The 144,179-nt window shown below is 47.5% G+C and overlaps 1 protein-coding gene across 1 annotated transcript; it reads right to left on the bottom strand.

Moving 5' to 3' along the window:
* Positions 1 to 39,870: 39,870 nt before the first annotated feature.
* Positions 39,871 to 120,558, bottom strand: LOC119965679 (BPTI/Kunitz domain-containing protein-like). The gene is made up of 6 exons (XM_038796443.1): positions 120,422 to 120,558; positions 112,172 to 112,345; positions 60,338 to 60,379; positions 51,986 to 52,159; positions 46,069 to 46,101; positions 39,871 to 40,491 (listed from the first exon to the last, which is right to left on the bottom strand). Coding segments are annotated over exons 1-5 (465 nt in total). The 5' UTR covers positions 120,495 to 120,558; the 3' UTR covers positions 39,871 to 40,491; positions 46,069 to 46,099.
* Positions 120,559 to 144,179: the final 23,621 nt, after the last annotated feature.

Below are 144,179 nucleotides of genomic sequence, written 5' to 3'. Positions count from 1 at the left end.
TGGTCTATGGGACAGAAAGTCGAAGATCCAGTTGCAGAGTGAAAAGCCAAGTCCTAGGTTTTGGAGCTTTGATATGAACTTGCCTGGGATTTTGGTGTTGAAGGCAGAGCTGTAATCAATAAATAGGAATTTGATGTCAGAGTCCTTGGGCAGGATTCTCCGACCCCCCGCCGGGTGGGAGACCGGCCGGTGGTCGGCGTGAATTCTGCCCCCGCGCATGTGCCGACTCGCGCCGGCCGACGGAGGCCCTTTGACGCCGGTTGACATGGCGCCAGGCCCCTATCCTGCCGGCCAGAGGGGCACAAACCAACCGGGGTGGGCCTAGCCCTTTCAGGTGCGGAATTCTGCTTACCTTTGGGGCTGCCCAACGCCGGAGTGGTTCATGCCACTCCGTCCCACCGGGACCACCTGCCCCGCCGAGTACGGGAGAATCCCGCCCCTGGTTGTCAAGATGCTCCAGGGATGTGTGTAGAGCCAGGGACATGGCATCTGCTGTGGACCAGTTGCGCCGGTATGCGAATAGCAGTGGACCTCGACATCCTGGGAGTATGGAGGTGATATGCTTCATGACCAACCTCCAGAAGCACTTCATTAAGATTGATGTCAGAGCCACCAGATGATCATCAATGAGGCACATTGTCTGGTTCTTCTTTGGCACCGGTATGATGGTAGTCTACTTGAAGCAGGTGGAGACTTCAGAGCGAAGTAGGGACAGGTTGAAGATGTCAGGGAACACATCTGCCAGCTGTGTGGCCTTGTCAAGGGGTTCCTGACTGAGACCAAAAAAAGAGGCTTTTTTGTTTGCTAGGTCATTCCTGGCATTGCAGGCACTGTGAAACACCCCACTATACATGCCCAAAACAGGACTCTGTTTTTTGTGATTAAATCATACCTTTGATGCTTGAGAGCTAAATCTTACTGTCTGATTTGCTGGTACAGTAACAGAAAGGAAAAATGGACACAAATGAGGAGCATTCTTTTTTTGTTTAAATCATTCCTAGATAGGGTATTGCTGACAAGCCACAGGATTATTGGCAAGTTGCCGCAGCGCACCTTGTAGATGGAACTCTGTGCTGCCACTGTGCGCTAGTGATAGAGAGAGTGAATGCTTCAGATTGTGGATAGGCTACAAATCATATGTGCTACCTTATCCTGGATGGTGGTGGGTGTCTTGAGTGCTATTGGAGCTGCACTCATCCAGGCATATCCAGAGTTTTCTATTATAATCTTGACTTGTACCATGTCCATTCTGGACAAGTGTAATCAACTTTGGAAATGTGTTACTGGAGGATCTCAAGCCTCCAACCGGCTCTGGTAGTCATTGTGTGTGTATGGCTCGTCGATTTAAGTCTCTGGTTAATGGTAAGCCCCAGGATGTTGATGGTGAGATATTCATGGACTTTGTCTCAACCATCTTTTCAGGAAGAGAATTACAAAGTCTCGTAACCCTGAGGAAGAAAATAAAACCCTGTTCGCTGTCGTAAATGGATGTAACCTTGGGCGCAATTCTCCGCTCCCCAGGCCGGGTGGGAGAATCGCGGGAGGGCCGCTCTGGCACCCCCCGCGATTCTCCCACCCCCCCCAAAATGGCGTGTCGCCTTTTGCGGCACGCCGCTCGGAGAATCGCGGTCGCTGTTTTTCACGGCGACCCACGATTCTCTGGCCTGGATGGGCCGAGCGGCCTGACGTTCCCGAACTGTTCACGCCGGCAGCAACCACACCTGGTTAAGTTTGGGGCCTGTGGGGGGCGGAGAGGGGATCAAGCACCATGGCCGTGTTCGGGAGGGGACTGGCCCGCGATCGGTGCCCACTGTTCGTCGGGCCAGCGTCTCTATGAGACGCACTCTTTCCCCTCCGCCGCCCCGCAAGATCAAGCCGCCACACGTTGCGGGGCAGCGGAGGGGAAGACGGCAACCGTGCATGCGCGGGTTGGAGCCGGCCAACCTGCGCATGCAAGGCTGACGTCACTTAGGCGCCACCGGCCCGTCATTATCGGTGCGCTGCCTTGACGGTAGCGTCAAGGCCCGGCGGCCGAGTGCCTCGCAACGCCGCTCCTGGGGGGGGCGGGGGGGAGAATAGGGGCCAAGGAGCGGCCTCCGACACCGTCGTGAAACGGCGTCGGCCGTTGCGGAGAATCGCGCCCCTCATCTTTAAACAAGTTCTAGATTTTCCCACAAGAGAAAACTTTCTCTCCCTGTTCACCGCTGTCAAGTTTCAATCAAGTTGATTCTTAATCTTCTAAACTGCAGGGTATAAGAGCCAAGTCTTTCCAAGGTTTCCTCATAGGACAAATCACCCATTCCCAGCATTGATCTAGTCAACATACTCTGAAATGGTTCTAACCATTTCCATCTGTCCTTCAATATGAAGACCAATACTGTACACAGCACTCCAGATGTGGCCTCACCAATTTCCTGCATAACTGAAGCATAACCTCCCTACTTGTGTATTCAATTCTCCTCACAATAAATGACAACAGTCGATTGGCTTTGCTCATAACCTGCTGCACCTGCAGCCAGACATCATACACTAGGTCGCACACATCCCTCTCATCTCAGAACTCTGCAATCTCTCATCATTGAGAGAATGTGCCTCTTTTTTATAGTCCTGTTAAAATAGACAACTTCACATTTTTGCCCGTCACGCTCCATTTGTCACATGTTTTCCCATTCACCTAATCTATCTGTATCCTTTTGGTTATTCTTGAAGGTCCCATCTTCTCAACCTCGCCCTTTGCCAAAGTTGCAGTGATCCTCAAGTTAAATCACCACCAGTCAGCTCTCCCTGCTTAAAGGGTCACCTGAGACGACGGTGACTTTACCTTTACTTATATCCTTTTGTAGCCTACTTTTGTCATCTTCACAATCTACTTGCCCATCTATGTGTCATCAGCTATTTTAACAACAATACCATCCAAACAATTTAGATAAATTATAAAGAGTTGAAGCCCAGCAATGATTCCCTTGGCACATCACTCATTACATCTTTCCAACCAGAAACTGACAGATTTATGTCTACTCTTTGTTTTCTTTCAGCTAGCTAATCTCCTATCCATGCCAAGATGTTACCCACTACCCATGAGCTTTTATTTTTCACAATAACCTTTGATGAACCACCTTATTAAATGCCTTCTGAAAGTACAGTACATCTACTTGTTCCCCTTTATCTACAGCAACCTTTACTTCTTTAAAGTAACGTCTGTGCAAAGTCTGCTCCTTCTCCCCGTGTCTGCATGGGTTTCCTCCGAGTACTCCAGTTTCTTCCCACAGTCCAAAAATGTGCAGGTTAGGTTGATTGGCCATGTTAAATTGCTCTTAGTTCCAAAAAGGATAGGTGGGGGTAACTGTGTTACAGAGATAGCGGAGACGTGTGGGTTTAGTAGGGTTCTTTTTCCAAGGGACAGTGCAGATTTGATGGGCCTAATAGCCTCCTTCTGCACTATAGATTCTAAGATTCCATGATTCTATGATTCTATAAAGAACTTCAATAAATCGGTTGAACTTGTGTCATGTGACAGTGCCTTTAAGAATTGGATGTTTAAGAAATCTACCTTTAAGAAATGAAGCTGATCATATTACTGAAGTGATGTCATGGGGGGGGGGGGGGAGCTGAGCTTACTTCTGCTTTTGGGAGTTTAAGTTTCAGTTTGAAGAAAGCTTGTGTGCGGCTGTGAGCTGCATTGCTGGTGATCTCTGCCATGATGGACTATCTCTTAATCCTTTGGTGAATTGGAATTGTAAAAAGGTCTCAGTATTGAATATAAATATAATGTGCTTCTGTTTGAAAGATTTGTTAAGTCTTTTGGATGTGTAAAGGAACAGTTTGCAGGATTGTGCAGTGTTGTATTATTTTCGGGGTTATCTTTGAAGTAAGGGGTGTTAAGAGATCCAATGTTGATTTAAAAGGTTAATTTGAGTTCATGGAATAATCATTGTTTTGTTTTAAAAACCACATGTCCATAATAATACACCTGGGGAACAAGCCGTGTACTTCAAAAGCAACAATCCATTAAAGGTGGGGGTTGGTTAAATACCATGATACATTTTGGGGTTCTGAAAACACCTCTCCCATAACACTTGATTTCAGTTATACAAAACCATGTTGAGTCTGCCTGATTAGCTTGAATGTATTGAAGTGCACTGTCTTAATATATTCAATAATAGCTTCTAACATTTTCCCAATGCCAGAGCTAACTGGCCTATAGTTTCCTACTTTCTGATATTTTTTATCCTCTGACTGTTCATCTAACCTGCCACAAATCTTCGCACAATCATATGCTTTTTCTTTCAGTTTGAAATTATTTTTGAAACTTAAATTGTAGGTTCACATTTTCTGGATATTCTTTAATGCCATTGTAATTGCCTTTATTTATGTTTGAAGTATTAGCCTTAGACCCACACTTCTCTCCCTCAAACTGGATGTAAAATGCAAACACATCATGACCACTGCTAGCTAGGGCTACCTAAACAGAAGAACAAAGTATCTGAGGAGTTGTGAGTTGTACTGAACCTGTGGAATAATAATAGAAAAGCAGGTGCTAAAAAAAGTCTCTGCACACATATAAAAAAGAAAACAGTAGCTGAAGTAAGAATTGATCCCTTAGAGGTTGAGAGTGGGGTATTAATAATGGGAAAAAGGGAAATGGCAGGGACTGAGAACATGTATTTTGTATTCACCTTCACAGCAGAAGACACAGAAATCCTCTGGAGAATGGTCGAAAATCTATAGGCAAAAGGGATTGGGGAACTTAAAATAAATAAGATCACTGGAGCAACATGGTGGAATTTACAGTGCAGAAGGAGGCCATTCAACCCATTGAGTCTGCACCAGTCCTTGGAGAATTCACTCCATTTAAGCCCACACATCCACCGTATCCACATAACCAACCCCACAAAATCTTTTTTGGGCACTAAGGGAAATTTATCATGGCCAATCCACTTAACCTGCACATCTTTGGTCTCTGGGCGGAAACCTGAGCACCCGGAGGAAACCCCCGCAGACACGGAGAGAACTTGCAGACTCCGCACAGACAGTGACATAAGCAGGGAATCGAACTGTGTGATGTGTTGGCTTGTGTAGGCTTGAGAGATGAACAGACACTTCCAACACAGATGAAGGTTCAACTCAATTTTATGAACTACTTCTAACTAACTAACACACGATGACTGTGGGTTTAAATAATGCTAACATGAACTAGAGACCAAAGCCTTGTCTGAACCAGTTGATTCTCTCAGCATGTGTTGTAAGTCTGTGCTGGGCTGAATAAGTTCCTGTTACACTCAGAGGCAGCACCCAGAATGAGCGGGAACCATGGTGCCCTCTGCCTTCATAGTGTGTGTATTCTAACTGGTGATTGGCTGTGGTGTTTGCACATGTTGATTGGTCCCTGTGTGTGTCCATCAGTGTGTGTCTGCACCATGATATATTTGTACATATTATGATATCCCCCTTTTCTAAAGAAATGTTGATCTAGGCATGTGCTAATAAATAGTGTGGGTGTGTGGAGAATGTAACTAGCTACGTGCAGTGGCAGACTGACCAGGGTGTCAGCTTGCCCGATGGCAAGTGGGCCCCTGATGAAGTGGGCCCCCTATATCAAATAAAATTGCAATAAAGAAACAAACACAGACAACTGTTTTAGTAATGAAAAGGAATGAGAAAAAAAAGAGAATAGGACACAAATAAGCAGTGCATGAAAAGGAACGAAGCGGGGAGGTAGTGGAAGGATGTGGAATAGGGGGGCCCGGGTCGGGCATAATTAAGGAAATTCCATGTTTTCAGCAAGAGTGTGTGAATTTAAAGATAAAATTACAATTCGTGATTTGAGATGGTTGGCAACTTCAAAGGATATCAAGCAGTAGTCTTGGTTCAGCCGATACATCGGTCCGGGGCCCAGAGAGCCAAGAAGGGGCCTGTGAATCTCTGAAGGGCCCTTAAAAATTATAATTAATTAGATAAATAAATCTCCAACTTCTTTCCTGAGATTTGTATTCTAACTTAATAAAATATAATTGTTTTTAAAAAGAGCAATACCAAATAAAAATGCAATAAAGAAACAAACAAATAATCACTCAGTGTATGAAGGAACGAAGCAGTGTTAAACGGATGTGAAAAGGAGTGGATGGGGTAGGGGGGGTGGGGTGCTGGTTCACCCGGGTCGGACATAGTTGGAAATCCACGTTTTCAGCAAGAGTGTGTGAATTTAAAGATAAAGTTACAGTTCGTGATTTGAGATGGTCGGCAACTTGAAGGATATCAAGCAGTACATAGGGTCGTGAGGTCACCGAAAAGGAGAAGCGGTACCTTTGACCGTGAATCATGAGGTCAAATATATTGAAGTGATAAGCCATGATCTGTAAACTCAAAGGGTTGCGACTTGTAACACTACACTGGTATCAAACTGGACATGTTAACTTTGGTCGTGGGACCATTCTTAATGTCTCACTATAGTTGGACCAAACTTCTAAGTTTCAACAGTTGTCTCAGTTGCTTGCTGGTGTGAACACTGGACAGTGGATTGTCTCCTCTTCTGAAGCTGCATAGGCCACAGTAGTATTGACTAATGAACATAGCCTATTGAAGTGTAATTAAGTTATTTTATATTTTTTATCAAGTAAGGGTTTATCTGGCGTTCCTTCAAGTTATTCTTGCAATCATCAATATTCATTTTTCCCAATGTGGGCTATTTTTAATTAAGTTTTTATTTCAGGAATATTACCACTACCAGCATGGAAAAGAAAAAGCGTAAATCTGGGTCACTAAAGCACAAAGAGCAAAAAGAAGCAGAAAGGAAGGAATCAGCCAAGCTATGCAGGCCTATTACAGAGTTTATAATACCACAAGCATAATCCACATCAATATCCAGTTCTGCAACAAATAATCAAGAAGCAAGAAACAATGCTCATGGTGATGATGCAATGACATGTGAGTTACAAGAACAGAGAAGAGCTACTTTGAATGTAGAGACAAATACAAGTGCATCCATTACTAATCAACCCAGGCCCAATATTTCTTCTGGCTTCCTTGTTCCGGTATCTGTAATGCCTGTAGTTGCAACATCTGAACACATAGCTTCAATTAGTGACAGGGAATCAGATATTCCTTCAAGCATAAATGACGTGGTTTCTGAAGCACATCCTGTAAATGAACCTACGCAAGAAAATGAAAGATCAATTACTGGAATCTTCCAATATCCATCACAAGCAAAGCTAAAACAGTTTTTTGCTGAACATCCACTTCAGCAACTTGATGATCTGCCATTTGATGCTCGTTTGTATGAGAGGAAAGTTATGAATGACTCAGTCCCAAGAAAATGGCTAATATATAACAAAGAAAATAGATGCTTATATTGTTCATACTGCTTAGCCTTTGAGTTTCCCAACACTTGTAATCCATCACCCTTTGTACATGGCTTTAGTGACTACAGGCGTATTAGCCAGAGCTTGACTTTACATGAATCGACAACAACACATGACAGAAAAGTGTGGTTAATGATGGCACCTTAGATAAATTTTTTGCAGCATCACTAATTAAAAAGAAAGAAGAAGTATTGAAGCAGAGAAGTATTGTCATGAGGATTATAGACATCATAAAGATGTTAGGCAAGCAAGCACTTCCTTTTCAAGGTCACAGAAATGAATCAGTCTACACTCTAGATAATGAGGTTCTGACTCATGGCAATTTTTTTAGCTACAGTGCAGTTGATGGCAAAATATGACCCCATTATGGCAGCTCACATTTCTGCAGTGCAAAACAAGTCTAAACAAAGAATCAAAAGATTAGAGCAACAAGGAAAGGCTCAAAGTAAAGGCCGTGGTGGACTTGTTACATACCTGAGTAAAACAATTATAAACATGTTAATCAAAATTATGAAGAATATGATACAAGAAAGAATTAGTCATGAAGTTTTTCAAGCAAAATATTATTCTATTCAGGTTGATTCAACACAAGATAATTCATCCATCGATCAGTTTAGCATTATTATTCGGTATGTGCTCAAAGGTATTATCTGTGAGCGACTACTTTCAGTTGTGCCAAGTAATGATGGTACAGGACAGGGACTTTTTGATCTATTGATTGAAACATTACAGCATCTTAAAATTGACCCCCAAAAATGTTTATCTGATAGCACAGATGGCGCTGCAAGCTACAATGGCCAGTATAATGGTTTACAAAGTAAAATTGCTGATGTGGCTGATCAACATGTTCATATATGGTGCTATGACCATGTCTTGAATTTGGCAATAACTGAAACAACAAAATGTTGTGTGCCTGCAGTTTCTTTTATCAATTTGCTCCAGAATATAGCAACTTTTGTGAAAGCATCATACAAGTGAATGGCTGTATGGATAGAAGTTGTTGGAAAACATCTAGGACAAGAAAAAATGAAATGATTAAAGCTAATTGGTGAGACCAGATGGTCAGGAAAATCCAATGCAGCAACAACTATATTTGGATGTTTTGATGATGCCGCTGCCAGTACCTTCGTAAATCTATTGACATGCTTATCAATGATACAAGATTCAGAAAAGTTTGATGCAAAAACAAAACATGAAGCAAATGTTTTACTTCAAAGTCTTCTAAAGTTTGAAACCATATTGACAGCATTTACTTACTTGTATATATTTGAAACTACAACCCCGTTATCAAGTTATCTACAAACAAGTGGTTTAGATATGTTTACTGCATGGAGTTTGGTAGATTCAGCTACAACAAAGTTGAAGGAACAGACAAGAACATTTGATAATGTTCACAGCAAGGCTTTGGAATTTGTAAATAAATTTAATGACAGGATTTCACAGATGAATATGGATTAAAATCAAACATTGGAAATTGATGTGTTGGAAACAGCATTGCCAGTTAAGAGGCAGAGGAAGAAGAAAAGAATGGGAGATGAGCTTATTGATGATAAGACCATAAGACCATAATACATAGGAGTGGAAGTAAGGCCATTCGGCCCATCGAGTCCACTCCGCCATTCAATCATGGCTGATGGGCATTTCAACTCCACCTACCAGCATTCTCCCCGTAGCCCTTAATTCCTCGCGACATCAAGAATTTATCTATCTCTGCCTTGAAGCCATTTAGCGTCCCGGCCTCCACTGCACTCCGCGGCAATGAATTCCACAGGCCCACCACTCTCTGGCTGAAGAAATGTCTCCGCATTTCTGTTCTGAATTTACCCCCTCTAATTCTAAGGCTGTGCCCACGGGTCCTCGTCTCCTCGCCTAACGGAAACAGTTTCTTTGCGTCCACTCTTTCTAAGCCATGTATTATCTTGTAAGTTTCTATTAGATCTCCCCTTAACCTTCTAAACTCCAATGAATACAATCCCAGGATCCTCAGCCGTTCATCATATGTTAGACCCGCCATTCCAGGGATCATCCGTGTGAATCTCCGCTGGACACGCTCCAGTGCCAGTATGTCCTTCCTGAGATGTGGGGCCCAAAACTGGACACAGTACTCCAAATGGGGCCTAACCAGAGCCTTATAAAGGCTCAGTAGCACATCGCTGCTTTTATATTCCAACCCTCTTGAGATAAATGACAACATTGCATTCGCTTTCTTAATCACAGATTCAACCTGCATGTTTACCTTTAGGGAATCCTCGACTAGCACTCCCAGATCCCTTTGTACTTTGGCATTATGAATTTTCTCACCGTTTAGAAAGTAGTCTATGCTTGGATTCTTTTTTCCAAAGTGCAAGACCTCACATTTTCTCACGTTGAATTGCATCAGCCATTTCCTGCACCACTCTCCCAAACTGTCTAGATCCTTCTGCAGCCTCCCCACTTCCTCAGCACTACCTGCCTGACCACCTAATTTTGTATCATCGGCAAACTTCGCTAGAATGCCCCCAGTCCCTTCATCCAGATCATTAATATATATGGTGAACAGCTGTGGCCCCAACACTGAACCCTGTGGGACACCGCTGGTCACCGGCTGCCATTCTGAAAAAGAACCTTTTATCCCAACTCTCTGCCTTCTGTCAGACAGCCAATCCTCAACCCATGCCAGTAGCTCACCTCGAACACCATGGGCACTCACCTTACTCAGCAGCCTCCTGTGTGGCACCTTATCAAAGGCCTTTTGGAAATCCAGATAGACCACATCCACTGGGTTTCCCTGGTCTAACCTACTTGTCACCTCCTCAAAGAATTCTAACAGGTTCGTCAGGCACGACCTCCCCTTACTAAATCCATGTTGACTTGTTCTAATCCGACCCTGCTCTTCCAAGAATTTAGAAATCTCATCCTTAACGATCGATTCTAGAATTTTACCAACAACCGAGGTTAGGCTAATTGGCCTGTAATTTTCCATCTTTTGTCTTGATCCTTTCTTGAACAAGGGGGTTACAACAGCGATCTTCCAATCGTCCGGGACTTTCCCTGACTCCAGTGATTTTTGAAAGATCTCAACCAACGCTTCCGCTATTTCTTCAGCCACCTCTCTCAGAACTCTAGGGTGTAGCCCATCGGGGCCAGGAGATTTGTCAATTTTAAGACCTTTTAGCTTTTTTAGCACCATCTCTTTTGTAATGGCAACCATACTCAACTCAGCCCCCTGACCCTCTATAATTTTTGGGATATTACTCATGTCTTCCACTGTGAAGACAGACGCAAAGTACTTATTAAGTTCTCCAGCCATTTCCTCGTCTCCCATCACTAGCCTTCCGGAATCAGTTTGAATTGGCCCAATGTCTACATTGGCCTGTCATTTGTTTCTTATGTATTGAAAGAAACTTTTACTATCATTTCTTATATTACTGGCTAGCCTGCCTTCATATTTGATCCTCTCCTTCCTTATTTGTCTCTTTGTTAACCTCTGTTTGTTTTTGTAGCCTTCCCAATCTTCTGAATTCCCAGTGCTTTTGGCCACTTTATAGGATCTCTCTTTTTCTTTGATACATTTCCTGACCTCCTTTGTCAGCCATGGCTGTCTAATCCCTCCCCGGATAATCTTTCTTTTCTTGGGGATGAACCTCTGTACAGTGTCCTCAATTATGCATACAAACTCCTGCCATTTTTGCTCTGCTGTCTTCCCCACTAGGGTCTGCTTCCAGTCGATTTTCGCCAGTTCCTCTCTCATGCCCTCGTAATTACCTTTATTTAACTGTAACACCATTACATCCGATTTTGCCTTCTCTCTTTCAAACTGCAGACTGAACTCAACCATATTATGATCGCTGCTTCCTAAGTGTTCCCTTACTTTAAGATCTTTTATAAAGTCTGGTTCATTACAGAGCACTAGGTCCAGAATAGCCTGCTCCCTTGTGGGCTCCATGACAAGCTGTTCCAAAAAGCCATCTTGTAAGCATTCCATGAATTCCTTTTCTTTGGATCCACTGGCTACGTTATTTACCCAATCCACCTGCATATTGAAGTCCCCCATGATCACCGTGACCTTGCCTTTCTGACATGCCTTTTCTATTTCCCGGTACATGTTGCGCCCCTGGTCCTGACCACTGTTAGGAGGTCTGTACATAACTCCCATTATGGTTTTTTTGCCTTTGTGGTTCCTCAATTCTACCCACACAGACTCCACATCATCCGACCCTATGTCGTTTAGTGCCATAGATTTAATTTTGTTCTTAACTAACAAGGCAACCCCACCCCCTCGGCCCACCTCCCTGTCTTTTCGATAGGTTGTAAATCCTTGGATGTTTAACTGATGATGAAAGAAATTCCTCAGATTCTCTAGCTGATTTTCGAGTAAATGTGTTTAACCTAATGATGGATCGCATTGTCCAGTCACTAGAATCACGCTTTGTACAACACAAACAGCTGTATAAAGATTTGTCCTGCTTGGACCCAGCAAAGTTTAGAACTATTGCTGCAGAGAAGGGCCTTGAAGATGAAGCATTGGAAGGTATTATTAAGCTGTTTCCACAAATAAGCAAAGATCAAGTAATACTGGAATTATTTTCTTTTGCTTCAAACTTTGATGTATTAAAGCTATTGCTTAATGATGGTGAGAATATGGATTCCAGTTGCAACAATTGTAAAATTTGCAGCATTTGCCCATCGTGTGTACTAAAAATTCTGGCATCCAACAGACTTCATGACAAGGCATATGATAACCTTTATGAACTTTATAAAGTAATCTGCACACTATCAGTTACTCAAGTCCAATGTGAGAGGACATTTTCAAAGCTAAAGATCAAAAAGACAAGGTTAATAAATTCGCTGTCTGAGGAGAATTTAGAATCATACATGTTGCTATCCATTGAAAATGAATTGTTAGATGAATTGGATACAGAAGCAATTATTGGCAGATTCACACAATCATCTAGCGAAAACAAATGATTGCTCTTAATATAGTGGACTGCATGCAATGCTCTATTGTGCTTTTGAACTATCTGTTAATGTGTAAATTGTGCAGTAAACTATTTAAAAATATCAACCAATTACTTAAAATTTAAAAAAAAATTAAAAATTCAATTATAACATTCTGTATTTACATTTGGTATCTACTGCCAGTAATATGTACAGTACATGTACACTGTAATTACTAAGAAATACACATTTTTCCCACTTAAATATCTGTTAATGTTTAAATTGTGCAATAAATCATGTCAAAATATCAACCAATTACTGTATTTAAAATTTTAAAACATTCTGTATTTACATTTGGTATCTACTGCCAGTAATATGCACAGTACATGTACACTGTAATTACTAAGAAATACACATTTTTTCCACAAAAATTTTAATTGTACCCTTTTTTCCATCTGTATTTTTTGAAAATGTTATTTATTCGTTATGAAAATTAAATGATAGCATTGTAGTTGTGGGTGGGCCCCCTTTGTCTCCTGGCAACCAATATTTTTAGATCCAGTCCACCACTGTCTGTCAGTGCGGTTCCTTCACTCGGCCTGATCCAGGGGATCTCTATCAGTGTGTTTCCTTCACTCGGCCTGCTCCAGGAGATCTCTGTCAGTGTGGTTCCTTCACCCAGCCTGCTCCAGGAGATCTCTGTCAGTGTGCTTACGTCACTAGGCCTGCTCCAGGGGACCTCTGTCAGTGTGCTTACATCACGAGGCCTGCTCCAGGGAATCTCTGTTGTAGTGATATGCATCACAGTAAATACACAAGGGCTTAATGTAAGTACACGTAGACTAGCTAGACACTAGAGGGAGCTCCAGAGACATGCCACATAGACATTCAACCAATAGGTCAATAAGATAGGACACGACCAATGGGCATTCACGATATACACAGAGGTGACACTACCACAGGGGGGCATTACACCAACCCATATAAAAGGACACAGCACACATGATCTTCCTCTTTCCAGTGGAGATTCTCAGTGAGTACATAGGGTTGATTTGAAACACATCACACCCACCACGTGGATTGTAGCAGACTGGTTCATCAGTCTCAGTAGCTATAGCAGGATTAACAGGAGAGTCGAATCCAAGTAGGAGAATTGAAATCAGTTTAATAAACATGTTAAAGCTATTTCATAGTCTGAACCTTCCTATGTCAGAGTGCACATCAAGGAAGCAGCTTATGCTACGTCAAGAGCATAACAAAACATGGTACCCAGGAGTGACTGTTAAATCCATATAGTTACAACTCAGCAAACAGTGACAACCAGCAACAGCAGCCAGGCAAGATTATGTTCAAGATTCCGGTTCCACAGCAGCTCAGGTACCAAGGCAATCTCAGTGAAAACTGGCGTTGGTTCAGGCAGAGATTCGAGATCTACCTGGTAGTGTCCGACCTAGATGGTGTGGTGGATGCAGAGAAAATGAAGCTTCTACTCACCATCGCGGGTCCAGAAGCAGCTGCAATTTTCCAGAACGGGAAGGTCCGGTTGCTGATGCGCGAGAAGCCGCGAATGCGCAATTGCGAAAAGGCCCCCCAGTAAAGGAACAGCGATATGCGCATGCGCAATCATTTCCTACAACCTACGTCACACGCTTAGTGACGTCAGAGGCCCCGGACCGCGCCCACTTAAAGGGGAAATGTCCCAAAACACACAAAAAAATTTAAAGCCGCAAAACCAGATTCTTTCACCTGGAACTACAGCACAATGCCTGAAATTCGACCAGTAGCTGAAAATAACCTCCACAGAACCCTGCAACAAGTAGTTGGCACCAGCCAAAGAAATGACATGGTCCTAGAAGACTACGACTCAGATGAAGATTTCACCTTGGGAGGTGGCTACCCCAGTACCAAATCCGAACCGCAACTAGACGTGTTGTAAATTGAAGATTCCGACGACGAGTTCTTCGGCTTGGGGAATCTTCAGCCCAGCATATATGACATCCCGACTCGTGAGTGCAGGATTATGCTGCGGCCTGACTCCAATAGACAGAGAGCGGTACGAGCTCACAGAGAGCGGCCTGCTGCCACACAGACAGTGGTCCACGCACCGCGAAGGGTTCCTGACCCCACACCGAGAGTGGTCCACGTACCACAAAGGGACCCAGCCTCCACACAGAAAGCGATGAAAGACTCCACAGCGAGACAACTGCATGTCTCCACACAGAAAGTGACTCCAGTGTCATAAGACTCCACGATAGAAGCAACGTAAAAATCCAAAGCGCAGTCCTTGCATGAACAAGACCATGAGGGTCCAGCAACCTCCTCTGAGCAAGCAGCAGACAATGCAAGTCTGCTACGCTCAAGTGAACAACAGAAAGACTATGACAGTCTGCCATGCTCAAGTGCACAGCAAGAAGACTATGACAGTCTACCACGCTCCAGTGAACAGCACGAAGACTATGACAGTCTGCCATGTTCCAGTGAACGACAAGAAGACACTGAGGCTCTACCCACTGTATATGCAACAAGTGACGACGTCATCCCACTTCCCATACCAGATGTGTAACATGACAGACCTCTGCTAGTGTGTACAGAGGCACACGACAATCACAGTGAGGCTACTGGTGACTCCGGTGACACCACGTTAATTCAAACCTCATCCGCTCGAGCCTCTCCACAAGCAAATGCATTTCTGAATATTTTGACTCCAGACGTGGAGCATCAAGAAACCTCAGAGGATGCGGGCAGCAGGGTAGCATGGTGGTTAGCATAAATGCTTCACAGCTCCAGGGTCCCAGGTTCGATTCCCGGCTGGGTCACTGTCTGTGTGGAGTCTGCACGTCCTCCCCTGTGTGCGTGGGTTTCCTCCGGGTGCTCCGGTTTCCTCCCACAGTCCAAAGATGTGCGGGTTAGGTGGATTGGCCATGCTAAATTACCCGTAGTGTCCTAATAAAAGTAAGATTAAGGGGAGGGTTGTTGGGTTACAGGTATAGGGTGGATACGTGGGTTTGAATAGGGTGATCATGGCTCGGCACAACATTGAGGGCCGAAGGGCCTGTTCTGTGCTGTACTGTTCTATGTTCTATGATGCAAGTGAACCTGCAATGACTCCGGACGGGGAGCGGCAAGAAGCCAAAACCGACTCAGATGAAACAGACCAGACTCCAGACGGGGAGAAATGACAAGCCAACGCTGATTCAAGTAAGCCGGACATGACTCCAGACGGGGAGCGCCGCGAACTCAGTGACGGCACGCTCAAGGAAACAGAAGATGCCACAAAGGACGCTGACACGAGTAACTGCGTGAAGGACTCGTATTGTCCACAGTGTGTGGTCCTTGAGTGCAGCAAACATGACAACAAAACCAACCAACACAACAACAACATCAAAGACAATAAGAAGAAGCGTACCAAAGGCAACATCTTTGACAACAAGCACAACAAACACAACGCCACTGGAAATACGACTGGTACAACATGGTATGATCCTGCAAATGCGGGGCACTGTTACTGCTCAGCTCAGTACAATGATATACCATGGCAGGACGATGCATCTTACCAATTCATGTTTGCTGCACTAACAACAGGCAACGTGGCTTTCAGGACAGATTGCATACATCGCTACCACAAGCATCGGAAGAAAAATCGACTCCAAATCAGACAATGAAGTGATTTGACCACTTCTTGGTTCCTTAAGCACAGGGACACTGACGGCGTTTACAAAGCAATGCCACCATCAACATCACCACCTCACCAACCAAACAAGAAAGACACTCGACCATAATAACTAATGGATTTTGGACTCATGCATATAATTTGGACTTATTGTTTAATGATCACTGTCATGATAACTTGTACATTGCCTTACTTATCTATCTGTTTTTGTTCACTTTTCTTTAACACTGTACAGAAAATATGTAACATGAGAAAAAGGGGGATGTGGTGAGATGCATCACTGTAAATACACAAGGGCTTAATGTAAATACAGGTAGACTAGCTAGACACTAGAGGGAGCACCAGAGACATGACACACAGACATTCAACTAATAGGTCAGTAAGATAGGACACGACCAATGGGCATTCACGATACACACAGAGGTGACACTACCACAGGGGGGCATTACACCAACCCATATAAAAGGACACAGCACACATGATCTCCTCTTTCCAGTGGAGACTCTCGGTGAGTACATAGGGTTGATTTTAAACACATCACACCCACCAAGTTGATTGTAGCAGACTGGTTCGTCAGTCTGAATAGATATAGCAGGATTAGCAGGAGAGTCGAAACCAAGTAGGAGAATTGTTAACAGTTTAATAAACATGTTAAAGCTATCTTTAAGTCCGAACCTTCCTTTGTCAGAGTGCACACCAAGGAAGTAGATAATGCTACATTATGAGCATTAAAAAAATCTGTCAGTGTGATTCCTCCACTCGACCTTCTCCAGGGGAACTCTGTCAGTGTGATTCCTCCACTCGGCCTGCTCCAGGGGAACTCTGTCAGTGTGGTTCCTTCACTCGGCCTGCTCCAGGGGAACTCTGTCAGTGTGGTTCCTCCCCTCGACCTCCTCCAGGGGATCTCTGTCAGTGTGATTCCTCCACTCGGCCTGCTCCACGGGATCTCGGTCAGTGCGGTTCCGTCACTCGGCCTGCTCCAGGGGATCTCTGTCAGTGTGGTTCCTTCACTCCGCCTGCTCCAGGGGATCTCTGTCAGTGTGGTTCCTTCACTCGGCCTGCTCCAGGGGATCTCTGTCAGTGCGGTTCCTTCACTCCGCCTGCTCCAGGGGATCTCTGTCAGTGTGGTTCCTTCACTCGGCCTGCTCCAGGGGATCTCTGTCAGTGCGGTTCCTTCACTCGGCCTTCTCCAGGGGATCTCTGTCAGTGTGGTTCCTTCACTCGGCCTGCTCCAGGGGATCTCGGTCAGTGCGGTTCCATCACTCGGCCTGCTCCAGGGGATCTCTGTCAGTGTGGTTCCTTCACTCCGCCTGCTCCAGGGGATCTCTGTCAGTGTGGTTCCTTCACTCGGCCTGCTCCAGGGGATCTCTGTCAGTGCGGTTCCTTCACTCCGCCTGCTCCAGGGGATCTCTGTCAGTGTGGTTCCTTCACTCGGCCTGCTCCAGGGGATCTCTGTCAGTGCGGTTCCTTCACTCGGCCTTCTCCAGGGGATCTCTGTCAGTGTGGTTCCTTCACTCGGCCTGCTCCAGGGGAACTCTGTCAGTGTGGTTCCGTCACTCGGCCTGCTCCAGGGGAACTCTGTCAGTGTGGTTCCTCCCCTCGACCTTCTCCAGGGGATCTCTGTCAGTGTGATTCCTCCACTCGGCCTGCTCCAGGGGAACTCTGTCAGTGTGGTTCCTTCACTCGGCCAGCTCCAGGGGATCCCTGTCAGTGTGGTTCCTTCACTCCGCCTGTTCCAGGGGATCTCTGTCAGTGTGGTTCCTTCACTCAGGCTGCTCTACGGGATCTCTGTCAGTGTGGTTCCGTCACTCGGCCAGCTCCAGGGGATCTCTGTCAGTGTGGTTCCTTCACTCGGCCTGCTCCAGGAGATCTCTGTCAGTGTGGTTCCGTCACTCGGGCTGCTCCAGGGGATCTCAGTCAGTGTGGTTCTGTCACTCGGCCTGCTCCAGGGGATCTCTGTCAGTGCGGTTCCTTCACTCCGCCTGCTCCAGAGGATCTCTGTCAGTGTGGTTCCTTCACTCGGCCTGCTCCAGGGGATCTCTGTCAGTGTGGTTCCTTCACTCAGGCTGCTCTACGGGATCTCTGTCAGTGTGCTTCCTCCATTCGGCCTGCTCCAGGGGATCTCTCTCAGTGTGGTTCCGTTGTGGTTCCTTCACTCGACCAGCTCCAGGGGATCTCTGTCAGTGTGATTCCTTCACTCAGGCTGCTCCACGGGATCTCTGTCAGTGTGGTTCCGTCACTCCGCCTGCTCCAGGGGATCTCTGTCCGTGTGGCTCCTTTACTCAGCCTGCTCGAGGGGATCTCTGTCAGTGTGGTTCCTTCACTCGGCCTGCTCCAGGGGATCTCTGTCAGTGCGGTTCCTTCACTCGGCCTGCTCCAGGGGATCTCTGTCAGTGCGGTTCCTTCACTCGGCCTGCTCCAGGGGACCTCTGTCAGTGCAGTTCCTTCATTCCGCCTGCTCCACGGGATCTCTGTCAGTGTGGTTCCGTCACTCCGCCTGCTCCAGGGGATCTCTGTCCGTGTGGCTCCTTCACTCAGCCTGCTCGAGGGGATCTCTGTCAGTGTGGTTCCTTCACTCGGCCTGCTCCAGGGGATCTCTGTCAGTGCGGTTCCTTCACTCGGCCTGCTCCAGGGGACCTCTGTCAGTGCGGTTCCTTCACTCCGCCTGCTCCACGGGATCTCTGTCAGTGCAGTTCCTTCACTCCGCCTGCTCCACGGGATCTCTGTCAGTGTGGTTCCTTCACTCGGCCTGCTCCAGGGGATCTCTGTCAGTGTGGTTCCTTCACTCGGCCTGATCCAGGGGATCTCTGTCAGTGCGGTTCCTCCACTCGACCCCAATTAATGGAGGAGATAATGTGTTAATAGTTGCAAATCGCATGGTTATACCTGAATATAATCCTACACCATATCAAACGTCATTGATCTACTTTATACAGAAAGTGCTGTAGAGTGGAACAGGTTGCCAAGGGCACAGTGGAGATGAATAGCATTGGAAAATTCAGGAGCGAGTATATTGGTGAAAGGAGTAAATCATTGGTAGAAAAAATGCAGAAGTGTAATATTCAAATATGACACTTCTGTTCAAGCAGGGAAGGAGACAGAAAGCCAAATATCTGTTGTTGGGCAGATGCTAGAAACCATTTTTAAAGAGGTAGTAGTGAGGCAGACAAAACAATCACAGCACAGTTAAGCAGAGACAACATGGTTTTTTGAAAGGTAACCTTAAGGTCGTAACAAACATATTGGATAAAGTTTAACCAGTAGATGTATTGCATTCACATTTCCAAAGGACATTTGGTAAGGTGCCACATAAAGAGTTACTATGCAAGATGAATCAATACAGTGTTGGGGTGTTTGAATGTGTGTAGGACGAGGTAACTACAGGAAGCAGAGAGTTGAGACAAATGGTCATTTTCAGGTTGGCAATCATGCTCAGTCCTTTTGCTTCAAATTTTTATGACCTATAATACAGACTTTGATAAAGGGACCATGCTCCTCACAGCCAGAGTTGATGATGAGGGGAAAATCGGTAGGAACATTTACACAGTGGCACAGAAGGGCTAAGTGTGTTAGCAAGAATATTGCCAGATGGAGTACATGTTCTAGACTCCACTGTTGTATTATATACTGCATACGAGGGTATTACGGTAAGGCCCCTGTACTACAGGTACGGGGGTAGATCCCTGACTGCTGGCTCCGCCCAGTAGGCGGAGTATTAATGTGTGTGCTCTCCGAGCTGCAGCCATTTCGGGAGGCTCCACATCTCTGCGTAATAAAGCCTTGATTACTCTCTACTCTTGTCTCGTCGTAATTGATAGTGCAATGGCGATCAAGAAACTAGCGTTCTCGCTCACGGTCGCCTCACGCAATATTCAAGCGTCTGCCCCCGACCCCGCAGCCCACCCCTCCTGGACATCGTGGACCCCGCCAGCAAACGCCCTACCGTGCACTCCGTCAGCGACCACCCCCAGCCAACCCCAGGCCTGTGCCGCGCGGCAACCACACAAGCCCGGGGGACCGAAGTGCTACTTCTGCAGACAATCAAAGCACCCCCGACAACCTTGCCCAGTACGGAGCGCGCTCGGCAAGGCCTGCGGAAAGAAAGGACATTTTGCTGCTGTGTGCCAGGCCCGCACGGTCGCCGCTGTTGCTCCAGCACCCACAATGTGCGGTCCGTGGGCGCCGCCACCTTGCTCGCCTCACACGTGCAGCCCGTGGGCGCCACCATCTTGCCTGCCTCAAGACACATGCAGCCTGTGTGCTTCTCCATCTTCCCCGCCGCAGGATCCCGGCTCATCGGACACCTCATTGGGCCGCTCATCACCTGCAATCGCCGCTGACCAGCCACGTCTGGCCTCCGTCACGATCGACCAGACATGACCGCACAACCTCGCGACCGCGGCGAGGACCGGTGAAGATCGACGAGCACAAGGTTTCCTGCCTTCTGCACGCTGGGTGCACTGAGAGCTTCATCCACCCCGATACGGTAAGGCGCTGCTCCCTCACGGTCCACCCCACCAACCACTGGCCACCGGATCCCACTCCGCGGCAGAGTGGTTACTGCACTGTCACACTCACCATCCAGGGCGTAGAGTTCAGCGGCTTACGGCTCTACATCCTCCCCAACCTCTGCGCTGCTTTGCTACTTGGCCTGGACTTCCAGTGAAACCTCCTGAGCCTAACCCTGAAATTTGGCGAGCTTCTACTACCGCTTACTGTATGCGGCCTGACGACCCTTAAGGTCGATCCACCTTCCCTGTTTGCGAACCTCACCCCGGATTGCAAACCCGTCGCCACCAGGAGCAGACAGTACAGTGCCCAGGACTGGACCTTCATCAGATCTGAGGTCCAGCGGCTGCTACGGGAAGGTATTATCGAGGCCAGCAACAGGCCCTGGAGAGCACAAGTGGCAGTGGTAAAAACTGGGGAGAAAAACAGGATGGTCGTTGACCACAGTCAGACCATCAATCGGTACACGCAGTTCGACGCGTACCCCCTCCATTGCATATCTGATATGGGCAATCAGATTGCACAGTACCGGGTCTTCTCGACAGTAGACCTGAAATCTGGCTATCACTAGCTCCCCATTCGCATGGCAGACCGCCAGTACATCCCATTTAAAGCGGACGGCCGCCTTTACCATTTCCTTAGGGTTCCCTTCGGCGTCGCTAACGGGGTCTCGGTCTTCCAACGGGAGATGGAACGAATGGTTGACTGGGACAGACTGTGGGCCACTTTCCCGTATCTGGACAATGTTACCAGAGACTGCCAGGTCTGCGTGGAGTGCAAACCGCATTTCTACTGGCCAGACCGTGCGCGCCTGGTGAAGGCCGCCCGCCCCTTTGAACGCCTCAGCGTGGACTTCAATGGGCCCCTCCCCTCCTCTGACCTCAACACATGTTTTCTCAATGTGGTCGACGTGTACTCGAGATTCCCCTTCGCCATCCCATGCCCCGACATGATGTCTGCCACCGTCATCAAAACTCTTAACACCATCTTCGCTCTGTTCGGTTTCCCCGCCTATGTCCACAGCAACCGGGGATCCTCATTTATTAGCGATGTGCTGCGCCAGTACCTGCTCAACAGGGGCATTGCCTTGAGCAGGACGACCAGCTACAACCCCAGGGGAAACGGGCATGTGGAGCGGGAGAATGGGACGGTCTGGAAGGCTGTCCAGTTGGCCGTATGGTCCAGAAATCTCCTGGCCTCACGCTGGTCGGATGTCCTCCCCGACGCCCTTCACTCCATTTGGTCGCTCCTGTGTACTGTGACTAACGAAACTCCCCATGAACGTCTCTTTGCCTTCCCTAGAAAGTCCACCTCCGGGGTTCGGCTCCCAACATGGCTGGCAGCTCCAGGACCCGTTCTCCTCTGTAAAGACGTGCGGCTACACAAGGCGGACCCGTTGGTTTTGAGGGTACAGCTACTCCACCCAAACCCGCAGTACGCCTGCGTAGTGTACCCCGATGGCCGCCAAGACACAGTCTCCCTTCGGGACCTGGCACCAGCTGGGTCCCCGCACACCCCACCCCCCGGCACCACCCTCCCTTCCCCCGGTGCATCCCGCCACAGTCCCCGCTCCAGGACGATCCGTCCTCCCCTTGGTCCCACCCAGGGATGAAGATGAGGTCAACATGCTCCCGGAGTTACCGACGACCGAACCAACGCCAGCATCAACACCACACCTGCGGCACTCGCAACGGCGGATCAAGGCGTCCGACCGTCTAAATTTGTGGACCCTTTCTAAATTTTTTTAACCAACCTGTATGTAAATAGTTTCCAACAACCTGTATGTAAATAGTTTCCACCACCCCGCTGGACTCTTTTTTAACAGGGGGTGAATGTGGTAGTTACCACTGATGTATTATATACTGCATACGATGGTATTAAGGTAAGGCCCCTGTACTCCAGGTACGGGGGTAGATCCCTGCCTGCTGGCTCCACCCAGCAGGTGGAGTATAAATGTGTGGGCTCTGCGAGCAGCAGCCATTTCAGCAGCAGCTGCTGGAGGCTCCACATCTCCACGTAATAAAGCCTCAATTACTCTCTACTCTCGTCTCGTCGTAATTGATAGTGCATCCGTACAATATGGGAAAAGGTGAGGTTGTCCACGTTGGCTGGAAGAATGTAACAGCAGAGTATTAATTAACTGGAGAGAGACTGCAGAATACTTCAGAGGCACCTGGGTGTCCTTGTGCATGAATCACAATATGTGAATGTACTGGTACAGCAAGTAATAAGGACGGCAAATGGAATTTTGTCCTTCATTGCAAGAGGGATGGAGTAGGAATGCTGATAATATCTGTTACATCTGTACAGGGATGTGGTGACACCACTCTTGGAGCAGAAATGTGAGGCTGCTGGGAGTAGGAAATGAGGTGGGCCCAGGTAATTCACTGTGCAGGGGGGGCAAAGGTCAGCTTCCCAGCAACGGAATAAAACTACAGAATCGATTGTTGGCAGATTGATTGTGAGTTCAGCTTCCTGGTTGCCAATGTTAGGAACTCCTTTTCAAAACATTTATCTGAAATGCAGATGCATTAAAAGGCAAACTCAACATAATTAGTGTAATAGAGAGCAGGTCAAAGATGGCCGACACAGTGTTGCACATGATGAATGGCAGATTGTACCAGGGGAAACCGGGTATCAGTGTCACTGGTAAAGAGTAAAGAGAGTTGGATCAAAAGTTCCCAGATGCAAGGGTAATGGAGTGAGGGTGGAGTATAATGAAGAAAGGGGATCCAATAGACAAAAGGTTGGGATTAATATTCTGCCATGCCCATTTCAATATTGTTTCCCTTCTGAGTAAATAACGGCTGGGGAAAATTGCAGGGTGATGGTATCCTTTTCCAGGATCATTCCACATTCATGGATGAATGAACCACAAGGTGGAGTTGAGGAAAATGGAAGGCACTTCATCTGTGCCAGGGGAAACCCAAGTGTCCGTTTCAACTGGTCAAGGGTAAAGAGGGAAGGATCAAAATTTCCCAAAGTCAAAGGAAGGGTAATGGAGTGAGGTCGGAGGGTGATGAAGAAAGGGGATTCAACATAAACAAAGTTTGGAACAATATTCTTTCATGCCGTTTTTATTGTTGTTTTCCTCCTGAGTAAATAATGAATGAGGGAAATTGCAGGGTGATGGTATCCATTTCCAGGGTCAGTGTGAAAACTTCCATATTCATGGATGAGTGAACCTCAGGGGTGGAGTTGACCACAGTGAGAACAAGGTATTGCTGATGCAAAGCTTATCGCTTCCCTTTACCCAACAATGCTGAGTTCACAAGTAGGGGCTGCAAAGACTGTGTTGCACAGATCATTGCCTGATTTATGTCACACTTGCTCTTGCACAGCTGCAGAGGAACAAGACAGGGGTGTCCCAGAGCCAGACACAGCAATGGCCAGAATAGCAACAAATGGCACTAGCAGAGCATTAGGCAGCCCAGGATACTGGCAGCCAGAGGCAATGTTGAGCATTTGTGCATTATCAACTACTAGGCTGGTGGTTTAATGACCTTCAAATAAGAACATAACATAAGAACTAGGAGCAGGAGTAGGCCATCTGGCCCCTCGAGCCTGCTGTGCCATTCAATGAGATCATGGCTGATCTTTTGTGGACTCAGCTCCACTTTCCGGCCCGAACACCATAACCCTTAATCCCTTTATTCTTCAAAAAACCATCTATCTTTACCTTAAAAACATGTAATGAAGGAGCCTCAACTGCTTCACTGGGCAAGGAATTCCATAGATTCACAACCCTTTGGGTGAAGAAGTTCCTCCTAAACTCAGTCCTAAATCTACTTCCCCTTATTTTGAGGCTATGTCCCCTAGTTCTGCTTTCACCCGCCAGTGGAAACAACCTGCCCGCATCTATCCTATCTATTCCCTTCATAATTTTAAATGTTTCTATAAGATCCCCCATCATCCTTCTAAATTCCAATGAGTACAGTCCCAGTCTACTCAACCTCTCCTCATAATCCAACCCCTTTAGCTCTGCGATTAACCTAGTGGATCTCCTCTGCATACCCTCCATTGCCAGTACGTCCTTTCTCAAGTAAGGAGACCAAAACTGAACACAATACTCCAGGTGTGGCCTCACTAACACCTTATACAATTGCAACATAACCTCCCTAGTTTTAAACTCCATCCTTCTAGCAATGAAGGACAAAATTCCATTCGCCTTCTTTATCACCTGTTGCACCTGTAAACCAACCTTCTGTGACTCATGCACTAGCACACCCAAGTCTCTCTGCACAGCGGCATGCTTTAATATTTTATTGTTTAAATAATAATCCCGTTTGCTGTTATTCCTACCAAAATGGATAACCTCACATTTGTCAACATTGTATTCCATCTGCCAGACCCTAGCCCATTCACTTAACCTATCCAAATCCCTCTGCAGACTTCCAGTATCCTCTGCACTTTTCGCTTTACCACTCATCTTAGTGTCATCTGCAAACTTGGACAGATTGCCCTTGGTCCCCAACTCCAATATCAGAGATGTCACAGTCTGGTGAGAATGTCATGATCTTAGATTTAATTTTGTTTATTGTCACGTGTACCAAGGTACAGTGAAAAGTAATTTTCTGAGGACAGCTCAACAGATCATTAATTACATGAAAATAAAAGAAAATTAAAACAAATAAATAATAGGGCACCACAAGGTATACAATGTAACTACATAAACACCAGCATCGGGTGAAGCATACAGGGGTGTAATGTTAATGAGGTCAGTCCATAAGAGAGTCGTTTAGGAGTCTGGTAAAAGCGGGGAAGAAGCTGTTTTTGAGTCAGTTTGTGCGTGTTCTCAGACTTTTGTATCTCCTGCCCGATGGAAGAAGTTGGAAGAGTGAGTAAGTCGGGTGGGAGGGGTCTTTGATTATGCCGCCCGCTTTCCCCAGGCAGCAGCAGGTGTAGATGGAGTGAATGGATGGGAGGCAGGTTCTTGTGATGGACTGGGCTGTGTTCACGACTCTCTGAAGTTTCTTGCGGTCCTGGGCCGAGCAGTTGCCATACCAGGCTGTGATGCAGCCAGATTGGATGCTTTTTATGGTGCATCTGTAAAAGTTGGTAAGAGTTAATCTGGACATGCCAAATTTCCTTAGTTTCCTGAGGAAGTATAGGCTTTCTTGGTGGCAGCGTCGACGTGGGTGGACCAGGACCGATTTTTGGACATGTGTACCCGTAGGAATTTGAAACTGCTAACCATCACCACCTCGGCCCCTTGATGCTGACAGGGATGTGTACAGATACAGTTACTTCCTGAAGTCAACGACCAACTCATTCATTTTGCTGGCATTAAGGGATAGAATATTGTTGCTGAATCACTCCACTAGGTTCACGATCTCCCTCATGTATTCTGACTCGTCTTTATTCGAAATCCGGCCCACTATGGTCGTATCATCTGCAAACTTGCGGATCGAGTTGGAAACAAATTTTGCCACGCAGTCGTGTGTGTACAGGGAGTATAGTAGGGGGCTAAGTACGCAGCCTTGCGGGCCCCCGGTACTGAGGACTATTGTGGAGGAAGTGTTGTTGTTTATTTTTATGGATTGTGATCTGTGGGTCAGAAAGTCTAGGATCCAGTTGCAGAGTGAGGAGCCAAGTCCTAGATTTTGGAGCTTTGATAGGAGCTTGGCTGGGAATACAGTGTTGGAGGCAGAGCTGTAATCAATAAATAAGAGTCTGATACAGAAGTCCTTGTTGTCCAGATGCTCGAAGGATGACTGTAGGGCCAGGGAGATGGTGTCTGCTGTGCACCGGTTGCAATGGTATGCTAATTGCAGTGGATAAGGTGTTCTGGGATTATGGAGGTGATGCGCTTCATGACCAACCTCTCGAAGCACTTCATTACGACTGAAGTCAGGGCCACCCGACGGTAGTATTTGAGGTATGTTACCTGTTTCTTCTTTGGCACCGGTAAGATGGTGGTCTTCTTGAAGCAGATGGGGACCTCGGAGTGGGGGAGGGACAGGTTAAAGATGTCCGCTAACACATCTGCCAGCTGGTCCGCACAGGCTCTGAGTGCACGACCAGGGATCCCATCCGGACCTGTTGCCTTCCGAGGGTTCACTTTCAGGAAAGCCAATCTGACTTCAGATGCTGTGACTGTGGGTATGGGTGTGTTATGGGCTGCTGGGGCACTTGAGAGCGGATTGTTGGTTTCCTGATTGAACCAAGCATAGAATGCATTGAGTTAATCGGGGTGGGGTGCGCTGCTGCTGGAGGTACTGCCTGGCTTCGCTTTGTAGCCCATTATGTTGTTTAGGCCTTGCCATGACCGCCGAGTCTGTAACGCTAGTCTGTGACTCTAGCTTGATCTGATATTCTTGGCATCTGAGATGGCTTTGTGGAGGTCATACCTTGATTTTTTGTATAGGTTAGGGTTACTTGACTTGAACCTACCTCAGACCTGTCCTTCAGCAGGGAGTCAATATCGCGATTGAGCCATCTTCCATTATATACCAATGTAACTCCTTCAGGAAGACAGATTTCCTTGTGCATTGGGAGACAGCCCAATTCCAATAAGTTTAAAAGTCACTGTGACATTAAATTTCTATACCTGTTGGATATTCCAGGGCTCTCCACTGGGGATTTCTGGTATCTCAAAGGCAGACACTCACAAGTGTATCATGGAATTCAGCAATGTTCTGTTGACAAGAGCCAATTCATTTGTGCGATTCTCCACCGACACTGAGAGCCAGGAACCAGGGGTGCGATTCTCCGGACTCACGACGGTTCGGAGAACAGCGGGCGTCGCAAATTTTTACGGCGACGCTGTTCCGACGCCCTCCCGCTATTCTCCGAACCACGCAAAATCTCGGAGTCACCATTCCCGACAAACGCCTCCTTCCCGCCCCCGACACGACCAGATTCGCCACTAATAGCCCCCCCCCCGCTATTCACCGGCCCGGATGGGCCGAAGTCCCGACATCATCGCGCCCTGTTTGCACGGCGTGAAAAACACCTGCTATTTAAGTTCATCAACCAGTCGGGCTGGCTGACGACAGCTTGGAGGAGGTGAGCGCACCACTCTGCGCACCGCTCAGCGCACCGCTAGAGTCTGGCCACAACGGAGAAGGCATCCCTGAGAACGGGAGAGGGGGTCCAGAGCGGGGTCAGTGGGGGAGACGGGGGGGGGGGGCAGTGGGGGAGACGGAGGGGGGCAGTGGGGGGGCCGGGGGGGCAGTGGGGGGCCGGGGGGGGCAGTGGGGGGGCCGGGGGAGGCAGTGGGGGGGCCTGGGGGGTGCAGTGGGGGGGACGGGGGGGGCAGTGAGGGGGACGGGGGGCAGTGGGGGAGACGGGGGAGGCAGTGGGGGGGGACGGGGGAAGTGGGGGGGGACGGGGGGGAGTGGGGGAGACGGGGGGGGAGCGGGGGAGATGGGGGGGGAGTGGGAGTGGGGGGGGGTTAGGTAGAGAGTGAGCGAGTGAGCCGCCAACCCCGTAACAAAATGTCTGCCAGCGTGCCATGGCGTGCCGGTCACGAGGACACAGCCGCTGGTTGCCCTGTGGCTTACGGCCACAGGCCACTGACGCACCCGTGAAGAGGACGTAGTTAACTGCCCGTTGGATGCAGAAAGTGACCAGGGGTTAGGCTGCCCGCGTGTCAGCAGCGCGACCAGGCCACCGGGACACACAGGTATCCCGTGGCAGGCGGCTGCCGAGGTGTCGACTAACCTCCGTCTAACATGTCCCGTTTCTCTGCCCCCACCACCCTTCTGTAGGTTAGCACAATGTCTGCGAACAGAATGGCTATGTTCTGCGCAGTGGTTGGGGCCGCTGCACTGCATTTGGCGATGCAGCAGCATCCACACCCACAACCCGCAGTGGATGCAGGGCCAGCTGCAGCAGCAGAGGGAAGGGCCGAGGAGTTGCCAGTCGTCGAGCAGCATGGGGAGGAGGAGGAGGAGGAGGAGGAGGAGGAGGAGGAAGAGGAATAGGAGAGAGTGAGGGTGCAGCCACGGCGCCAGAGGCGACGACCAAAGCCGAGGGTGTACCGTGTCCGGGTCTCTTTCCTAACAATGACGGACATCATCTGCAGGAGGAGACTCCGGCTGAGTAGGCAGACGGTGATACATATCTGCCAACTCCTGTCGCACCTCGCCCCACGTGGAACGGGGGGAGGACACGCGATCCCGGTTGCCATCAAGGTGATGGTCGCTCTTAACTTCTATGCGACCGGCTCCTTCCAGTCTCCGAGCGGGGACCTCTCCGAGATCTCCCAGTCATCGGTCCACAGGTGTATCCGGGATGTGACCGACGCCCTCTATGCCATCGCGGACCGCTACATCACCTTTCCCGAGGACCAAGCAACTCAAGACTCACGAGCTCGTGGATTTGCCAGCATGGCCGGGATACCGAGGGTGCAGGGGGCAATCGAATGTGTTCACGTCCCCATGCGCCCGCCTGCAGGGGACAGGGATGTGTTCACAAACAGAAGGGGGACATACTCCATGAATATCCAGGTGGTATGCGACCCCCACATGAGGATCATGAACGTCTCTGCAAGGTTCCCAGGGAGTGTGCATGACTCCTACATACTGGCGCAGTCGTTCATCCCTGCGATGTTTGAGGGACGTCCCCCCCCCGGCTGAGGGGCTGGTTGCTAGGCGACAGGGGTTATCCGCTGAGGTCTTGGCTGATGACGCCTTTACGGAGGCCTCAGACCAATGCGGAATCCCAATACAACGAGGCCCATGCAGCAACCAGGGGTGTGGTGGAGCGCTGCCTTGGCCTCCTGAAGATGAGATTCAGGTGCCTGGACCGCTCCGGAGGGGCCCTGCAGTGCCAGGCCGAAAGGGTCGCTCGCATTGTTGTGGTCTGCTGTGCGCTGCACAACATCGTGATGCAAAGGGGAGATGACCTGCTGCAGGAGGCGGCGGGAGAAGCCAGTGGCAGTGGTTCCAGCACAGAGGGGGAGGAGGAGGAGGAGGAGGAGAGGGAGGAGGAGGAGGCTGGTGGAGTGGCGGGCGCAGCACGCAGACACAACCCAGGTGCTGGTGATGTCCAGGAGGCGGCACGACAGACCCGGCGAGGACGGCGGGCACGCGACGCCTTGGTGGCAGCACGGTTCACGCATCCTATGTGACGTCCCCGCTGAACACCAAACCACCACCTGCATCGCTAGTCGTGCAGAGGGTCAACACACAACTTCCACCACCACAACCCCCCCCACCCCCTCTCAGTGTACCCTGCTCCACTTCGACATCACCCTTACCACTGGGTCCAGACGGTATGGCACAACATTGATGGCTGTGTCAGCGGGTGTGATCAGTGCCATGTGGAATGATGACAGCCCGCTCTGCGAAGAGCTGTGAGCTCAGAATCGTGAGAGAGAGTCTGACCCATGGCAATAGCTGAACCATCCACCTTGGTGGCCGCTGAGTTCGTCACTGACACTCCATCACGTGCCCGCTTGGGCTAGCTGTGGGAGGGGGTAGGGGCAGGGACTGCACAACCGGCACCGAAGTTTCACCGCTCGTCAACCCCAGCGACACTCGGTCACCATCACGATTCCTGTGGCTGTGGAACAATCACACGGTATTACAAGTAAGGTGGAACAGTGCGTTTAATGTTAACAATTATTTACAGGTGCCCTAGCCCCTACAACTAAACTGTGCCCTTCACCCGTGCCAACTTACTCAGTGTCTATCTTAGTTGCCTTACGGGCCCTACCACTACGTCTAAGTGACTCCCCCGATGATACAGCAGGAGTGGAGGAGGATTGCTGCGAATCGCCCCCCTCGACTCGTTTCTCCTTGGGCAAGCGTTTCCTGGGGCGACCCGGCCTTGATGGGCCAGGCTGCTCTGCGGGCATCTCGGGTGACGTTGTGCCACCCTGCTCTGCCTGCTGCCCACCCGATGCACCAGGGATGGGACGGGGGGAGGCCGAGAATTCCGGGACGTCCCGTGATGGACTTAATGGGACGGGCCCCGAAACCTCCTCCTCCCTCGGGGAGCCCGGTGGCCCCCGGGCCTCACTTTGGGACAGAGGTGCGGGCGGGGAGGTGCCCCGTCGCACCACCGACACCTGCGCTGCCAGTCCTGGAGGCCTGCAACGGTATCCACCAGGATCCAAGGTTTGCAGAGTCCAGGGAGTTAGACATTCCCGCCAGGGACTGTGCGATCTCAACCTGTGAGTGCACGACGCCATCCAGCACATGTGTCAGGCGGTTGATGCTCTCGGCGACTGACTGCTGCGACTGGCCAATGACCTGGTGAGACTGGGCCAAGGGCCGCAGGGCGCCGGCAATGTCGTTTTGCCTCTGGCTTTTTTTTTGTTGCTGCCTGTGAGAGGGCAACCTTGTCCAGGGCCGAGGATGACGCGTGCATATGAACCCCAATGCCTTGCATCACCTGACCCATTGCCTCCACCGCGGATGCCACCCGTGCGGTGTCGGACTGGGTCTCTGCCATGAGCGGCACCACTCCCTGCTCGTGGACGCGGTTCGACTTCTCTAACAGCGTCTGCAGAGTCTGGAAGGAAGCCCTCATCCCGTCGTTGTCTCCCTGTGTTTCTTGAAGCATCGGCTGTGCGGGTGGGTTGAGAAACTCCAGGAACTCCGAAGATGTCTGGGAGCCAGCTGCATCCTGGGCCTGGTCTGGCCTCCGCGAGTCCGGGCCCTCGGTTGCTCCGACCTCCACCTGCTGTACCTGCTCAGCTATGATGTGCAAACCAGACTGTGACCCAGGAGACTCATCACTAAATAGGCCCGCCGGGGTGAGTGCCTCTGGGATGATGGATGTTGTGGGAGATAGCAGTGCCGCAAGCCAGATGTTTTCGCAATTTAGCCCCTCCTCAATGGTGTGAGGCCGCTCAGAGTCCGGAGGATTATCCCTGGCCATTTCCGTGGCTTGTGGTCTCGCCACCCTCTGGGCGTCCTGATCCGCAGATTGGGTTGGGGAGGATGGGGCTCCCCGCTGATCGGGCACCCTCTGTCGTGCGGCCCTGGGTGAGGTGGCGGCAGAAGTCTGTGTCCTTCTGCAGCCAGACGGCCCTGGTCGTTCGGCATCACGTCCTAGGGAAGAGAATGAGACGGGTTATTTAGATTTGCTCGGCAGGCCGCTGGACGGTCCCAGTGGGCAGCGTGTGAAGGGCCAGAGGATTGGGGAGGTATCCCAGTGGGCAGGGTGTGTGAAGGGACAGAGGATGGGGGAGGTATCCCAGTGGGTAGGGTGTGTGAATGGACAGAGGATGGGGGAGGTGTCCAAGTGGGCAGGGTGTGTGAATGGACAGAGGATGGGAGAGGTATCCCAGTGGGCAGGGTGTGTGAAGGGACAGAGGATGGGGGAGGGGTGGGTGTTTGTCAAGGAGGGCTGTCTCACTTGTTGCAGCTCCGCCAACCTCACATAGCGCAACATCCCGGGTGGCAGACCCCCCAACAAGGTCCAGTGCCCTCTGCTCAAAGGTGGTGAGGGGGTGCAGGTTGGGCGAACCCCCTCCAGTCTTGTGACGCTCACGGTTGTTGTGAGCGGACTTGGCCTGTTGGGGGAGTGTACATAGGTAGATCATTACAATACGGCAGGTATCAGCAGTCCGTTCAGATACTGGCACAGTTTGGGGGTCAAGTTGTCATAAGATGATTGCATCTCTCCACGGGGCCAGAGCGCTGGGTCTGTGACAACTTTGTGACCCATCCTCAAATAACTCTGGCCCAATCCCCCTCCACCCCCCCGTGCCAGGTGGAGGAGGTGGGTGATTAGGTCAAGGGGGGGGGAGGGATGGTTGTGACCAGGGGGCAGCTTCTTGGCACTTACCCTGGCAGCCCTGGTGAGGTTGTGTAGCTTTTTCCGGCACTGCTCTGCAGAGCGAGGGTTCTGCCCCACAGCACTGACGGCAGCGGCCACCTCACGCCAGGCCTGGCGTACCGCGCTGGCAGGTTGGCGATGCCCTCTCCGTGGGCGGAGGATGCCTCTCCTCTGCTCGACAGCATCGAGCAGAGTCTCGACATCGGCCTCCACAAAACGAGGTGCAGCTCTCCTGGACTCCGACATCATGGCCGACAGATTCTGTGCTCGCCCGCACCTTTTTACGACGTCGGGCGGCGTGACGTGGGCGTGTTCGTGTCGTCGCCGCGTTCCGTCGTCATCGCGCACGTGATTGACGCGGCCGCGTTGCTAGCCCATTTCCCGGAAGTGAATACGTCGGGAAATGGACCCTTCACGACCGTCGTAAAACGCGCCCGTTTTTTACAACAGTTTTGCGATTTTCCGCGGGTGCGGAGAATCGCGCCCCAGGTCTGTGAGATTTGCTGCCATTGTGAGAATTCTTCTGATAGAAGAGGCAATTGACTGCACACATGTGGGGCTACAAACCACCTGGGATTATTCAGCTTTCATTTTCCAAAAGCACATTTCCTGTTTCAATGAGCTGCTGCTCTTTGATCACCACAAATGAATCCTTCAGCTGTGTGCTCACATCCCAGGATATTGTCATAACTCATAACCTCAGTCACTCTCAGAGACCAGGGGTGGGATTCTCCGTCGGCCGATGCCGAATTCAGGAAAGGCGATTGGATGGAGAATTAGTCTTGATGGTGAAATTGTGGCCGCATTCACTCCGAATCGCAATGTTCTGGTGCCTCGACAGTGGTGCCAATGCGTTCTACTCTGTACGTATAGTAAACACTGCAGATCATTAACTGGTCTGATCTGGTATTCTCCGGGGCCTCCGTGATCCTCCGCCGGGCGAATTCGTGACGGCGAAGTTCATTTGTGCTTTTAAAAATCGAGAAACAGGCACCGTGGCTGATGGGGTGGAGAGAGGAGGTAGGAGATGCAGATGTGTGACCGTGGGCTGCCGGTCCTGACCCTGGCCGAGCTGGCTTGGGGTGGCTCCTGTGAGGGCCAGCGGGGAGAGGGGGGCAGCTGGGGGGGTTGACAGGGTGTGACTAGGAGATGGACCATGGGGCCGGGGTGACCCCACGGGACCAGGATGTCTACTCACAGACAGCCATTGCCACGGCGTGCAAGCCACCATCTTGCTGCACACCCCACTGACCACCCACCTCGACCCATGGTTCTGCAGTGTGCCACTAGCCATATGGTGCCAGTACCACACGACCCCCCACACCCACTGAACTATGTTTTCAAGATATTCCCCGGTATAACCCATACCTTCACAGAAGATTTCATCTACTTACCACTTAGTAGCATCGATCCTGGGTCCCGCGTTGCTAAGTAAGTGAAGTAAACTTTGTAATAACCACTGTTTCAGGTTAAAACTTTTCAGTTATTTTGTTATTATATTTTTTCTTTTAAAAGATGCAATCACAATCTTAACAGAAAAGTAAAAAGATCTTGCTTCTGACCCTTCTGGTTGGTTGAAGTCAGGCCCACCTTGACAATTACTCTTCTTTAGCTTTTGGTCTTCCTCAGATGGATCCACTGTTCTGCTCGGTTGCTATGCTCTATCTTTCCCATGTACCGAGCTATGAGAGTTGGCTCTGAGCTGACTCTGAGCTGACTCTGCCTCCTCATTAAATTCTGGTCTCCCTTAGATGTATTAGCTGTTTTAGCTTGGCTGCTTTGCTCTGTCTCATTCCCGTGACCGAGGTGACTGTAAGCTGACTCTGAGCTGACTCTGAGCTGACTCTGCTAGTTGTCCCCTTTCTTAGGGTTTATATATCTTTCTAACAGTTATTAAGTTTTTATGACTTTATTGTAAAGTAACTTTTATTTCTCTTGGATTGTAAAAGGTACCTTTAATCTGAATTTTTCTAACATGACTAAGTATTCATTTTGAGCAGGACCTCATCTCATAGATCTTTGATTACATTGTATCCTTTGTGATGTTCAAAAATGCTTTGATTTCAAAGTGGTGTGACTTTTGATTCCTGTCATTTCTATAGTTTTATTATTATCAAATTGTGTCCCCAGCTCATAATTTTGACTTTGATTTATGTCTAACGTGTGTTCCGGTAGACACGTTATCTCCAGCTTTCTATAATTTACCTGATGTCAGCAGAACTGCACACCTATACATTTGTCACCTAATTCAACGGAAAACCTCATCCATTCTTTTCCAGATGCATACTTAGATAGCTCACTTCAAGACGGTGCGAAACATTGGTTTTAGCTGTTTACTAAAATTCACTCGATTATGACTTGAAAGACCTGCTTGTTTTGTTTGCTCAACCTGTTTGACAAAGGCTATCTGCATTTCACAGCCCTGTCCTGCAGCTGCTGTTAACCCTTCGTTGGATTTTTCCCCACATTCTCTCATGTTTCTTAGATCAAGTATTGCCAGACTTCCATGTTTCAAATGACATATCTTTCCATATTTTCAATTACACTACCCAGCCCCACCCTCGACTGTCCCCGCACCCCATCCTTCCATAACAACCCTCTCCTTCAAATGGTTGCTATCCTCCAGCGGGGCATCATGCACCACACCCAAGGGCAACACCCACAGTAGCCCCTCCAGGGTGGCGCCGTCCGGGGGTCATGGAGTTTACCACTGCCAAGGGCAGCACCAGCTAATGGCACCCCTGGTAGCAGGGATGGACGTTAGGGCCAGAGGCCCCCTTGGTGTCGGGCACCGAAGGGGCCAGGGATGTGGAAATGGGGGTGTTATGCAGGCTCAGGAGGATATGCTGAGCAAACCAGGGATATCATGTAGCCCGTTGGACCAGGTTGGGCATGGGGCTACACTCCATGCTAACATGTTGGCCTTTCACCTCTTGCAGACAATGGATATTGGAATATAACCAGAAATGGCAGCCTTCGTCCTAGTCGCCGCAGACCTGGGGGATGCACTGTGGCTGTACGAGCTGGAGCTGCTCGAGGAGGAGGATCATTCAGCATCTGAGATTGCCCCAGTGGAACAGGAGGCAGCTAGTGAGGATGGAAAGCCAGCTTCCCAACAGGTCGAGGAGGAGGTTGGAAGGAGGTACAGCAACAGGCTCATGGTGCACCGGGCCTGCCATTGAAGGCTCTGGCTGATCTGAGTGACAGTGAGATATATCTGCCAGATCACGGCATACATGTCAACGGGGAGAATTAGTGAGGTCATCCGCTCCCATTGGTCATCAAGGAGACGGTCATCCTGAACTTCTACGCCATAGAGTCCTTCCAGTGGGGGCCTGTCCGCAATCCCACAGCGCTGGATGCACAGGTGCATCATTGCCGTCACAAAGGCCCAATATTACTGGTTGCTGCAATGCATCAATTTCAATGTGGACCGAGCCCACCTGACTGCATGGGCAGTCGGGTTAGTAGCCATCGCCGAGGTGCCCTGCGTCCAGGGGCTGATCGACGGGTACAAGCACCTGCAGATGACAGGCAGCTCTTCACAAACCCGCGATGACCTCTTCCGCACCACACATTTGCCAAAGTCTGAGCACTGGCCACAGTGGCACTTTCCACCGTCCACCTGGGTGATCCCTGCATGCGAACTGACCATTCCGTCATGCGGTCCCACCAAACCCCTGGGGTGGCAAAGGGGGAGGTGAGGCTGGTATGGATGTGGTGCACAGGAACAGTGACCGCTGGCTGTACTGGAGTCCATGGTCCAAGCCCCCTCCCACACTCTGCCCACTACCCCACACGCACTCAGCCCAGCTCTGCAGCCAGCCCAGTCCATCCTACACACCCTTCTGACAGAGCACCGAGGCAGGGTGTAACATAGCGAACATGTTTTTATTCTGAACATATATGAACAGGTGTGTGCCCCAGCCACTATCAATATCTTATGTGCTGCATGCATGCCAACCTAACTGGTGTCTACCTTTCAGGCCTAACGGTACCTAACCCTTGGTCTAGGTGGATCCCCAGGTGGTACACCAGGAATGGAGGCAGCCTGCTGCGATTACCACCCTGTGATCTGGATCCCATTCGGCGGCTGTCTTCTGGGTGATCGGGATGCTGCTCAGATGTCCCAGGTAGCATTGTGCTGACCTCTTCTGCCCGCTGCCTGTGTGATGTGCCAGGGACAGGAAGGGGGTGGGTGGGGGGAGGGGGGGTGTCCAAGGCGCTACGGTGATCTGTCACCTCGCCTGCTGTCGTCATCAGCATGGATCTCATCACTTCCTCCTCTCTGAGTTCCCAATGTCCCCTGGGCTACTCCATGGGACAGCAGTGTGAGCGGAGGGAAACCGCCATCTGGCACTGCCAGTCCTGGAGACCCGCTCTTGGCCCGACCAGTGTCTTCATGCTTGTGGCTAATGACTGGACCACCTCCCTCTGGGCTGTGTCGCATCATGCTGTGACTGCCACCAGCTTGTAGGTCTGTGCCACATCAGCCAGTGACTGAGCCATCTCCCTCTGGGACTGGGCTGCCTCCCTCTGTCTGTGCCACGTCGGCCAATGCCCGGGCAATGCTGCCGACCCTCTCAGTCATGACCCGCTGTGAGTGGGTCAGGCTCTGGGGTTCCGCTGCAATGTCCAGGTGGCTCTGGTATATGGCTGCCTGTGGTGGTGCAGCTCTGACCTGGGCCTTGCCCACTGCCTGCACAGATTGCCCAAAGCCTTGGCTATCTTGACCCATGGCTGAAACCTTCGCCCCCAGTGCCTCACCACAGACATCACCTGTGCGGTGTTGGCCTGGATGTCATGCATGGTCAGCACCATCACCTGCTCCAACTGATGGTTGGATTCATCCATCTACTCCAGCAGGTACTGAATGGTTCTGACACCCCATTTTGCAGCCCCTGGCACTGTGACTGCATCTCCGCTATCGATGGGACCGTCCGTTACAGAAGCCCAAAACCCATCTGGACGGCAGCTACTCCCTGGGGTCAGCCCAACCTCTGATCGTCTGTCCGCTCAGGAGTTCATACCTCCACCTGCTGTACTTGAGCATGTGAGGGTGGTGCACACCAGATAGTGCCCCAAGAGCATTTTCACTAAAGTGTCCAACCAAGGTGAATGTCTCTGAGATGGGGGAGGGTGTTGGAGAAAGCTGCAATGGAAACTGGTGTCTTCCCCGGAATTGAGCTCCGGGGTGTCATAGGATGCGAGTCGAGGGCTTCCATCGATGTCTTGTTGTTCTGGTAGTGGTCGGGGGCGGTGCACACCAGGAGGGCCTGTACCATCGCCAGGACCTCCTCCAACAACGGGGGGTGATCCGACTAAGGTGTGATCCAGGGGGAGTGTGAGTGGTGTGGGTGTGTGCGAGGGAGGTGGGTAGAGGAGGGGTGTGGAGAAATGGTGGTGGGGAGTGGGTGTGTGGGGTGAGGTGCGTGTGCAGTGGTGGGGGCGGTGACACACAAACCATGGGGAACCGCACCGTAGAGGGGCCTCAGTTCCTCGCCCAATGCCGACCTTTGCCTTTGAGGCTGATATCTGTCCGAGATTACTGACCATATCCAGTGCCCTCTGTTCCGCTGCAGAGAGGGGCCACAGGTTCAGCGGTCCCACTCCAGCCTTCGTTCTCTCATGTCGGTTATGAAAAGTAGATTATTAAAAGTATTGAGGTGTTGTTGCAAGTGTATAGGGTGGAGTGTATCTGGAGTACTGCATAAAGTTTTGGTCTTCTTATTCGATGAAGGATGTTGTGGCATTGGACGCAGTTCAGAGAATGTTCACCAGATTGATTCCGGGATGAAAGGTTTGATGTATGAGGAGAGATTGAACACTTTGGGCTTATACTTGCTGGAGTTTAGAAGAATGAGAGGGGATCTGATCGAGGTATATAAAATACTGAGAGGGATTGATGAAGTAAACATAGACCAAATGTTCCCCCTTGTGGGGAAAACTAGAATGAGAGGTCACAGATATAGGTTGAGAAGCAGTAGATATAAAACTGAGATAAGGAGGACCTACTTCTCGCAGAGGGTGGTGAATCTGTGGAACTCGCCCCATGGATCAGTGGATTCTGAATTATTAAATGGTTTCAAGAAGGAGATAGATATATTTTTCAAAAATCAGGGTAAAGGGTTATGGGGAACAGGGAGGTGGATTTCAGACCAGGATGAGATCAGCCATGATCTGATTGAATGGCGGAGCAGGCTCGAGGGGTTGAATTGCCTTCTTCTGCTCTTAATTCCTGTGTTCCTTTGTCGTCTCATTTTTTAAAAATCCTGGTTTGAAAGGTTGGGAGCCAGGGGTGCAATTGCGACATTGTAAAAAGCTTGGGCTGCTGGAGTTGTGTTTGGATGAAGGTTATTCCGTATGGAGTTAATTAGATTTCAGCTTGGTGAGATGATGTAATTATTGTGAGGAGCTAAGGTGTCAGCCATTTGGAGTACGTTGAGGTTTAGATGGAGTTGTGGGCAAATGTCCAGCATTTTGCTCTCACTGCAGTTCAGTCTGTCGACAGATTAACAGTTTAACATAGATAGTAAATAGAACAGTCATTTCCAAGCAGTTCAGAAATGTCTGATGAGAAGCTGAGCTGAAACAAACTGAGAACCAACTTTTGAAGGAATACAGCTAGAGTTACTGCATGGTTCTGATAGGGTTCAGGTATTTTCTTTAATACAGTCTCAGAAAACATCTCTGTCTAACAAGTATTCCTGAGCTGTAACTGTATTTAACAGTGGATTGAGAACTAAAATAACTTTTTTTATGTTTTGGTGGGAATAAAGATAGCAGTTAAGGGTTATTGTGCTGCTGCATTGATTAGAATTGCTTAAGGGTTATTGTGAGCTATTTTCTCATGTAATGTTAAATATATTTTAATACTGTGTTCCTTATGGAATTTGTTCAAATATATCATATCACTCCACGAGCCTGCTGACTGCACTGCCCTCTTGTGACTGAATTGACCATGGTGGTCATCCTGTGATATTCGAGGCCTCGGAGGCTCCAGCCTGCTGAGGATCTCCTGTACAAGTGCATGTGCACACTCCCTCAGCTGACCAAAAAGCGGTTGAGGAGAGGCAGGACACCCTTGGAATCCCAAGACACTGGATTGACTTGCCAGTATTCCTTCGGCATGTCAGTGTGTTATATCAGCCTCCCTCAATCCAGGATGAGAAGGGGAACCTGGAGAGAGAGCTAATTGCCTTGCTCCCGTCTCACCAAGCCACTGCAGTCTGGAATGCATGTACAAGATGTGGAATACAAGTCCAAGCACATATCCAGTAACCACTGAGTGTTTGTTGGAACTGATTCTTCCCAGTTCATTTCTATATGATTATCTGGATCTCGCCCAGCGAGGGTGAGATACACATTGCAGGGGGGAATAGCAAGTCGTGTAACCCGCACAAGGTATTGCATCCGGTGCAAAGGCCGATTTGGGCTTTGCCCGCTATTCATCGTCAGAGCCGGGCCGGACGTGACGCGGCGTTTGAATCGCGCCAAAGGTCTACATTGGAGCCCCTAAAATCATTGAAAACACTTCACCAAATGATAAAATCCTGTAGAGTTACAAACATTTCTGTGGAAAAGGTTCAGAAATGTCATCATATAATCTACAGATATAAATCCATTCACTCACGCATCATTTGCAATTCAAACAATTTTTATTTTTTTTTGTTTTGGAACATAAATGATTATATGCTTTTTGTCGTAGTTCATAACAGTTGCAAAACAAAATATCTTCCACCAGGGCAACATCTTTGAAATTTATGCTTCACTTGTCAGATTTCCCTTATTCTCAAATGTATTAAAATAAATCAGTAGCCCTTAAAGCATGATAGGATTTAAAGGGAGTCGAACCATTCAAAGCAACGTTGTAATTTTACCAATCAGAAACATCAATCTATTTAACTCAGAGCTCAGGCTCCCCCTGATGTAACTCTGTTCACAAATGGTGCTGAAGTTTTATGTCCTCGTTCTGGCACTGACAGTCATAAATAGCCCAAAGTAGAGGGTAGCACCATTCAAATACAGGGCAGGAGGTAAATCACTGGGTTTTCGAATTTAAGAGGTTATTAAGAGGGATAAATATTTCAAGAGTTTTACACTGAAATGGACTGAACTAAATCACTGCAGGGGAGATTTTGATCAAGATTAAAAATGTAGGAACTCAAGAATTTCTTACTCAGAATAATCTAATTTTCATCACTGGATTTTTTAAAAAAACTTTTTTCTTTGATTGTATTTCAATAATCATTTTCTCTGGTGCAGCAGGAACTTCCTTGATGTTCATTGCCTTCCTGTCACCTGCCAAAATGGAAACAACATGTCAAGGAAAAGAAATATGAGGCATGCACATTCCTGAGATTCAACAATCCTGAGTTCGGGATTTTTTAATGTGGAATTGACTTTCAAATATTCTCTCATAATGTGCAAGGATGGTTTTAAAGAAAAATTCACTCATAATAAAGCATATTCTATTTTAGTAATTTGATTCCAATGTTATTCAAGAAGGATCCAAGTACAAACAAGTTTCAGCACAAACATCTTCTGGGATGTATTTAAATAGGTGTCTCTGTAGCACATTAATAATCAGGTAAAAAGGTTTCAGCGGACAGTAATAAGGAGGAAACTCACCGTGCAAGACTGCTTAGTTTATTACAACTGTCACAACTAAAAATGTTATCGGGCACTTGGAAAAATTCAAGCCAATCCGATAGAGCTAACCTGTTGGACTTTAACCTGGTGTTGTAAGACTTCTTACGGGGATAGGATGGAAATGAGGGCTTAAGTCAGTTGGTGCAGACTCAAATAGCCTCCTTCTGCACTGTATGTTCTGTGCATGTATGATTGTTATATTTGCTGATCACACGAGGATAAATAGGAAAACAAATTATGAAGAGGTCGTAAGAAGGCTACAAAGGGACATAAATAGGTGAAGTGATTAGGCAAAAATCTGGCACATGGCAGTAGATGTGTGAAAATGAGAAATTGTCCATTTTTGCAACAAGAATAAAGAAGAAGCTTATAGTCTAAACAGTGAGAGATTGCGGGAAGATCTCTGTGCCCTGTGCAGAGTTTTACATACTTTTTTTCCTGGGACCCACTTTTACCAACCAGTCGACCTTCGGGACCCAGGATGACCTTCGGGACCCAGGATGACCTTCGGAACCCATGCTGACCTTCGGGACCCACGCCGCCTGACCTTAGCCATTGATGCTGCTGACCTTCATGGGCTTTACATCCTGATTTCTTTTAGCCCACAGATGGGCTTTACATCCTGATTTGCAATGGCAAAATTAACAAGGCAATACCTCCAGAAATCATCTTTATACTGCATTGTTCCTGATTTCAGTTCCTTCTTAAATGATCACCAGATGCCCCGGAGCTCTGGATACAGCTCACACCAGCACTGCTTTGTCCTGCTGTGGACGCGACTGAGAGGTTCTCTGCAGCCAATTTAATTGTGAGATCCTGGCCTGTTTGTGTCCGTGACCCTCTCTTTCTTCATCACAGAATTATCCACCTTCAGTTTTTAACACAGCCCCGTTGCTTGCTTACTGGCAGCTACAAAATGGAGGAATCTATCATCCGTGACTTTGCACCCAGAGCAAGTGATGTCAGTGTACGGGTGCATGACCTGCTCTTTGCCACTGCTTCTGGCAGGAAACCTCCAGCGATTTGTAACAAAAATCTGACCCTGGGACAATGCGCTGAAGTCTGGAGTAGGCGATCTGGCCTGCTGGGCTGCAGCCCTGCTCACTGCTGGACCCGGCTGAGGGGGCATGCATGTGTGGAATGGCCGGCATTCTTGAAAGACAATCTGGGCCATTGGGCACTTTTTCCAATGGTTGGAACGTGGCAACAAATTGGTCTGCAATCCTCCCAACACCTGCCCGTAACCCAACCACAGGTCATGACCCTTAGTTTCAAAATGGCTGCACTCATGCCTTAATCACAAAAGGATGGTAGACAGGTACAGCAAGTAATTAGGAAAGCGAATAGAATCTTTATTGTGAAGGGAATTGATTACAAAAGTAGGGAGGTGATGCTGTACTTCAATTCACATCATATTTCAATTGTACAGGGCATTGGTGAGACCAAAGAGAATTCTGTAAAGAATGGTCTCCATATTTATGGAAAGATGTAAATGCTTCAGAAGCAGTTCCAAGGCGACTTCTCAGAGTAATATAAGGAATAGGCGGGTTTCTTCTGAGGAAAACATGGAGTGATATGATTTGTATCAATGAGAGTTTACAAGGATAAGAGGCAACTTGTTTGATTCTGAGGCATATTGGCAGAGTGGACGTAGAGATCCTACTTACCCTTGTGGAAGGATCTAGAACTGTAGATCATTGTTTAAAAATAATTGGTCACTCATTTAAGATCGTGACGAGGAGAAATATTTAGTGGACGATTCAGCGGCCTCGTTGCGCCCGACTTGGGTGTCAAGACAAGGCTGTTAAATTTCGCAAGAGGCATCTTGCAGGATTCACGACACTCGAAACATCTCACGGCATTCAGCGGAATCCCTCGACCTTCCCAGTGAAACCTGAACCAGGCACTGTTTAATACTGGTTCACAAAGTCGTGAACCAGTTGTGATGGTACCTGGGGGGGTGTCACTCGGGAATTGAGGCCCCCGGCTGTTTGGGCACTGGGCAGTGTAGTACCTTGGCATTACGGTTGGCAGCTGGGCACACTGGCACTGCCAGTCTGGCATCTTGGCACTGCCAACCTGCTACCCTGGCACTGCCAGTGTTCCCAGGTGGCATGGCCAGGTTGGCAGGGGTACTGCCAAGCTGGCAGGCTGGCAATTCCAAGATGGCAGCTTGCCCTTATCAGGATTGGGCCCTTGGGGCCCATGCCCATACGAGGTAGGGTGAGGGGTTGCTCATGAAACCTGGAAAAGGGATGTTGGATAAGGTGGTGGGGCTCCGGAGTCTGCAGTGGGGGAGCTGAGTGGATCAAAAGATCGGGACTGCCTTTAATAATGATGCCCCAATCCACGAGTAGTAATCAGCGAGGAGCAATGACTTAAAGAGTGTCCTTGATAGTGAGTTCCTTGCCAGGCCAAGAAAAATTGGTAAGATGTCTTTTTCAGCCCTGCAGGCACAGAGGGCCACCCCGATAAACGTGCCTTTCAAAATCCACTGAATCGCATCCTTACGGTTATGAGTCTCTGGAACTCACTTCTCAAAAAACAGTGGAAGCAGAATCTTTGAATATTTTTAAAGCAAACAGATTCTTAACTTACACAGGGGTGAAAGGTTATCGTGGAGGCAGCAATATGAGGTTAAGATTAGAGTCAGACAGTCATGTTCAGGTTATGCTGCATTTGTAGATACCGATCAACATGAAATAAAAAAGGAGTTTCCTGGGTATGTGCAATTACTTTAAGCGTTTCACAGAGAAGTGTGCAGAAACCATTGAAATTTGCAATAAACCACAAAAACAAAAATTGTGGGGACAAGTTCAGGTAGCATCTATAAAGAGAATACAAATTATCTGATGATTGGGTTCTGATGAAGGGTCACATGTCAGAATCATTGACTGGCTTATGCTCTCTCGACAGATGCTGCCTGACCTGCTCAGTACCTCCAACTATTTCGATTTTTGTTTCAGATTTCCAGCACCTGCAGTATTTTGGGTTTTTGTTTATCGGGAAAGCTGCATCTGGGATTGGGGGAAGTGAACAGATTGATGCCTGAAAATATTTTTAAAAAAATCCTTGTTTAGCGAGTCATGACCGGATTAAGAAACCGATGTTGTGACAGGATGTACATGAATAGAATCGGCAGAATTCTATCCCGAAAAAGCAACAAAAACTATCAGGTTATTAATTAAACAATAGATACCTTCAGTGATTTAATTTTGAAACCAAAGAATCAAGCCCATAATGTCCTGAATGAGGTTCAAGTGGAATCTTCAGAACTCAGTGCATCTTCCCACCCACCAAGCATGATGTCTCTCAGGCACGAATTACTACTGCTTTTTAAAAACAGGAACCAGTCATGACCTTTGAGAGGGAGGAAGGAGGTGAGCACCTCTCTCCACCTATTTCAAGGGAGTCCAAGGAGACAGAGCCGTTGCCAGCTTGAGAGTGTAATGTTCTAGTGCATGGAGGTGAGGAGAAGTGAAAATATCAAAGGACTTCTGGACCAATAAACATTTTTGGAATATTGTCCATGACGATGAATCAAGGGGAAGTGTTTTCCAGAGCAAATATATTCTGCTGTCACAACTCAAAATGTGGTACATTTAAATTCTAATGCTACATCTAATAGTTTGTTGGAACTTATACTATTGGCGGCTGATGCCGATGGGACCATCAAAAGAGAACATCATTAACAGGACAGAGATTGTTTTAAAATAAATTTAGCGCAGCCAATTCATTTTGTTTTGAGATGTTTGATGGTGTGATCAGGATCACTTGGGAAGGTTGCATCCCCATGTTATGTCTTAACATACGCAGAAGATCTATGGTCAATTAGGAATTACACATAATGTCAAAAGTAAAAGACAGTTTCAGATTCAAAATATTTTAGAAAATGAATAAGTTTCCATGTGCCATGACAATGCAATATTACAGTGCTTCCACTATACACAGACCGCATGGACAGTCCCATGACATTTACTGAGTTTCTAAGTGAACTGTGTGTAGGCCCCGCATGTTCCAAGACATGGAGACCCACATTCAAATTACCCTTTACAGCACAGTAAGTCGACTTTTGGTCGGATTATACAGTTGGACTGGTTTAGACATGTGATCAAATCTGCAAAAGTGAATAAGTATATTCTTGTGGTTAAAGCCTCTTCACTGAATGGATAGAAAGAATTTCCACATCTAAATATCCTTCAGAGATCACCGTCATCCCGCTAATTAATCGCATGTTCAGGAGATGGGAGCAAATCAAGCGCATAGAATCTGACCAAGTTCAGAGTTGATGTAAATTAAAGCAAATTATTGCAGATGCTGGACTCTGAAACACAAACAGGAAATGATAGAAAATCTCAGCAGGTCTGACATCATTTTTGGTGAGAAAATGGAGCTGCTGTTTTAAGTCTGGGTGATGCATCATCAAAGCTGTATCCATTCATGTATCAGGTTTGGGACGACCTGAAGCTCTAAATCTAAAACAAAAGCTTCATATTGCATTCTCTAGACAGGTTGTGTACATTAATCACACAGTAACTAATCATCTTCAAAAATCACATGAACACTGCTGTGAAAAGAATGAAGATATTAATTACCTCTGGATTTAATGAGGCCAACTGGGGTTTGTATCCGGGCAGATTTAATCTCCTCTCACCGATAATTACCTGGATTGGCTCCTGGCTCTCTTGAAATCCCTTCACAACCTCATCCCTCTCCATCTCTGTAATCTCTTCCAACCCTAACCAGCAACCAGCCAATACCAACTGTGAGTCCTCCTATCCTGACACTTGACTTTTGTGCATTTCTAGCACCTTTACCCCATCATTGGCAGCCATGCCTCAACCACTGAGGTTTCTTGTTCTGAACATTTCCATGTAAATCTGTTAAAATCCACCACAAATTACTCCTGAAAATTTCTCCTGGCTTTGCCATTCAATTATTTTGACACACTCCTGTGAAAGATCTTGGGGCATTTTTCTGCTTTGTTGATGAACAGAATTTTTCCTTCCTGCAAGCGGTGTTATCTTTAGGTCTACCTGAGCTTGCCGGTGAAGTTAAGATACCTGTTAGCTTAGTCCATAAAATTGAACATTATTAGTGCTTGAGATTTCACAGGGACTTACGGAATTGCAAACAAACTGACTTCAACCTGATAACAAAAATCCCTTCCAAGGCGACAGTTCGTATAATAACACAGCTAAGAGGTAATTCATAAGATGTTCTTACCATGTTAGTTGTCACCACTGTTCAATCACTTTCCTAGGAAAGGAAAGAAGATGCAATACAGATTAATTCACATCGATCATCTAAAACATTTATGAATTAACAGTTTGTCAGGTGTTAGAATGACCAAAGTTAACAGGCATATTAATCATGCTGCTGTCTCTGTTCAAACACCAATCTCCATTCTGCTCAATGCAACACACCTCCATCAATCACTCAGCAACACTTCACAGCATAGGGGACTTACACTGAACAGCCATCTCCACCTTACACACCCACCAATTCTATCAGCCTCACATTCATCTGATTAAATGGATCCAAGCCAGATAAAGTAGGAAACAAGACACAAATCGTTTCCATTATTGTGCTATTGGCCCTGATTTGAAAGCTTCAAAGTCTATTATGGAGTTCACCTGACCTCAACATTTTGTTGAATTTGGTAAAGATGAGCACAAGAGCCCACCTTTCAGGTGTTATTCAATGGACATCTTCGGCGCTTTTAATTATAAAAAAAATCTCTATTCCACAAACTTAGTTAACATTTGTGCGAAACACACACAACAAGTTTTTTAAATCAATTACAAACACAAAGACCCCATGCAGCTTCAGTGATCTATGTATAACACTTAATGAATTCCCCTTTAACTGTTCCAATTCAATAACAAAATCCAAATAAAACCAGAAACCCCTTTTCAGAGGTGTGGTCCAGCACACGGCACTCTCACTGGTAAAGCACGGATACTCTGTTCCCCTTTTCAAACAGTAGATTTGAATTCCTTCCAGAAAGCAATTATCTCTGTTAAATTACCAAGCAGTCTAGAAACAGATTTTAAAATGAAGATAGAGAGAAATACTTCTTTCAACCTGTGCAGTTAAAACCAGTCCAAAACTCAAAGCGGAAGAAAAAACTCCCAGAGCCAGGGCCCAGCTCAACCCACACACTGACATCACTGATGTCATGTGATAAGACAAAAACATTTCTTCAAGGGACACTCCCACGATACAGCATTACAGACTTCAACCTCCAAACAATGAATCCAATATCCAGCTAACCAACCTTATACTCTTTTCGAGCACTAATGAAAGAAAATAAACTAATGATCAAATATTTAAACTGTCATCTCAAAATCAGTAAGGGAGTAAGTGCTCGCAGTAAGTGTTCACAGCTGTACATAATTTATCACAATAAAGCTATGAGACTTCCACCTCTATAACTCTCCTGTTGCCAGTGAGGTACAGTCCCGATTCTCAGGAATACTTAATTTTCAAACCGAAGAATTGCGCTCATAATGTACTTAGTGAATTTAAAGTTAAATCTTCTGATCTTAGTGCATCGTCCCACTAACCAAGCATGATGTCTCTCAGGCATGAATCACTACTGCTTTTTAAAAGCAGGAACCAGACATCATGACCTTTGAGAGGGAGGAAGGAGGTGCTTCCTCCCTCTCCAGTAGGTCTGGATAGCGCATAGGCTCCAACAATGTGCTTGCCCGTGTATAGATCAATTTAAAGTCCTACTCTGAAGTTTCATCATCATCCTTTGGATGCAAGGTGACACTTCATTCAAGTTTTTCTTGTCTATAATTACCAACGGTCTGTGACCTGTATCTATAAGCAAAGTAGGTAGGTCATACACGTAACCTACTTAAACTCCGGTTCTTGACTCTGGTGCATCGCCCTCAAATTCCAGCTAGGGAAAGGTAGAAAGTTGCTCATATCACCACACACTCCTTCATGGAGAAGACCGTAGGACATCTGAGGATGTGATTCTGGACACTCAGGTGGCTCTCTGTAATATGGACCGTAGAGGGTTTGCCACATGATCGCAGTTTGCTCTGCCCTTCTCAATCTGGCTGTACAGAAAGGAGAGCCCCTACAAAAGGATTAACTGGAGGAGGGGCACTCCTCGGAAGATGAAGATGAGGAGGTGCAGGAACCCTCGGGGGATGCTGAGGGACAATATCAGCCTGCTGATGCAGTGGAGGAGGGAAGATGTGGGAGGTGAGCCCCATATATCCTAATAGCGGAAAGGTTCTGAGACGAGTAAAATGAAGTCAAATCGTCAGGAGACATCTGGTCTAGCTCTTCAAGTCATTTTGTGCATTCTGAGGGAACAGCCGAGCTGTTGCTGAGAAGATGGGTCCTGCATTCACACTTGGATCATGACTCACTAAGATTAAATCGCAGCTGTGGTCATTGGTGTCCTGGCAATGCACTCATTTTGTAAACTTAAAGTCCCCCAAGGAAGTACAGGGGTGTGAGGTGAGGCTCGATGCTTCCTACGCTATGTAAGGATGCCGTGAAGGGATTCAGACCAGTTCAGGTGCATGTCTTGTTTTAGGACACCCAGATGAGCAGAGAGTCACATTGCTGATGAGCCCTCCTCAGTCACTGCTATCCCATGAGAACTAAAGGGTAAGAACTCACCCATCATGCCCTCTAAATAAAGAATTACACACATCTCCATGACAACACACAAGGGTCCAGTAACAAATTGCACTGAGGTTGACATTACATGAAGGGTGAAGCTCCCTACTTTTGAGGCTGTAAACCTTTTTCCTCTGGGTTGCTGACAATCCTGCATTGTCTGGTGAAGGCAGGTGGGCTGGAGAGAGTGATATGTGTGCACTGGATTAGTGTTTAAATATGGCGCCAGAACCTTCGAATCTGCCAGCTGGTGAATCTGCTGCCAGTTCACCTGGAGAGTAGGAGGGGGGGATTGGGGAGGGGCAAGGAAGGGGGGTGCACCACAGCTGTACAGAATGAATTAAGTTCCAAATGCAGCAGCTGGTGTGGAATCCCACAATTCTGACCAGTGGGGAAGACACCCCTGGTGCCACCTCCTTTTGCTTGAATGCCGGAATTCGCCGGCCATTGGCATTTTCCTTTCCCGGTGGCAGCGCACCCAACCCATGAGTTTCTTGGTGGTGCGAGGAAGATGCAATGGGAAATCCCATTGGAAAGCGGAGGGAAGAGAGAATCCCGCTGCCAGTGAACGGTGAGTAGGCAAGAAACATGTGGGGACCTGAAAATTCAGCCTGCAGTCACAAAAGCAGTGAATTCTGCCTATAATCTTCAACTATATACAGTTCCTAAGTTAGCATAAAACATGCTGCTGCTCCTGTCATGCACATTGGATACTTACTCACCTCTACCTGTTCCCTCATAGACTCTTACAATGTGACTCTGTACATCATGCAGCAGGCAGTGCTATTCTCCAGTGCCACATGAATCCTTGCTCTGTCAAACACCTTTACATTACAATTGCATCAGGCACATAACACAGCAAAGGACTTACTGAAGAGATTATACACAATGGGAAATGAGTGATGAGCAGGTATCTGTTACACTTGGATGACCTGGCTGCACTGCATCAGATGGAAGAACCATTCACCAGATGAGGCTTTCAGAAAAGCAAAATGTATTTATAGATGTGCCAATTATATACAGTGAGTGTTCACCCAAACCACCACTGTGCTCTCTGCATTTCTTAATATTCCTAATCCTACTGGAACGTCAAGGTGCATTCCCAATATCCGGAACTGAGGTGGATGCAGCCAGTTGACTGCTATGCCCTGTTGCCTGAGGTTTCTTTGGAGGGCACCGTCTGGAGGCTCGAGGTGAGAAATCCCTGGCCGTTTGAGTCTCCTGCTGTTGGGAAAGTGCACCCACCTTCGCCGGAGCAGCTGGAGTTGCTGTGGTCCCGGGCAGAGGGGGCGGAGCAGTTGGAGAGTCCTGTCTGGATTAGCCCAGGATTTCCAGCTGATGCCCCTTCTCCCTGTGGGAGCCTGAGGGACCCTCCGTGATTCCAACAGGAGAAAGGCTCCTGGAGAGTGGTTAAGGTGCCCCATCCCCCTCTTGTCTAGCCAGTGATGGATTTTACTCATGGATAGAGCAATGTTGTTCAGGACCGAGAGCACATCTGGCACAACCACTGGGTAAAAGTCTGCACAGCTGATGCCTCCCTTTCAATGGTCACTCAATGAGCTCACATGCTGGGGTCATGAGATCAGACTCCTCCATCCTCTGTTCTAATCTGCTGATGGCTTTTGATAACACTGTCTACGACACCCCTCACAGCATTTGGTGCGCTAACAACTCTGAGGGCCGATTTCAAGATCTGCAAATTGGACTCGCATTGAGCAGGAGATTTCCCTCCAGCAGTCCTCAGACTGTCAGAGACAATGACTGTCACTTCCTCCACCTGCTATAGACCCATTTCTGTGCTGAGGGTTTGCCTCTTTGGTGGGTTATCACCAGCCACAACGAGTTCTGGGCTGCTGAGAGTGAATGTTTATATGGGTGTGGAACCTCAGCCCGCTACGATAATGGCAGGGCGGACAAATCCCAGGCCACCCTGCCACTTATACTGAGTTAAAACTCTGGTGATTTGGCGTGACAATTCATGATGGACCCAAAACCTTTTCATCTCTCGACCTGGCTGTCATCATCAGTGTAGAGTTTATCAAGTTATACACACACCTGAACAATGCATCTGTGACTATCTCAGTCCAATATTGGGTTAACAATCATGATGTGCTACACAGATCTCCTGTTGATCCTTAGAAGGATACTGAGGGATAGAAGTATAAGAATACCATGATGTTCAGTGCCACAGGCGACAACGCTGGCTCTCTGCCATGTGAAGGTAATTTGAGCTCGGCTTGTCCAACCTTCCTTCAGGGTAACATTGTCCCCCTGGGCAGCTCTGCTTACACTCCTCTCTGAGGCCTCTTGATCCTTCAGCATCGCCGGCTGTGTATGCAGTTGGCAAGCTGGTTGCTGCGACCTCTGATCAGCTGTTCTCCACTCCCTCATTCTCCTTCCCTCATCCTCACTTGAGGAACCTCCTCCAGAGTGCACTATTCCCACAATCTCTGTACCACTTTTTGTTTCAGCCGTCCCTATGCTGGAACCTCCTTGTGTGAAGCCTCACTTCGAAATGCCTCCCTTCAGCTGAACCCTTCAGTGGCTCAATGTCAGAGATTTGCTCAGTGCTGAGGAAACAATTTCTTCATTCCTCATGCAGTCTCAGCTTCAGCCTCCAACCCCTCATTGTGCTGCTCAGATACTGTCACTTAAACCACCATTGTGCTCCTTCAATAATCCAGTCATGATCATCTCATATCTGTCAAGACTGTGTGACCACAACTCATACAGGCAGCGAGAAATCACGGGGAATTGGCAATTGAATTGCCACAATTATTTTATAATGTTGTAAAGTCCCTTCAAGAGATAACTGCATGATTGCCGAGCCTCAAGAAATGAATCCACAACATGTTTACCACATCCCTTATGAGCGATTGGTGCCTTTGTCTTGTACAGTAAATATGCACAAGGTATTATATCATTATAACAACACAGCACATAATAGGCCTATACTGAAAGGCAGACAGACCTGCGACTTTCAACCCAACTCCTCTTTTGTAATATTTGAGTAGAGTGTGATGAAATTGGAGATTGTCTCAATGTTGCCAGGCCTGATTGTATGGCAGCAATAGAACATCATTCACCCATTGTGCAAATGTAATATTCTCTCTTTAAAATATGGACATCATCAATACAGGTGGAGTTGGAAGCAGGTTCCCATTTAGAATCAATCCCAATGAAAGGATGGAATTTTACAAATTTAAAATACCTTGGATTTGTGAATTCAGAAATGAAAGTGTGAAGTTAGCTTTGACAAAATATTAAAGCAGTATACTTGGATATAAACTTGTTGACAGAATGATGTGGCAAAATATTTTGAAGATTTTTTTTAAAAGCTGGAAAGATCATATTGACAGAAATCCATTTAGCACGAGAATAAAGGCAATTTTATATTTTGTTCTCTTAGCAGAAACTCTCACTCTTCCTGTCACAAGTTATTTTTCTCAAATTAACATGCCCTGTTGAAAAAGCTGTTGGGACAGAAACTTACATGCAGTTGGGCAATTGCTTACGCATTCCGCTATCGTCATAAAGCTGTTTGCATTTCCCTTACAGCCTCCGTATATAAATTGCTCACAGGCGTTTGTGATTTGATTGTAAAAATAACGGAGATTATATGCCCGACATGGTCCCACTTCACGTGGCAGAGAGCAGACTGGATTGACTGGAAAAATAAAAATCGTTACATGTAACATCTGTAGAATGACATAATAATTAATTTAATACACAGAGATCTTGGTTAAAACTAAATTAATAACATGAGGGGCAAGATCTATTGGAGTGTTACGCCTGAAAGGTGGCAAGGCATGGATTGTAGAAGCCAGGGGATCCCTCTTCTGGGATCTACCCAGTTTGCCACGACTTGGGAGCTATAACAGGATCGCATGAGACATCACAATCTGAATCCTGCCCATTGCGGGCAGGATCACTATCTGGCAAATCTGCACCTTATATTGAGAAAACTAGTCTCACTCTATTATGCACTTGCTGGATCTACTGAGGGCCTGGAATCTAACCCCTTTTCCTCAGAGACCTCGGGCGAGCGCCGTTCAGTGCTGGTCCCCACAAATACAGAGCAAATGGAATGGCACTTGTTGAGGTTTCCCAAAGGAACAGAGGCTCCCAGATGGGCAGAGTGGCACTCTGGAACAGCAGGTGCCACCTTCGCATCTTCGCACTGCCAGCCTGGCATCCTGCTAATGCCACCTGGGTGGCAAGCACTGATATGGTACCCAGGTGGCACTGGTCAGTGGCACTGCCACGCTGGTAGTGCCTGGCTGACATTTTTCCAATGATGGGGATTGGGCCCAGGATGCCCTACTTGTGTGGGTGTGGGGTGGGGTGTGGGGTGTGGGGGTGGTGGGGGGTGGGGGGGGGGGGGGGTTTGGGTGGGGGGGGGGGGGGGGTTGGTGGGGGGGGGGGGGCAGCTGTGGACCCCTCAGAGGTGAATTGGGTCTTTGGAGGGTTTTGGGTTGATTGTTAGGGATGCCATCTTATAATAGCATCCCAATCTTTACCTGTACTGAGGAGCTCCGATGAGCGAAGCTCCTCAGTGCAGGAAATGGGAATAAGTGCGGCCTCGAAGGGGAGTTCCCTGCTGAGCCTGCAAATTGCAACACAGTCCTGATAGAGAGTGGGGTGTTCCTTGACACCGGATAAACGTGCTTGTCACAGGATTCCAATTTGGTTCGATCGCACCACATTGAAATCAAAACCATGACTGGTGAGTAAACTCCCTCCAGCACTTAGTGCCAAAAATGAGCACCATTATTAGAAAATGAATCTTGTTATTCCTGGCTCCCTCGCTGTCTTATTCACCCAACTTGCATCTTAGCTGCTCGTCGCGAACAGAGGGGAGATATTTATAAACACTCCCTCACCACTCACTCCCAGTCTACACACAAACATGACAGCGTGTAAACCTGCTTCCCTCTTTGGCGATGCCAACCTGATCAGACTTCTAGACGCTGTTGATGAGAGATGGGGAACCCTGTTCCCCTGACGTGGCTGTAAATCTAGCCACAGGGTCAGCAATGCCCCCTGGGAGGCAGTGGCAGCTGCAATGAGTGTGGGCAGTGTGACCAGGGGGACCACCGTCCAATGTAGGAAGAAGACAATTAACCTCCAACAAGCTGCAATGGTAAGTTGCCACCTCTGTCCTGGCATCAGTTCCGCCTGCCACCCCTCAATTCCCCAAACCCTCCCCCCAATCCACTGGCTGACACCTCCTAACCCCAACATCCGATCTTCAAGCTTGTTTCCGTCTGGCACCCACCAGCACAGCCCTTTCATGTCCAGATGCAGTGCCCTCACATGCCACCTACTATAGACCTCCCTGACCCATCAAACTTGCAGCTCACAATGTCCTCTCTTTGTCCCCGTAGGACAACGTGGTCCATTTTAAGAGGGAAAGGGCAAAGACGGGGTGCTGGGGCGGAGGTGGTGGTGTAGACCAGAGAACTTAGTCCTCACCTCCTATGAGGAATGTGTCCTGGAGATCACGGGGCTGTCCAAGGGGAGAGCAGTGACCAACAGCAAGATTGGCCTGCACCAGAGAGGTGAGGATCCATTGCACCTTCACCCAGATGACCTGTCTCAAGTGAGCTGTTGATGTCCCACCAAACTAACCTTCCATTTCACTGAGCACATGTCCATTGTCTTGCAGCTTCACCATCTAATAAGGCCAGGCCCTCTCTTAAAAGTTTGCATTCTCAGGTTGCAGAGGTGCAGAAGGAAGCGAACACTGAAGGGTGACACCAGTACCAGCTGGGAGATTTCGTACTCGTGATGGTCTTCCGGAGGAAACACTGCCTGGTACCTCATTGGGAAGGCCCGCATCAGGTGCTGCTGACCAGCCAAGCTGCCGTGAAAGTCGAGGGGCGACCTTTGTGGATCCATGCCACTCATGTCAAGCGGGCACCAACCACGGACAAAAGTGCCAGAAGCTGAACCTTGACTGGACCATCGAGATGGTGACTCTAATACTGATGTTCTTCTGCTCGACCCTTATCGGGGCATGGATTGATAATTCTGCGGTCCAAAAGATGCAGGCCATTGCCTCACAGGGGAACCGGACCAATTGTTGGATTTATACTCATTTTCCTACAAACCCTTCCTCCTCAGAGTTGAAATTTCTGGCCTCCCCTTGGATTTTGCGTTGTCCCAAGGTAGTACAGGGGCACTTATCCGTCATGCACCCACTTGGGGGCGGCAGCTCACTTCTGTGGTTGTCAAGGGGTCAGCCTGGCTATGCGTTAGAAGGAATTCTACACAGGGCAGTACAAGGGTGGGTGATTTATCATTAAGTTCCTGTGTCTATCTTGCTGATTATGATTACGGGAAGCTCAATTCCACTTCAACAACTATTCAGGCCCAATGACATCCTTTTCGGAATGCGAAAGGAATGAGTTGACATGCCTAACCCAGGCACCTTCCCGTGAGGCCAATCTCTCATATACTAAACAGAATGGATGTGACTGTCAGCGGGCGTACAATCTGACCCTGGGGAACTCCACAATCATCTGAGCCTCTAATATCAAGGGAAGGATTGGGTCCTGTAATTATCAAAACACTGCCAGAACCATACCCTTTGGTACCCGACCCTTGTTCGCAATAATTCCGACTGGCTTTGTGGGAATAGTGCCTCCAAGACACTTCCCATTGATTGGACCGGGACCTGCACTATTGGCAAAATTATCCCCGAGGCATTTGGGGTCAAACACCTTGCTATTCACTCCCTCCATAACCACCTGGGACCTCCGGCGTGACCGAAAAGATCAATCTCGAATCTACTAGTTACTCTTAATTCCGGGTTTCACCAGTTGTACGGGCCCTAATCCCAGGTCTGGGAGTCTCGGAATTAGAAAGGGCTATCATTAACATCTTTTCCACTATGGAAATCATTGAGAACAGAACCATGGATGCCACCCAGGGTTTGCAATCAGAAATTCAGTCCCTTACTATAGTGGTACTCCAAAATCGAATGACACTTAATTTCCTATTGGCAGCGCAAGGGGGAGTCTGTGCAGCCATCAGCGAATCTTGTTACTTTTATGCCAATGAGGACCAAAGAATCGAGACGGACGTGCGCGACAGACAGGAACAAGTTTGTCTTCTCGATTGTGTGGCTCAAGAAAAGCCTTTTGATTGGTGGGGATGGCTCCCTGATATTGGAGGGTGGTTTGGGGGATTTCTAAAGACGCTCCTCAAGTATCTCGGGATAGGCCTTGCCCTTCGTAACCTCCTCTGCATAATCATACGGATCCTCCTTTGTTGCGTTTGCTCTGGCTACTGATTAAGGACACTGAAAGCCCCAGCTAATGATCCAGCAGCCCAGCTCCTTCTCCTCCTCAATGATCAGAAACTTATAGACATGGGAGCCCGACAGCGAGGGACGACAGAGCTTGAGTAAAATCCAACATTGTCCTTGAAGGACAAAAGGGGGAAAGTGTGGAATCCATTAATATAACTGATCCTGTGCAATGGTCATGATTATATGGTTTCTGGGAAAGGGCCATCAGCAAAAATGAAATCCAAGGAAATAACTGATTCTTGATAATGACGCAAGGTCTGTGGAGATAGGAAGATGAGAGTAATCATAACATGGATGCCTTTTTCTGTAAACTATCATTGTTTGCAGGTCAAAGGGAAGATAAGGAAGCAGAGGGGGAGGGAAAGAGCTAGTGTTTCTATTGGTCCAACTGCCCTGTTTTCTATTGCTTTCTATTGGCTGGAATTACTATCCTTTCATTAGTCTAAAATGAAAGTTTAACTGTGATATTATTAGTATATGTGACGATCAATTGAAGGCTTAAAATGTATCTGTCAATTCTATTGGTTAAATCAAGCTATAAATGTTTCTGCTTACGTGAATAATTTAAAGAAAGGCAGTGCATCGCACTGCTTTAGCTCTCCGTGTGCACATGACAATAAAGTTTGATGAAAGAGCTCCTGTGTCAGCCTTGTAATACTTCAACAACATCATAAGTAATAAATGCAGGAGTTGGCCATGTGACTGCTTGAGTATGCTCCGCAATTCAATAAGATCAGGGCTGATCGGACTGTGGCTTTAACTCCACTTTTCTGACTGCCTCCACTGAACCCTCCATGCCCCCACCCCTCCCTTAACATCACCCTCAACTCCTTTTTGATCAAAGCCAATCCAAAGTATCGTTGAATAGATTCAATGGGCAGGGTGCTCCATCCCAATCAGGTGTAGCCACTGATGCATCCCACTGAAAGCGGCAGAGAGCACGTGCCGGATCCAATTCCTGGACCAAGGTAAAAGCAGTCAACATCCTTCCCATCTTTATTTTGGTGTGTTGGCCTGTGGCACAATGACAATGAACTCACTGTGGGCTGCTTCTTCCATTCACCCTTCTAATCTGCTGATGGATTCTGATATGCCCATGCCTGTCTGGGAGGATCCAACATATCAGGAAGGGATGAGTCCACATGCTCATCATCTGTCTTGGATTCAGCAGAAGCCTGCCCTCCAGACTTCTTCCGAGTGACGGTGACTTTGGATGTCCCCACCTCTACCATGCTATGGACCCTATTTGGTGCTGGGTTCACTAGGTGGTGAACCCTGAGGCTGCTCCAGAACTAGGTCCCACCAAAGTGTGTGTCTCTGCACTGGTGGGGCTGCGATGTGAACACACTGACAATTATCATGGGTCCTCGGCATCCACATCCAAGGTAATGTGGGGGATGGGAATGATGGACTGGGACTCTTCCTTTTCCTGCTAGTGTCTATTCAGGAGAGAAGTGATAATGAGTGATTGGCTGCATCATCACCAACATTATAAAGCATTCACAGTTTCTTTGGGTGATCGTGGAGACATTGAGGGGTCCTCACTGGCACAATCTTGGTACTCTCTGGCCAGCGCTGCCTGCATGTAGGCAGCACGGTAGCATTGTGGATAATTGCTTAATTGCTTATAGCATAATTGCTTCACAGCTCCAGGGTTCCAGGTTCGATTCCGGCTTGGGTCACTGTCTGTGCGGAGTCGGCACATCCTCCCCGTGTGTGCGTGGGTTTCCTCCCACAGTCCAAAGATGTGCAGGTTAGGTGGATTGGCCATGATAAATTGCCATTAGTGACCAAAATTTCCCTTAGTGTTGGGTGGGGTTACTGGGTTATGGGGATAGGGTGGAGGTGTTGACCTTGGGTAGGGTGCTCTTTCCAAGAGCCGGTGCAGACTCAATGGGCCGACTGGCCTCCTTCTGCACTGTAAATTCTATGTAATCTATGTATTGCGAGTAGCCTCATCTCAGACTGGGATCTCTCTTTGCAATTATAAGTGATCTTATCTTGCATAAAGACATATGGACAGACTGTGAGCAGGATAGATGCCAAAGAAGATTATAAGGATGCCTGCTGAGTGGACCTCTGTAAAGGGGCGAGGACTTGGCTTGTGCAGTACGTGAGAATTGATGAAGATATGAAAGTGTCTGTGAGAGAATAATGGGTGCTATCCTTTATCGTGGTAGTGAGTGAAATCCATGTGGACTGTAAACCTGCAAATGACTGATGGGCTTGTGAGAGTGTGAGGAGAACGTTGAATTACCCTGGTGGACAGATCTGATCGTTCATCGGCTTCCTGTACTGGCTGGTGGATCTCCTCTGCAATGGGTTATCACTGGCTTTCCTGGTGCCCAACTTGCAGATGCAGGTGGTCGACTTTTTAGACCTCCAGTTCCCATCATGGGGAAAGATATGCTGGAGGATTGCCACCAGTGCATTTTTAAAAATTGATTCATGAGATGTGGGCATCACTGGCTGGGACAGCATTTATTGGCCATTCTTAATTCTCCTTGAACAGAGTGGTTTGCTGGGTCTTTCATTGTCACTGAGCTTCAGAGCAGCGGGATCTTTCTTCAGAGAGTCTTGTGCTGGTTATCACGAGGTATTCACATACCTCTGCAACTGGCCCACAGCAGACACCATCTCCCTGGCCCTACCTCATCCCTGGAGCATCTTGACAACAAGGACTCCAACATCAGATTCCTATTTATTGACTACAGCTCCGCCTTCAACACCATAACCCCAGCCAAGCTCATATCAAAGCTCCAAAACCTAGGACTTGGCTCCTCACTCTGAAACTGGATCTTCGACTTTCTGTCCTATAGACTACAATCAACAAGAATAAACAACATCTCCTCCACAATAGTTCTTAATACCGGCGACCCGAATGGCTGCATACTTACCCCCCTACTCTACTCCCTGTACACACCCAACTGCGTGGCAAAATTTGGTTCCAACTCCATCTCCAGCTTTGCTGACGATACAACCCTGATGGGTCAGATGTCGAACAACGATGCTTCAGAATACAGGAGGGAGATAGAGAACCTGGTGTAGTGGTGGAACGGCAACAATATCTCCCTCAATGTGAGCAAAACTAAAGAGCTGGTCATTGACTTCAGGAAGCAAAGTATTGTATACACCCCTGTCAGTCTCAATGGGGCTGAGTGGCAATGGTTGATAGCTTCAAATTCCGAGGTGTATAATCACCAAAAATCTGTCCTGGCCGACCTACGTCGACGTTAGCACCAAGAAAGCACAAGAGGCGCCTATACTTCCTCAGGAAACTAAGGAACTTGAGTGTGTCCACACTGACTCTACCAACTTTTACAGGTGCATCATAGAAAGCATCCTATTTAGCTGCACACAGCCTGGTATGGGAACTGCTCAGTTCAAGACCGTAATAAACTTCAGAGAGTCGTGAATACCCCTAGTCCATCACACAAACCCGCCTCCAATCCAATGACTCTATCTACATCTCCCGCTGCCTTGGGAAAGCGTCAGCATTATCAAAGTCTCCTCCCACCCGGCTTACACACTCTTCCAACCTCCATCGGATAGGAGATATAAAAGTCTGTGAACACGCGTCGTGAACAGATTGAGAAACAGCTTCTTCTCCGCTGTTACCAGTCTCCTAATGACCCTCATATGGACAGACCTGATTAATAGTACACTCCTGTATGCCTCACCCGAGTGTCGGTGTCTAGGTATTTACATTATGTACCTTGTGTGCTCCTGTTATGTATTTTCTTTTCATGTACGAAATGATCTGTTTGAATTGCTCGCAGAAATATACTTTTCATTGTACCACGGTTACATGTGACCAATAACCAAATCCAAATCCAATCACTTACCTCACTTTCTGCACTGACAAGGGTAGCAGGACCAGGGAGTCCAAGTGGCAATGCCAGAGTGCTCAAGTGGCACTGCCAAGGTGTCAGCCTGGCAATACCAATGAGCCTGGGTGCCAGCAAAAGTGCCAGGGTATCACTCTGCCCACAGTCTGACCACCGAGACCTCTGATGCTGGCAGGATGCCCCAGCTGCCGTTACGCCTGGTTCACGTTTGTATGGACCATGTTAAACAGCACAATGGAGAGGTCACCTGAGCACGGGCCTTCGTTCCCAGACGTCGGGAGAACCGGGCACCGACTCATGTAAAGAGCCGAAGGCTCACATAATTATGTAATCTGTATCTCGCCCAAGGTGAGTGCGAGATCCAGACTGTGACTTCTCCGAAGGTCGCAAATCTCGTGAGAGGCCTCTCATGAGAATTAACGGCCTCGCCGCAATCACCGAGCCGGGCATGACGAGGCCATTCGATTGTATCTCTGATCTCTGTGTTAAAACAGGAGGTTGTGGTAAAGTTGAATCCAGCTAAGATTCAATTCCAAGACTTGTTACTTTGAGTCCTGGCTTTGTCCCTCAAAGTTCGTTCAGAAGGATTTTTCTGTGGATGACAAATGTTTTAATCATTGCTATTTAAAACAACTGAAAATAATCTTAAATTCCACTTGTTAGAATATTCTGAACTAATTACCTGTCTGCACAATGTCAATCTGCGGAGCCAGCAGTATAGATGCTGCAGATCACAGTGAGAAGCTGAAACTCCATGATTGGACAGAGTGGGTTGAGTTGTTCCACTGTTGATTTTCTCGCTGTGACCTTGTGACTTCAGTCTCCTCCGGATCAGCGGAATGAAGTGGACTCTTCACTCTCTGATTGAACCTGGTACATTTATAGCGGGTGTTCCAGCCACTGCACTCTGTCTGACTCAGAGATGCGCCAATGTGACTCCAACTGGAAAACCAAAGGCGTCAACCTTAACGATGTTATCAGTTCATCAAACCAAAAAAGGGCAAGTCAGTGATGCATATAACTCCCACAATGTTTAATATTCCTGGTGCATGTTTTATATCACTGCAAAATAACAAAATAATTCACCCAAATAGATATTTTTGCTCTGTACTATTATGCACCCACAGTAAGTATGGCTATTCATTTCAGTTTGAAGTTTAAGTCATTTTTGAATATCCCTGTCACTTAATCTGACAGCTGGAAAAACCCAACAACAGTGTGGACATGTGAAAACAAGCAGTTTGAAAGGTTATGTGAATTAGGCTGCAGAAATAACACACAGTTTCTGTGTTTGTATTGGTCTTATGTACAGAAAGGGCATCTAACACTAAAAGTGTACCCACTGGTGGAGCTAGCCTCAAAATGGGTTCTTGAATTTATAAGGGGCCAGGGTTTAGAGAACACCAAGTATATCATAGAGTTCACCTGACCGACAACCTTTAATAGATTTGGTTATGAGGAGCACAAGGGTCTACTCACCAGATGTGATGCAAGAGAGATCTTAAGTATTTTTAAACAAAACAATGTTTATTCTAAGAATCCAGTTAACATTTTATAAACACACATTCAACATCTTATCAACTACCAACACTGATATCCCCCCCGCTCCCAGCCAAAGATACAGTACTTTATAGGTAACCCTTAGTAAATTTCCGAACAACATCCATAAGCCAAACACCCTTTTTCCCGACAAAAAACAGTAGGTTTTGCATCCTTAAAAAAAACAGGTATGACTTTCAAATCATCAAGTGATCTGGAGACATTATTTAGCATACAGAGAGAGCGAGGAGAGACCCAAATATATCTTCTTGGTTTGGATACAGCTCCCCCAACTGAAAACCGCGAAAGTAAAACTCAGAGCAAAAAAACAGCTTCCAGCTTCAAATGAAAGCAAAAAAAGCAGAGCCAGAGACCAGCTCCACCCTCCCAATGACACCACTGCAGCCACTTAAGAAGACGAACATTTCTTAAAGTGAAATTCCCATGACAATATTTTTCTAATGTAAGAAACAATATTCCATAGCTTTAAACACAAGGGGGTAGAAATTGGTCTCAGATGGGGCTGAGCAGCCAAATGAGTGATGTTGGAGTGGTGGTTAGCACTGCTGTCACTCACTGCCAGGGACCTGGGCTCAATTCTGGCCCTTGGGTGACTGTCTTTGTGGAGTTTGCCACTTTGTCCCCATGTCTGCATGGGTTTCATCTGGGTGCTCCTGTTCCTCCCACAGGGCAAAGATATGCAGGTTCGGTGATTGGCTATGCCAAATTGCCCCCTAGTGTCCAGGAATGTACAGGTTCGGTACGGCGGAAGGGCGGAGGTGTGGACTAGGTTGGGTGCTCTTTCGGAGGGTCAGTTCAGATCTTTTGGGCTAAATGGCCTTCTTCTGCCCTGTAGGATTCTGTGGTTTTATTGAAGCAGTATTGTTATATCTATTTTCCCATATTCATTTTCATTGCAGTCTTTTGGTTGAAGATCAGGCAAGTGTATATGACTGATCTGGAGTCACTACTCTGCAACATAGTCAGTGTCAAATGTCGACACCAATTACGTGGAGGTGATGATGTGTCAATAGTTACAATAGTTACAGATATTATACCATTTCAAAGATTAACTGGGCATTTATACCAGAGTAGGGCATTGGTGTCATGATGAGAATAATAAGAAAGCACTGTTCACTGAAAAGCTGTGGAAACCAGGAGACCTGACTCTAATTCTACACAGTATCAAAATTCATTTAGCTACTTTATACAGAAAGTGGTGAAAGATTGGATCAGGTTTCCAAGAACACAGTGGAGACGAATAGTATTGGAAAATTCAGGGTATAGTATATTGGTGAAAGGAGCAAATCATTGGTAGAAAAATGCAGAAGAGTAACATTCAAATATAACATTTCTGTTCAAGCAGGTAAGGAGACAGGAAGTCAAATATCTGTCATTGGGCAGGTGCTAGAAACCATTTTTAAAGAGGTAGTAGTGAGGCAGACAAAACAATCACAACACAGATAAGCAGAGACAACATGGTTTTGGGAAGGTAAATTGTGTTTGACAAATGTGACAAATGAGGTTGTAACAAAGGGTAAGCTAGTAGATGTATTGTATTCACATTTCCAAAAGACATTTGATAAGATTCCACATGAAAGTATATAGGATATAGGACTAGTTAAGTTCTGGAAGAAGAAAGTTGAGATAAATGGTCATTTTCAGGTTGGCAAATGTCACTAACAGAGTTGCACCATGCTCAGTCCTGTGGATTCAAATAATTTGACCTATAACACTGACTTTGATAAAGGGGCCACATTTCTCATCGCCAAATTTGATGATGAGGGGAAAATGAATAGGAACTAAGTGACATTGATACAAAGTGACATGAATAGGATAAATGGAGAGGTTCAGTAGACTGGGACTGTACTCTTTGGAATTTAGAAGGATGCGGGGGAGGGTCTAACAGAAACATATAAAATTATGAAGGGAATAGATAGGATAAATGCGGGCAGGTTGTTTCCACTAGCGGGTGAAAGCAGAACCAGGGGCAAAGCCTCAAATAAGGGGAAGCAGATTTAGAACTGAGCTTAGGAGGATCTTCTTCACCCAAAGGGTTATGAACCTATGGAATTCCCTGCCCACTGATGCAGTTGAGGCTCCTTCACTAAATATTTTCACGGTCAAGATAGACAGTTTTTTGAAGCATAAAGGAATAAAGGGTTATGGTGTTCAGGCAGGAAACTGGAGCTGAGTCCACAAAAGATCAGCCATGATCTCATTGAATGGCAGAGCAGGCTCGAAAGGCCAGATGGCCCATTCCTGCTCCTAGTTCTTATATTCTTTTGTTAGTAACAAAATTGGCAGATGGAGCACAATATGGGAAAATGGGAGGTTGTCCACTTTGGCTGGAAGAATGTAACAGCAGAGTATTAATTAACTGGAGAGAGACTGCAGAATGGTGCAGAGGCGCCTGGGTGTCCTTGTGCATGAATCACAAAATGTGAATGTACTGGTACAACAAGTAATAAGGACGGCGAAATGGAATTTTGTCCTACACTGCAAGCCAATGGAGTAGGAATGTCGATAATATTTGTTGCAACTGTACAGGGATTTGGTGAGGACCACCACTCGAGGGCAGAATGTGAGGCTGCTGGGAGTAGGAAGTGAGGGGGGCACAGCTAATTCACGTGTGAGGAGGGGGGGGGGGGGAGGGGAAAGGTCAGCTTCTCAACAACAGATTAAAACTACAGAATAAATTGTTGGTGGATTGATTGTGAGTTCAGCTTCCTGGTTACAAATGTTAGGAACTTTTTTTCAATATATTGTCTGTCATGTAGATGCATTAAAAGGCAAACTCAACATAATTAGTGTAACAGAGAGAAAGTCCATGATGGTAGACAGATTTGCAGTGATGAATGGCCCTTTGAGGTTAATAGAGGACAGTTCCACTGTAACAGGGGAAAGCCAGTGTTCATTTCAACTGGTCAAGGTTAATGAAGGGTGGATCAAAAGTTCCCAAAGGCAAGGCAAGGTTAATGGAGAGAGGGCAGAGGGTAATGAAGAAAGGGGATCTAATAGACAAACATTTGGACCAGTAATTCTTTCATGTCCATTTTTTTTTTGTTTTCCTTCTGAGTAAATAATGATTGAGGGAAATTTGCAGGATAATGGTATCCATAACCAGGGTCATTGTGCAACATTCCCACATCCATGGATGAATGAACCTCAAGGTGGAGTTGACCACAGTGAGACCAAGATATTGCTGATGCAAAGCTTATCGCTTCCCTTTACCCCAAACTGCTGAGTTCACAAGTAAGGGCCGCAAAGACTATGTTAAGATCGTTGCCTGATTTATATTGACACTTGCTCTTGCACAGCTGCAGAGGAACCTGACAAGGGGTCCAAGGGCAATGTCCCTGAATAGAACATAGAACATAGAACATTACAGCGCAGTACGGGCCCTTCGGCCCTCGATTGTTGCGCCAACCTGTGAAACCATCTGAAGCCTATCTGACCTACACTATTCCATTTTCATCCATGTGTCTATCCAGTGACCACCTTAAATGCCCTTAAATTTGGCGATTCTACTACTGTGCAGGCAGGGCGTTCCACACCCCTACTCCTCTCTGAGTAAGAAACTGCCTCTGACATCTGTCCTATAACTACTACCCTCAATTTAAGCTATATCCCCTCGTGTTGGTCATCACCATCCGAGGAAAGAGACTCTCACTGTCCACCTATCTAACCTTCTGACATCTTATATGTCTAATATGGTGTCACGTTGAACAACTTTTTCATGTTGTGCTTGACACGTAGTAATGCTTGTCTATTTCTCCTGAACAGCAATCCTGTTCTGTCTGTACTAGGTAAGACCTAGGTGCTACCTCTTTTAGAACTTTGACAAGATTTGGCCAACCAGCCTTCTGGATTTTGAATCTTCACAAAGTCCCCTTCGTAAAGCTTAGCTAGAGGCTTGGTATTTCTATTATAGACCTTTTGTTGATTCTTGTTTGTCTTTGTGATTCTTTCACGTATCTTTGATTTCTGATGATTTGTGGTCACATGGTTTTAGTCTTTCCCCATTATGTGCTGGAAAGTATAATAGGAAACAATGAAATGGCAGACAAACTGAATAGGTACATTGCATCAGTCTTCACGATGGAAGACACCGGTGGGATGCCTGGGCTCCAGAAGAACCAGGGGGCAGTGGTGAGTGCAGTGATCATTACTAAGGAGAAGGTTCTGGGAAAACCGGAAAGGTCTGAAGGTGGATAAACTCACCTGGACCAGATGGACTACACCCCAGGGTTCTAAAAGAGATAGCTTCAGGAGATAGTGCAGGCATTGGTGGTGATCTTTCAAGAAACACTGGAGGGAGGATGATCCCAGAGGACTGGAAAAATGGCTATGTAACACTCCTGTTTAAGAAGTGTGGGAGGCGGAAGATGGGATATTATAGGCTGGTTAGCCTGAATCATTATTAAAGAGGAAGAGAGCAGAGTACTGGAAGTGCATGATAAAATAGGACTGAGTCACCACGGCTTCGTCAAGGGAAGTGCAAAAGTCATGTCTGACAAATCTAGAGTTCTTTGAGGAATTACCAAGGAAGTTGTACAAAGGAGGACAGTGGAGAGATACTATTTAGATTTCCAGAAGACCTTTGACAAGGTGCTGCATCAGGGACTGTTACATAAGTTAAGAGCCCATGCATGAATAGAGGATTGGCTGACTGGCAGAAGGCAGGGAATGGTGATGAAGGGGGTCTTTTTCAGGATGGCAGCTGGTGACTAGTGGTGTGCCTCAGGGGTCGGTGCTGGGACCACAACGTTTCACAATATATATTAATGATCTGGAGGAAGGAACTGGAAGGCACTATTGCTACGTTTGCAGGTGATAATAATAATACTAATCACATATTGTCACATGTAGGATTCAATGAAGTTAGTGGGAAAAGCCCCTAGTCGCCATATTCCGGCACCTGTTCGGTAAGGCTGGTACGGGAATTGAACCCGCACTGCTGGCCGTGTTCTGCATTACAAGCTAGCTGGTTAGCCCACTGTGATACAAAGATCTGTAGAGGGGTAGATAGTATTGAGGAAGCAGGGGGGGGCTACAGAAGGACCTGGACAGACTAGGAGAGTGGGCAAAGAAGTGGCAGATGGAATACAATGTGGAAAAGTGTGAGCTTCTGCACGTTGGAAGGAGAAATGGAGACATAGACTATGTTCTAAATGGGAAGATGCTTAGGAAATCAGAAGCACAAAGATCTTGGGAGTCCTCACTCACGATTCTCATTAGGTTAACGTGCTGGTTCAGTCGGCAGTTAAGAAAGCAATGCAACGTTAGCATTCATGTTTGAGAAGGTACCCACATCCGGGGGGGGACCTCCACTGATGGACAGACCCGCGTTCGTGTGGTCACCGATTCAGCGGGCTGCACGTGATCTGGGTGGGGCCTACCTTCTTCCGCGCCGGCCCACTGTGTGGGTCGTCCATGTTGCTCGGGCGCCGGCTGTATGCGGCCAGCGCACGCATGTGCGGACCTGAGGCTGAAGTGCAGGGCACCGTATCGGCAGCAGGAGCTGTGCGCCGCATACTGGGGCCCGTGCAAGCCCCCTGAAAAACGGAGAATCACCCCGGACATTTTAGAAAGAGTCTGGAGTGATTCGCGCCCGGTTTCTTGCGGGCGTTGGGACATAGCCCATATTGGTGAATCCGGCCTAGTGTCAGTCTTTATGTTCTCTGCAAGCTTCCTTTCGTACTGGACTTTCCCCTTCTTAATAAATTCCCTTCGTCCTTCTTTGCTTGAATTCTAAACTGGTCCAATCCTAGGACCTAATATTTTTCATGGCCAATCTGTATGCTTCTTCCTTGTGTCGGATATTATTTCTAATTTCCTTTGAAAGCCATGCATTGGACCCTCTTACCCCCTTTACTATGTGCCAGACAGGAATGAACAGTTGCTGTAGTTCCCCCATGCGTTCCTTGAATGTTTGCAGTTGCCTAACCACTGTCATCCCTTTAAGTAACTCTCCCCAGCTATCAATGCCAACTCACACCTTGTATCTTCACAGTTCCCTTTGATAAGATTCAGCACCCTCGTCTCTGAATCAACTACTTCATTCTCCATCTTGATAAAAAATTGCAGCATGTTATGGTCGCTCATCCCCAAGGGGTCTCGTACAGCCAGCTTGGCAATGATTCCCTTATCATTACACAATACCCAGTCTAAGATGGCCTGCTCTCTAGTTGGTTCCTCCACATATTGGTCAAGAAAACCATCCCGTATACATTCCAGGAATTCCTCCTCTACGGCATTGTGGCGAATTTGATTTGTCCAATCTATGTGAATTTATTTATCATAGAATTTATCATAGAATTTACAGTGCAGAAGGAGGCCATTCAGCCCACCGAGTCTGCACCGGCTCTTGGAAAGAGCACCCTACCCAAGGTCAACACCTCCACCCTATCCCCATAACCCAGTAACCCCACCCAACACTAAGTACACATTTGGACAGTAAGGGCAATTTATCATGGCCAATCCACCTAACCTGCACATCTTTGGACTGTGGGAGGAAACAGGAGCACCCGGAGGAAACCCACGCATACACGGGGAGGATGTGCAGACTCTGCACAAACAGTGACCCATACCGGAATCGAACCTGGGACCCTGGAGCTGTGAAGCAATTGTGCTATCCACAATGCTACCGTGGTGCCCACTAAGATTAAAATCACCCATGATCTCCGATATTCCCTTATTACATTCATCTCTAATTTTGTGTGTCATGCCATTCCCAACCTCACCAGTTTGGGGGTCCATATATGACACCCACTAATGTTTTTTGTCCCAAGGTATTTCTCAACTCTACCCATACAGATTCTACATTTTCAGAGCTAATATCCTTTCTCACTACTGTGTTAATTTCACTTTAACCAGCTGTGCTGCCACACCACCACCTTTTCTTTATGCCTGTCTTTCCTTAATACTTAAAACCCTGGGACATTCAGTTCCCATCCCTGTTCACCCTGCAGCCATGTCTCCGTAATCCCAATTATATCATACCCATTTATATCTATCTGCCCGATTACTTCATCCACTTTATCACAAGTGCGCTGTGCATTAAGGCACAGAGCCTTTAAGCTTGTCTTTTTCAAAATGTTTGTCTTGTTCCCAATATTTTTCTCTAATGTCCTGTTTGAATGTTGCCCTTGGTTTCTCCACCTATCACTTTTCTTATTCACTTTTCTCCCTTTTGCTTTTGCCCTTGCTCCCTCTTTCTCTGACTCCTTGCAGAGGTTCCCACCCCCATGGCATATTAGTTTAACCCCTCCCCAACTGCTCTGGCAAATAGCCCCCCTCGGACATCAGTCCCAGTCCTGCCCAGGTGTAACCTGTCCAGTTTGTACAGGTCCCACCTCCACCAGAACCGGTCCCAATGCCCCAGGAATCTGAAACCCTCCCACTGACACCATCCCTTCAGCCACGTATTGATCCTATCTATCCTGTCATTTCTACTCTGTCCAGCGCGTGGCACCGGTAGTATCGCTGAGATCACTACCTTTGAGGTCCGATTTCTTAACGTCCTTCCTAGCTCCCTGTGTTCTGCTTTTAGGACCTCATCCCTTTTTTATAAACCTATGTCGTTTGTACAGATGTGTACCACGACCACTGGCTCTTAACCTCCCACTCCAGAATGCACTGTACTCGCTCCGAGACACCTTTAACCCTCGCGCAAGGGAGGCAACATACCATCCTAGAGTCTTGCTTGCAGCCACAGAAATGCCTGTCTATTCCCCTTACAATTGAGTCCCCTATAACTATTGCACTGCCACACTTATTGCCTGTCCCCTCTGCAGCAGAAGCACACATGGTGTCACGAGTTTGGCTGTTGCTGTTTTCCCCGGGAGGCCATTCCCCTCAACAGTATCCAAAATGGTATATCTGTTCTGCAGGGGAATGGCCACAGGAGATTCCTTCACTACCTGCCTATCTCTTTTGTTCTGACAGTTGGTCACCCATTCCCTTCCTGCCTGTGGAGTCTGAGCCTGCGGTGTGACCACCTCTCTGTACATGCTATCCACAATGCTCTCCAACTCATGGATGCTCCACAATGTCACCACCCGCTGCTCCAGCTCTGAAACTCGAATTTCCACCTTCTGATCATTTTTGCTGTAGATTTTTTCTGAGTTGGAACTTCAGGATTGCTTTCTTAAATCTCCAGTGCTATTCTACACTAATCGAATTACCATTTATTTTAAGGAATAGACTCTTGGTACCATATGGTCTTCTTTGTGTTGCTTCTTTTGGATGGTAGTGCACAATGTTCCACAAAGACCACAGTACAGCTTTTACTTAAACAAAGCTATGATTTATTTACACTACTAAACTTGGTTTTGGCACAGTCCTCTTTGAATACAGAATTGATCAATAACATCTAACTACACTTATCTACTGCTAATCTAACTACTGGTATGAACTATTATCTAACCTCGCACTAACTGCTCTTATGACCTTCACTGGCTATCTCCTGCATACTATCCTCCCCTGAGGTCCAGCATCACTGCTTTCTGTAGTAGCATCTGCAGTGCCCTCCCGTGGCTATTCATAGTACTACATTAACTCTTGTAATGCTATTAGTTATGACACACTTCAGTGAAGGCAAAACTGGTAGCAGGACACAGACACACAGGCAGACAGCATTTGAGGTAGCCGTAAGTTAAGCTCTGAAGTGAGAACAAATTCACAATAAAGCATCTTCTCCACCTTTGAGACTACGAGCTTTATTAAGACACGAGGAACAACATATAGTACCAGGAGTTTCTTCAGACGCTTACTACAAGGCAGCTCAGCTGCAGACACAGAAAGACCAAAATGGCAAGGAAATCTCCTGCTGGACATTCGACTTGGGAAGACATCGCTTATTCGCGGATGTGGCATGGAACCCCCACCTCAGCTGGACATGACCGGCAATGTAAGAAATATCTGGAAAATGTTTTAAATAAATGTTTGATTTATATATTATAGCTAATGGATTGTAGCAGCAGCCTCAGACGAAATTAAATAGCAATGCTCATCGCAGGACATGAAGTAGGAAATTGTTAATGGATTTAAATACTCAAAAGCTGAAGACAGCAACAACTTACCAAATCATACTAAAAAAATTGAAGAGTACTGTATGGAATTTGCAACAGCACGGTATGCCTGCACAGAGACTGTGTGATGCACCATACTCAAAAAAATCTAAACTCTACAAACAGAAAGGGTTTCAGTCAAGAAATCGCGAGTGAAAAGTACAGATCAAAAAGAAGAAATAACTTGAATTTTTCACAAAGCCAAATGCTGAAATCCAGGTCCAGATCGAAAGGAAAAGGTAACTTACAACTTTCAGAAAGAAAAAAACGCTGAAATCCGCGATAAAATGGCGTCGGAGCACATTTTACAGTCTCGGGGAGCAAAGAACTAAAAACTGTGTCTGGAAACGGAAACCGCGCATACGCAGTTACAATCACCCGTTTTGCGTTCTGTGCATGCGCAAGCCGCGCATGCGCAGTGGACACAAAACGCACAGTAAAGGAAGGCCGATTTGCGCATGTGCAATTGGTTCCTACGCATGACGTCTCAGCATCCGGACCGCGCCTACTTAAAAGGAAATGCCCGATAATTGAAAACAAGATACTTTAAAGTGGTTTAAAACCAACTTTCTTGCCTCAGAACACAGAAAACGCCTGAACTTAAACCAAGCAGTTGAAAATAACTCTCACAACACACTGGAAAAAGCAGTCTGCACCACCCAAAGTGAAGAGAACAAAATAATCCGAAACAAAAAAAGATGATTTGGTTTTCGAAGATTACGACTCAGACATGGCTGAGTTATTCGGATATGCTGATCACAGCATCAGCGACACGGTCGCAAAGCTCAACACGAATCCTACTCGTGGTAGATGAATCAACCAAGATGATTTGGTTTCAAAAGAATACTACTCAGACATGGCCTGAGTATTCGGAATGTTGATCACAGCATCAGCGACACGGTCACAAAGCTCAACACGAATCTACTCGTGGTAGATGAATCCAACACCATGGTGCCATGGCAGATCGTCGATACATTGGATGACAGCAATACCCAAGACGAAGACGACGCCACACAGAGAGCACAGAAAGACTCCACAGAGAGAGTACTGACAGGCTCCACAGTGAGAGTGACTTTGAAAGACTCCAAAAGGGAAGCAAGCAAACACTCCCTGGCAAACACCATGAGTAAACAAGACCATGACGTTCAACCCGCCGCATCTGAGCAACCACAAGCAGACTATGAAAGTCTAACAAGCTCACGTAAACAAGAAGAAGACAATGTACATCTACCCACTGCATGCAAAAACAGTGACAAGGTGATCACACTCAACATACAGGAGGTATAGGATCACAGCGAGACTGACAGTTCTCGGCTTGTCTGTACAGAAGCACAGAGTAGGGCCACCCAAGAGTCCAGAGAGACCACGCCAATAGAAACCATTGACTCCAGAAGAGGAGCACCAAGAGTCCAGTGAGACTACGCCAATAGAAACCATGCAGATTTTGACTCCAGAAGAGGAGCACCAAGAGTCCAGTGAGACCACATCAACAGAAACCATGCAGATTTTGATCCCAGAAGAGGAGCACCAAGAGTCCAGAGATACCGCGTCAAATGAAATCGTGAAGAATTTGACTCCAGAAGAGGAGCACCAAGAAAGCAAAGACGAGGAATCAAATCCACCACAAATGACTGATGTCACCAGCATCAATGCAACATCAGATCAGTCTCACCATTCTCGAGACGAAACGTTCAATGCAACAGATTCTACAAAGGACACTCGCACCAATAACTGTGACAATGACTCAAATTATCCACACGGGACACTCATTGAGCATAACGAGAAAAACAAAAGCCAAAAGAAGCACAGCAGAAACGAGAACAACAGCAAGAACAAAAGCAACATGAAGCGCGACAAGAACAACAAAAATCGCAAGAAGCACTGCAGAAACAAGAACAACAACAGCACCAACAAAAACTACAAGCACAACGACAAAAACTACAAGAACAACAACAAAACCAACAAGAAGCATAACAAAAATAGTGACAACAACAAAGACAGAAACGACAAAAAGAGCAACAAGAACGGCAACGAAAACATCAAAGACAAGAACGACAGAAACAACAGCAATGGAACAACGACTTGTACAAAATGGTACAACTCTGCACATGAAGGGCAATGCCACAGCACACTGCAAAGCAATGACAAGACTACAAACATGCCATGGGATGACAACGAATCGCACAACTCACATCTGCTCCAGAACAAGCAAGCACACCAGCTTCCAAGGCAGATGACATAATAAATCGATAACACAAGCACAGAAAAATGACCATGTCAGTCAACATCAGTGGTTCGACCATGCAAACACCTTGGGATGACGCATTGGTTACTTAAAATAACAAGAACACCGACAACATTCACCACGTCAACAACAACAAAAGAAAAAAGTCAGTGAACAAATTCATCAAGTTTGGACTCATAAATGTTTTTATTAAGATTGGACTCGTAAATATAAATTGGCTTTGTAAAATATGCAATAGCACCATCACTTGTATAGATACACATATCATAAGTAACTGTTTTGTACAATTTTCTTTAACGATGTACAGAAAATATGTAAAGAAAAAAGGGGGGATGTGGAGATTGTAGATCTGAGTAGATGCAATACAACTGAGCAAGCACGAGAGGGAGCACGGGAGAGCTATAAATACACAGGGACAGGAAGTGAGGACACACTTCACGGAAGGCAGAACTGGTAGCAGGACACAGACACACAGGCAGACAGCATTTGAGGTAGCCGTAAGTTAATCTCTGAAGAGAGAACAAATTTCACAATAAAGCATCTTCTCCACCTTTGAGACTACGAGCTTTATTAAGAGACGAGGAACAACACAGTAGGGGTGGGGAGGACGGGGTTGGATCTGAGGGGGAAGTGAGCACTGACAGTACTGGGGTCCATGGCCCAACCCCCATCCCCCCCCGATCCTCCATCGAGTGCTTCACACTTCCTGCCCCAGCAGCCCCTCTGCAGACGGCCCAACCCTCCCCTCACACCTTCTGACAGAGCACCTAGGCAAGTAGTAATGTAGTGAATATGTGTTTATTGTAAACATATATATAAAGGTCAATGCTCTCGACTCCTATCGCGTTTCTTGAGTGGCAAGGTAGCACAGTGATTAGCACTGTTGCTTCACAACTCCAGGGTCCCCAGGTTCGATTCCAGGCTTGGGATACTATCTGTGTGGAATCTGCACATCTCTCTGTGTCTGCGTGGGTTTCCTCGGGTGCTCTGGTTTCCTCCCACAGTCCAAAGATGTGAAGGTTAGGTGGATTGATCAGGCTAAATTCCCTTTGTGTCCAAAAGCTTTGGTGGGGTTACGGGGTACGGTCTATAGGGGAGGTGTAGGGAGCTCTATCCAAGGGCCAGCGTAGACTCGATAGGCTGAATGGCCTTCTTCTGCACTGTAAATTCCACGTGCTGCACCCATGCCAACCTAACAGGTGTCTCCCTTTTGGCCTCATGGGCCTAATGCTAGGCCTCAGTGGATCCATAGGCTGTACATCAGGAATGGAGGCATTCTGCTATGATTTCCAACCAGCGACCCGGGTCCCTGCAGGCACTGGATGGTTCCCGACACCCAATATGCTCAGTGACTGCATCTCATTCCAGAAGCCCAAAACCCATTGGCAGGCAGCCAGTCCCTGGGGTTGGCCGTCCCTCGTACATCCACCCCCTTGGGAGTTGCCTCACCTGCTGTTCGGAGCATGTGTGTGGTTGCACCAGAAACTGCCCCAGGAGCATCTTCACTGAAGTGCCCAAATGAGGTGAGACTGTCTGGGATGGGGGAGGGTGGAAACATCTGTGATGGGAAATTGGCGTCTTCCCTGGAAGTGAGCCCCAGGTGTCATGGGATGGCAATCGAGGGCTCTCATTGCTGTCCGTGATCTCGTTCTCACTGCTATCTACTTGTGGTTCTGGTAAGGGTCAGGGCAGGGCACACCAGAAGGGCCTGAACCAAGGGGCACAGAGCTGCTACTCACTCCGGCTGTTCTGAGTAAGTTGTACAGTTTGTACGGGACTGATGGCCGATCCTGATCCTGTTGTCACAGCACTCATGGCTTCTGCCACCTGGGTGTAGGCACGGTGACTGGCAGCAGCTAGCAGCTCCTTCCACACCCATGTACAGGACCCCTGTCCTCTCCTCCACGCGTCTATCAGGGACACCAATTTGTTCACGCGTAAATAGGAATGCCACTTCCTTGCTGCCATCTTGTTGGCTGGGATGGTGCATGTGGGAGTGAAGAGTGTATATGCAGCTGCCAGCATTTCAGCCCTACACATAGTGAATCCCGAGCCCGGCGAATCTGGTACAGTTTCTCATTAGAATCTGTTGTGTTTCATGTGGTGCGATGCTAGTCCCCTAATGGTCATTGAAAAGGTCCAGGTGCGACGCCTGTCTTGCTGTGGTAGAAGTACACAAATCCTACACCCCCGGCTCATGACACCTGTATGGACACCAGCAAGCGCACAGAGGAGAGATGTCAGGCATGGCCTCAACATGGCATCAATAGAACAGATCATCACACTGCTGAGAGTACCGAGTTATCCTGCTCATATTGCTCCACGGGATCTCTGTCAGTGTGGTTCCTTCACTCGGCTGCTCCACAGGATTCCTGTCAGTTTGGTTTGCTTCACTCGGCATGCTCCAGGGGATCTCTGTCAGTGTGGTTCCATTCACTCAGGCCTGCTCAGGGGATCTCTGTCAGTGTGGTTCTTCACTCCCACTGCTCCAGGGGATCTCTGTCAGTGTGGTTCCGTCACTCGGCTGCTCCAGGGGATCTCTGTCAGTGTGGTTCCGTCACTCGGCCAGCTCCAGGGGATCACTGTCAGTGTAGTTCCTTCACTCGGCCTGCTCCAGGGGATCTCTGTCAGTGTGGTTCCTTCACTCGGCCTGATCCAGGGGATCCTGTCAGTGTGGTTCCATCACTCGGCCTGCTCCAGGGGATCTCTGTCAGTGTGGTTCCTTCACTCGGCTGCTCCAGGGGATCTCTGTCAGTGTGGTTCCGTCACTCGGCCTGCTCCAGGGGATCTGTCAGTGCGGTTCCTCACTCGGCCTGATCCAGGGGATCTCTGTCAGTGTGGTTCCTTCAATCGGCCTGCTCCAGGGGATCTCTGTAAGTGCGGTTCTTTCACTCCCTGCTCCAGGGGATCTCTGTCAGTGTGGTTCCGTCACTCGGCCTGCTCCAGGGGATCTCTGTCAGTGTGGTTCCTTCACTCGGCCTGATCCAGGGGATCCTGTCAGTGTGGTTCCTTCACGCGGCCTGATCCAGGGATTCCTGTCAGTGTGGTTCTGTCACTTGTCCTGCTACAGGGGATCTCGTCAGTGTGGTTCCGTCACTCGGCCTGCTCCAGGGGATCTCTGTCAGTGTGGTTCCTTCACTCGCCTGCTCCAGGGGATCTCTGAGAGGTGCGGTTCCGGTCACTCCGCCCTGCTCCGGGGATCTCTGTCAGTGTGGTTCCTTCTCTCGGCCTGCTCCAGGCTATCATAGAATCATAGAATTTACAGTGCAGACGGAGGCCATTCGGTCCATCGAATCTGCACAGGCTCTTGGAAAGAACACCCGACCCCAAGCCCCCACAAACCATCCTATCCCATAATCCAGTAACCCCACCCAACACTAAGGGCAATTTTGGATACTAAGGGCTATTTAGCATGGCAATCCACCTAACATCTGCACATACCTTCGACTGTGGGAGGAAACGGAGCACCCGGAGGAAACCCAAGCACACACGGGGAGAATGTGCAGACTCCGCACAGACAGTGACCCAGCAGGGAATTGAACCTGAGACCCTGGCGCTATAAGCAATTGTGCTAACTCTGTGCTACCGTGTTGCCCCTACTTTTATAAATTTAGAGAACCCAATTTATTTTGTCCAATTACTGGAGCAATTTAAATGGCCAGTCCCTCACATATTTGCGTCTGTGGAGGTGAAATCGCACGCAAACACGGGCGAGAATGTGCAAACTCCCCACGGACAGTGACCCAGAGCTGGGATCGAACCTAGGACCACGGCGTTATGAGGCAGCAATGCTAACCACTGTGCCATCCTCCTGCCCTAAACCCACGCAAACACGAGGAGAATGTGCAAACTCCATATGGACAGTGACAGGGGCCGGGATCGAACCTGGGACCTCGGCACGGTGAGGCAACAGGGCTTACCCACTGCGCCATCATGCTGTCAGTGTGGTTCCGTCACTCAGCCTGCTCCAGGGGATCTCTGTCAGTGCGGTACCTTCACTCGGCCTGCTCCAGGGGATCTCTGTCAGTGCGGTTCATCCATTCGGCCGGCTCCAGGAGATCTGTCAGTGTGGTTACTTCACCGGCCTGCTCCAGGGGATCTCTGTCAGTGTGGTTCCCCTTCACTCGGCCTGTCCAGGTAATCTCTGTTGTAGTCCTGTGCATCACAGTAAATACACAATGGCTTAATGTAAGTACACGTAGACTAGCTAGACACTAGAGGGAGCTCCAGAGACATGCCCCAGAGACATGCAACTATAGGTAAGTAAGATAGGACACGACACAATTGGCATTCATGATACACACAGAGGTGACACTACCACAGGGGGGCATTACACCCCAACCCATACAAAAGGACACAGCACACATGACTTCCTCTTTCCAGTGGAGATCTCAGTGAGTACATAGGGTTGATTTGCAACACATCACACCCACCCCGTGGATTGTAGCAGACTGGTCATCAGTCTGAGTAGCTATGCTGGATTAACAGGAGAGTCGAATCCAAGTAGGAGAATTAAAATCAGTTTAATAAACTGGTAAAGCTATTTCAAGTCTGAACCTTCCTTTTTCAGAGTGCACATCAAGGAAGCAGCTTATGCTACGTTAAGAGCATATCAAAACATGGTACCCAGGAGTGACTGTTAAATCCATATAGTTACAACTCAGCAAACAGTGACAACCAGCAACAGCAGCCAGGCAAGATTATGTTCAAGATTCCGGTTCCACAGCAGCTCAGGTGCCAAGGCAATCTCAGTGAAAACTGGCGTTGGTTCAGGCAGAGATTCGAGATCTACCTGGTAGTGTCCGACCTAGATGGCGTGGTGCATGCAGAGAAAATGAAGCTTCTACTCACCATCGCGGGTCCAGAAGCAGCTGAAATTTTCCAGAACGGGAAGGTCCGTTTGCTGATGCGCAAGAAGCCGCACATGCGCATTTGCGAAAAAGCCCCCCAGTAAAGGAACAGCGATATGCGCATGCGCAAGCGTTTCCTACAACCTACGTCACACGCTTCGTGGCGTCAGAGGCCCCGGACCGCGCCCACTTAAATGGGGAAATGTCCCAAAACACACAAAAAAAATTTAAAGCTGCAAAACCAGATTCTTTCACCTGGAATGACAGCACAATGCCTGAAATTCAACCAGTAGCTGAAAATAAACTCCACACTACCCTGCAACAAGTAGTTAGCACCAGCCAAAGAAATGATATGGTCCTAGAAGACTACGACTCAGACGAAGATTTCACCTTGGGAGGTGGCTACCCCAGTACCAAATCCGAACCGCAACTAGACGTGTTGTAAATTGAAGATTCCGACGACGAGTTCTTCGGCTTGGGGAATCTTCAGCCCAGCATATATGACATCCCGACTCGTGAGTGCAGGATTATGCTGCGGCCTGACTCCAATAGACAGAGAGCGGTACGAGCCCACAGAGAGCGGCCTGCTGCCACACAGAGAGTGGTCCACGCACCGCGAAGGGTTCCTGACCCCACACCGAGAGTGGTCCACGTACCACAAAGGTTCCCAGCCTCCACACAGAAAGCGATGAATGAAAGACTCCACAGCGAGACAACTGGCATGCTCCACACAAGAAAGTGACTCCAGTGTCACAAGATCCACGATAGAAGCAATTGAAGAATCCAAAGCGCAGTCCTTGTCAGGAACAAGACATGAGGGCCAGCAACCTCCTCTGAGCAAGCAGCAGACAATGCAAGTTCTGCCACGCTCAAGTGAACAACAGAAAAACTATGACAGTCTGCATGCTAAGTGCACAGCAAGGAGACTATGACAGTCTACCACGCTCCAGTGAACAGCACAAAGACTATGCAGTCTGCATGCTCAGTGAATGACATGAAGACACTGAGGTCTACCCACTGTATATGCAACAAATGACGGACGGCATCCCACTTCCCATACAAGATGTGTAACATGACCAGACCCTCTGCTAGTGTGTACAGAGGCACTCGACAATCACAGTAGGACTACTGGTGACTCGGTGACACCACGTTAATTCCACACCTCATCGCTCGAGCCTCTCCACAAGCAAATGCATTTCTGAAATATTTGACTCTAGACGTGGGCATCAAGAAAACCTCAGAAGATGCAGTGAACCTGCAAATGACTCCGGACGGGGAGCGGCAAGAAGCCGAAACCGACTCAGGTGAAACAGAGCAGTATCCAGGCTGGGAGAAATGACAAGCCAACGCTTGCTTCAACGTAAAGCCGGACATGACTCCGATGGGGAGCGCTGCGAACTCAGTGACGGCACGCTCAAGGAAACAGAAGATGCCACAAAGGACGCTGAAACGGGTAACAGCGTGGAAGGACTCGTATTATCCAAAGAGTGTGGTCCTTGAGCGCAACAAACACAGTACAAAATCAAACCAACACAACAACATCCAAAGACAATAACAAGAAGCGTACCAAAGGGCAACATCTTTGACAACAAGCACGACAAACACAACGCCACTGGAACTACGACTGGTACAACATGGTATGACCCTGCAAATGCGGGACACTGTTACTGCTCTGCCTCAGTACCATGATATACCATGGCAGGACGATGCATCTTACCAATTCATGTTTGCTGCACTACCAACAGGCAACGTGGCCTTCAGGACAGATTGCATACATCGCTACCACAAGCATCGGAAGAAAAAATGACTCCAAATCAGACAATGAAGTGATTTGACCACTTCTTGGTTCCTAAGCACAGGGACACTGACGGCGTTTACAAAGCAATGCCACCATCAACATCACCACCTCACCAACCAGAACGAGAAAGACACTCGACCATAATAACTAATGGATTTTGGACTCAGCATATAATTTGGACTTATTGTTTAATGATCACTGTCATGATAACTTGTACATTGCCTCACTTATCTACCTGTTTTTGTTCAATTTTCTTTAACACTGTACAGAAAATATGTAGCACGACAAAAAAGGGGATGTGGTGAGATACATCACTGTAAATACACAAGAGGTTAATGTAAATACAGGTAGACTAGCTAGACACTAGAGGGAGCACCAGAGACATGACACACAGACACTCAACTAATAGGTCAGTAAGATAGGACCCGACCGATGGACATTCACGATACACACAGAGGTGTCATTACCACAGGAGGGCATTACACCAACCATATAAAAGGACACAGCACACATGATCTCCTCTTTCCAGTGAGGACTCTCAGTGAGTACATAGGGTTGATTTGAAACACATCACACCCACCAAGTGGATTGTAGCAGACTGGTTCGTCAGTCTGAGTAGCTATGGCAGGATTAGCAGGAGAGTCGAATCCAAGTAGGAGAATTGTTAACAGTTTTAACTAACATGTTAAAGCTATCTCCAAGTCTGAACCTTCCTTTGTCAGAGTGCACATCAAGGAAGCAGCATATGCTACGTCATGAGCATTAACCACAATCTGTCAGGCACTCCGCCTGCTCCAGGGATCTCTGTCAGTGCGGTTCCTTCACTCCGCCTGCTCCAGGGGATCTCTGTCAGTGTGGTTCCTCCATTCGGCCTGCTCCAGAGGATCTCTGTCAGTGTGGTTCCGTCACTCGGCCTGCTCCAGGAGATCTCTGTCAGTGCAGTTCCATCACTCAGCCTGCTCCAGGAGATCTCTGTCAGTGTGGTTCCGTCACTCGGCCTGCTCCAGGGATCTCTGTCAGTGCGGTTCCTTCACTCCGCCTGCTCCAGGGGATCTCTGTCAGTGCGGTTCCGTCACTCGGCCTGCTCCAGGGGATCTCTGTCAGTGCGGTTCCTTCACTCCGCCTGCTCCAGGGGATCTCTGTCAGTGCGGTTCCTTCACTCCGCCTGCTCCAGGGGATCTCTGTCAGTGTGGTTCCTCCATTCGGCCTGCTCCAGAGGATCTCTGTCAGTGTGGTTCCGTCACTCGGCCTGCTCCAGGCAGATCTCTGTCATGTGCAGTTCGGTTCCGTCACTTGCCCTGCCTCCAGGGGATCTCTATCAGTGTGGTTCCTTCACTCGACCCCAATTAATGGAGGAGATAATGCGTTAATAGGTGCAACTCGCTCATGGTTATACTGATCTATAATCCTACACAATATCAAACTCATGAACTACTTTATACAGAAAGGGAGCTGTAGGTGGAAACAGGTTGCCAAGGGCACAGTGGAGATGAATAGCATTGGAAAATTCAGGAGAGAGTATATTCGTGAAAGGAGTAATCATTGGTAGAAAAACATGGAGAAGAGTAATATTCAAAATGACACTTCTGTTAAAGCAGGGAAGGAGACAGAAAGCCAAATATCTGTTGTGGGCAGATGCTAGAAACCATTTTTAAAGAGGAAGTAGTGACGCAGACAAAACAATCACAATACAGTTAAGCGAAGAGACAACATGGTTTTGGGAAAGGTAAATTGTGTTTGACAAAATTATCAGATTGCCTTAAGGTTGTAACCAAACAAATTGGAATAAAGGGTAACAAGTAGATGTATTGCATTCACATTTCCAAAGGACATTTGATAAGGTGCTACATGAAGAGTTTACTATGCAAGATGAATCAATACAGTGTTGGGGTGTTTGCATGGGTGTAGGCGAGGTAAACTACAGGAAGCAGAGAGTTGAGATAATATGGTCATTTTCAGGTTGGCAATCACTGCTCAGTCCTTGGGCTTCAACTTTTTATGACCTATAATACAGACTTTGATAACATGGACCATGTTTCTCACAGCAGATTTGATGATGAGGGGGAAAATGGGTAGGAACCATTTACAAAGCAGGCACAGAAAGGCTAAGCGTGTTAGCAAGAAAATTGCCAGATTGAGTACATGTTGTAGACACAACTGTTGTATTATATACTGCATACGAGGGTATTACGGTAAGGCCCCTGTATACAGGTACGGGGGTAGATCCCTGACTGCTGGCTCCGCCCAGTAGGCGGAGCTATATTAATGTGTGTGCTCTCCGAGCTGCAGCCATTTCGGGAGGCTCCACATCTCTGCTAATAAAGCCTTGATTACTCTCTACTCTTGTCTCGTCGTAATTGATAGTGCATCAATTTACTCGCAGCAATTTAAATCGATGGATCTCCACATCAAAACCTGATTGCCTGCTAGCTGCACTCTCAAGCAGACACCGCCAAGTCGGCCTTCGCACCATTGGCGAGCTTGCTTCGAGGCACACATCGGATCTGCGGATGTGAACCCACCCTCAGAGGCACAGAAGCTCCAGATTCTCTACACGCAGCTGAGCTCGGTATAGCTTCCCCTCATCCGGGACGTGCCAACATAAGCTGAGGCCATGGCGCTACTAAAGGAGAACTACACGCCAACAGACCAACAAGATCTACGCCAGGCTGCTCCTCTCCACATGGCATCATTTCCCCGGTGAGTTTGTGGAGGATTTCTGGCGTGCCCTGAAATCCTAGTGAGAGGACTGCGATTGCCAGGCCATCTTGGCCTCTGAACATTCGGACTTGCTACGTAGAGACGCGTTTGTTACAGGCATAGAGTCGGCCCTACATCCGCCAGCGACTATTAGAAGGGGCTACCCTCGATCTGTGGCGATCAAGAAACTATCACTCTCGCTCCACGGTAGCCTCACGCAATATTCAAGCGTCTGCCCCCGACCCCGCAGTCCACCCCTCCTGGACATCGTGGACCCCGCCAGCAAACGCTCCCTACCGTGCACCCCGTCAGCGAACCACCCCCAGCCAACCCCAGGCCTGTGCCCGCGCGGCAACCACACAAGCCCTGGGGGACCCAAGTGCTACTTCTGCAGACAGTCTAAGCACCCCCCGACAACCTTGCCCCAGCACGGAGCGCGCTCTGCAAGGCCTGCGGCAAGAATGGACATTTTGCTGCTGTGTGCCAGGCCAGCATGGTCGCCGCTGTTGCCCCAGCACCCCCCAATGTGCGGTTCCGTGGGTGCCCCCATCTTGCTCGCCTCACACGTGCAGCCCGTGGGCACCTTGCCTGCCTCAAGTCACATGTGGCCCGTGTGCGCCCCCATGTTCCCTGCTGCAGGATCCCGGCTCATCAGACACCTCATGGGGCCGCTCATGACCTGCAATCATCGCCGACCAGCCACGTCTGGCCTCCGTCACGATCGACCAGACACGACCGCACAACTTCGCGACTGTGTCGACGACGGTGAAATTCGCGAGCACAAGGTTTCCTGCCTTCTGCACTCTGGGTGCACTGAGAGCTTCATCCACCCCGGTACGGTAAGGCGCTGCTCCCCACGGTCCACCCCCCAACCACTGGCCACTGGATCACACTCCGTGGCAGAGTGGTTACTGCACTGTCACACTCACCATCCAGGGCATAGAGTTCAGCGGCTTCCGGCTCTACATCCTCCCCAACCTCTCGCTGCCTTGTTACTCGGCCTGGACTTCCAGTGAAACCTCCAGAGCCTAACCCTGAAATTTGGCGAGCTTCTACTACCGCTTACTGTATGCGGCCTCACGACCCTTAAGGTCGATCCACCTTCCCTGTTTGCGAACCTCACCCCGGATTGCAAACCCATCGCCACCAGGAGCAGACGGTACAGTGTCCAGGACAGGACCTTCATTAGATCTGAGGTCCAGAGCCTGAAACGGGAAGGTATTATCGAGGCCAGCAACAGCCCCTGGAGAGCACAAGTGGCAGTGGTAAAAACTGGGCAGAAAACAGGATGGTCGTTGACTACAGTCAGACCATCAATTGGTACACTCAGCTTGATGCGTACCCCCTCCATTGCATATCTGATATGGGCAATCATATTGCACAATACCCGGTCTTCTCGACAGTAGACCTGAAATCTGCCTACCACTAGCTCCCCATTCGCAAGGCAGACCGCCAGTACATCCCATTTAAAGCGGACGGCCGCCTTTACCATTTCCTTAGGGTTCCCTTCGTGTCACTAACGGGGTCTCGGTCTTCCAACGGGAGATGGAGCGAATGGTTGACTGGTACAGACTGTGGACAACTTTCAAAAAATCTGGACAATGTTACCATCTGCGGCCATGACCAGCAGGACCACGATGCTAACCTTTCCAAATTCCTCCACACCACCAAACTCCTTAACCTAACCTTCAACAAGGAGAAGTGTGTGTTCAGCATGGACCGATTAGCCATCCTCGGTTACTTGGTCCAGAATGGAGTTCCAGGGCCCAACCCCGATTTGCATACGACCTCTCACGGAACTCCCCTCCCCACTGCCCCTAGGCCCTCAAACGATGCTTGGGGTTCTTCTCGTACTACGCCCAGTGGGTCCCAAACTATGAGGACAAGGCCCGCCCGCTCATTCTCCACCTCTTTTCCACTGACGGCCGAGGCTCACCAGGCCTTCAACCGTATAAAGGCCGACATCGCAACGGCTGCGATGCAGGCGGTTGACGAGACATTACCATTCCAAGTCGAGAGCGATGCATCAACGTCGCTCTGGCCGCCACCTTCGACCAGGCAGGCAGGCCCGTGGCATGCTTTTCACGCACCCTCCATGCCTCCGAAATTCAGGACTTCTCTGTCGAAAAGGAGGCCCAAGCCACCATAGAAGCTGTGCGACATTGGAGGCATTACCTGGCAGGCAGGAGATTCACTCTCCACACTGACCAATGGTCCGCTGCCTTCATGTTTAACAACACACAGCGGGGTAAGATGAACAATGATAAAAACTTGAGGTGGAGGATTGAGCTCTCCACCTACAATTACGAGATTTAATATCGCCCCAGTAAGCTCAACGAGCCCCCTGATGCCCTATCCCGAGGCACATGAGCCAGCACACAAGTGGACCGACTCCGCACCCTGCACGACAATCTCTGTCCCCAGGGGTCATCCGATTTTATCACATCATAAAGGGCCGCAATCTGTCCTACTCCATCGAGGAAGTCAGGGCTATCACCAGAGACAGCCAGATCTGCGCGGAGTGTAAACCGAGATTCCCCTTCGCCATCCCATGCCCCGACATGATGTGCCACCGTCATCAAAACTCTTAACACCATCTTCGCTCTGTTCAGTTTCCCTGCCTATGTCCACAGCGACCGGGGATTCTCATTTATTAGCGATGTGCGCCAGTACCTGCTCAACAGGGGCATTGCCTTGAGCAGGACGACCAGCTACATCCCCAGGGGAAACGGGCAGGTGCGGGAGAATGGGATGGTCTGGAAGGCCGTTCAGCTGGCCCTACGGTCCAGAAATCTCCCGGTCTACCGCTGGTCGGATGCTCCTCCCCGATGCCCTTCACTCCATTTGGTCGCTCTATTGACCTGCGACTAACGAAACTCCCCCATGAACGTTCTTTTGCCTTCCCTAGAAAGTCCCACCTCCGGAGTTTGGCTACCACAATGGCTGGCAGCTCCAGGACCCATCTACTCTGTAAAGACGTGCGGCTACACAAGGCGGACCTGTGGTGAGAGGGTACAGCTACTCCACCCAAATCCTCAGTTACGCCTGCTGGACTCTTTTTTAACAGGGGGTGAATGTGGTAGTTACCACTGATGTATATATACTGCCTACGAGGGTATTACGGTAAGGCCCCTTTACTCCAGGTACGGGGGTAGATCCTGGCTGCTGGCTCCAACCAGCCAGGGGAGTATAAATGTGTGGGCTCTGCGAGCAGCAGCCATTTCAGCAGCAGCTGCGGGAGGCTCCACACCCCCACGTAATAAAGCCTCAATTACTCTCTACTGTCGTCTCGTCGTAATTGATAGTGCATCCGTATAATATGGGAAAGGTGAGGTTGTCCACGTTGGCTGGAAGAATGTAACGGCAGAGATAATTTAACTGGAGAGAGACTGCAGAATACTTCAGAGGCGCCCTGGATGTCCTTGTGCATGAATCACAATATGTGAATGTACTGGTTACAGCAAGTAATAAGCACGGCAAATGGAATTTTGCCTTAATTGGCAGAGGGATGGAGTAGGAATGCTGATATATCTGTAACCTGTACAGGGATGTGGTGACACTACTCTTGGAGCAGAAATGTGAGGCTGCTGGGAGTAGGAAGTGAGGTGGGCCACAGGTAATTCACGTGCAGGGGGCGGCAAAGCTCAGCTTCCCAACAACGGAATAAAACCTACAGAATCGATTGTTGGCAGATTGATTGTGAGTTCAGCTTCCTGGTTGCAATGTAGGAACTCCTTTTTCAAAACATTTATCTGACAATGCAGATGCATTAAAAGGCAAACCTCACCATAATTAGTGTAATAGAAGCAGGTCAAAGATGGCACGTCCACAGTGTTTCACAGGAGAATGGCAGATTGCACCAGGGAAACTGGGTATCAGTGTCACCGGTAAAGAGTAAAGAGAGTTGGATCAAAAGTTCCCAGATGCAAGGGTAATGGAGTGAGGGTGAGGGTATTATGAAGAAAGGGGATCCAATAGACAAAATGGTTGGGATTTATATTCTGCCATGCCCGTTTCAATATTGTTTCCCTTCTAAGTAAATAACGGCTGGGGAAAATGCAGGTGATGGTATCCTTTTCCAGGATCATTCCACATCATGGATGAATGAACCACATGGTGGAGTTGAGGGAAATGGAAGGCACTTTATCGGTGCCAGGGGAAACCCAAGTGTCCGTTCAACTGGTCAAGGGTAAAGAGGGCAGGATCAAAATTTCCAAAGTCAAGGGAAGGGTAATGGAGTGAGGTCGGAGGGTGATGAAGAAAGGCGATTCAACAGAAACAAAGTTTTGGAACAATATTCTTTCATGCTGTTTTTATTGTTGTTTTTCCCTTCTGAATAAATAATGAATGAGGGAAATTGCAGTGTGATGGTACTCATTTCCCAGGGTCAGTGTGAAAACTTCAACATTCATGGATGAATGAACCTCAAAGGTGGAGTTGACACAGTGAGAACAAGGTATTGCTGATGCAAAGCTTATCGCTTCCCCTTTTACCCAACACTGCTGAGTCACAAGTAGGGGCCCGCAAAGACTGTGTTGCACAGATCATTGCCTGATTTATGTTCACACTTGCTCTTGTGCAGCTGCAGAGGAACAAGACCAGGGGTGTCCAGAGCCAGACACAGCAATGGCCAGAATAGCAACAAGTGGCATAGCAGAGCATTAGGCAGCCCAGGATACTTGCAGCCAGAGGCAATGTTGAGATTTGTGCATTACAACTACTAGGCTGGTGGTTTAATCACCTGCAAATAAGAAACATAAAGAACATAAGAACTAGGAGCAGAGTAGGCCATCGGGCCCCCGAGCCTGCTCCGCCATTCAATGATATCATGGCTGATCTTTGTGGGACTCAGCTCCACTTCCTGGCTCTGAACCTCTAACCCTTAATCCCCTTTATTCTTCAAAACACTATCTATCTTGACACTTAAAAACATGTAATGAAGGAGCCTCAACGCTTCACTGGGAAGGAATTCCATAGATTCACAACCCCTTTGGGTGAAGAAGATTCCTCCTAAACTCAGTCCTAAATCTACTTCCCCTTATTTTGAGGCTATGTCCCTACTTCTGCTTTCACCCGACAATGGAAACAACCTGCCCGCATCTATCCTATCTATTCCTTCATAATTTTAATGTTTCTATAAGAACCCCCTATCCTTCTAAATTCCAACAAGTACAGTCCCAGTCTACTCAACCGCTCCTCATAATCCAACCCCTTCAGCTCGGGGATTAACCTAGTGAATCTTACCTCTGCACCACCCTCCACTCCAGTACGTCCTTTCTCAAGTAAGGAGACAAAACCTGAACACAAACTCCAGGTGTGGTCTCACTAACACCTTATACAATTGCAACATAACATCCCTAGTCCTTAAACTCCATCCCTCTAGCAATGAAGGACAGAATTCCATTTTGCCTTCTTAATCACCTGTTGCACCTGTAAACCAACCTTCTGGACTCATGCACTAGCACACCCAAGTCTCTCTGCACAGCGGATGCTTTATATTTTATTGTTTAAATATAATCCCGTTTGCTGTTATTCCTACCAAAATGGATAACCTCATATTTGTCAACATTGTATTCCATCTGCCCAGACCCTAGCCCATTCACGTAACCTGTCCAAATCCCTCACAGACTTCCAGTATCCTCTGCACTTTTCGCTTTACCACTCATCTTAGTGTCATCTGGACACATTGCCCTTGGTCCCCAACTCCAATATCAGAGATGTCACAGTCTGGTGAGAATGTCATGATCTTAGATTGAATTTTGTTTATTGTCACGTGTACCAAGGTACAGTGAAAAGTAATTTTCTGAGGGCAGCTCAACAGATCATTAATTACATGAAAATAAAGAAAATTAAAACAAACAAATAATAGGGCAACACAAGGTATACAATGTAACTACATAAACACCAGCATCGGGTGAAGTGGACCAGGACCGATTTTTGGACATGTGTACCCGTAGGAATTTGAAACTGCTAACCATCTCCACCTCGGCCCCGTTAATGCTGACAGGGATGTGTACAGATACAGTTACTTCCTGAAGTCAACGACCAACTCATTCATTTTGATTCATTCATTCATTTTGCTGGCATTAAGGGATAGAATATTGTCACTGAATCACTCCACTCCTGGTCCACCCACGTCGATGCTACCACCAAGAAAGCCTATACTTCCTCAGGAAACTAAGGAAATTTGGCATGTCTAGATTAACTCTTACCAACTTTTACAGATGCACCATAAAAGTATCCAATCTGGCTGCATCACAGCCTGGTATGGCAACTGCTCGGCCCAGGACCGCAAGAAACGTCAGAGAGTCGTGAACACAGCCCAGTCCATCACACGAACCTGCCTCCCATCCATTCACTCCATCTACACCTGCTGCTGCCTGGGGAAAGCGGGCGGCATAATCAAAGACCCCTCCCACCCGGCTTACTCACTCTTCCAACTTCTTCCATCGGGCAGGATATACAAAAGTCTGAGAACACGCACAAACAGACTCATAAACAGCTTCTTCCCCGCTTTTACCAGACTCCTAAACGACTCTCTTATGGACTGACCTCATTAACATTACACCCCTGTATGCTTCACCCGATGCTGGTGTTCACGATCTCCCTCATGTATTCTGATCGTCTTTATTCGAAATTCGGCCTCACTATGGTCGTTATCATCTGCAAACTTGCAGATCGAGTTGGAAACAACTTTTGCCACGCAGTCGTGTGTGTACAGGGAGTATAGTAGGGGGCTAAGTACGCAGAGGTGCGGGCCCCCGGTACGAGGACTATTGTGGAGGAAGTGTGTGTTTATTTTATGGATTGTGGGTATGTGGGTCAGAAAGTCTAGGATCCAGTTGCAACGTGCGGAGCCAAGTCCTAGATGTTGGAGCTTTGATAGGAGCTTGGCGGGAATACAGTGTTGGAGGCAGAGCGAATCAATAAGTAAGAGTCTGATACAGAAGTCCTTGTTTTCCAGATGCTCGAAGGAGAGTGTAGGGCCAGGGATGGTGTCAGCTGTGCACCGGTTGCAATGGTATGCTAATTGCAGTGGATAAGGTGTTCTGGGAGTATGGAGGTGATGCGCTTTATGACCAACCTCTCGACGCACTTCATTACGACTGAAGTCAGGGCCACCGGACGGTAGTCATTGAGGTATGTTACCTGTTTCTTCTTTGGCACCGGTAAGATGGTGGTCTTCTTGAAGCAGGTGGGGACCTCGGAGTGGGGGAGGGAAAGGTTAAAGATATCTGCTAACACATCTGCCAGCTGGTCCGCACAGGCTCTGAGTGCATGACCAGGAATCCCATCCGGACCTGTTGCCTTCCGAGGGTTCACTTTCAGGAAAGCCAATCTGACTTCAGAAGCTATGACTGTGGGTATGGGGGTGTTATGGGCTGCTGGGGCACTTGAGAGCGGATTGTTGGTTTCCTGATTGAACCAAGCATAGAATGCATTGAGTTAATCGGGGTGGGTGCGCTATTGCTGGAGGTACTGCCTGGCTTCGCTTTGTAGCCCATTATGTTGTTTAGGCCTTGCCATGACCGCCGAGTCTGTAACGCTAGTCTGTGACCTAGCTTGATCTGATATTCTTGGCATCTGAGATGGCTTTGTGGAGGTCATACCTTGATTTTTTGTATAGGTTAGGGTTACTTGACTTGAACCTACCTAAGACCTGTCCTTCAGCAGGGAGTCAATACGCGATTGAGCCATCTTCCATTATATACCAATGTAACTCCTTCAGGAAGACAGATTTCCTTGTGCATTGGGAGACAGCCCAATTCCAATAAGTTTAAAAGTCACTGTGACATTAAATTTCAATACTTGTTGGGTATTCCAGGGCTCTCCACTGGGGATATTTCTGGTATCTCAAAGGCAGACACTCACAAGTGTATCATGGAATTCAGCAATGTTCTGTTGACAAGAGACAATTCATTTGTGCGACTCTCCACCGACACTGAGAGCCAGGAACCAGTCTGTGAGATTTGCTGCCATTGTGAGAATTCTTCTGATAGAAGGCAATTGACTGCACACATGTGGGGCTACAGACTACCTGGGATTATTCAGCTTTCATTTTCCAAAAACACATTTCCTGTTTCAATGAGCTGCTGCTCTTTGATCACCACAAATGAATCCTTCAGCTGTGTGCTCACATCCCAGGACATTGTCATAACTCATATCCTCAGTCACTCTCAGAGACCAGGGGTGGGATTCTCCATCGGTCAACGCCGAATTCAGGAAAGGCGATTGGATGGAGAATCAGTCTTGATGCTGAAATTGTGGCCGCATTCACTCCGAATTGCCATGTTCTGGTGCCTTGACAGTGGTGCCAATGCGTTCTACTCTGTACGTATAGTAAACACTGCAGATCATTAACTGGTCTGATCTGGTATTCTCCGGGGCCTCCGTGATCCTCAGCTGATCAAATTCGTGACGGCGAAGTTCATTTGCGCCTTTTAAAATTGGGAAACAGGCACCCATGGCTGATGGGGTGGAGAGAGGAGGAAGGTGACGCATATGTGCGACCGTGGGCTGCCGGTCCTGACCCCGGCCGAGCTGGCTTGGGGTGGCTCCTGTGAGGGCCAGCGGGGAGAGGGGTGCAGCTGGGGGGGTTGACAGTGTGTGACTAGGGGATGGACCATGGGCCGAGGTGACACCCATGGGACCAGGATGTCTACTCAAAGGCAGCCATTGCCACGGCGTGCAAGCCACAATCTTGCTGCACACCCCACTGACCACCCACCTCGACCCATGGTTCTGCAGTGTGCCACTAGCCATATGGTGCCAATACCACACGACCCCACACACCCACTGAACCATGTTTTCAACTTATCCCCCGGTATAACCCATACCTGCACAGAAGATTTCATCTACTTACCACTTCGTAGCATCGATCCTGGGTCCCACGTTGCTAAGTAAGTAAAGTAACTTAGTAATAACCACTGTTTCAGTTTAAAACTTTTAAGTTATTTTTTGTTATTATATTTTTTTTTTAAAAGATGCAATCACAATCTTAACAGAAAAGTAAAAAGATCTTGCTTCTGATCCTTCTGGTTGGTTGAATGACCTTCAGGATCACCTTGACAATCACTCTTCTTAGCTTTTGGTCTTCCTCAGATGGATCCACTGTTCTGCTTGGTTACTATGCTCTATCTTTCCCATGTACCGAGCTATGAGAGTTGGCTCCTGAGCTGATTCTGAGCTGACTCTGCTCCTCATTAAATTCTGGTCTCCCTTAGATGTATTAGCTGTTTTAGCTTGGCTGCGTTGCTCTGTCTCTTTCCCGTGACCGAGGTGACTGTAAGCTGACTCTGAGCTGACTCTGCTGGTTGTCCCCTTTCTTAGGGTTTATATATCTTTCTAACAGTTATTAAGTTTTTATGACTTTATTGTAAAGTAACTTTTATTTCTCTTGGATTGTAAAGGTACCTTTAATCTGAATTTTTTTAACATGATAAGTATTCATTTTGAGCATGACCTCATCTCATAGATCTTTGATTACATTGAAATCCATTGTGATGCTCAAAAATGCATTTGATTTCAAAGTGGTGTGACTTTTGATTCCTGTCATTTCTATAGTTTTATTGTTATCAAATTGTGTCCCCAGCTCATAATTGTGACTTTGATTTTTGGGTCTAACGTGGTGTTCCCGTAGACACGTTATCGCCAGCTTTCTATAATTACCTGATGTCAGCAGAACTGCACACCTATACATTTGTCACCTAATTCAACTGAAAACCTCATCCATTCTTTTCCAGATGCATACTTAGATCGCTCACTTCAAGAAGGTGCGAACCATTGGTTTTAGCTGTTTTACCTAAAATTCACTCGATTTGACTTGAAAGACCTGCTTGTTTTGTTTGCTCAAACTGTCTTGACAAAGGCTATCTGCATTTCACAGCCCTCTCCTGCAGCTGCTGTTAACCCTTCGTGGGATTTTTCCCCACATTCTCTCATGTTTCTTAGATCAAGTATTGCCCGACTTCCATTTTTCAAATGAATATCTTTCCATATTTTCAATTACACTACCCAGCCCCACCCTTGACTGTCCCCGCACCCCATCCTTCCATAACAACCCTCTCCTTCAAATGGTTGCTATCCTCCAGCGGGGCATCATGCACCACACCCAAGGGCAACACCCACAGTAGCCCCTACAGGGTGGTGCCGTACGGGGGTCATGGTGTTTACCACTGACAAGGGCAGCACCAGCCAATGGCACCCCTGGTAGCAGGGATGGACGTTAGGGCCAGAGGCCCCCTTGGTGTCGGGCACCGAAGGGGCCAGGGATGTGGAAATGGGGGTGTTATGCAGGCTTAGGAGGATATGCTGTGCAAACCAGGGATATCATGTAGCCCGTTGGACCAGGTTGGGGCATGGGGCTACACTCCATGCTAACGTGTTGGCCTTTCACCCCTTGCAGACAATGGATATTGGAATTCAACAAGAAATGGCAGCCTTCGTCCTCGTTGCCGCAGACCTGGGGGATGCACTGTGGCTGTACGAGCTGGAGCTGCTCGAGGAGGAGGATCATTCAGCATCTGAGATTGCCCCAGAGGAACAGGAGGCAGCTAGTGAGGATGTAAAGCCAGCTTCCTAACAGGTCTAGGAGGAGGTTGGAAGGAGGTTACAGCAACAGGCTCCTTGTGCACCGGGCCTGCCATGAAGGCTCTGGCTGATCTGAGAGACAGTGAGATATATCTGCCAGATCACGGCATACATGTCACTGGGGGGAATTAGTGAGGTCATCCGCTCCCATTGGTCATCAAGGAGACGTTCATCCTGAACTTCTACGCCATAGAGTCCTTCCAGTGGGGGCCTGACCGCATTCCCACAGCGCTGGATGCACAGGTGCAGCATTGCCGTCACAAAGACCCAATATTACTGGTTGCTGCAATGCATCAATTTCAATGTGGACCGAGCCCACCTGACTGCATGGGCAGTCGGGTTAGTAGCCATCGCCGAGGTGCCCTGCGTCCAGGGGCTGATCGACGGTACAAGCACCTGCAGATGACAGGCAGCTCTTCACAAACCCGCGATGAACTCTTCTGCACCACACATTTGCCAAAGTCTGAGCACTGGCCACAGTGGCACTTTCCACCATCCACCTGGGTGATCCCTGCATGCGAACTGACCATTCCTTCATGCGGTCCCACCAAACCCCTGGGGTGGCAAAGGGGGAGGTGAGGCTGGTATGGATGTGGTGCACAGGATCAGTGACCGCTGGCTGTACTGGAGTCCATGGTCCAAGTCCCCTCCCACACTCTGCCCACTACCCCACACGCACTCAGCCCAGCTCTGCAGCCAGCCCAGTCCATCGTACACACCCTTCTGACAGAGCACTGATGGCAGGGTGTAACATAGCGAACATGTTTTTATTCTGAACATATATGAACAGGTGTGTGCCCCAGCCACTATCAATATCTTATGTGCTGCATGCATGCCAACCTAACTGGTGTCTACCTTTCAGGCCTAACGGTACCTAACCTTGGTCTAGGTGGATGCCCAGGCGGTACACCAGGAATGGAGGCAGCCTGCTGCGATTACCACCCTGTGATCTGGATCCCATTCGGCGGCTGTCTTCTGGGTGATCGGGATGCTGCTCAGATGTCCCAGGTAGCATTGTGCTGCCCTGTTCTGCCCGCTGCCTGTGTGGTGTGCCAGGGACAAGAGGGGGGTGGGTGGAAGGTGGTGGGGGGGGGGTGTCCAAGGAACTACGGTGATCTGTCACCTCGCCTGCTGCCGTCATCAGCATGGATCTCATCACCTCCTCCTCTCTGAGTTCCCAATGTCCCCTGGGCTACTCCATGGGACAGCAGTGTGAGCGGAGGAGGAAACCGCCATCTGGCACTGCCAGTCCTGGAGACCCGCTCTTGGCCCAACCAGGGTCTTCATGCTTGTGGCCAATGACTGGACCACCTCCCTCTGGGCTGTGCCGCATCATGCTGTGACTGCCACCAGCTTGTGTGTCTGTGCCACATCAGCCAGTGACTGAGCCATCTCCCTCTGGGCCTGGGCTACCTCCCTCTGTCTGTGCCACGTCGGCCAATGCCCCGGGCAACGCTGCGACCCTCTCAGTCATGACCCGCTGTGAGTGGGTCAGGCTCTGGAGTTCCGCTGCAATGTCCAGGTGGCTCTGGTATATGGCTGCCTGTGGTGGTGCAGCTCTGACCTGGGCCTTGCCCACTGTCTGCACAGATTGCCCAAAGCCTTGGATATCTTGACCCCATGGCTGAAACCTTCTCCCCCAGGGCCTCACCACAGACATCACCTGTGCGGTGTTGGCCTGGATGTCATGCATGGTCAGCACCATCACCTGCTCCTACTGATGGTTGGATTCCTCCATCTACTCCAGCAGGTATCTGAATGGTTCTGACACCCCATTTTGCAGCCCCTGGCACTGTGACTGCATCTCCGCTATCGATGGGACCGTCCGTTACAGAAGCCCAAAACCCATCTGGACGACAGCTACTCCCTGGGGTCAGCCCAACCGTGATCGTCTGTCCGCTCAGGAGTTCATACCTCCACCTGCTGTACCGGAGCATGTGAGGGTGGTGCACACCAGATAGTGCCCCAAGAGCATCTTCACTAAAGTGTCCAACCAAGGTGAATGACTCTGAGATGGTGGAGGGTGTTGGAGAAAGCTGTAATGGAAACTGGTGTCTTCCCCGGAATTGAGCTCCGGGGTGTCATAGGATGCGAGTCGAGGCCTTCCATCGATGTCCTTTTGGTTCTGGTAGTGGTCGGGTGTGGTGCACACCAGGAGGGCCTTTACCAACGCCACGACCTCCTTCAACACCCAAGACAGGCCGCATGATTGGTTTGTGATCCGGGGGGAGTGTGAGTGGTGTGGGTGTGTGCGAGGGAGGTGGGTGGAGGAGGGCTGTGGAGAGATGGTGGTGGGGAGTGGGTGTGTGGGGTGAGGTGCGTGTGCAGTGGTGACACACAAACCATGGGGAACCGCACTGTAGAGGGGTCTCAGTTCCTCGCCCAATGCCGACCTTTGCCTTGGAGACTGATATCTGTCCGAGATTACTGACCATGTCCCAGTGCCCTCTGTTCCGCTGTGGTGAGGGGCCACAGGTTCAGCGGTCCCACTCCAGCCTTCTTTTTTCTCATGTCGATTATGAAAAGTAGATTATTAAAAGTATAGAGGTGTTGTTGCAAGTCTATAGGGTGTAGTGTATCTGGAGTAACGCATAAAGTTTTGGTCTTCTTATTCGATGAAGGATGTCGTGGCATTGGACGCAGTTCACAGAATGTTCACCAGATTGATTCCGGAATGAAAGGTTTGATGTATGAGGAGAGATTGAACACTTTGGGCTTATACTTGCTGGAGTTTAGAAGAATGAGAGGGAATCTGATCGAGGTATATAAACTACTGAGAGGGATTGATGAAGTTAACATAGACCAAATGTTCCCCCTTGTGGGGAAAACTAGAATGAGAGGTCACAGATATAGATTGACAGGTGATAGATTTAAAACTGAGATGAGGAGGACCTACTTCTTGCAGAGGGTGGTGAATCTGTGGAACTCGCCCCATGGATCAGTGGATTCTGAATTATTAACTGGTTTCAAGAAGGAGATAGATATATTTTTTCAAAAATCATGGTGAAGGGATATGGGGAACAGGGAGGTGGATTTGAAACCAGGATGAGATCAGCCATGATCTGATTGAATGGCGGAGCAGGCTCGAGGGGCTGAATTGCCTTCTTCTGCTCTTAATTCCTGTTTTTCCTTTGTCGTCGCATTTTTAAAAAATCCTGGTTTGAAAGGTTGGGAGCCAGGGGTGCAATTGCGACAATGTAAAAAGCTTGGGCTGCTGGAGCTGTGTTGGATGAAGGTTATTCCGTGTGGAGTTAATTAGATTTCAGCTTGGTAAGATGATGTCATTATTGTGAGGAGCTCAGGTGTCAGCCATTTGGAGTACGTTGAGGTTTAGATGGAGTTGTGGGCAAATGTCCAGCATTTTGCTCTCACTGCATTTCAGTCTGTCGACAGATTAACAGTTTCTTTCCAAGCAGTTCAGAAATGTCTGATGAGAAGCTGAGCTGAAAACAAACTGAGAAACAACTTCTGAAGGAATACAGCTAGAGTTTCTGCATGGTTCTGATAGGGCTCAGGTATTTTTCTTTAATACAGTCTCAGAGAACATCTCTGTCTAACAAGTATTCCTGAGCGGTAACTGTATTTAACAGTGGATTGAGAACTAAAATAACTTTTTTTATGTTTTGGTGGGAATAAAGATAGCAGTTAAGGGATATTGTGCTGCTACATTGATTAGAATTGCTTAAGGGTTTATTGTGAGACATTTTCTCATGTAATGTTAAATATATTTTAATACTGTGTTAGTTATGGAATTTGTTCAAATATATCATATCACTCCTCGAGCCTGCTGACTGCACTGCCCTCTCGTGACTGAATTGACCATGGTGGTCATCCTGTGATATTCGAGGCCTCGGGGGCTCCAGCCTGCTGAGGATTCTCCTGTACAAGTGCAGGTGCACACTCCCTCAGCCGACCAAAAAGCGGTTGAGGAGAGGCAGGACACCCTTGGAATCCCGAGACACTGGATTGACTTGCCAGTATTCCTTCGGCATGTCAGTGTGTTATTATCAGCCTCCCTCAATCCAGGATGAGAAGTGGCACCTGGACAGAGATCTAATTGCCTTGCTCCCATCTCACCAAGCCACTGCAGTCTGGAATTAACGTACAAGATGTGGGATACAAGTCCAAGCACATATCCAGTAACCACTGAGTGTTTGTTGGAACTGATTCTTCCCAGCTCATTTCTATATGATTATCTGGATCTCGCCCAGCGAGGGTGAGATACACATTGCAGGGGGGAATATCAAGTCGTGCAACCCGCACAAGGTATTGCATCCGGTGCAAAGGCCGATTTGGGATTTGCCCGCTATTCATCGTCAGAGCCGTATCCGGGCCGGGCGTGACGCGGCGTTTGAATCGCGCCAAAGGTCCACATTGAAGCCCCTATGAAATCATTGAAAACACTTCACCAAATGGTAAAATGGTCCTGTAGACTTACAAACATTTCTGTGGAAAAGTTTCAGAAATGTCATCATATAATCTACAGATATAAATCCATTCACACACCGCATCATTTACAATTCAATCAATTTTTATTTTTTTTTGTTTTGGAACATAAATGATATATGCTTTTTGTCGTAGTTCATAACAGTTGCAAAACAAAATACCTTCCACCAGGGCAACACCTTTGAAATTTATGCTTCACTTGTCAGATTTCCCTTATTCTCAAATGTATTCAAATAAATTAGTAGCCCTTAAAGCATGATAGGATTTAAAGGGAGTCCAAGCATTCAAAGCAACATTGTAATTTTGCCAATCAGAAACATCAATCTATTTAACTCAGAACTTTTTTTTTTTGATTGTATTTCAATACTCATTTACTCTGGTGCAGCAGGAACTTCCTTGGTTTTCATTGTTTTCCTGTCACCTGCCAAAATGGAAACAACATGTCAAGGAAAGAAATATGAGCCAGTGCATTGCACATTCCTTATATTCAACAATCCTGAGTTCGGGATTTTTTAATGTGGAATTGACTTTCAATATTCTCTCATAATGTGCAAGGATACTTTCAAAGAAAAATTCACTCACAATAAAGGCATATTCTATTTTAGTAATTCGATTCCAACGTTATTCAAGAAGGATCCAAGTCCAAACAAGTTTCAGCACAAAGATCTTCTGGGATGTATTTAAATAGGTGTCTCTGTGGCAGATTAATAATCAGGTTAAAAAGGTTTCAGCGGACAGTAATAAGGAGGAAACTCACCGTGCAAAGACTGCTTAGTCTATTCACAACAGTCACAACTAAAATGTTACCTGGCACTTGGAAATATTCAGGCCAATCCAAAGATGTGCGGGTTAGGTGGATTGGCCATGCTAAATTGCCCGTAGTGTAAGGTTAATGGGGGGGATTGTTGGGTTACGGGTATACGAGTTACGTGGGTTTAAGTGGGGTGATCATTGTTCGGCACAACATCGAGGGCCGAAGGGCCTGTTCTGTGCTGTACTGGTTCTATGTTCTATGTTCTATGTTCTATGATAGAGCTAACCTGGTTTGTGAAAAGAAAGTCTTGTTTTTCCAATAATTGGAGTTTCTTCGAAGAGTCACATGTGCTGTGTCTACAGGGGAACTGGTGGATGTACTGTACTTTATATTCCAGAAGAGATTTGCTAAGGTGCCACATCAAGATTATTGCAAAAAATAAATCTCATGATGTGGGGCGTAACAAATGGCATCGATAGAAGATTGGCTAGCTAACAGTGAAACAGTGAGCTGGCATAAATGGGCCATCGTCTGGTTGGTGGAGTAACGAGTGGTGTACCACAGGATTCAGAGTTGGGGCTTCAACATTTTTCTATTTATAGAACTGAATTGCATGAAGAGACTAAAGGTATGGGCAGCACGGTAGCACAAGTGGCTAGCAATGTGGCTACACAGCGCCAGGGTCCCAGCTTTGATTCCCCGCTGGGTCACTGTCTGTGTGGAGTCTGCACGTTCTTCCCGTGTCTGCGTGGGTTTCCTCCGGGTGCTCCAGTTTACTCCCACAGTCCAAAGACGTGCAGTGTTAGGTGGATGGCCATGCTAAATTTTCCCTTAGTGTCCAAATAAAATAAGAAGGGATTATTGGTTTACGGGGATAGGATGATGTGGAGATGCCGAAGTTGGACTGGAATGAGCACAGTAAGAAGTCTTACAACACTAAGTTAAAGTCCAACAGGTTTGTTTCAAACACGAGCTTTCTGAGCACTGCTCCTTCCTCAGGTGAATCTGAATTCCTCACCTGTGGAAGGAGCAGTGCTCCGAAAGCTCGTGTTTGAAACAAACCTGTTGGACTTTAACCTGGTGTTGTAAGACTTCTTACGGGGATAGGATGGAAATGAGGGCTCTAAGTCGGTTGGTGCAGACTCAATAGCCTCCTTTTGCGCTGTATGTTCTGTGCATGTATAATTGTTATATTTGCTGATCACACACGAGGATAAATAGGAAAACAAATTATGAAGAGGTCGTAAGAAGGCTACAAAGGGACATAAATAGGTGAAGTGATTAGGCAAAATCTGGCACATGGCAGGAGATGTGTGAAAATGAGAAATTGTCCATTTTTGCAACAAGAATAACGAAGAAGCTTATAGTCTAAACAGTGTGAGATTGCGGGAAGATCTCTGTGTCCTGTGCAGAGGTTTACATACTTTTTTTCCTGGGACCCACTTTTACCAACCAGTCGACCTTCGGGACCCAGGATGACCTTCGGGACCCAGGATGACCTCGGAACCCATGCTGACCTTCGGGACCCACGCCGCCTGACCTTCGTGACCCATGCCATTGATCTTCATGACTCACGCCGGCTGACCTTAGCAAACCGATGCTGCTGACCTTCATGGGCTTTACATCCTGATTTGTTTTAGGCCACAGATTTGCTTTACATCCTGATTTGCAATGGCAAAATAACAAGGCAATACCTCCAGAAATCATCTTTATACTGCATTGTTCCTGATTTCAGTTCCTCTTAAATGATCACCAGAGGCCCCGGAGCTCTGGATACAGCTCACACCAGCACTGCTTTGTCCTGCTGTGGATGCGACTGAGAGGTTCTCTGCAGCCAATTTAATTGTGAGATCCTGGCCTGTTTGTGTCCGTGACCCTCTCTTCCTTCATTACAGAATTATCCACCTTCAGTTTTTAACACAGACCCGTTGCTTGCTTACTGGCAGCTACAAAAGGAGAAATCTATCATCCGTGACTTTGCGCCCAGAGCAAGTGATGTCAGTGTACGGGTGCATGACCTGCTCTTTGCTGCTGTTTCTGGCAGGAAACCTCCAGCGATTTGCAAAAAAAATTCTGACCATGGGACAATGCGCTGAAGTCTGGAGTTGGCGATCTGGCCTGCTGGGCTGCAGCCTGCTCACTGCTGGACCGGCTGAGGGGCATGCATGTGTGGAATGGCCGCATTCTTGAAAGCCAATCTGGGCCATTGGGCACTTTTTCCAATGGTTGGAACGTGGCAACAAATTGGTCTGCAATCCTCCCAACACATGCCCGTAACCCAACCACAGGTCCATGACCCTTAGTTTCAAAATGGCTGCACTCATGCCTAAATCACAAAAGGATGGTAGACAGTACAGCAAGTAATTAGGAAAGCGAATAGACTGTTTATTGTGAAGGGAATTGATTACAAAAGTAGGGAGGTTATGCTGTACTTCAATTCACATCATATTTCAATTGTACAGGGCATTGGTGAGACCAAAGAGACTTCTGTAAAGAATGGTCTCCATATTTATGGAAAGATTAGAACATAGAACATAGAACGATACAGCGCAGTACAGGCCCTTCGGCCCTCGATGTTGCACCGACATGGAAAAAAACTAAAGGCCATCTAACCTACACTATGCCCTTATCCATATGCTTATCCAGTAAACTTTTAAATGCCCTCAATGTTGGCGAGTTCACTACTGTTGCAGGTAGGCATTCCACGGCCCTCACCACTCTTTGCGTTAAAAACCCACCTCTGACCTCTGTCCTATATCTATTACCCCTCAATTTAAGGCTATGTCCCCTTGTGCTAGCCACCTCCATCCGCGGGAGAAGGCTCTCGCTGTCCACCCTATCTAACCCTCTTATCATTTTGTATGCCTCTATTAAGTCACCTCTTAACCTTCTTCTCTCTAACGAAAACAACCTCAAGTCCATCAGCCTTTCCTCATAAGATTTTCCCTCCATACCAGGCAACATCCTGGTAAATCTCCTCTGCACCCGTTCCAAGGCTTCCACGTCCTTCCTATAATGAGGCGACCAGAACTGTACGCAATACTCCAAATGCGGCCGTACTAGAGTTTTGTACAACTGCAACATGACCTCATGGCTCCGGAACTCAATCCCTCTACCAATAAAGGCCAACACACCATAGGCCTTCTTCACAACCCTATCAACCTGGGTGGCAACTTTCAGGGATCTATGTACATGGACACCGAGATCCCTCTGCTCATCCACACTACCAAGAATTTTACCATTAGCCAAATATTCCGCATTCCTGTTATTCTTTCCAAAGTGAATCACCTCACACTTCTCCACATTAAACTCCATTTGCCACCTCTCAGCCCAGCTCTGCAGCTTATCTATGTCACTCTGTAACCTGCAACATCCTTCCGCACTGTCTACAACTCCACCGACTTTAGTGTCGTCTGCAAATTTACTCACCCATCCTTCTGCACCCTCCTCTAGGTCATTTATAAAAATGACAAACAGCAACGGCCCCAGAACAGATCCTTGTGGTACGCCACTCGTAACTGAACTCCATTCTGACACTTCCCATCAACTACCACTCTCTGTCTTCTTTCAACTAGCCAATTTCTGATCCACATCTCTAAATCACCCTCAATCCCCAGCCTCCGTACTTTTCTGCAATAGCCGACCGTGGGGAACCTTATCAAATGCTTTACTGAAATCCATATACACCACATCAACTGCTCTACCCTCGTCTACCTGTTCAGTCACCTTCTCAAAGAACTCGATAAGGTTTGTGAGGCATGACCTACCCTTCACAAAACCATGCTGACTATCCCTAATCATATTATTCCTATCTAGATGATTATAAATCGTATCTTTTATAATCCTCTCCAAGACCTTACCCACCACAGACGTTAGGCTCACCGGCCTATAGTTACCGGGGTTATCTCTACTCCCCTTCTTGAACAAAGGGACCACATTGCTATCCTCCAGTCCTCTGGCACTATTCCTGTAGCCAATGATGACCTAAAATCAAAGCCAAAGGCTCAGCATCTCTTCCCTGGCTTCCCAAAGAATCCTAGGATAAATCCCATCCGGCCCCGGGGACTTATCTATTTTCACCTTGTCCAGAATTGCCACACTTCTTCCCTACGCACCCTCAATGCCATCTATTCTAATAGCCTGGGTCTCAGCATTCTCCTCCACAATATTATCTTTTTCTTGAGTGAATACTGACGAAAAGTATTCATTTAGTATCCGCTTATCTCCTCAGCTCCACACACAACTTCACACCACTGTCCTGACTGGCCCTACTCTTACCCTAGTCATTCTTTTATTCCTGACATACCTATAGAAAGCTTTTGGGTTTTCCTTGATCCTACCTGCCAAAGACTTCTCATGTCCCCTCGTGCTCGTCTCCAGCTCTCTCTTTAGATCCTTCCTCGCTTCCTGTAACTGTCAAGCGCCCCAACTGAAACTTCACGACCTCATCTTCACATAGGCCTCCTTCTTCCTCTAACAAGAGATTCCACTTCTTTGGTAAACACATGGTTCCCTCGCTCGACCCCTTCCTCCCTGCCTGACTGATGTAAATGCTTCAGAAGCAGTTCCAAGGCGACTTCTCAGAGTAATATAAGGAATAGGCGGGTTTCTTCTGAGGAAAACATGGAGTGATATGATTTGTATCAATGAGAGTTTACAAGGGTAAGAGGCAACTTGTTTGATCTGAGGCATATTGGCAGAGTGGACGTAGAGATCCTACTTACCCTTGTGGAAGGATCTAGAACTATAGATCATTGTTTAAAAATAATTGGTCACTCATTTAAGATCGTGACGAGGAGAAATATTTAGGTGGACGATTCAGCGGCCCTCGTTGCGCCCGACCTTGGGTTGTCAAGACAAGGCTGTTGAATTTCGCAAGAGGCATCTTGCAGGATTCACGACACTCGAAACATCTCACGACATTCAGCGGAAATCCCTCGACCTTCCAGTGAAACCTGAACCAGGCACTGTTTAATACTGGTTCACAAAGTCGTGAACCAGTTGTGATGGTACCTGGGGGGGCTGTCACTCGGGAATTGAGGCCCCCGGCTGTTTGGGCACTGGGCAGTGTAGTACCTTGGCATTACGGTGGCAGCTGGGCACACTGGCCACTGCCAGTCTGGCATCTTGGCACTGCCAACAGCTACCCTGGCACTGCAGTGTTCCCAGTGGCATGGCCAGGTTGGCAGGGGTACTGCCAAGCTGGCAGGCTGGCAATTCCAAGATGGCAGCTTGCCCTTATCAGGAATTGGGCCCTTGGGGCCCATGCCCATACGAGGTAGGGTGAGGGGTTGCTCATAAAACCTGGAAAAGGGATGTTGGATAAGGTGGTGGGGCTCCGGGAGTCTGCAGTGGGGGAGCTGAGTGGATCAAAAGATCGGGACTGCCTTTAATAATGATGCCCCAATCCATGAGTAGTGATCAGCGAGGAGCAATGACTTAAAGAGTGTCCTTGATAGTGAGTTCCTTGCCAGGCCAAGAAAAATTGGTAAGATGTCTTTTTCAGCCCTGCAGGCACAGAGGGCCACCCCGATAAACGTGCCGTTCAAAATCCACTGAATCGCATCCTTACGGTTATGAGTCTCTGGAACTCACTTCCTCAAAAAACAGTGGAAGCAGAATCTTTGAATATTTCTAAAGCAGACCTATACAGATTCTTAACTTAAACAGGGGTGAAAGGTTATCGTGGAGGCAGCAATATGAGGTTAAGATTAGAGTCAGACAGTCATGTTCAGGTTATGCTGCATTTGTAGATACCGATCAACATGAAATAAAAAAGGAGTTTCCTGGGTATGTGCAATAACTTTAAGCGTTTCACAGAGGAGTGTGCAGAAACCATGAAATTTGCAATAAACCACAAAAACAAAAATTGTGGGGACAAGTTCAGACAGCATCTATAAAGAGAATACAAATTATCTGATGATTGGGTTCTGATGAAGGGTCACATAGAACATAGAACAGTACCGCACAGAACCAGGCCCTTCGGCCCTCGATGTTGTGCCGCAGCAATGATCACCCTACCTTAAACCCACGTAACCCGTATACCCGTAACCCAACAATCCCCCCATTAACCTTACACTACGGGCAATTATCAGCATGGCCAATCCACCTAACCCGCACATCTTTGGACTGTGGGAGGAAACCGGAGCAAACCCCACGCACACACGGGGGAGGACGTGCAACCTACCACACAGACAGTGACCCAGCCGGGAATCGAACCTGGGACCCTGGAGCTGTGAAGCATTGATGCTAACCACCATGCTACCGTGAGCCCCCATGTCAGAATCATTGACTGGCTTGTGCTCTCTCGACAGATGCTGCCTGACCTGTACCTCCAACTATTTCGATTTTTGTTTCAGATTTCCAGCACCTGCAGTATTTTGGGTTTTTGTTCATCGGGAAAGCTGCATCTGGGATTGGGGGAAGTGAACAGATTGATGCCTGAAAATATTTTTTTAAAATCCTTGTTTAGCGAGTCATGACCGGATAATAAGAAACCGATGTTGTGACAGGATGTACATGAATAGAATCGGCAGGAATTCTATCCCGAAAAAAGCAACAAAAACTATCAGGTTATTAATTAAACAATAGATACCTTCAGTGATTTAATTTTGAAACCAAAGAATCAAGCCCAATAATGTCCTGAATGAGGTTCAAGTGGAATCTTCAGATCTCAGGGCATCTTCCCACCCACCAAGCATGATGTCCTCTCAGGGCACGAATTACTACTGCTTTTAAAAACCAGGAACCAGGTCATGACCTTTGAGAGGGAGGAAGGAGGTGAGCACCTCTCTCCACCTATTTCAAGGGAGTCCAAGGAGACAGAGCCGTTGCCAGCTTGAGAGTGTAATGTTCTAGTGCATGGAGGTGAGGAGAAGTGAAAATATCAAAGGATTTCTGGACCAATAAACATTTTTGGAATATTGTCCATGACGATGAATCAAGGGGAAGTGTTTTCCAGAGCAAATATATTCTCCTGTCACAACTCAAAATGTGGTAAATTTAAATTCTAATGCTACATCTAATAGCTTGTTGGAACTTGTACTATTGGCGGCTGATGCCAATGGGACCATTAAAAGAGAACATCATTAACAGGACAGAGATTGTTTTAAAATAAATTTAGCGTAGCCAATTCATTTTGTTTTGAGATGTTTGATGGTGTGATCAGGATCACTTGGGAAGGTTGCATCCCCATGTTATGTCTTAACATATGCAGAAGATCTATGGTCAATTAGGAATTACACATAATGTCAAAAGTAAAAGACAGTTTCAGATTTAAAATATTTTAGAAAAATGAATAAGGTTCCATGTGCCATGACAATGCAATATTACAGTGCTTCCACTATTAACAGACCGCATGGACAGGCCCATGACATTTACTGAGTTTCTAAGTGAACTGTGTGTAGGCCCCGCATGTTCCAAGAAATGGAGACCCACATTCAAATTACCCTTTACAGCACAGTAAGTCGACTTTTGGTCGGGGATTATACAGTTGGACTGGTTTAGAACATGTGATCAAATCTGCAAAAGTGAATAAGTATATTCTTGTGGTTTAAAGCCTCTTCACCTGAATGGATAGAAAAGAATTTCCACATCTAAATATCCTCAGAGATCACCGTCATCCGCTAATTAATTGCATGTTCAGGAGATGGGAGCAAATCAAGCGCATAGAATCTGACCAAGTCAGAGTTGATGTAAATTAAAGCACATTATTGCAGATGCTGGACTCTGAAACACAAACAGGAAATGATAGAAACTCTCAGCAGGTTCTGACATCATTTTTGGTGAGAAAAGGAGCTGCTGTTTTTAAGTCTGGGTGATGCATCATCAAAGCTGTATCCATTCATGTATCAGGTTTGGGACGACCTGAAGCTCTAAATCTAAAACAAAAGCTTATATTGCATTCTCTGGACAGGTTGTGTACATGAATCACACAGTAACTAATCATCTTCAAAAATCACATGAACACTGCTGTGAAAAGAATGAAGATATTAATTACCTCTGGTTTTAATGAGGCCAACTGGGGTTTGTATCCGGGCAGATTTCATCTCCTCTCACCGATAATTACCTGGATTGGCTCCTGGTCCTCTTGAAATCCCTTCACAACCTCATCCCTCTCCATCTCGTAATCTCTTCCAACCCTAACCAGCAACCAGCCAATACCAACTGTGAGTCCTCCTATCCTGACACTTGACTTTTGTGCATTTCTAGCACCTTTACCCCATCATTGGCAGCCATGCCTCAACCACTGAGGTTTCTTCTTCTGAACATTTCCATGTAAATCTGTTAAAATCCACCACAAATTACTCCTGAAAATTTCTTCTTGCTTTGCCATTCAATTATTTTGACACACTCCTGTGAAAGATCTTGGGGGCATTTTTCTGCTTTGTGATGAACAGAATTTTTCCTTCCTGCAAGCGGTGTTATCTTTAGGTCTACCTGAGCTTGCCGGTGAAGTTAAGATACCTGTTAGCTTAGTCCATAAAATTGAACATTATTAGTGCTTGAGATTTCACAGGGACTTACGGAATTGCAAACAAACTGACTTCAACCTGTAACAAAATCCCTTCAAGGCGACAGTTCGTATAATAACACAGCTAAGAGGTAATTCATAAGATGTTCTTACCATGGTTAGTGTCACCACTGTTCAATCACTTTCCTAGAAAAGGAAAAGAAGATGCAATACAGATTAATTCACATCGATCATCTAAAACATTTATGAATTAACAGTTTGTCAGGTGTTAGAATGACCAAAGTTAACAGGCATATTAATCATGCTGCTGTCTCTGTTCAAACACCAATCTCCATTCTGCTCAATGCAACACACCTCCATCAATCACTCAGCAACACTTCACAGCATAGGGGACTTACACTGAACAGCCATCTCCACCTTACACACCCACCAATTCTATCAGCCTCACATTCATCTGATTAAATGGATCCAAGCCAGATAAAGTAGGAAACAAGACACAAATCGTTTCCATTATTGTGCTATTGGCCCTGATTTGAAAGCTTCAAAGTCTATTATGGAGTTCACCTGACCTCAACATTTTGTTGAATTTGGTAAGATGAGCACAAGAGCCCACCTTTCAGGTTGTTATTCAATGACATCTTCGGCGCTTTTAATTATAAAAAAAATCTCTATTCCACAAACTTAGTTAACATTTGTGCAAACACACACAACAAGTTTTTTAAATCAATTACAAACACAAAGACCCATGCAGCTTCAGTGATCTATGTATAACACTTAATGAATTCCCCTTTAACTGTTCCAATTCAATAACAAAATCCAAATAAACAGAAACCCCTTTTCAGAGGTGTGGTCCAGCACACGGCACTCTCACTGGTAAAGCACTGATACTCTGTTCCCCTTTTCAAACAGCTAGATTTGAATTCCTTCCAGAAAGCAATTATCTCTGTTAAATTACCAAGCAGTCTAGAAACAGATTTTAAATTGAAGATAGAGAGAAATACTTCTTTCAACCTGTGCAGTTAAAAACCAGTCCAAAACTCAAAGCGGAAGAAAAAACTCCCAGAGCCATGGCCCAGCTCAACCCACCACTGACATCACTGATGTCATGTGATAAGACAAAAAACATTTCTTCAAGGGACACTCCCACGATACAGCATTACAGACTTCAACTCTCAAACAATGAATCCAATATCCAGCTAACCAACTTTATACTCTTTTCGAGCACTAATGAAAGAAAATAAACTAATGAATAATATTTAAACTGTCATCTCAAATCAGTAAGGGAGTAAGTGCTCGCAGTAAGTGTTCACAGCTGTACATAATTTATCACAAGTAAAGCTATGAGACTTCCACCTCTATAACTCTCCTGTTGCCAGTGAGGTACAGTCCCGATTCTCAGGAATACTTAATTTTCAAACCGAAGAATTGCGCTCATAATGTACTTAGTGAATTTAAAGTTAAATCTTCTGATCTTAGTGCATCGTCCCACTAACCAAGCATGATGTCTCTCAGGCATGAATCACTACTGCTTTTTAAAAGCAGGAACCAGACATCATGACCTTTGAGAGGAGGAAGGAGGTGCTTCCTCCCTCTCCAGTAGGTCTGGATAGCGCATAGGCTCCAACAATGTGCTTGCCCGTGTATAGATCAATTTAAAGTCCTACTCTGAAGTTTCATCATCATCCTTTGTGCTGCAAGGTGTACACTCATTCAAGTTTTTCTTGTCTATGAATTACCAACGTCTGTGACCTGTATCATAAGCAAAGTAGGTAGGTCATACACGTAACCTACTTAACTCCGGTTCTTGACTCTGGTGCATCGCCCTCAAATTCCAGCTAGGGAAAGGTAGAAAGTTGCTCATATCACACACTCCTTCATGGAGAAGACCGTAGGACATCTGAAGATGTGATTCTGGACACTCAGGTGGCTCTCTGTAATATGGACCGTAGAGGGTTTGCCACATGATCGCAGTTTGCTCTGCCCTTCTCAATCTGGCTGTACAGAAAGGAGAGCCCCTACAAAAGGATTAACTGGAGGAGGGGCACTCCTCGGAAGATGAAGATGAGGAGGTGCAGGAACCCTCGGGGGATGCTGAGGGACAATATCAGCCTGCTGATGCAGTGGAGGAGGGAAGATTTGGGGGTGAGCCCCATATATCCTAATAGCGGAAAGGTTCTGAGAGGAGTAAAACGAAGTCAATCGTCAGGAGACATCTGGTCTAGCTCTTCAAGTCATTTTGTGCATTCTGAGGGAACAGCCGAGCTGTTGCTGAGAAGATGGGTCCTGCATTCACACTTGGATCATGACTCACTAAGATTAAATCGCAGCTGTGGTCATTGGTGTCCTGGCAATGCACTCATTTTGTTAACTTAAGTCCCCCAAGGAAGTACAGGGGTGTGAGGGTGAGGCTCGATGCTTCCCTACGCTAGTAAGGATGCCGTGAAGGGGATACAGACACCAGTTCAGGTGCATGTCTTGTTTTAGGACACCAGATGAGCAGAAGTCACATTGCTGATGAGCCCTCCTCAGTGCACTGCTATCCCATGAGAACTAAAGGGGTAAGAACGCACCCATCATACCCTCTAATAAAGAATTACACACATCTCCATGACAACACACAAGGGGTCGCAGTAACCAAATTGCACTGAGGTTGACATTGACATGAAGGGTGAAGCTCCCTACTTTTGAGGCTGTAAACCTTTTTCCTCTGGGTTGCTGACAATCCTGCATTGTCTGGTGAAGGCAGGTGGGCTGGAGAGAGTGATATGTGTGCACTGGATTAGTGTTTAAATATGGCGCCAGAACCTTCGAATCTGCCAGCTGGTGAATCTGCTGCCAGTTCACCTGGAGCGTAGGAGGGGGGATTGGGGAGGGGCAGGGAAGGGGGTGCACACAGCTGTACAGAATGAATTAAGTTCCAATGCAGCAGCTGGTGTGGAATCCCACAATTCTAACCAGTGGGGAAGACACCCTGGTGCCACCTCTTTTGCTTGAATGCCGGAATTCGCCGGCCATTGGTATTTTCCTTTCCCGGTGGCAGCGCACCCAACCCATGAGTTTCTTGGTGGTGCGAGGAAGATGCAATGGGAAATCCCATTGGAAAGCGGAGGGAAGAGAGATCCCGCTGCCAGTGAACGGTGAGTAGGCAAGAAACATGTGGGGACCTGAAAATTCAGCCTGCAGTCACAAAGCAGTGAATTCTGCCTATAATCTTCAACTATATACAGTTCCTAAGTTAGCATAAAACATGCTGCTGCTCCTGTCATGCACATTGGATACTTACTCACCTCTACCTGTTCCCTCATAGACTCTTACAATGTGACTCTGTACATCAGCAGCAGCAGTGCTATTCTCCAGTGCCACATGAATCCTTGCTCTGTCAAACACCTTTACATTACAATTGCATCAGGCACATAACACAGCAAAGGACTTACTGAAGAGATTATACACAATGGGAAATGAGTGATGAGCAGGTATCTGTTACACTTGGATGACCTGGCTGCACTGCATCAGATGGAAGAACCATTCACAGATGAGGCTTTCAGAAAAGCAAAATGTATTTATAGATGTGCCAATTATATACAGTGAGTGTTCACCCAAACCACCACTGTGCTCTCTGCATTTCTTAATATTCCTAATCCTACTGGAACGTCAAGGTGCATTCCCAATATCCGGAACTGAGGTGGATGCAGCCAGTTGACTGCTATGCCCTGTTGCCTGAGGTTCTTTGGAGGGCACCGTCTGGAGGCTCAGGTGAGAAATCCCTGGCCGTTTGAGTCTCCTGCTGTTGGGAAAGTGCACCCACCTTCGCCGGAGCAGCTGGAGTTGCTGTGGTCCCGGGCAAAGGGGGCGGAGCAGTTGGAGAGTCCTGTCTGGATTAGCCCAGGATTTCCAGCTGATGCCCCTTCTCCCTGTGGGAGCCTGAGGGACCCTCCGTGATTCCAACAGGAGAAAGGCTCCTGGAGAGTGGTTAAGGTGCCCCATCCCCCTCTTGTCTAGCCAGTGATGGATTTTACTCATGGATAGAGCAATGTTGTTCAGGCCCGAGAGCACATCTGGCACAACCACTGGGTAAAAGTCTGCACAGCTGATGCCTCCCTTTCAATGGTCACTCAATGAGCTCACATGCTGGGTCATGAGATCAGACTCCTCCATCCTCTGTTCTAATCTGCTGATGGCTTTTGATAACACTGTCTACGACACCCCTCACAGCATTTGGTGCGCTAACAACTCTGAGGGCCGATTTCAAGATCTGCAAATTGGACTCGCATTGAGCAGGAGATTTCCCTCCAGCAGTCCTCAGACTGTCAGAGACAATGACTGTCACTTCCTCCACCTGCTATAGACCCATTTCTGTGCTGAGGGTTTGCCTCTTTGGTGGGTTATCACCAGCCACAACGAGTTCTGGGCTGCTGAGAGTGAATGTTTATATGGGTGTGGAACCTCAGCCCACTACGATAATGGCAGGGCGGACAAATCCCAGGCCACCCTGCCACTTATACTGAGTTAAAACTCTGGTGATTTGGCGTGACAATTCATGATGGACCCAAAACCTTTTCATCTCTCGACCTGGCTGTCATCATCAGTGTAGAGTTTATCAAGTTATACACACACCTGAACAATGCATCTGTGACTATCTCAGTCCAATATTGGGTTAACAATCATGATGTGCTACACAGATCTCCTGTTGATCCTTAGAAGGATACTGAGGGATAGAAGTATAAGAATACCATGATGTTCAGTGCCACAGGCGACAACGCTGGCTCTCTGCCATGTGAAGGTAATTTGAGCTCGGCTTGTCCAACCTTCCTTCAGGGTAACATTGTCCCCCTGGGCAGCTCTGCTTACACTCCTCTCTGAGGCCTCTTGATCCTTCAGCATCGCCGGCTGTGTATGCAGTTGGCAAGCTGGTTGCTGCGACCTCTGATCAGCTGTTCTCCACTCCCTCATTCTCCTTCCCTCATCCTCACTTGAGGAACCTCCTCCAGAGTGCACTATTCCCACAATCTCTGTACCACTTTTTTTTCAGCCGTCCCTATGCTGGAACCTCCTTGTGTGAAGCCTCACTTCGAAATGCCTCCCTTCAGCTGAACCCTTCAGTGGCTCAATGTCAGAGATTTGCTCAGTGCTGAGGAAACAATTTCTTCATTCCTCATGCAGTCTCAGCTTCAGCCTCCAACCCCTCATTGTGCTGCTCAGATACTGTCACTTAAACCACCATTGTGCTCCTTCAATAATCCAGTCATGATCATCTCATATCTGTCAAGACTGTGTGACCACAACTCATACAGGCAGCGAGAAATCACGGGGAATTGGCAATTGAATTGCCACAATTATTTTATAATGTTGTAAAGTCCCTTCAAGAGATAACTGCATGATTGCCGAGCCTCAAGAAATGAATCCACAACATGTTTACCACATCCCTTATGAGCGATTGGTGCCTTTGTCTTGTACAGTAAATATGCACAAGGTATTATATCATTATAACACAGCACATAATAGGCCTATACTGAAAGGCAGACAGACCTGCGACTTTCAACCCAACTCCTCTTTTGTAATATTTGAGTAGAGTGTGATGAAATTGGAGATTGTCTCAATGTTGCCAGGCCTGATTGTATGGCAGCAATAGAACATCATTCACCCATTGTGCAAATGTAATATTCTCTCTTTAAAATATGGACATCATCAATACAGGTGGAGTTGGAAGCAGGTTCCCATTTAGAATCAATCCCAATGAAAGGATGGAATTTTACAAATTTAAAATACCTTGGATTTGTGAATTCAGAAATGAAAGTGTGAAGTTAGCTTTGACAAAATATTAAAGCAGTATACTTGGATATAAACTTGTTGACAGAATGATGTGGCAAAATATTTTGAAGATTTTTTTTAAAAGCTGGAAAGATCATATTGACAGAAATCCATTTAGCACGAGAATAAAGGCAATTTTATATTTTGTTCTCTTAGCAGAAACTCTCACTCTTCCTGTCACAATTATTTTTCTCAAATTAACATGCCCTGTTGAAAAAGCTGTTGGGACAGAAACTTACATGCAGTTGGGCAATTGCTTACGCATTCCGCTATCGTCATAAAGCTGTTTGCATTTCCCTTACAGCCTCCGTATATAAATTGCTCACAGGCGTTTGTGATTTGATTGTAAAAATAACGGAGATTATATGCCCGACATGGTCCCACTTCACGTGGCAGAGAGCAGACTGGATTGACTGGAAAAATAAAAATCGTTTCATGTAACATCTGTAGAATGACATAATAATTAATTTAATTCACAGAGATCTTGGTTACTACTAAAATAATAACATGAGGGGCATGATCTATTGGAGTGTTACGCCTGAAAGGTGGCAAGGCATGGATTGTAGAAGCCAGAGGATCCCTCTTCTGGGATCTACCCAGTTTGCCACGACTTGGGAGCTATAACAGGATCGCATGAGACATCACAATCTGAATCCTGCCCATTGCGGGCAGGATCACTATCTGGCAAATCTGCACATTATATTGAGAAAACTAGTCTCACTCTATTATGCACTTGCTGGATCTACTGAGGGCCTGGAATCTAACCCCTTTTCCTCAGAGACCTCGGGCGAGCGCCGTTCAGTGCTGGTCCCCACAAATACAGAGCAAATGGAATGGCACTTGTTGAGGTTTCCCAAAGGAACAGAGGCTCCCAGATGGGCAGAGTGGCACTCTGGAACAGCAGGTGCCACCTTCGCATCTTCGCACTGCCAGCCTGGCATCCTGCTAATGCCACCTGGGTGGCAAGCACTGATATGGTACCCAGGTGGCACTGGTCAGTGGCACTGCCACGCTGGTAGTGCCTGGCTGACATTTTTCCAATGATGGGGATTGGGCCCGGGATGCCCTACTTGTGTGGGTGGGGGTGGGGTGGGGTGTGGGGGTGGTGGGGGGTGGGGGGGGGGGGGGTTTGGTGGGGGGGGGGGGGGTGTGGGGGGGGGGGGGGGCAGCTGTGGACCCCTCAGAGGTGAATTGGGTCTTTGGATGGTTTTGGGTTGATTGTTAGGGATGCCATCTTATAATAGCATCCCAATCTTTACCTGTACTGAGGAGCTCCGATGAGCGAAGCTCCTCAGTGCAGGAAATGGGAATAAGTGCGGCCTCGAAGGGGAGTTCCCTGCTGAGCCTGCAAATTGCAACACAGTCCTGATAGAGAGTGGGGTGTTCCTTGACACCGGATAAACGTGCTCGTCACAGGATTCCAATTTGGTTCACGATCGCACCACATTGAAATCAAAACCATGACTGGTGAGTAAACTCCCTCCAGCACTTAGTGCCAAAAATGAGCACCATTATTAGAAAATGAATCTTGTCATTCCTGGCGTCCCTCTCTGTCTTATTCACCCAACTTGCATCTTAGCTGCTCGTCGCGAACAGAGGGTGGTATTTATAAACACTCCCTCACCACTCACTCCCAGTTGTACACAAACATGACAGCGTGTAAACCTGCTTCCCTCTTTGGCGATGCCAACCTGATCAGACTTCTAGACGCTGTTGATGAGAGATGGGGAACCCTGTTCCCCTGACGTGGCTGTAAAACATAGCCACAGGTCAGCAATGCCTCCTGGGAGGCAGTGGCAGCTGCAATGAGTGTGGGCAGTGTGACTATGGGGGACCACCGTCCATGTAGGAAGAAGCCAAATAACCTCCAACAAGCTGCAATGGTAAGTTGCCACCTCTGTCCTGGCATCAGTTCCGCCTGCCACCCCTCAATTCCCCAAACCCTCCCCCAATCCACGGCTGACACCTCCTAACCCCAACATCCGATCTTCAAGCTTGTTTCCGTCTGGCACCCACCAGCACAGCCCTTTCATGTCCAGATGCAGTGCCCTCCATTCCAACCTACTATAGACCTCCCTGACCCATCAAAACTTGCAGCTCACAATATCCTCTCTTTGTCCCCGCTAGGACAACGTGGTCCATTTTAAGAGGGAAAGGGCAAAGACGGGTGCGGGGCGGAGGTGGGGTGTAGACCAGAGAACTTAGTCCTCACCTCCTATGAGAATGTGTCCTGGAGATTCACGGGGCTGTCCAAGGGGAGAGCATGACCAACAGCAAGATTGGCCTGCACCAGAGAGATGAGGATCCATTGCACCTTCACACCCAGATAACCTGTCTCAAGTGAGCTGTTGATGTCCCACCAAACTAACCTTCCATTTCACTGAGCACATGTCCATGTCTTGCAAGCTTCACCATCTAATAAGGCCAGGCCCTCTCTTAAAAGTTTGCATTCTCAGGTTGCAGAGGTGCAGAAGGAAGCGAACATGAAGGGTGACACCAGTACCAGCTGGGAGATTTCGTACTCGTGATGGTCTTCCTGAGGAAAACACTGGCTGGTACCTCATATGGGAAGGCCCGCATCAGGTGCTGCTGACCAGACCAAGCGTGCCGTGAAAGTCGAGGGGGCGACCTTTGTGGATCCATGCCACTCAGTCAGCGGGCCCACCACGGACAAAAAGTAGCCAGAACCTGAACCGTGACTGGACCATCCGAGATGGTGACATCTAATACTGATGTTCTTTTCTGCTCGACCCTTATCGGGGTCATGGATTGATAATTCTGCGGGTTCCAAAAGATGCAGGCCATTGCCTCACAGGGGAACCGGACCAATTGTTGATTTATACTCATTTTCCTACAAACCCTTCCTCCTCAGAGTTGAAATTCTGGCCTCCCCTTGGATTTTGCGGTGTCCCAAGGTAGTACAGGGGCACTATCCGTCGATGCTCCACTTGGGGCGGCAGCTCACTGTGTCTATCTTGCTGATTATGATTACGGGAAGCTCAATTCCACTTCAACAACTATTCAGGCCCAATGACATCCTTTTCGGAATGCGAAAGGAATGAGTTGACATGCCTAACCCAGGCACCTTCCCGTGAGGCCAATCTCTCATATACTAAACAGAATGGATGTGACTGTCAGCGGGCGTATAATCTGACCCTGGGGAACTCCACAATCATCTGAGCCTCTAATATCAAGGGAAGGATTGGGTCCTGTAATTATCAAAACACTGCCAGAACCATACCCTTTGGTACCCGACCCTTGTTCGCAATAATTCGACAGGCTTTGTGGGAATAGTGCCTCCAAGACACTTCCCATTGATTGGACCGGGACCTGCACTATTGGCAAAATTATCCCCGAGGCATTTGGGGTCAAACACCTTGCTATTCACTCCCTCCATAACCACCTGGGACCTCCGGCGTGACCGAAAAGATCAATCTCGAATCTACTAGTTACTCTTAATTCCGGTGTACGGGCCCTAATCCCAGGTCTGGGAGTCTCGGAATTAGAAAGGGCTATCATTAACATCTCTTCCACTATGGAAATCATTGAGAACAGAACCATGGATGCCACCCAGGGTTGCAATCAGAAATTCAGTCCCTTACTATAGTGGTACTCCAAAATCGAATGACCCTTAATTTCCTATTGGCAGCGCAAGGGGGAGTCTGTGCAGCCATTCAGCGAATCTTGTTACTTTTATGCCAATGAGGACCAAAGAATCGAGACGGACACGTCGCGACAGACAGGAACAAGTTTGTCTTCTCGATTGTGTGGCTCAAGAAAAGCCTTTTGATTGGTGGGGATGGCTCCCTGATATTGGAGGGTGGTTTGGGGGATTTCTAAAGACGCTCCTCAAGTATCTCGGGATAGGCCTTGCCCTTCGTAACCTCCTCTGCATAATCATACGGATCCTCCTTTGTTGCGTTTGCTCTGGCTACTGATTAAGGACACTGAAAGCCCCAGCTAATGATCCAGCAGCCCAGCTCCTTCTCCTCCTCAATGATCAGAAACTTATAGACATGGGAAGCCCGACGGCTAGGGAAGACAGAGCTTGAGTAAATCCAACATTGTCCTTGAAGGACAAAAGGGGGAAAGTGTGGAATCCATTAATATAACTGATCCTGTGCAATGGTCATGATTATATGGTTTCTGGGAAAGGGCCATCAGCAAAAATGAAATCCAAGGAAATAACTGATTCTTGATAATGACGCAAGTCTGTGGAGATAGGAAGATGAGAGTAATCATAACATGGATGCCTTTTTCTGTAAACTATCATTGTTTGCAGGTCAAAGGGAAGATAAGGAAGCAAGAGGGGGAGAGAAAGAGCTAGTGTTTCTATTGGTCCAACTGCCCTGTTTTCTATTGCTTTCTATTGGCTGGAATTACTATCCTTTCATTGGTCTAAAATGAAAGTTTAACTGTGATATATTAGTATATGTGACGATCAATTGAAGGCTTAAAATGTATCTGTCAATTCTATTGGTTAAATCAAGCTATAAATGTTTCTGCTTACGTGAATAATTTAAAGAAAAGGCAGTGCATCGCACTGCTTTAGCACTCCGTGTGCACATGACAATAAAGTTTGATGAAAGAGCTCCTGTGTCAGCCTTGTAATACTTCAACAACATCATAAGTAATAAACGCAGGAGTTGGCCATGTGACTGCTTGAGCCTGCTCCGCAATTCAATAAGATCAGGGCTGATCGGACTGTGGCTTTAACTCCACTTTTCTGACTGCCTCCACTGACCCTCCATGCCCCCACCCCTCCTTAACATCACCCTCAACTCCTTTTTGATCAAAGCCCAATCCAAGTATCGTTGAATCGATTCAATGGGCGGGGTGCTCCATCCCAATCAGGTGTAGCCACTGATGCATCCCACTGAAATCGGCAGAGAGCACGTGCCGGACCCAATTCCTGGACCAAGGTAAAAGCAGTCAACACCCTTCCCATCTTTATTTTGGTGTGTTGGCCTGTGGCACAATGACAATGAACTCACTGTGGCCTGTCTTCTTCCATTCACCCTTCTAATCTGCTGATGGATTCTGATATGCCCATGCCTGTCTGGGAGGATCCAACTATCAGGAAGGGATGAGTCCACATGCTCATCATCTGTCTTGGATTCAGCAGAAGCCTGCCCTCCAGACTTCTTCCGAGTGACGGTGACTTTGGATGTCCCCACCTCTACCATGCTATGGACCCTATTGGTGCTGGGTTCACTAGGTGGTGAACCCTGAGGCTGCTCCAGAACTAGGTCCCACCAAAGTGTGTGTCTCTGCACTGGTGGGGCTGCGAGTGAACACACTGACAATTTATCATGGGTCCTCAGCATCCACATCCAAGGTAATGTGGGGGATGGGAATGATGGACTGGGACTCTTCCTTTTCCTGCTAGTGTCTATTCAGGAGAGAAGTGATAATGAGTGATTGGCTGCATCATCACCAACATTATAAAGCATTCACAGTTTCTTTGGGTGATCGGGAGACATTGAGGGGTCCTCACTGGCACAATCTTGGTACTCTCTGGCCAGCGGCTGCCTGCATTTAGGCAGCACGGTAGCATTGTGGATAGCATAATTGCTTCACAGATCCAGGGTCCCAGGTTCGATTCCGGCTTGGGTCACTGTCTGTACGGAGTCTGTACGTCATCCCCGTGTGTGCGTGGGTTTCCTCCGGGTGCTCCGGTTTCCTCCCACATGTCAAAGATGTGCAGGTTAGGTGGATTGGCCATGATAAATTGCCATTAGTGACCAAATTGCCCTTAGTGTTGGGTGGGGTTACTGGGTTATGGGGATAGGGTGGAGGTGTTGACCTTGGGTAGGGGTGCTCTTTCCAAGAGCCGGTGCAGACTCAATGGGGTCGACTGGCCTCCTTCTGCACTGTAAATCCTATGTAATCTATGTATTGCGCGTAGCCTCAGCTCAGACTGGGATCTCTCTTTGCAGTATAAGTGATCTTATCTTGCATAAAGACATATGGACAGACTGTGAGCAGGATAGATGCCAAAGAAGATTATAAGGATGCCTGCTGAGTGGACCTCTGTAAAGGGGCGAGGACATTGGCTTGTGCAGTACGTGAGAATTGATGAAGATATGAAAGTGTCTGTGAGAGAAATAATGGGTGCTATCCTTTATCGTGGTAGTGAGTGAAATCCATGTGGACTGTAAACCAGCAAATGACTGATGGGCTTGTGAAGTGTGAGGAGAACGTGAATTACCCTGGTGGACAGATCTGATCGTTCATACGGCTTCCTGTACTGGCTGGTGGATCTCCTCTGCAATGGGTTATCACTGGCTTTCCTGGTGCCCAACTTGCAGATGCAGGTGGTCGACTTTTTAGACTCCAGTTCCCATCATGGGAAAGATATGCTGGAGGATTGCCACCAGTGCATTTTTAAAATTGATTCATGAGATGTGGGCATCACTGGCTGGGACAGCATTTATTGGCCATTCTTAATTCTCCTTGAACAGAATGGTTTGCTGGGTCTTTCATTGTCACTGAGCTTCAGAGCAGCGGGATTCTTTCTTCAGAGAGTCTTGTGCTGGTTATCACGAGGTATTCACATACATCCGCAACTGGTCCACAGCAGACGCCATCTCCCTGGCCCTATACTCATCCCTGGAGCATCTTGACAACAAGGACTCCAACATCAGATTCCTATTTATTGACTACAGCTCCGCCTTCAACACCATAATCCCAGCCAAGCTCATATCAAAGCTCCAAAACCTAGGACTTGGCTCCTCACTCTGCAACTGGATCTTCGACTTTCTGACCCATAGAGCACAATCTGTAAAAATAAACAACAACACCTCCACAATAGTCCTCAATACTAGCACCCCGAATGGCTGCATACTTACCCTCCTACTCTACTCCCCGTAGACACCCGACTCTGTGGCAAAATTTGGTTCCAACTCCATCTCCAGGTTTGCTGACGATACAACCCTAATGGGTCAGATGTCGAACAACGATGCTTCAGAATACAGGAGGGGGATAGAGAACCTGGTGTAGTGGGTGGAACGGCAACAATATCTCCCTCAATGCCAGCAAAACTAAAGAGCTGGTCATTGACTTCAGGAAGCAAAGTATGTATACACCCCTGTCAGTCTCAATTTGCGGCTGAGTGGCAATGGTTGGTAGCTTCAAATTCCGAGGTGTATACATCACCAAAAATCTGTCCTGGCCAACCTACGTCGACGTTAGCACCAAGAAAGCACAAGAGGCCGCCTATACTTCCTCAGGAAACTAAGGAACTTGAGTGTGTCCACACTGACTCTTACCAACTTTTACAGGTGCATCATAGAAAGCATCCTATCTAGCTGCACACAGCCTGGTATGGGAACTGCTCAGTTCAAGACCGCAATAAACTTCAGAGAGTCGTGAATACCACCTAGTCCAACACACAAACCCGCCTCCAATCCAATGACTCTATCTACATCTCCCGCTGCCTTGGGAAAGCGTGCAGCATTATCAAAGTCTCCTCCCACCCGGCTTACACACTCTTCCAACCTCCATCGGATAGGAGATATAAAAGTCTGAACACGCAGTGAACAGATTGAGAAACAGCTTCTTCTCCGCTGTTACCAGTCTCCTAAATGACCCTCATATGGACAAGACCTGATTATAGTACACTCCTGTATGCCTCACCCGATGTCGGTGTCTAGGTATTTACATATGTACCTTGTGTTGCCCTGTTATGTATTTTCTTTCATGTACTAAATGATAGTGTTGAGTTGCTCGCAGAAAAATACTTTTTCATTGTACCTCGGTACATGTGACAATAACCAAATCCAAATCCAATCCACTTACCTCACTTTCTGCACTGACAAGGGTAGCAGGACCAGGGAGTCCAAGGTGGCAATGCCAGAGTGCCAAGTGGCACGGCCAAGGGTGCCAGCCTGGCAATACCCATGAGCCTGGGTGCCAGCAAAAGTGCCAGGGTAATCACCCTGCCACAGTCTGACCACACCGAAGACCTCTGATGCTTGGCAGGATGCCCCAGCTGCCGTTACGCCTGGTTCACGTTTGTATGGACCATGTTAAAACAGCACAATGGAGATGTCTCCCTGAGCACGGGGCTTCATTCCCAGATGTCGGGAGAACCGGGCACCGACTCATGTAAAGAGCCGAAGGCTCACATAATTATGTAAATCTGTATCTCGCCAAGTGAGTGAGAGATCCGACTGTGAGCTTCTCCGAAGGTCGCAAATCTCGTGAGAGGCCTCTCATGAGAATTAACGGCCTCGCGCATCACCGAGCCGGGCATGCCGAGGCCATTCTATTGTATCTCTGATCTCTGTTGTTAAAACAGGAGGTGTGGTAAAGTTGAATCCAGCTAAGATTCAATTCCAAGACTTGTTACTTTGAGTCCTGGCTTTGTCCCTCAAAGTTCGTTCAGAAGGATTTTTCTGTGGATGACAAATGTTTTAATCATTGCTATTTAAAACAACTGAAAATAATCTTAAATTCCACTTGTTAGAATATTCTGAAACTATTACCTGTCTGCACAATGTCAATCTGCGGAGCCAGCAGTAAGATGCTGCAGATCACAGTGAGAAGCTGAAACTCCATGATTTGGACAGAGTGGGTTGAGTTGTTTCACTGTTGATTTCTCGCTGTGACTGTGACTTCAGTCTCCTCCGGATCAGCGGAATGAAGTGGACTCTTCACTCTCTGATTGAACCTGGTACATTTATAGCGGGTGTTCCAGCCACTGCACTCTGTCTGACTCAGAGATGCGCCAATGTGACTCCAACTGGAAAACCAAAGGCGTCAACCTTAACGATGTTATCAGTTTCTCAAACCAAAAAAGGGCAGTCAGTGATGCATATAACTCCCACAATGTTTAATATTCCTGGTGCATGTTTTATATCACTGCAAAATAACAAAAATTCACCCAAAATAGATATTTTTGCTCTGTACTATTATGTCACCCACAGTAAGTATGGCTATTCATTTCAGTTTGAAGTTTAAGTCATTTTTGAATATCCCTGTCACTTAATCTGACAGCTGGAAAAACCCAAAACAGTGTGGACATGTGAAAACAAGCAGTTTGAAAGGTTATGTGAATTAGGCTGCAGAAATACACACAGTTTCTGTGTTTGTATTGGTTTATGTACAGAAAGGCATCTAACACTAAAAGTGTACCCACTGGTGGAGCTACCTCAAAATGGGTTCTTGAATGTTATAATGGGCCAGGGTTTAGAGAACACCAAAGTATATCATAGAGTTCACCTGACCGACAACCTTTAATAGATTTGGTTATGAGGAGCACAAGGGTCTACTCACCAGATGTGATGCAAGAGAGATCTTAAGTATTTTTAAACAAAACAATGTTTATTCTAAGAATCCAGTTAACATTTTATAAACACACATTCAACATCTTATCAACTACCAACACTGATATCCCCCCCGCTCCCGCCAAAGATACAGTACTTTATAGGTAACCCTTAGTAAATTTCCGAACAACATCCATAAGCCAAACACCCTTTTTCCCGACAAAAACAGTAGGTTTGCATTCCTTAAAGAAACAGGTATGACTTTCAAATCATCAAGTGATCTGGAGACATTATTTTGCATACAGAGAGAGCGAGAGAGACCAAAATATATCTTCTTGGTTTGGATACAGCTCCCCAACTGAAAACCGAAAGTAAAACTCAGAGCAAAAAACAGCTTCCAGCTCAAAATGAAAGCAAAAAGCAGAGCCAGAGACCAGCTCCACCCTCACAATGACACCACTGCAGCCACTTAAGAAGACGAACATTTCTTAAAGTGAAATTCCCATGACAATTTTTCTAATGTAAGAAACAATATTCCATAGCTTTAAACACAAGGGGTAGAAATTGGTCTCAGATGGGGCTGAGCAGCCAAATGAGTGATGTTGGAGTGGTGGTTAGCACTGCTGTCACTCACTGCCAGGGACCTGGGCTCAATTCTGGCCTTGGGTGACTGTCTTTGTGGAGTTTGCACTTTGTCCCCATGTCTGCATGGGTTTCATCTGGGTGCTCCTGTTTCCTCCCACAGGGCAAAGATGCAGGTTCGGTGGATTGGCTATGCCAAATTGCCCCTTAGTGTCCAGGAATGTACAGGTTCGGTTACGGGGAGAGGGCGGAGGTGTGGACCTAGGTTGGGTGCTCTTTCGGAGGGTCAGTTCAGATCTTTTGGGCTAAATGGCCTTCTTCTGCCCTGTAGGATTTCTGTGGTTTTATGAATCAGCTACTTGTTATATCTATTTCCCATATTCATTTTCATTGCAGTCTTTTGGTTGAAGATCAGGCCAAGTGTATGACTGATCTGGAGTCACTCTGCAACATAGTCAGTGTCAAATGTCGACACCAATTACGTGAGGTGATGATGTGTCAATATAGTTACAATAGTTACAGATATTATACCATTTTCAAAGATTAACTGTGCATTTATACCAGAGTTAGGCATTGGTGTCATGATGAGAATAATAAGAAAGCACTGTTCACTTGAAAAGCTGTGGAAACCAGGAGACCTGACTCTAATTCTACACAGTATCAAAATTCATTTAGCTACTTTATACAGAAAGTGGTGAAAGATTGGATCAGGTTTCCAAGGACAAAGTGGAGACGAATAGTATTGGAAAATTCAGGATATAGTATGTTGGTGAAAGGAGCAAATCATTGGTAGAAAAATGCAGAAGAGTAACATTCAAATATAACATTTCTGTTCAAGCAGGGAAGGGGACAGGAAGCCAAATATCTGTCATTGGGCAGGTGCTAGAAACCATTTTTAAAGAGGTAGTAGAGAGGCAGACAAAACAATCACAATACAGATAAGCAGAGACAACATGGTTTTGGGAAGGTAAATTGTGTTTGACAAATGTGACAAATGAGGTTGTAACAAACAAAGGGTAAGCTAGTAGATGTATTGTATTCACATTTCCAAAAGACATTTGATAAGATTCCACATGAAGAGTTAGACAAAGAACAGTACAGCACAGAACAGGCCCTTCGGCCCTCGATGTTGTGCCGAACAATGATCACCCTACTTTAAACCCACGTAACCCGTATCCCCGTAACCCAACAATCCCCCCATTAACCTTACACTACGGGCAATTTAGCATGGCCAATCCACCTAATCCGCACATCTTTGGACTGTGGGAGGAAACCGGAGCACCCGGAGGAAACCCACGCACACACAGGGAGGATGTGCAGACTCCACACAGACAGTTATATAGGATATAGGACTAGTTAAGTACTGGAAGAAGAGAGTTGAGATAAATGGTCATTTTCAGGTTGGAAAATGTCACTAACAGAGTTGCTCCATGCTCAGTCCTGTGGATTCAAATAATTTGACCTATAACACTGACTTTGATAAAGGGGCCACATTTCTCATCGCCAAATTTGCTGATGAGGGGAAAATGAATAGGAACTAAGTGACATTGATACAAAGTGACATAAATAGTATAAATGGAGAGATTCAGTAGACTGGGACTGTACTCTTTGGAATTTAGAAGGATGCAGGGAGGGTCTAACAGAAACATATAAAATATGAAGGAATAGATAGGAAAACTGGCGGGCAGGTTGTTTCCACTAGCTGAGTGAAAGCAGAAGCCAGGGGCAAAGCCTCAAATAAGGGGAAGAAGATTTAGAACTGAGCTTAGAGGATCTTGCTTCACCCAAAGGGTTATGAATCTATGGAATTCCCTGCCCACTGATGCAGTTGAGGCTCCTTCACTAAATATTTTCACGGTCCAAGATAGACAGATTTTTTGAAGCATAAAGGAAATAAAGGGTTATGGTGTTCAGGCAGGAAACTGGAGCTGAGTCCACAAAAGATCAGCCATGATCTCATTGAATGGCAGAGCAGGCTCGAAAGGCCAGATGGCCTACTCCTGCTCCTAGTTCTTATATTCTTTTGTTAGTAACAAATTGGCAGATGGAGCACAATATGGGAAAAGGTGAGGTTGTCCACTTTGGCTGGAAGAATGTAACAGCAGAGTATTAATTAACTGGAGAGAGACTGCAGAATGGCTGCAGAGGCGCCTGGGTGTCCTTGTGCATGAATCACAAAATGTGAATGTACTGGTACAAACAAGTAATAAGGACGGCAAATGGAATTTTGTCCTACACTGCAAGCCAGATGGAAGTAGGAATGTCGATAATATTTGTTGCAACTGTACAGGGATTTGGTGAGACCACACTCGGGGCAGAAATGTGAGGCTGCTGGAGTAGGAAGTGAGGGGGCACAGCTAATTCACTGTGTGAGGAGGGGGGGGGGGGGGGGGGGCAAAGGTCAGCTTCTCAACAACAGATTAAAGACTACAGAATAAATTGTTGGTGGATTGATTGTGAGTTCAGCTTCCTGGTTACAATGTTAGGAACTTTTTTTCAATATATTTGTCTGTCATGTAGATGCATTAAAAGGCAAACTCAACATAATTAGTGTAACAGAGAGAAAGTCAATGATGGTAGACAGATTTGCAGTGATGAATGGCACTTTGAGGTTAATAGAGGACAGTTCCACTGTAGCAGGGGAAAGCCAGTGTTCATTCAACTGGTCAAGGTAATGAAGGTGGATCAAAAGTTCCCAAAGGCAAGGCAAGGTTAATGGAGAGAGGGCAGAGGGTAATGAAGAAAGGGGATCTAATAGACAAAACATTTGGACCAGTATTCCTTCATGCCCATTTTTTTTGTTTTCCTTCTGAGTAAATAATGATTGAGGGAAATTGCAGGATAACGGGTATCCATAACCAGGGTCATTGTGCAAACTTCCACATCCATGGATGAATGAACCTCAAGGGTGGAGTTGACCACAGTGAGACCAAGATATTGCTGATGCAAAGCTTATCGCTTCCCTTTACCCAAAACTGCTGAGTTCACAAGTAAGGGCCGCAAAGACTATGTTAAGATCGTTGCCTGATTTATATTGACACTTGCTCTTGCACAGCTGCAGAGGAACCTGACAAGGGTGTCCAAGGGCAATGTCCATGAATAGAACATAGAACATAGAACATTACAGCGCAGTACGGGCCCTTCGGCCCTCGATGTTGCGCCAACCTGTGAAACCATCTGAAGCCTATCTGACCTACACTATTCCATTTTCATCCATGTGTCTATCCAGTAACCACTTAAATGCCCTTAAATTGGCGATTCTACTACTGTTACAGGCAGGGGCGTTCCACACCTCTACTCCTCTCTGAGTAAAGAAACTGCCTCTGACATCTGTCCTATAACTACTACCCTCAATTTAAAGCTATATCCCCTCGTGTTGGTCATCACCATCTGAGGAAAGAGACTCTCACTGTCCACCCTATCTAACCTTCTGACTATCTTATATGTCTAATATGGTGTCACGTTGAACAACTTTTTCATGTTGTGCTTGACACGTAGTAATGCTTGTCTATTTCTCCTGAACAGCAATCCTTGTTCTGTCTGTACTAGGTAAGACCTAGGTGCTACCTCTTTTAGAACTTTGACAAGATTTGGCCAACCACCTTCTGGATTTTGAATCTTCACAAAGTCCCCTTCGTAAAGCTTAGCTGAGGCTTGGTATTTCTATTATAGACCTTTTGTTCATTCTTTGTCTTTGTGATTCTTTCACATATCTTTGATTTCTGATGATTTGTGGTCACATGGTTTTTAGTCTTCTCCCCATTATGTGGCTGGAAAAGTAATAATAGGAAACAATGAAATGGCAGACAAACTGAATAGGTACATTGCATCAGTCCTCACGATGGAAGACACCGGTGGGATGCCTGGGCTCCAGAAGAACCAGGGGGCAGTGATCATTACTAAGGAGAAGGTTCTGGGAAAACGGAAAGGTCTGAAGGTGGATAAATCACCTGGACCAGATGGACTACACCCCAGGGTTCTAAAAGAGATAGCTCAGGAGATAGTGCAGGCATTGGTGGTGATCTTTCAAGAAACACTGGAGGTAGGATGATCCCAGAGGACTGGAAAATGGCTAATGTAACACTACTGTTTAAGAAGTGTGGGAGGCGGAAGATGGGATATTATAGGCTGGTTAGCCTGAATCCATTATTAAAGAGGAGATAGCAGAGTACTTGGAAGTGCATGATAAAATAGGACTGAGTCACCACGGCTTCGTCAAGGGAAGTGCAAAAGTCATGTCTGACAAATCTAGAGTTCTTTGAGGAATTAACAAGGAAGTTGTACAAAGGAGGACCAGTGGAGGATATCTATTTAGATTTCCAGAAGACCTTTGACAAGGTGCTGCATCAGGGACTGTTAAATAAGTTAAGAGCCCATGCATGAATAGAGGATTGGCTGACTGGCAGAAGGCAGGGAATGGTGATGAAGGGGTCTTTTTCAGGATGGCAGCTGGTGACTAGTGGTGTGCCTCAGGGGTCGGTGATGGGACCACAACGTTTCACAATATATTAATGATCTGGAGGAAGGAACTGAAGGCACTATTACGTTTGCAGGTGATAATAATAATACTAATCACATATTGTCACATGTAGGATTCAATGAAGTTAGTGGGGAAAAGCCCCTAGTCGCCATATTCCGGCACCTGTTCGGTAAGGCTGGTACGGGAATTGAACCCGCACTGCTGGCCGTGTTCTGCATTACAAGCTAGCTGGTTAGCCCACTGTGATACAAAGATCAGTAGAGGGGTAGATAGTATTGAGGAAGCAGGGGGGCTACAGAAGGACCTGGACAGACTAGGAGAGTGGGCAAAGAAGTGGCAGATGGAATACAATGTGGAAAAGTGTGAGCTTATGCACGTTTGGAAGGAGAAATGGAGACATAGACTATGTTCTAAATGGGAAGATGCTTAGGAAATCAGAAGCACAAAGATCTTGGGGAGTCCTCACTCACGATTCTCATTAGGTTAACGTGCTGGTTCAGTCGGCAGTTAAGAAAGCAAATGCAACGTAGCATTTCATGTTGAGAAGGTACCCACATCCGGGGGGGGCCTCCATGATGGACAGACCCGCGATCGTGGTCACCGATCAGCGGGCGCACGTGATCTGGGTGGGGCCTACTTCTTCCGCGCCGGCCCACTGTGTGGGTCGTCCATGTGTGCTTCGGGCGCGCCGGTGAATGCGGCCAGCGCACGCATGTGCGGACCTGAGGCTGGAAGTGCAGGGCACCGTATCGGCAGCAGGAGCTGTGCGCCGCATACTGGTGCCGTGCAAGCCCCCTGAAAAACGGAGAATCACCCCGGACATTTTAGAAAGAGTCTGGAGTGATTCGCCGCCCGGGTTTTCTTGCGGGCGTTGGGACATAGCCCCATTATTGGTGAATCCCGGCCTTAGTGTCAGTCTTTATGTTCTCTGCAAGCTTCCTTTCGTACTGGACTTTCCCCTTCTTAATAAAGTTCCTTCGTCCTTCTTTGCTGAATTCTAAACTGGTCCAATCCTAGGACCTATTATTTTTCATGGCCAATCTGTATGCCTTCTTCCTTGTGTCGGATATTATTTCTAATTTCCTTTGAAAGCCATGCATTGGACCTCTTACCCCCTTTACTATTGTGCCAGACAGGAATGAACAGTTGCTGTAGTTCCCCCATGCGTTCCTTGAATGTTTGCAGTTGCCTAACCACTGTCATCCCTTTAAGTAACTCTCCCCAGTCTATCAATGCCAACTCACACCTTGTATCTCACAGTTCCCTTTGATAAGATTCAGCACCCTCGTCTCTGAATCAACTACTTCATTCTCCATCTTGATAACAAAATTGCAGCAAGGTTATGGTCGCTCATCCCAAGGGGTCTCGTACAGCCAGCTTGGCAAAGATTCCCTTATCATATACACAATACCCAGTCTAAGATGGCCTGCTCTCTAGTTGGTTCCTCCACATATTGGTCAAGAAAACCATCCCGTATACATTCCAGGAATTCCTCCTCTACGGCATTGTGGCGAATTTGATTTGTCCAATCTATGTGAATTTATTTATCATAGAATTTATCATGAATTTACAGTGCAGAAGGAGGCCATTCAGCCCACCGAGTCTGCACCGGCTCTTGGAAAGAGCACCCTACCCAAGGTCAACCACCTCCACCCTATCCCCATACCCAGTAACCCCACCCAACACTAAGGACACATTTGGACAGTAAGGGCAATTTATCATGGCCAATCCACCTAACCTGCACATCTTGGACTGTGGGAGGCAAACAGGAGCACCCGGAGGAAACCCACGCATACACCGGGGAGGATGTGCAGACTATGCAACAGACAGTGACCCATACCGGAATCGAACCTCGGGACCCTGGAGCGTGAAGCAATTGTGCTATCCACAATTGCTACCGTGGTGCCCCACTAAACTAAAATCACCCATGATCTCTGATATTCCCTTATTACGTGCATCTCTAATTTGTGTGTCATGCCATTCCCAAACCTCACCACTGCAGTTTGGGGGTCCATATATGACACCCACTAATGTTTTTGTCCCAAGGTATTTCTCAACTCTACCCATACAGATTCCTACATTTTCAGAGCTAATATCCTTTCTCACTACTGTGTAATTTCAACTTTAACCAGCTGTGCTGCCACACCAACCACCTTTTCTTTATGCCTGTCTTTCCTTAATACTTCAACACCCTGGGACATTCAGTTCCATCCCTGTTCACCCTGCAGCCATGTCTCCCGTAATCCCAATTATACTCATACCCATTTATATCTATCTGCTCCGATACTTCATCCACCTTTATCACAAGTGCGCTGTGCATTAAGGCACAGAGCCTTTAAGCTGTCTTTTTCAAAATGTTGTCTGTGTCACCAATATTTTTCTCTAATGTCCTGTTTGAATGTTGCCCCTTGGTTTCTCCACCTATCACTGTTCTTATTCACTTTTCTCCCTTTTGCTTTTGCCTTGCTCCCTCTTCTCTGGACTCCTTGCAGAGGTTCCCACCCCCATGGCATATTAGTGTTTAACCCCTCCCCAACTGCTCTGGCAAATAGCCCCCCCTCGGACATCAGTCCCAGTCCTGCCCAGGTGTAACCTGTCCAGTTTGTACAGGTCCCACCTCCACCAGAACCGGTCCCAATGCCCCCAGGAATCTGAAAACCCTCCCACTGACACCATCCCTCAGCCACGTATGATCCTATCTATCCTGTCATTTCTACTCTGTCCAGCGCTTGGCACGGTAGTATCGCTGAGATCACTACCTTTAGTCCGATTCTTAACGTCCTTCCTAGCTCCCTGGTCTGCTTTTAGGACCTCATCCCTTTTTATAAACCTATGTCGTTTGTACAGATGTGTACCACGACCACTGGCTCTTAACCTCCACTCCAGAATGCACTGTACTCGCTCCGAGACACCTTTAACCCCTCGCGCAAGGGAGGCAACATAACATCCTAGAGTCTTGCTTGCAGCCCACAGAAATGCCTGTCTATTCCCTTACAATTGAGTCCCCTATAACTATTGCACTGCCACACTTATTGCCTGTCCCCCTCTGCAGCAGAAGCACACATGGTGTCCCACGGATGTTGGCTGTTGCTGTTTTCCCCGGGAGGCCATTCCCCTCACAGTATCCAAATGGTATATCTGTTCTGCAGGGGAATGGCCCACGGAGATTCCTTCACTACCTGACCTATCTCTTTTGTTCTGACAGTTGGTCACCCATTCCCTTTCCTGCCTGTGGAGTCTGAGCCTGCGGTGTGACCACCCTCTCTGTACATGCTATCCACAATGCTCTCCAACTCATGGATGCTCCACAATGTCACCACCCGCTGCTCCAGCTCTGAAACTCGAATTTCCACCTTCTGATCATTTTTGCTGTTAGATTTTTTCTGAGTTGGAACTCAGGATTGCTTTCTTAAATCTCCAGTGCTATTCTACACTAATCGAATTACCATTTATTTTAAGGAATAGACTCTTGGTACCATATGGTCTTTTTGTGTTGCTTCTTTAGGATGGTAGTGCACAATTTTCCACAAAGACCACAGTACAGCTTTACTTAAACAAAGCTATGATTTTATTTACACTACTAAACTTGGTTTTGGCACAGTCCTCTTTGAATACAGAATTGATCAATAACATCTAACTACACTTATCTACTGCTAATCTAACTACTGGTATGAACTATTATCTAACCTCGCACTAACTGCTCTTATGACCTTCACCTGGCTATCTCCTGCATACTATCCTCCCCTGAGGCCAGCATCACTGCTTTCTGTAGTAGCATCTGCAGTGCCCTCCCGTGCTATTCATAGTACTACATTAACTCTTGTATAGCTATTAGTTATGACACACTTCAGTGAAGGCAAAACTGGTAGCAGGACACAGACACACAGGCAGGACAGCATTTGAGGTAAGCCGTAAGTTAAGCTCTGAAGTGAGAACAAATTCACAATAAAGCATCTTCTCCACCTTTGAGACTACGAGCTTTATTAGACACGAGGAACAACATATAGTACCAGGAGTTTCTTCAGACGCTTACTACAAGGCAGCTCAGCTGCAGACACAGAAAGATCAAAATGGCAAGGAAATCTCCTGCTGGGACATTCGACTTGGGAAGACATCGCTTATTCGCGGATGTGGCATGGAACCCCACCTCAGCTGGACATGACCGGCAATGTAAGAAATATCTGGAAAATGTTTAAATAAATGTTTGATTTATATATCATAGCTAATGATGTAGCAGCAGCCTCAGACGAAATTAAAATAGCAATGCTCATCGCAGGACATGAAGCTAGGAAATTGTATAATGGATTTAAATACTCAAAAGCTGAAGACAGCAACAACTTACAAATAATACTAAAAAAATTTGAAGAGTACTGTATGGAATTTTGAACAGCACGGTATGCTGCACAGAGACTGAGTGATGCAAAACTCAAAAATCTAAACTCTACAAACAGAAAGGGTTCAGTCAAGAAATCGCGAGTGAAAAGTACAGATCAAAAAGAAGAAATAACTTGAATTTTCACAAAGCCAAAATGCTGAAATCCGTCCAGATTGAAAGGAAAAGGTAACTTACAACTTTCAGAAAGAAAAAACGCTGAAATCCGCGATAAAATGGCGGTCGGAGCACATTTTACAGTCTCGGGAGACAAAGAACTAAAACTGTGTCTGGAAACGGAAACCGCGCATACGCAGTTACAATCACCCGTTTTGCGTTCTGTGCCATGCGCAAGCCGCGCATGCGCAAGGACACACAAACCGCACAGTAAAGGAAGGCGATTTCGCATGTGCAATTGGTTCCTATGCATGACGTCTCAGCATCCGGACCGCGGCCTACTTAAAAGGGAAATGCACCAGATAATTGAACACAAGATACTTAAAGTGGTAAAACCAAACTTTCTTGCCTCAGAACACAGAAAAACGCTCTGAACTTAAGACCAGCAGTTGAAAATAACCTCAACAACACCTGGAAAAGAGCAGTCTGCACCACCCAAAGTGAAGAGAACAAAAATAATCCGAAACAAAAAAAGATGATTTGGTTTACGAAGATTACGACTCAGACATGGACCTGAAGTATTCGGATATGCTGATCACCAGCATCAGCGACACGGTCGCAAAGCTCAACACGAATCTACTCGTGGTAGATGAATCCAACCAAGATGATTTGGTTTTCGAAGAATACTACTCAGACATGGCTGAGTTATTCGGATATGCTGATCACAGCATCAGCGACACGGTCACCAATGCTCAACACGAATCTACTCGTGGTAGATGAATCCAACACCATGGTGCCATGGCAGATCTTCGATACCATTGGATGACAGCAATACCAAGCCGAAGACGACCTCCACACAGAGAGCACAGAAAGACTCCACAGAGAGAGTGATGACAGGCTCCACAGTGAGAGAGTGATGCAAGACTCAAAAGGGAAGGCAAGCAAACACTCCCTGGCAAACAACATGAGTAAACAATGACCTGACGTCTCAACCCGCGCATCTGAGCAACCACCAAGCAGACTATGAAAGTCTAAACAAGCTCACGTAAACAAGAAGAAGACAATGTACATCTACCCACTGCATGCAAAAAACAGTGACAAGGTGATCACACTCAAACATACGGAGGTATAGGATCACAGGGACTGACGTCAGTTTCGGCTTGTCGTACAGAAGCCAGAGTAGGGCCACCCAAGAGTCCAGAGAGACCACGCCAATAGAAACCATTGACTCCAGAAGAGGAGCACCAAGAGTCCAGTGAGACTACGCCAATAGAAACCATGCAGATATTTGACTCCAGAAGAGGAGCACCAAGAGTCCAGTGAGACCACATCAACAGAAACCATGCAGATTTTGATCCCAGAAGAGGGAGCACCAAGAGTCCAGAGATACCGCGTCAAATGAAATCGTGAAGAATTTGACTCCAGAAGGGGAGCACCAAGAAAGCAAAGACGAGGAATCAAATCCACCACAAATGACTGATGTCACCAGCATCAATGCACATCAGATCAGTCTCACCATTCTCCGAGACGAAACGTTCAATGCAACAGATTCTACAAAGGACACTCGCACCAATAACTGGACAATGACTCAAATTATCCACACGGGACACTCATTGAGCATAACGAAGAAAAACAAAAGCCAAAAGAAGCACAGCAGAAACGAGAACAACAGGCAAGAACAAAAGCAACATGAAGCGCGACACAAGAACAACAAAAATCGCAAGAAGCACTGCAGAAACAAGAACAACAACAGCACCACAAAAACTACAAGCACAACGACAAAAACTACAAGAACAACAACAAACCAACAAGAGCATAACAAAAATAGTGACAACAACAAAGACAGAAACGACAAAAAGAGCAACAAGAACGGCAACGAAAACATCAAAGACAAGAACGACAGAAACAACAGCAATGGAACAACGACTTGTACAAAATGGTACAACTCTGCACATGAAGGGCAAGCCACAGCACACTGCAAAGCAAGGACAAGACTACAAACATGCCATGGGATGACAACGAAATCGCACAACTCACATCTGCTCCAGAACAAGCAAGCACACCAGCTTCACAGGCAGATGACATAATAAATCGATAACACCAAGCACAGAAAAATGACCATGTCAGTCAACATCAGTGGTTCGACCATGCAAACACCTTGGGATGACGCATTGGTACTTAAAAATAACAAGAACACCGACAACATTCACCACTCAACAACAACAAAAGAAAAAAGTCAGTGAACAAATTCATCAAAGTTTGGACTCATAAATGTTTTTTATTAAGATTGGACTAGTAATATAATTGGCTTTGTAAAATTATGCAATAGCACCATCACTTGTATAGATACACATATCTAAGTAACTGTGTTGTACAATTTTCTTTACGATGTACAGAAAATATGTAAAGAAAAAAGGGGGATGTGGTGATTGTAGATCTGAGTAGATGCAATACAACTGAGCAAGCACGAGAGGGAGCACGGGAGAGCTATAAATACACAGGGACAGGAAGTGAGGACACACTTCACGGAAGGCAGAACTGGTAGCAGGATACCAGACACACAGGCAGACAGCATTTGAGGTAGCCGTAAGGTAATCTCTGAAGAGAGAACAAATTCACAATAAAGCATCTTCTCCACCTTTGAGACTACGAGCTTTATTAAGACACGAGGAACAACACAGTAGGGGTTGGGGGAGGGATGGGGTTGGATCTGAGGGGGGAAGTGAGCACTGACAGTACTGGGGTCCATGGCCCAACTCCCCATCCCCCTGATCCTCCATCGAGCACTTCACCTCCTGCCCCAGCAGCCCCTCTGCAGCTGGCCCAACCCTCCCCTCACACCCTTCTGACAGAGCACCGAGGCAGGTAGTAATGTAGTGAATATGTATTTATTGTAAACATATATATAAAGGATAATGCTCTCGTCCCTATCGCTGTTTCTTGAGTGGCAAGGTAGCACAGTGATTAGCACTGTTGCTTCACAACTCCAGGGTCCCCAGGTTCGATTCCAGGCTTGGGATACTATCTGTGTGGAATCTGCACATTCTCTCTGTGTCTGCGTGGGTTTCCTCCGGGTGCTCTGGTTTCCTCCCACAGTCCAAAGATGTGCAGGTTAGGTGGATTGATCAGGCTAAATTTCCCTTTGTGTCCAAAAAGCTTTGGTGGGGTTACTGGGGTACGGTATAGGGGAGGTGTAGGGAGCTCATCCAAGGGCCAGCGTAGACTCGATGGGCTGAATGGCCTCTCTGCACTGTAAATTCCACGTGCTGCACCCATGCCAACCTAACAGGTGTCTCCCTTTCTGGCCTCATGGGCCTAATGCTAGGCCTTGGTGGATCCATAGGCAGTACATCAGGAATGGAGGCATTCTGCTATGATTTCCAACCAGCGACCCGGGTCCTTGCAGGCGCTGGATGGTTCCCGACACCCACTTATGCTCAGTGACTGCATCTCATACCAGAAGCCCAAAACCCATCTGGCAGGCAGCCAGTCCCTGGGGTTGGCCGCCCTCCGTACATCCACCCCCTTGGGAGTTGCCTCCACCTGCTGTTCCGGAGCATGTGTGTGGTTGCACCAGAAACTGCCCCAGGAGCATCTTCACTGATGTGCCCAACGAGGTGACACTGTCTGGGATGGTGGAGGGTGTTGGAAACATCTGTGATGGGAAATTGGCGTCTTCCCTGGAAGTGAGCCCCAGGTGTCATGGGATGCCAATCGAGGGCTCTCATTGCTGTCCGTGATCTCGTTCTCACTGCTATCTACTTGTGGTTCTGGTAAGGGTCAGGGCAGGGCACACCAGAAGGGCCTGAACCAAGGGGCACAGAGCTGCCTACTCACTCCGGCTGTTCTGAGTAAGTTGTACAGTTTGTACGGGACTGATGGCCGATCCTGATCCTGTTGCTCACAGCACTCATGGCTTCTGCCACCTGGGTGTAGGCACGGTGAATGGCAGCAGCTAGCAGCCTACTTCCCACACCCATGTACAGGATCCCTGTCCTCTCCTCCACAGAGTCTATCGGGGACACCAATTTGTCACGCGTAAAATGGAATGCCACTTCCTTGCTGCCATCTTGTTGGCTGGGATGGTGTATGTGGGGAGTGAAGAGTGTATATGCAGCTGCAGCATTTCAGCCTACAGATAGTGAATCCCGAGCCTGGCGAATCTGGGACCGTTTCTCATTAGAATCTGTTGTGTTTCATGTTGTGCCGATGCTAGTCCCTTAATGGTCATTGAAAAGGTCCAGGTGCGACGCCTGTCTTGCTGTGGTAGAAGTACACAAATCCTACACCTGGCTCATGACACCAGTATGGACACCAGCAAGCGCACCAGAGGAGAGATGTCAGGCCATGCCTCAACATGGCATCAATAGAACAGATCATCACACTGCTGAGAGTACCGAGTTATCCTGCTCATATTGCTCCACGGGATCTCTGTCAGTGTGGTTCCTTCACTCGGCCTGCTCCAGGGGATCTCTGTCAGTGTGGTTCCTTCACTCCCACTGCTCCAGGGGATCTCTGTCAGTGTGGTTCCGTCACTCGGCCTGCTCCAGGGGATCTCTGAGAGGTGTGGTTCCGTCACTCGGCCTGCTCGACGGGATCTCTGTCAGTGTGGTTCCTTCACCCCCACTGCTCCAGGGGATCACTGTCAGTGTGGTTCCGTCACTCGGCTGCTCCAGGGGATCTCTGTCAGTGTGGTTCCGTCACTCGGCCTGCTCCAGGGGATCTCTGTCAGTGTGGTTCCTTCACTCCGCCTGTTCCAGGGGATCTCTGTCAGTGTGGTTCCTTCACTCGGCCTGCTCCAGGGGATCTCTGTCAGTGTGGTTCCTTCACTCCGCCTGTTCCAGGGGATCTCTGTCAGTGTGGTTCCTTCACTCGGCCTGCTCCAGGGGATCCCTGTCAGTGTGGTTCCTTCACTCGGCCTGATCCAGGGGATCCCTGTCAGTGTGGTTCCATCACTCGGCCTGCTCCAGGGGATCTCTGTCAGTGTGGTTCCTTCACTCCCACTGCTCCAGGGGATCTCTGTCAGTGTGGTTCCGTCACTCGGCTGCTCCAGGGGATCTCTGTCAGTGTGGTTCCGTCACTCGGCCTGCTCCAGGGGATCTCTGTCAGTGCGGTTCCTTCACTCGGCCTGATCCAGGGGATCTCTGTCAGTGTGGTTCCTTCACTCGGCCTGCTCCAGGAGATCTCTGTCAGTGTGGTTCCTTCACTCCCACTGCTCCAGGGGATCTCTGTCAGTGTGGTTCCGTCACTCGGCCTGCTCCAGAGGATCTCTGTCAGTGTGGTTCCGTCACATGCCCTGCTCCAGGGGATCTCTGTAAGTGCGGTTCTTTCACTCGACCCCAATTAATGGAGGAGTTAATGCGTTAATAGTTGCAAATCGCATGGCTATACCTGACTATAATCCTACACAATATCAAACTTCATTGAACTACTTTATACAGAAAGTGCTGTAGAGTGGAACAGGTTGCCAAGGGCACAGTGGAGATGAATAGCATTGGAAAATTCAGGAGAGAGTATATTCGTGAAAGGAGTAAATCATTGGTAGAAAAAATGGAGAAGAGTAATATTCAAAAATGACACTTCTGTTCAAGCAGGGAAGGAGATAGAAAGCCAAATATCTGTTGTTGGGCAGATGCTAGAAACCATTTTTAAAGAGGAAGTAGTGACGCAGACAAAACAATCACAATACAGTTAAGCAGAGACAACATGGTTTTGGGAAAGGTAAATTGTGTTTGACAAAATTATCAGATTGCCTTAAGGTTGTAACCAACAAATTGGATAAAGGGTAACCAGTAGATGTATTGCATTCACATTTCCAAAGGACATTTGATAAGGTGCCACATGAAGAGTTACTATGCAAGATGAATCAATACAGTGTTGGGGTGTTTGCATGGGTGTAGGACGAGGTAACTACAGGAAGCAGAGAGTTGAGATAAATGGTCATTTTCAGGTTGGCAATCAATGCTCAGTCCTTGGGCTTCAAATTTTTATGACCTATAATACAGACTTTGATAAATGGACCATGTTTCTCACAGCCAGATTTGATGATGAGGGGAAAATGGGTAGGAACATTTACAAAGAGGCACAGAAAGGCTAAGCGTGTTAGCAAGAAAATTGCCAGATTGAGTACATGTTGTAGACACAACTGTTGTATTATATACTGCATACGAGGGTATTACGGTAAGGCCCCTGTACTATAGGTACGGGGGTAGATCCCTGACTGCTGGCTCCGCCCAGTAGGCGGAGTATTAATGTGTGTGCTCACCGAGCTGCAGCCATTTCGGGAGGCTCCACATCTCTGCGTAATAAAGCCTTGATTACTCTCTACTCTCGTCTCGTCGTAATTGATAGTGCATCAATTTATTCCGCAGCAATTTTAAATCGATGGATCTCCACATCAAACCCGATTGTCTGCAGCTGCACCCTCAAGCAGACAACGGCAAGTCGGCCTTCGCACATTGGCGAGCTTGCTTCGAGGCACACATCGGATCTGCGAGTGAACCCACCCTCAGAGGCACAGAAGCTCCAGATTCTCTACATGCAGCTGAGCTTGGATAGCTTCCCCCTCATCCGGGAAGCACCAACATACGCTGAGGCCATGGCGCTACTGAAGGAGAACTACACGCAACAGACCAACAAGATCTACGCCAGGCTGCTCCTCTCCACATGGCATCATTTCCCCGGTGAGTTTGTGGAGGATTTCTGGCGTGCCCTGCAACTCCTAGTGAGAGACTGCGATTGCCAGGCCATCTTGGCCTCTGAACATTCAGACTTGCTACGTAGAGACGCGTCCGTTACAGGCATAGAGTCGGCCTACATCCGCCAGCGACTATTAGAAGGGGCTACCCTCGACCTCGTGGCGACCAAGAAACTAGCGCTCTCGCTCACGGTCGCCTCGCGCAATATTCAAGCGTCTGCCCCCGACCCCGCAGCCCACCCCTCCTGGACATCGTGGACCCCGCCAGCAAACGCCCTACCGTGCACTCCGTCAGCGACCACCCCCAGCCAACCCCAGGCCTGTGCCGCGCGGCAACCACACAAGCCCGGGGGACCCAAGTGCTACTTCTGCAGACAATCAAAGCACCCCCGACAACCTTGCCCAGTACGGAGCGCGCTCTGCAAGGCCTGCGGTAAGAATGGACATTTTGCTGCTGTGTGCCAGGCCCGCATGGTCGCCGCTGTTGCTCCAGCACCCACAATGTGCGGTCCGTGGGCGCCGCCATCTTGCCTGCCTCAAGACACATGCGGCCCGTGTGCGCCCCCATCTTCCCTGCCGCAGGATCCCGGCTCATCGGACACCTCATGGGGCCGCTCATCACCTGCAATCATCGCCGACCAGCCACGTCTGGCCTCCGTCACGATCGGCCAGACATGACCGCACAACTTCGCGACCGCGTAGACGACGGTGAAGATCGACGAGCACAAGGTTTCCTGCCTTCTGCACTCTGGGTGCACTGAGAGCTTCATCCACCCCGATACGGTAAGGCGCTGCTCCCTCACGATCCACCCCACCAACCACTGGCCACCGGATCCCACTCCTTGGCAGAGTGGTTACTGCACTGCCACACTCACCATCCAGGGCGTAGAGTTCAGCGGCTTACGGCTCTACATCCTCCCCAACCTCTGCGCTGCTTTGTTACTCGGCCTGGACTTCCAGTGAAACCTCCATAGCCTAACCCTGAAATTTGGCGGGCCTCTACTGCCCCTTACTGTATGCGGCCTGACGACCCTTAAGGTCGATCCACCTTCCCTGTTTGCGAACCTCACCCCGGATTGCAAACCCATCGCCACCAGGAGCAGACGGTACAGTGCCCAGGACAGGACCTTCATTAGATCTGAGGTCCAGCGGCTGCTACGGGAAGGTATTATCGAGGCCAGCAACAGACCTTGGAGAGCACAAGTGGCAGTGGTAAAAACTGGGGAGAAAAACAGGATGGTCGTTGACTACAGTCAGACCATCAATCGGTACACGCAGCTCGACGCGTACCCCCTCCATTGCATATCTGATATGGGCAATCAGATTGCACAGTACCCGGTCTTCTCGACAGTAGACCTGAAATCTGCCTACCACTAGCTCCCCATTCGCAAGGCAGACCGCCAGTACATCCCATTTAAAGCGGACGGCCGCCTTTACCATTTCCTTAGGGTTCCCTTCGGCGTCACTAACGGGGTCTCGGTCTTCCAACGGGAGATGGAGCGAATGGTTGACTGGTACAAACTGTGGGCCACTTTCCCATATCTGGACAATGTTACCATCTGCGGCCACGACCAGCACGACCACGATGCTAACCTTTCCAAATTCCTCCACACCACCAAACTCCTTAACCTAACCTCCAACAAGGAGAAGTGTGTGTTCAGCATGGACCGATTAGCCATCCTCGGCTATGTGGTCCAGAATGGAGTTCTAGGGCCCAAACCCGATTTGCATGTGACCCCTCACGGAACACCCCCTCCCCACTGCCCAAGGCCCTCAAACGATGCTTGGGGTTCTTCTCGTACTACGCCCAGTGGGTCCCAATCTATGAGGACAAGGCTCGCTCGCTCATTCACTCCACCGCTTTCCCATTGACGGCAGAGGCTCACCAGGCCTTCAACTGTATAAAGGCCGACATCGCGACGGCTGCGATGCACGCGGTTGACGAGACATTACCATTCCAAGTCGAGAGCGATGCATCAGACGTTGCTCTGGACGCCACCCTCAACCAGGCAGGCAGGCCCGTGGCATGCTTTTCACGCACCCTCCATGCCTCCGAAATTCAGCACTCCTCTGCCGAAAAGGAGGCCCAAGCCATCGTAGAAGCTGTGCGACATTGGAGGCATTACCTGGCAAGCAGGAGATTCACTCTCCACACTGACCAATGGTCCGCTGCCTTCATGTTTAACAACACACAGCGGGGTAAGATGAAAAATGATAAAAACTTGAGGTGGAGGATTGAGCTCTCCACCTACAATTACGAGATTTTGTATCGCCCCGGTAAGCTCAACGAGCCCCCCGATGCCCTATCCCGAGGCACATGTGCCAGCGCACAAGTGGACCGACTCCGCACCCTGCACGACAATCTCTGTCACCCAGGGTCATCCGCCTTTATCACATCATAAAGGGCCGCAATCTGTCCTACTCCATCAAGGAAGTCAGGGCTATCACCAGAGACTGCCAGGTCTGCGTGGAGTGTAAACCGCACTTCTACCGGCCAGACCGTGCACGCCTGGTGAAGGCTTCCCGCCCCTTTGAACACCTCAGCGTGGACTTCAAAGGGCCCCTCCCCTCCTCTGACCGCAACACATGTTTTCTCAATGTGGTCAACGAGTACTCGAGATTCCCCTTCGCCATCCCATGCCCCGACATGATGTCTGCCACCGTCATCAAAACTCTTAACACCATCTTCGCTCTGTTCGGTTTCCCCGCCTATGTACACAGCGACCGGGGATCCTGATTTATTAGCGAGGAGCTGAGCCAGTACCTGCTCAACAGGGGCATTGCCTTGAGCAGGACAACCAGCTACAACCCCAGGAGAAACGAGCAGGTGGAGCGGGAGAGTGGGAAGGTCTGGAAGGCTGTCCAGTTGGCCGTATGGTCCAGAAATCTCCTGGCCTCACGCTGGTCGGATGTCCTCCCCGACGCCCTTCACTCCATTTGGTCGCTCCAGTGTACTGTGACTAACGAAACTCCCCATGAACGTCTCTTTGCCTTTCCTAGAAAGTCCACCTCCGGGGTTCGGCTCCCAACATGGCTGGCAGCTCCAGGACCCATTCTCCTCTGTAAAGACGTGCAGCTACACAAGGCGGACCCGTTGGTTGAGAGGGTACAGCTACTCCACCCAAACCTCAGTACGCCTGCGTAGCGTACCCCGATGGCCGCCAAGACACAGTCTCCCTTCGGGACCTGGCACCAGCTGGGTCCCCGCACACCCCACCCCCCGCCCTGGCACCACCCTCCCTTCCCCCGGCGCATCCCGCCACAGTCCCCGCTCCAGGATGATCCATCCTCCCCTTGGTCCCACCCAGGGATGAAGATGAGGTCAACATGCTCCCGGAGTTACCGACGACCGAACCAACGCCAGCATCAACACCACACCTGCGGCACTCGCAACGGCGGATCAAGGCGTCCGACCGTCTAAATTTGTGGACCCTTTCTAAATTTTTTTAACCAACCTGTATGTAAATAGTATCCACCACCCCGCTGGACTCTTTTTTAACAGGGGGTGAATGTGGTAGTTACCACTGATGTATTATATACTGCATACGAGGGTATTACGGTAAGGCCCCTTTACTCCAGGTACGGGGGTAGATCCCTGGCTGCTGGCTCCACCCAGCAGGTGGAGTATAAATGTGTGGGCTCTCCGAGCAGCAGCCATTTGGCAGCAGCTGCGGGAGGCTCCACACCTCCACGTAATAAAGCCTCAATTACTCTCTACTCTTGTCTCGTCGTAATTGATAGTGCATCCGTATAATATGGGAAAAGGTGAGGTTCTCCACGTTGGCTGGAAGAATGTAACAGCAGAGTATTAATTAACTGGCGAGAGACTGCAGAATACTTCAGAGGCGCCTGGGTGTCCTTGTGCATGAATCACAATATGTGAATGTACTGGTACAGCAAGTAATAAGGACGGCAAATGGAATTTTGTCCTTCATTGCAAGAGGGATGGAGTAGGAATGCTGATAATATCTGTTACATCTGTACAGGGATGTGCTGACAACACTCTTGGAGCAGAAATGTGAGGCTGCTGGGAGTAGGAAATGAGGTGGGCACAGGTAATTCACTGTGCAGGGGGGGCAAAGATCAGCTTCCCAGCAACGGAATAAAACTACAGAATCGATTGTTGGCAGATTGATTGTGAGTTCAGCTTCCTGGTTGCCAATGTTAGGAACTCCTTTTCAAAACATTTATCTGACATGCAGATGCATTAAAAGGCAAACTCAACATAATTAGTGTAATAGAGAGCAGGTCAAAGATGGCCGACACAGTGTTGCACAGGATGAATGGCAGATTGTACCAGGGGAAACCGGGTATCAGTGTCGCTGGTAAAGAATAAAGAGGGTTGGATCAAAAGTTCCCAGATGCAAGGGTAATGGAGTATAATGAAGAAAGGGGATCCAATAGACAAAAGGTTGGGATTAATATTCTGCCATGCCCATTTCAATATTGTTTCCCTTCTGAGTAAATAACAGCTGGGGAAAATTGCAGGGTGATGGTATCCTTTCCAGGATCATTCCACATTCATGGATGAATGAACTACAAGGTGGAGTTGAGGAAATGGAAGGCACTTTATTTGTGCCAGGGGAAACCCAAGTGTCCGTTTCAACTGGTCAAGGGTAAAGAGGGAAGGATCAAAATTTCCCAAAGTCAAGGGAAGGGTAATGAAGTGAGGTCGGAGGGTGATGAAGAAGGGGATTCAACAGAAACAAAGTTTGGAAACAATATTCTTTCATGCTGTTTTTATTGTTGTTTTCCTCCTGAGTAAATAATGAATGAGGGAAATTGCAGGGTGATGGTATCCATTTCCAGGGTCAGTGTGCAAATTTCCATATTCATGGATGAATGAACCTCAAGGGTGGAGTTGACCACAGTGAGGCCAAGGTATTGCTGATGCAAAGCTTATCGCTTCCCTTTACCCAACAATGCTGAGTTCACAAGTAGGGGCTGCAAAGACTGTGTTGCACAGATCATTGCCTGATTTATGTCACACTTGCTCTTGCACAGCTGCAGAGGAACAAGACAGGGGTGTCCCAGAGCCAGACACAGCAATGGCCAAAATAGCAACAAGTGGCACTAGCAGAGCATTAGGCAGCCCAGGATACTGGCAGCCAGAGGCAATGTGAGCATTTGTGCATTATCAACTACTAGGCTGGTGTTTAATGACCTGCAAATAAGAACATAAGAACATAAGAACTAGGAGCAGGAGTAGGCCATCTGGCCCCTCGAGCCTGCTGTGCCATTCAATGAGATCATGGCTGATCTCTTGTGGACTCAGCTCCACTTTCCGGCCCGAACACCATAACCCTTAATCCCTTTATTCTTCAAAAAACCATCTATCTTTACCTTAAAAACATGTAATGAAGGAGCCTCAACTGCTTCACTGGGCAGGAATTCCATCGATTCACAACCCTTTGGGTGAAGAAGTTCCTCCTAAACTTAGTCCTAAATCTACTTCCCCTTATTTTGAGGCTATGTCCCCCTAGTTCTGCTTTCCACCCGCCAGTGGAAACAACCTGCCCGCATCTATCCTATCTATTCCCTTCATAATTTTAAATGTTTCTATAAGATCCCCCCTCATCCTTCTAAATTCCAATGAGTACAGTCCCCAGTCTACTCAACCTCTCCTCATAATCCAACCCCTTTAGCTCTGCGATAACCTAGTGAATCTCCTCTCCAGTGCCAGTACGTCCTTTCTCAAGTAAGGAGACCAAAACTGAACACAATACTCCAGGCGTGGCCTCACTAACACCTTATACAATTGCAACTAACCTCCCTAGTTTTAAACACCATCCCTCTAGCAATGAAGGACAAAATTCCATTCGCCTTCTTTATCACCTGTTGCACCTGTAAACCAACCTTCTGTGACTTATGCACTAGCACACCCAAGTCTCTCTGCACAGTGGCATGCTTTAATATTTTATCGTTTAAATAATAATCCCGTTTGCTGTTATTCCTACCAAAATGGATAACCTCACATTGTCAACATTGTATTCCATCTGCCAGACCCTAGCCATTCACTTAACCTATCCAAATCCCTCTGCAGACTTCCAGTATCCTCTGCACTTTTCGCTTTACCACTCATCTTAGTGTCATCTGCAAACTTGGACACATTGCCCTTGGTCCCCAACTCCAATATCAGAGATGTCACAGTCTGGTGAGAATGTCATGATCTTAGATTGAATTTTTTTATTGTCACGTGCACCAAGGTACAGTGAAAAGTAATTTTCTGAGGACAGCTCAACAGATCATTAATTACATGAAAATAAAAGAAAATTAAAACAAATAAATAATAGGGCACCACAAGGTATACAATGTAACTACATAAACACCAGCATCGGGTGAAGCATACAGGGGTGTAATGTTAATGAGGTCAGTCCATAAGAGAGTCGTTTAGGAGTCTGGTAAAAGCGGGGAAGAAGCTGTTTTTGAGTCAGTTTGTGCATGTTCTCAGACTTATGTATCTCCTGCCCGATGGAAGAAGTTGTAAGAGTGAGTAAGCCGGGTGGGAGGGGTCTTTGATTATGCCACCCGCTTTCCCCAGGCAGCGGGAGGTATAGATGGAGTGAATGGATGGGAGGCAGGTTCTTGTGATGGACTGGGCTGTGTTCACGACTCTCTGAAGTTTCTTGCGGTCCTGGGCCGAGCAGTTGCCATACCAGGCTGTGATGCAGCCAGATTAGGATGCTTTTTATGGTGCATCTGTAAAAGTTGGTAAGAGTTAATCTGGACA

The sequence above is a fragment of the Scyliorhinus canicula genome, chromosome 5, assembly GCF_902713615.1.
Source record: "Scyliorhinus canicula chromosome 5, sScyCan1.1, whole genome shotgun sequence".
Lineage (NCBI taxonomy): Eukaryota > Metazoa > Chordata > Chondrichthyes > Carcharhiniformes > Scyliorhinidae > Scyliorhinus > Scyliorhinus canicula.
The sequence above is the reverse complement of the archived record's forward strand: the minus strand, read 5'-3'. Positions and strand labels throughout refer to the sequence as shown.

Coding starts and splice junctions, on each gene's coding strand:
- LOC119965679 (XM_038796443.1), bottom strand. CDS start 120,494: ATGGAGTTTCAGCTTCTCACTGTGATCTGCAGCATCTTACTGCTGGCT. Junction 112,346..120,421: donor GATTGACATTGTGCAGACAG/GTAATAGTTTCA, acceptor TTATTTTTCCAG/TCAATCCAGTCTGCTCTCTG. Junction 60,380..112,171: donor AAGCAATTGCCCAACTGCAT/GTAAGTTTCTGT, acceptor TGTGATCTGCAG/CATCTATACTGCTGGCTCCG.